This window comes from Clarias gariepinus, chromosome 19, assembly GCF_024256425.1.
Source record: "Clarias gariepinus isolate MV-2021 ecotype Netherlands chromosome 19, CGAR_prim_01v2, whole genome shotgun sequence".
In the NCBI taxonomy this organism is placed as follows: Eukaryota; Metazoa; Chordata; class Actinopteri; order Siluriformes; family Clariidae; genus Clarias; species Clarias gariepinus.
In genome coordinates, this window is record NC_071118.1 from 13751915 (window position 1) to 13896093 (window position 144179).

General features: G+C 36.7%; 7 protein-coding genes and 4 non-coding genes across 11 annotated transcripts; 8 read left to right on the plus strand and 3 right to left on the minus strand.

Moving 5' to 3' along the window:
• Positions 1-8899: 8899 nt before the first annotated feature.
• On the plus strand, positions 8900-22898 carry crkl (v-crk avian sarcoma virus CT10 oncogene homolog-like). Its single transcript, XM_053478457.1, has 3 exons — positions 8900-10002; positions 13704-14175; positions 20185-22898. Exons 1-3 carry the CDS (start codon positions 9692-9694, stop codon positions 20317-20319), a joined length of 918 nt encoding a protein of 305 aa, XP_053334432.1. The 5' UTR covers positions 8900-9691; the 3' UTR covers positions 20320-22898.
• Positions 22899-31881: 8983 nt separating this feature from the next.
• LOC128507819 (T-box-containing protein TBX6L-like) lies at positions 31882-35796 on the minus strand. The gene is made up of 9 exons (XM_053478936.1): positions 35337-35796; positions 35063-35216; positions 34830-34932; positions 34146-34310; positions 33911-34057; positions 33742-33812; positions 33563-33654; positions 32923-33124; positions 31882-32563 (listed from the first exon to the last, which is right to left on the minus strand). The coding sequence occupies exons 1-9, from the start codon at positions 35350-35352 to the stop codon at positions 32152-32154; spliced, it is 1362 nt and encodes a 453-aa protein (XP_053334911.1). The 5' UTR covers positions 35353-35796; the 3' UTR covers positions 31882-32151.
• A 4710-nt stretch (positions 35797-40506) lies between these two features.
• Positions 40507-43811, minus strand: pgam2 (phosphoglycerate mutase 2 (muscle)). The gene is made up of 3 exons (XM_053478698.1): positions 43276-43811; positions 42931-43111; positions 40507-41333 (listed from the first exon to the last, which is right to left on the minus strand). Exons 1-3 carry the CDS (start codon positions 43690-43692, stop codon positions 41164-41166), a joined length of 768 nt encoding a protein of 255 aa, XP_053334673.1. The 5' UTR covers positions 43693-43811; the 3' UTR covers positions 40507-41163.
• Positions 43812-46309: 2498 nt separating this feature from the next.
• nefla (neurofilament light chain a) lies at positions 46310-48914 on the plus strand. The gene is made up of 4 exons (XM_053478564.1): positions 46310-47435; positions 47648-47772; positions 47863-48215; positions 48283-48914. Exons 1-4 carry the CDS (start codon positions 46383-46385, stop codon positions 48702-48704), a joined length of 1953 nt encoding a protein of 650 aa, XP_053334539.1. The 5' UTR covers positions 46310-46382; the 3' UTR covers positions 48705-48914.
• Positions 48915-57262: 8348 nt separating this feature from the next.
• On the minus strand, positions 57263-62328 carry nefma (neurofilament medium chain a). The gene is made up of 3 exons (XM_053479084.1): positions 61245-62328; positions 60149-60273; positions 57263-59566 (listed from the first exon to the last, which is right to left on the minus strand). The coding sequence occupies exons 1-3, from the start codon at positions 62244-62246 to the stop codon at positions 58144-58146; spliced, it is 2550 nt and encodes an 849-aa protein (XP_053335059.1). The 5' UTR covers positions 62247-62328; the 3' UTR covers positions 57263-58143.
• Positions 62329-95130: 32802 nt separating this feature from the next.
• rpl17 (ribosomal protein L17) lies at positions 95131-100076 on the plus strand. The gene is made up of 7 exons (XM_053478937.1): positions 95131-95207; positions 96037-96086; positions 96171-96211; positions 96767-96901; positions 98678-98776; positions 99599-99790; positions 99999-100076. Exons 2-7 carry the CDS (start codon positions 96047-96049, stop codon positions 100044-100046), a joined length of 555 nt encoding a protein of 184 aa, XP_053334912.1. The 5' UTR covers positions 95131-95207; positions 96037-96046; the 3' UTR covers positions 100047-100076.
• On the plus strand, positions 95893-95959 carry LOC128508110 (small nucleolar RNA SNORD58). The gene has a single exon (XR_008355869.1). It is a non-coding gene; the product is annotated as a small nucleolar RNA SNORD58 (small nucleolar RNA).
• On the plus strand, positions 96625-96692 carry LOC128508111 (small nucleolar RNA SNORD58). The gene has a single exon (XR_008355870.1). It is a non-coding gene; the product is annotated as a small nucleolar RNA SNORD58 (small nucleolar RNA).
• On the plus strand, positions 98529-98597 carry LOC128508113 (small nucleolar RNA SNORD58). Its single transcript, XR_008355872.1, has one exon. It is a non-coding gene; the product is annotated as a small nucleolar RNA SNORD58 (small nucleolar RNA).
• LOC128508112 (small nucleolar RNA SNORD58) lies at positions 99825-99891 on the plus strand. Its single transcript, XR_008355871.1, has one exon. It is a non-coding gene; the product is annotated as a small nucleolar RNA SNORD58 (small nucleolar RNA).
• Positions 100077-107531: 7455 nt separating the features above from the next.
• On the plus strand, positions 107532-110788 carry nkx6.1 (NK6 homeobox 1). The gene is made up of 3 exons (XM_053478951.1): positions 107532-108497; positions 109041-109213; positions 109948-110788. Exons 1-3 carry the CDS (start codon positions 107960-107962, stop codon positions 110191-110193), a joined length of 957 nt encoding a protein of 318 aa, XP_053334926.1. The 5' UTR covers positions 107532-107959; the 3' UTR covers positions 110194-110788.
• The last annotated feature ends 33391 nt before the right edge of the window (positions 110789-144179 follow it).

Sequence of the window (144179 nt, forward strand, 5' to 3'; positions counted from 1 at the left end):
TAGTCATACTATTTATATCCATATATGTATTCATCCTGAACACCCACTTGATACTTCCATATATTACTTAATATTTTAGAGTTTTTAAATGTAATTTGGTGCATTGATGGCACCCACATTCCTAAAGCTCCTTCAATAAATGAGGGAGACTATGTTAATAGGAAATCTATTTATAGTATCAATGTACAGGTAACAACTTGATTTTGTGTCTTAAATTTTTTGCCTTATTAAAAGCATTAAACTCATTACTTTTTTCCACTAACTATAGGTAATATGTGATAATCATTATTATGGCAGACATTTCAGCAGGGTACGTTTTGCTTTACACAATGTTTTTTGTGGACCACAGCCACGCTTTAACCTGGCTCACAGCCGAACACAGGCCAAGGTGGAGATGACCATGGGGATTCTCAAGTCTAGGTTTCAGTGTCTGCAGTACTGTTATACTGAACTGCCTGCCACCTAACACACAGTATGAATGCATATCAATTCCTGCTCTCTGTTTTACCCAAATGAGGATGGGTTCCCTGTTGAGTCTGGCTCCTCTCAATGTTTTTTCCTATTGCCATATCAGGGAGTTTTTCCTTGCCACTGTCGCCCTCAGCTTGCTCATCAGGGACTATTTGACCATTTAGATTCATATACATTCACATTCCATAAAAAAATTAATAATTCTTTTGATTGTGTAAAGCTGCTTTGCGACATTAAAAGCGCTATACAAATAAAAATTAATTAAAGCGGAAAAAATCGAATTCAGACCCTGGAGGTGCAAAGCACCAGTGCTACCTACTACACCACCATGCCGCTTCATAAATATAAGAGGGAAAAAAACTGCAATGAGCCCTTTAGAAACCCAAGGAATCAGTTCATTACAATCTCTTACAAAATTCAAAACTTACTTCAGTGAATTAGAGGAAGTATTTAATAATACACAATAAAAGTATTTAAAGGTAAAAGTAAATATGTATATGTTTTATATTTATTTACTTTATATTTATTGTTAGTTTTCATTTATTTACTTATTTAATTAAATATTTATTACATATACTGCTGATTAGGGAGACTAATTAATGTTTAATAATCCTGTATCCTAAGGTTTTAACAACAAAACAAAACTAGATAATTGACATCCTTTAACATGCTTGGGTTATTAAAAAAAATACATTATAATAAACGAAATTGTAAAAAATTTGTTTTTGTTACATTAACATTCTGAGAAAAAGATATAAATTCATGAGTGCTCTCATTAAAAAAAAAGCATAATTCTGTGTAGTTGAAAGGTTTGTTGCTGTGCCAGTGCTACCAGGGGGAGTATTCCAAAAAGCAAATTATGTGACATATGTACCCGGGTAAGTTTGAGGGTAAGTTAGTGGATAACCTCAACTTTCGGTTCCAAAAACGGAGGCAACTTTCTGGGTATGATGTAACCATAACAAATTACTCTCTGAAGATAACCTGCTTAGTAGGAGGTTATGTTCCAGGGTCAGTTTGTTTCAGAAGTTTATTAAGCATGGCATGCCCTTTTGATGATAATCCTGTGGACGTGAAGGCTCAAATAATATGAGGTTTTTGTCGCCGGGAGAGAGTTATACCTCTATACAGACCGCGTATTGATGTCTTTTAATTTCCCAATTATTATTTTAAAAAGCGTTAACGATTCCCTTGAAAACTGATAATTTACTTAACACTAATCTCTTGAAACCGCATAGTGCAAATGTCACAAACCGCGGGACTTAGATTTTTTGCTTAAGGGCATTTTTTTGTACAATGTAGTCAATGCAGAGCATGTGGGAAAGGCAACTGTGTGTAGAGCCGTTCGGACAGTATGTCTGGGATTTAAATGCTTCTTAGACACGTTTGTACAGTTCCCTAGCCATAAACTTCTGCATGCAAGAGTGGCAGGTTTGTCCTTTGTAGTAAAATCGATGACGCATATTTAATATGTAGTCATACTATTTATATCCATACATGTATTCATCCTGAACACCCACTTGATACTTCCATATATGACTTAATATTTTAGAGTTTTTAAATGTAATTTGGTGCATTGATGGCACCCACATTCCTATTAAAGCTCCTTCAATAAATGAGGGAGACTATGTTAATAGGAAATCTATTTATAGTATCAGTGTACAGGTAACAACTTGATTTTGTGTCTTAAATTTTTTGCCTTATTAAAAGCATTAAACTCATTACTTTTTTCCACTAACTATAGGTAATATGTGATAATCATTATTATGGCAGACATTTCAGCAGGGTACGTTTTGCTTTACACAATGTTTTTTGTGGACCACAGCCACGCTTTAACCTGGCTCACAGCCGAACACAGGCCAAGTTGGAGATGACCATAGGGATTCTCAAGTCCAGGTTTCAGTGTCTGCATGAGCTCCGGGTTAGAGAGGGCATGCGACATCATAGTGGCTTGTTTTGTGCTTCACAACATTGCCACTATAAGAGTGGAGAGCCACCCTCCTTGTATCTAAGAAGATGGGCCAGAGGAACCCCTACAGATTTTTTGCATACAACAGAGATGGAAGACTTTTGGGAGACAGGATTTGCTTTTATTAATTTACTTTTATTAAATTGTTTGCACTGATCTGCTGTGCAGTTCATTTCCTTATTTCCTGAAAAACAAAAAGTAAAATTTTATTTTTTATTTTTTATTACATTGCCTTATATACACTGTTGCATGTTAATGATATAAAATATATATATATATTAATATTATTAGCATGCATCAGATTAATATTTGCACAAGTTCTCACCTTAAGGCGATGCTCCAGTAATTCAATTTCTAGTGTTGCTTTTTTAATGGATAGCCTTTTCTCTTCCATTTGAAGCTGTATAAAGTCCATCTCCATGTCACTTTTTCTTATTTGTTTTTGAAGATGGACCTTATACAGCTCCTTTGCTGGCAACTAGGAAGGGAAAAATAATGAAATAAATGAGATTCTGTCAGACAAGAAAATTAAAATATGGACAACTGCACACCAATTCTTACACTGCCTAGATCGTGCATTGAGGTTGAAGGACCTTCATCTGTGGGTAAATCCCCAGGTATGTATTGTGAAAGGACAATGACAGTTTGTTACTCTAATGTAAAAGGGGGCGTGCATTATAATGTTATGCATCATACCTCAGTGGATCTACCAGCATTGTCCACTTCCGTCACAGCAAATGTGGTCTCTTCATCGTCATCTTTATCCTTCAGTGGAATTATACGAGTATACATTATCTGGCAAAAAGAAAAAAAAACTAAATATCCAAAAGCAACTAAAGGTACCTGACAACAAAACACTTACAACTGTGACAGACTGTGTTCTTTTTGTAGGGTCCAATAATACAATCCCTCTTATATCCCTTTCTATAAGAAAATAGGATTTTCTAGAATAGAAGGATTACGCCTTATTAAATAAGAAACCATATATTCCATAATGTACATTGGTATTTTAACCTAGAGAAATTAATGGCAGGAAAAGTAAATGCTTTCATAGTGATTTAACAGTCAAAAGGATGTGAAAGGGGTATTCCATTATTTTGCATCATAATAAAAGGGAAGGTGATGTAAAATTTGCAATTTACTCTGTCCGTGATTTTTGGCCAAGCCAACTCTCTTTCTTTAGCCGATGCTGCTGTATAGCTTTTTTTCATGATTATTGGCTTGAATTCTTCATATGTGTGTATTAAAACCTTCAACTTCGCTTCTGTGAAGTATGCCGCTTTCTTTTTTTTCACTTTGATATTCCATTTTGAAAATATCTTTATGTATGCACCGTGCACGCGAATGAACTCTGGGTAACCAACAGGAGGTTAATTAAACGTACTCTTCTCAGGTGTTTTGTAACCGACATATGTAAATCAACCCAGAGGTTAGGATTTGCCAAATGGTAAGTTAACCAAGTTTTATGGAATACCCCCCAAATGGGTGGGTTTTCCTTTTTATCACCTTGGGCTGAATGGGGTTCCTAGTGTGCACAAAAGAGGGAAAATAATGCTACCTACTTAAGGAATATTTTACACATAGTAAGTAAGCACAGCAAGTTTACAGTTCTCAGCCTATTAAGGACCCTTGAGGGTACTGCAGTTGGGCCGTGAGACGTCAGTAACCTGACCAGAACAAAAACAAAGCTACAGGATTTAAGCGAAATAATATTTATTTTTATTATAAAAATAATAAAAAAAAAGAAAAAGAAATTGACGAAAGTTCTACATACATAGTAACCTGTGTAAGCATCTATCCAACAATGGAAACTTCAAAGCACTTTGTCCTGGATAAGAGTGTCTGCTTAATGCCTAATTGTAAAATGTAAATTGGGCTGAAGCATTGTTAAATTTGGAAATGGCTGCTCTAGGCCAGAACTGAAATATAGTATTCGAATAAAAAACAAAGTTTTTGCACTGCTATAGCACAGGTTATATATTTTCCTTCTGTCTATTCATCTACAGTACACAGGTTACCTGCTCCTCTTCGTGCTTTTTTTTATCTGAAAAAAAAAGAACAGAAATCCTGTTTTACAACATGTACTTACAAGTAAATAGTAAAAACTGTTAAATTTATAAAACAATATGAACAAAGGACTTACGGATGTCTCTAAAATGAATGATCAGCCTGGCAACCATGGACAGATACTCCTCCTGTTCACAATCAAAATGATCTCACTGATTATCTATTTATTATCGATTTTGCTAATTATTTCATGCACACATAGACATTACTTACTCTACTCTTGGCTTTGGTGAGCACATGACTTTCCATGTCAGTGCTGGATTTGGTGTGAGCAGTTCCAGCTTTGCGCATGGCATCTTCTCTGTAAATAATAATGAGTGTATCTTAACAGTGTGGATTAAGTTCTTCACAAAATGAACCAGACCTTAGAAAAGTGGTGCAAGATACCTGGTACTAGCAAAGGGAATTAATTTTTCACTTCTTAGGCATAGAACTTTTCTGATATTATTAGAGAATGTAGGATTTTATAAAACTCACTGAACTTAGCTTAAATGTTTTGTAACAAGGCTTACATCAGCACAAACACAAATCACTGGATCTTTTCAGCTAGTCACAGCATTTGTCGTTCAACCACTTCTACATAAACCACGTTCATCAGAGACTCATCCTAAAACTGTCCCATCAAATGTCCCTTCATGAGTGCATTGTTTATTTTAAAATAGAGCCTTGGGTGTGGTTTTGGCAATTACGAAAGTCTAACTTGGGGCTTTTTGACTCTTAATAATAAATAACTAATATAAAGCACTTGCAGGCATCAAGCTGAATAAGAAAATATCGAACAACAAGAAAATCACAAATGCTGCTGAATATGACTTGATGCCTCCAAAGATCATGATGGCCATGTTGAGAAAGAGGGATTTAAGAAACTCATTAACACATAAGAAAAGAAATATATGTTGCCTCCATGCAACTACGTCTAGTGCCATTATTTGTTTTTAGTCTACATAAATGGCATATTTGATAGTTACTTATAAGTCTTCAACCGCAATATGTGTCAAATGTGAATTTGACTTGCATTGTAAACCAAGCATTACAGAGCTTTGTCGTAGTGAAGTCAAAAGCATGCTCAGTTGTTGGCTGTGAACAAAAACATCGAACTCCATTTTCCCTCCCAGCCTTCGACAGTGGTTATTGTTTATTTACAGGAAAAATTTCAATTTAGCATTAGACTGCTTTCTGTAACAGAGATAGCTTTAAAGCTGGATTTGCATTAGTACTGAAGCTCAGGACTGTGACTCAAATACATCTTAAAACTGTAAATGTTGCTATTTTTAAAGTTATTTTTAAGTTACAAATTACAATTTGTTGAATTTAGGCACACTGTGACGCTAATAGTGCTAACAGGACCTTGTATAGCATGCTAAAGCAGGATATATCTTCAGCCTTGTAATTGTAAGGAACAGTCACAATGTCCCAGAGAATCGGTGTAAAACTTATGCTAATTTCATTAGCTTCTAGTAGAAACATATCTATTTTGTGTGCAGACACACGTGTGCTATTTTGTGATGATATACTCAGTGTTAACCTGTTTAATTATGTTAAATTTGGCAACTGATATAAGAAGATAAATGGGGAAGTGAGAGTACAAAAATGTATGCAAAACTGGAGTGCTGGCATAAATATTTTTTAAGTAATATCTGGCTAATTTCTAAATTTATAGAGTTGCTACTCTGTGTCATACTCATCAAACTGTCAATATAAATGGTAAGGGACTGTCCCAGCTGTTGCTATGGGCATGTCAGCATAGCATAAAGGAGTGTGATATCTGTCAATGGAACAAGAAGAATAGTTCAGTAACATAAAGTATTTAAATAATTATTTGGGTGAAATGATCAGACTCTAAATAAATGAAATGTTACGGTCAGAACTTGACAGATATAATAGATCAATGATTGCCAAGGAGACAGCTTTACCGCCTGCTTTAGATCAATGGTCCCCATCCAGTGGATTGAGGATGACTTGCGGCACAGAAATAAATTGAAACCTGACACTAATCAGTGAAAAATTACCTCAGTTTTTTGACTCCTGGATGTTCGCACAATTTAGACCGTATTTATTTCGGTTTATTCGTATGCCAAAAATGTTTATTGTGGGACCCATTGAAGAAAAAAAACATTGTTTAAAAGTATGTGCCTCCCTGAGACACAAAGTTTTGACTTAAAATTTACCACTGCAGAACCGCTAAAGACCTGATCCTGATTTCTGACGCATCTATAAAATCCCCCACGAGGGAGTCGACTATTTAAGGGTGAACTTTGAATGAAACGGGTTTCCCCATTTTTTTCCTTCTGTCTTCGTAAATGATGTCGATAACTTAGTCAGCAAACGAGCGACATTCATTAATTTACCTTCAGTCCTTCTTTAAACACTTGCTTGGAACCTGCTTTTCCACTTCTGAGGCATTAACAGTAAACTGAATCAAATGTGACTCACCAAAAAGAGGCGCACAAACGCTTAACAAACGTATTTAAGAGTTTTATGTAGCATTATCATGTACATAAGCAGAAAAATAACACTTAGCTTTTATCAGTTTACACTGGTACTCGCTGCAATTTACTGTCAATGTTGTCAGCAAACGTGTTCTGTTTAACTTCGCTCAATAGGTACATTAGGTTTAATGCTAAGCTACGGAAGCTAATCAGATCAGACGGATTTAGTACAATTCTCTAGTAAGTTTAACCCCCTGGACTGTTTAATGTGTATTTTTCACAACTGACATTTGTGTGACTACTTTTTGTCGGAATCCTTGACTCCTCCAGTCATTTTCAGGTCCCGGAACATCCATCCCGTCACTGTAAACCTCTCAGCGCTTAACACTAGCCTGAATTAGTTTGCGAATCAATCAGCATGTGAGTCGGTTCTTTTAGTCGGCTCTTTTAGGTCAATGTTGAGAAACGATAAATTGATAGGAAACGGATACAATTGGTTAGAGTAACAAATTATATTATTTAAATAGAGTTGCTAAAATGCAACACAAATAAAAAGTAAGTTGTTAACCCACAGGTATTAAAACAAGATGGTAAAAGTAAAATGGTTGGGATCGTAAATATTACTCACTCACTTACTTACTCATTCACTCACTCACTCATCGTCTATACTGCTTTATCCTGTGTACAGGTTGGCTGGAGCCTATACCAGAAGACTTAGGGCACAAGCCGGGGTTACACCCTGGACAGGTGCCAATCCATAGCAGGGCACACAGACATGCTCATTCACACACTACCTGTAAATCTAAACTCTGGAAGGAAACCAGATTACCTGGATGAAATCCATCAAGAACATGCAAACTCTACCAAGAAAATGCAAACTCCACATCCCACAGACCTAAAGCGGAAAATCAAATCCAGACCCTGGAGGTGCAAAGCACCGGTGCTAACCACTACGCCAGCATGCCACTTCATAAATATCGTTATAAAGTATATATTCATTTGAATATGTTGTAGGAATTTTCATAGGAATTTTTTATAAATAAAAAAATACATAATTTAAAATATGAATATCTGAATAACTACATGTCCTTGGCAAACAAAATGAAATACTGTAGGTATCACCTCTATCGTTTAACACAACTTTTAAATATTTTAGAAACACATAAGTAGGGATCAATTAAAATTCTAATTGAAATATTAATTGTCACATACCCAGTCATACACAGTATGATATGCTTGTACGACCACTAAGATTAAATTAGATTTAATTTAAAAATAGTTTTCAAATAAAGAATAGAAAGTATTAAATAGTAGAAAAATTATACAAATTTAGAAAAATGTCAAAAAACTTTAAGCTATTAAAATTTACATGTACAAATAATTAAATCAAATTGAATTTAATTAGTTAAATATTGAAATAATTTAATTGTATTATATAAAGCTGGTGTGAAATAAAAACAAACAATAAAAATTGGGCGGCATTGTGGCTTAGTGGTTAGCACTGTTGCCTTGCACCTCCAGGTTCTGGGTTAGAGTCCCGCATCGGGTCTGTGTACATGGGGTTTGCCTGTGTCCCCCCCGTGTATGGTGGGTTTCCTCTGGGTGTACTGGTCACCTCTCATAATACAAAGACATACAGATTAGGCTGTGTTTTGTTGTGGTATTGCACAGAGTGTGTGTGTTTCCGTGCCCTGCTATAGATTGGCAGCCTATCCTGGGTGTACCTTACCTTGGGCCCTAAGTCCGGGGGTAGGTTCCAGGCCCCCCAGTGACCATATATACAGGATAAAGCGGTATAGACAATGAGTGAGTCATAATAAAAAGTATGAATGAGTGAGTTAAGAATCAACTTGCTGTACTGAACTAAATGACTCGAATCACTAAAAGATTCATTTGCACAACACAACCAGAGAGGCGGCGAGCGCGCGCCCAGGCCCGGCCCCGCCCTCCTAGCAGCCATTTTCCTCCACCTTTACACCAGCTAACGGGGTACGAACTGGGGAGTCGTGTATATATATATATCACCACTGGAGGAAAGGACTGTTTTATCCGAGAAAACTACATTTAGAAGTATTTATTGGACGATAGAATGGTCTGTAGACACCTTCGACGTTAAACGCTTCTGGACTTTTTTTTTTTTCAAACCCTTGTTCATTTATTTCGGCGTGAAGATAGACGTGTTGCAGGGCCGCCATTTTTTGTTACCAAGTCTGTCGGACTGGGAGGCGAAGATAGCCTGTTAGCTGGTTGGATCACACGCGAAGAGAGAACTGGTTTAAAATATTTGATTGGACTTTAATGGACGCGACTGCCTTGTAAAAGTCCACACCGTGATGTAGACAGGTTTGTGTACGGATTATGGCGACCTGTTCTCTGTGCTGAGGTGGCTAGCTGGCTAACGTGCGATATTGTTCCGTAAAGTGGGTTAGCTTAGCTGCCTTATTAACATTACTTCGCGGAAGAAGGAACGGAAAAGCGGAACTTGAATGGAGCATTCTCGATTTCTCACTTTGTATAAGTGATTCGTTTTATTTAACTTAAAAAAAAAGTTGTGAAGCGATTATCGGTTGCATCGTCTGTGTAGGAATAAAACGTACCATTAAACCTTAGCAATGCAACAAAGTTGGTTCGTCGCAGCCTGTCTGTGAAACGTCAGGTTGCAGTTCAGTTTTACGGTCGGAAAAACTTAAATTAATTTATTGCATATTGAACTAATATATTGATCAAGTTAGAGCTTATTTATTTGACTTCAGTCATGTCGTCGGCGCGGTTCGATTCAGCGGACCGAAATAGTTGGTATTTCGGCGCTCTTTCTCGGCAGGAGACACAGAGCCGGTTACAGGGCCAGAGACACGGCATGTTTCTCGTTCGCGACTCATCCACTTGTCCCGGGGACTACGTACTTTCTGTGTCTGAAAACTCCAAAGTGTCCCACTACATCATTAACTCGTTACCCACCAAGAGGTTCAAAATCGGCGACCAGGAGTTCGAGCACCTTCCCGCGCTTCTGGAGTTCTATAAGATCCACTACCTGGACACGACCACGTTGATAGAACCTGCCCCCAGGTAAGAACCCCAAAACACCCCTGCACCCGGGGCTGTGCATTACTATCCTGATAGATAAGCATCATCATAAATGTAGTCCACGCTTGATACTAACCAAATCGACATAATTTATATCTCGGTAAGATTATGTAATATTGATAAATGTACTATAATTTGGTTTTGGTCGTAGAAATGAAAGAATTGAAAACAAATTATAAATTAATTGTTTTTAAATTATCTCTCCTATAATAATAATAATGTGATTTTTTTTTTGGTGATGTTGGCCACACCTGAACTTGAGTGCATTTTTTTAATATATATATTTTTTTTATTCAGTGCATAATCTCAGAGTAAAAATTATGTATTAGGATATGAATTTTTTTCTTCCTTCTCTCTGGTTACTGGTAGAAGTTGGAATAATGATCCGAGTGATTGACAAGGGCCAGGTTATAGTTACTGGAAAATTGGGTCAGATTATCTTCTGGCCTTCCCGATGTGCCGTGGTTAGTACCTACCAAATGTGGTCCAAGAAAAGGGAACCGGTGAACTGGGGATGTGGTCATATTGGCACCCAAGGCTCATTGATGCACATGCGGAGTGGAGGCTAGGCCTTTTGGTTTCGTTCCCACAGATCAGCCACTGTAGGCCACATTTGCTCTGTAGCAGTCAGTTTCTCCATGCTGACCCCTGTCCACTGGCAGAAGAGCCTACCATTTGCATTTCTCCTCTGGACCATTGTGCAATGGAAAAAGATGGCCCGGTCTGATAAATCCCTTTTTCCTTTAAATTATGTAAAAAGCCATTGTGTGCCATTTACTTTGCCTACCTGGGGGGTAGATGGTGCTAAGATGCACTATGTGAATAAGGCAAGCCAGTGGAGGCAGTGTGATGTTTTGGCAATGGTCTGCAAAGACATATTGGGTCCTGTATATGGATGTTTCTCTGACATGTACAACCTACCTAAACATTGTTACAGGCCAAGTACACCCTTTCATCATAGTGGTATTCACTACTGCCAGTGTCCTCTTTCAGCCGAATAATGCTCCCTGCCAAACTACAAAAAAGTTCAGGAATGGGTGTTGACTTTGCTTCCAAAATCTCCACATTTTAATTCTATCGAGCATTGGTAGGCTGTGCTGGGCCAACATTATCAGATGCAGACACATGCTGTTGTAGTTCATCCACCTCAGGGTTTAATGTTGTACAGTCTTTTTTTTTTTTTTTTTTGTTGCTTGAGTCACCATAGTCTTCCTGTTAGTTTGAACCAGGCTGACCAGCAATGTGATAGCGCTATGTAAGGAGCTTCTCACTTTCAGTATTATTGTGCTCGTTCCAAAATATTGGTTTTATAATAACATATTTGCAGCACTTGTATACAAGGAGAAGACACTCCTTGGAGTCTAAGACCAAATTATTGGATTTTATTTATGTATGTAGTTTGGTAATTGGTTATCTGATGATGTTCCTGTAAGAATTGCTTTATTTTAAATTTATGGATGGATTCTCTCTGTTTATTATTGCTTTCTACAGGCAAAGGTGAAATCGTAAATGTACATTTTCCAACACAAAAACGTCTTCAGTACAGAGATGGTTATATTTTTTGTATTGGTAACTTAGGCTGGCTGTGAAGGAATATCTCAGGTCACTGGTTCGAAGGCATGGCAAGTGTCTGTGAGATCATGCCTTCAGAAAGGGGCCGATAGCGTTTTGCTCAGAATATTGTAAGCTGTTAAAATATTTGTAGGTTGGCTTCATATGCCCTAAAGGAAGCACATGCTTGTCCAAACCTCCAAGCCTAGTTGCTGATGTGAGGTAAGCAAATTTTGAAGAGATGTTGGGGTTGTTTGAGTGATATATGATATCCCTTATGTCTTAACACCTCCATTATGAAATCTGGATGTATGGAAGAATGTCTTAAGCTGGTCTTCTACTAACTTTTTAGCAAAATAAATATTTTATATTGACAGTTACATATTGCTGCTCAGCAGTAATCCACTGTAAATTCAGCAGTTTGCAGTAGATTATCTACATTTGTATGCTAGTTTCCCCTAGAATTTTTTAGGCATGGTGGCAAGAGGATGATGGAGGTTTTGCGTGCACTCATTAAAATTTGTGGTTATTTATTTCTCACACAACATTTGGTTAGTAATTTCCATGAGTGTACTGCAGTGTAGTGCTGATTCGGACAGGCCAAGCCCTTTGTTATTTCAGCACTTTGTTGCAAAGCTGTGGGTGAAAATATGTCAATTTTTGTATTCTGTTGATTTTTCACAACTACCTGGAAGGCTTCATAACTGTAATAAGGGCTAATATGTATTGTTCTTATTGTTCTTATATGTATTGTTCTTATTGTTCTTGTATTGTACTACAGAGTAGTGCTGATTTGGAGAGGCTGAGCATTTTAATTAAATAATTGTATTTTTAGCAGCACTTACAATGCCGGCAGTAGACATTTGTGTCTTTTCAACTTGCACAAATAAAATAACAGTTTTAAATTACTTGTATAATATAAACCACACAAGAATACCTAAAAGTGTGTTTGCCGCTTCTAATTAATATAAGACCTATTTTTAAGACACCTCACTGGCGTTTATTTTGACATGCTGATGGGCACATCAATAAACTTCTTTTGTACAAGACTACATGAGTTCTAATGAAAGGAGGATTTCTGTACTTTTCTCTGTCTTTTAAATACAGTGAGATGTTTTCACATTGCATATTTAACAAGGGTGATATGAGGATTGCCAGGTCATTTTCCCACTCTATTGGATCATACCTAAGAGACATTGAATATCAAGCAAATATTGATTGTCCATCCAATTAGCTCTAGGATAAATCAGCTTAGAGAGCAGAAAAACATGTCTGGATCGGAAATGCCACACATTCTTTATTCCAACAGTATTAAACATTGATTATACAAGCCAGTTCTCCACAACGCTCCATTCATTAGTTATATACAAACAGTAAAATAGAGCAATGATATCCCCTACCACTCTTTACAAAGATGAATAAGTTCAGCGAGGTAGCTAATTTAAGGATTCAAGGATTCTTTATTGTCATACCAGCACACTTCCATGTTCTGGTAAGAAATAAGGACCCAGGTCCCGTTTAAGCCACATAGATAGCAGAGTAATATAAATATGAGGATGTATATATGTAGGTACATGAATATAAATAAGAGCAGTCAGAGATATATTATGCAGAAATTTAGACATAAACTATACATAGTGTATTGCACATTTTCAGGAACTGTATTGCACACATTGTACATTCGACTTATAGAGTTATATATATATTGCACCATACGGTTATATATTACACAAAAAATATAAATTAGAGCAGCATTATAGCAAAATTACTTCTGTACCTGATGTACACACTTTCAACTCTAATCTACTACAAAGGAAGTGCCACCTTATGGACTATATTGGTAGCATCATGTCTTCTAAAACTTCTAGGGGAAAATAAAGCCTGTTATATATACGCATGAAGAAGTGGGGGACTTGTTGGCATGGCAACCTGCCATGCCTGTACTATTGTAGGGGACACTGTATGTTCTTTTGCAATGGCCCATGTTTCCTTATTCTTATGCAACAAACCCGAATATAAGATATTCTATTTATACAAGTGCCAGGCTTGATTTTAAATCCAAAGATTTAATTAATTAATATATATATATATTTGAAATGCCATAATTTTAAGCCCAATGTCTCTTTCAACAGGTTCTCTACCACTGCTCTAACCAGCGGCCCAGTTCAGCCCATCGGTGGCCACGGTGATGAGAATTTGGAGTATGTGCGGACTCTTTATGACTTCACTGGCAGTGATGCTGAAGATCTTCCTTTCAAGAAGGGTGAGATCCTGATTATCCTGGACAAGCCTGAAGAGCAGTGGTGGAGCGCAAAGAACAAGGAGGGCCGTGTTGGAATGATCCCTGTCCCCTACGTAGAAAAGATAGTCAGGCCATTGCCTCACACTGGGACAGTTGGTCATGGCTCACGCAACTCAAACAGCTATGGCATCCCTGAGCCTGCGCATGCTTACGCTCAGCCACAGACGCCATCTCCCTTGCCCCCTGGCACACCTGGAGCTGTCATTAACCCGCTTCCCTCCATGCAGAACGGGCCCGTCATGGCAAGAGCTATTCAGAAACGAGTTCCATGTGCATACGACAAGACTGCCTTAGCACTGGAGGTATGATTTTCTTTTTTTTTGTACTCTGAATTCTTACATCATACAGTTTGAAACTTTTTAGATTAGGTCCTATGTAAAATCATTAGCCTATTTTATGTAAAAAAATAAAAAAAAAAGCACGTCTCTGAGAATGCTCCTTCAGATAGTCTCAACAATATTTTTATTAAAAAAGTCAAATACAAAAATGAAATGTAAACAACAAAAATATAAGGTAAGTTTTTTCCTGAGGGGAAACTTTTGAGCCCATGGAGTGTCATAGGGAGAATTTTCACATTATTTCCATTGTGACTTTTTGACTTTTAAATGTACTGCTATTCGTTAAAAATAGTTGCAGAGTGGCATATTCCAACAAGACATCGAAGAGGTTTAAACACCAAAGAGACAGCAGGGGCAGGGCTGCATGGTGAGGCAGAATGAGGGCGGGGCTTTGTGGAGAGTGAGAGAAGAGAGATTCAAACACTGGCATGGTTTTGATGAAACGGGTCATGTAACATAACAATAAACTATATCAATATAAACAGTGTTGTCTCTTCCTATATAACCTTTTTTTTTAATGTATCAATTTACCTTTAAAAGTTCCTTCGGACTCAATAAAGTATCCATCCATTAAAAAAAATTAACAATAATGGAATTTTCTTCTGAATCGATAAAGTATCTGTCTAAAAATTCAATATAGCCCCTGGCCCTAATTACTGGTTCTAATGCAACTTACGAGTCCAAGTTACCCTGCACATAAGATGGTTACAAAGCAAAAGGATTATCCATCTAAGATGAACAAAATCCTCACTTTTGGATTGTTGTAGTTCTACAAGGTTTTAGGTGTCTGATGTTAAAATGTATATGATGAAGTTTAGTGTTTGGATCAGCTTAGGAATTCCCTGTTGTGTTGTGGCCTAATATTCTTGTGAGCAAGCTTGAATCACAGCTCTCTGTCTGAGACACTGTAACTGTGTGAATAAATCTTGTTTAAGCTCGTTGAGCAGCACTGCAGGCAGAGTAACACTATTGGTCTATTTGTTAACTTAACATTTGCTTAATATATTACCATTGTCTTGACTTGGGAAGCACTGGAGTGCTTGGCATGATTTGCTGGGCTTTTAAAAGTGTTGTAGGTGTCTGGTCTTTGCTAGGGGGATCCCCAATTCCATTTTTTAACCTCATAAAATAAACTTAAATAAAATTCTAAACACGAAGTGGGCTTTTGGTTTATGATTAGTTCGTGTCCTCGTAAAACCTAACCACATTTGTGGATCATATACAAGATGAGAGTGAGTAGTTAAAAAGCATGTTAATGTGATGGTACACTGCCGTTTTCAGGACTTCAAACACTGTATATCCCAACTGAGTAGTTGTTTTAAGTGTATGAGAATAATTTAAATTCATCGTTGTTTTTAAAAATAATAATAATTATTTTCAAGTTAATGTTTAGTATTCTGTCTGATCATTGTCTGATACTAAACATGACTTGACTTTAAGAAACTTTGTTCAGACGAGTCAGGGTGTGGTCATGATGTACTATTCCCATCACATCACAGGCACTTTGTTGTTTTTTCAGTCACCATGACAACTCTTTGTTTCTGCTTACGTAGACTTCCACAGTTTAGTGATTAATTAGAAAAGTCTTGTGGGTTTTGTTTCTCACTAAAATTGTTTAAATGAATAAGAAGTAGCAGACCACACCATTTTAACGTTCAATGGCATTTTAATGGCAGGTATTTATTAATCTACAGATAAATAACTTGTGTTATAACAGCATGCTATTATATCAAAGGAAAGAAGTGCTTCTTGCTTTGTTCCTGAGACTGTGAACAAACATGTTGCCTTAACATCATCCTTCAGTAAACTGGAATTTGTAGTTGAGAAGACTATCCCAAGTTAATAGTTAAGGGGTCTTTTTTTCTTTGGCTTCTTCTAGTTAGGGTTTAGGAATCCTGAGTTTTGATTATAGAGGATATTTTGAGTTCATCAATATGAAATAAAGTTTCTCTATATATATTAGAATTATCTTAAAATAGACAAGTGTGTGTCTAACACGAGGATTGGAGATATTGCAATAGCATACTGCAGTTGAAAGAAATGACTCATTTTATTGCAATGCCACTGTGTCACTAATTTTGTGAAGCAGTTTAGTGCTAGAAAATATATTTTAGCTAGTACTGCATTTGACTTAAGGTTGAAACATCTCGTTTCCAATCTGAGTGAGCAAAACTTCAAATTCCTTCTTGGGGAAAATCTGTATCAAATCAACATGGGTGCTAGAATCTTCAGAGGTAAATACATTAGCTATATGTTACTTAATTTTAATAATTTATTATTTAAATAAATAATTTTATGTAGTATTTATATTTTATATATATTAATTTGTGCTGTCAGTTGATAAAAAATTTTTATCTAGTTAATCACAGTCATAGTTTGTTAATGTTGACAGTCCTAATTTTTATTTTATTTAAATGTAAAAATGAAAGTCACATTAAAACTAATTTTTTTTATTTATTTATTAACCAAATTAATTCTGAAATTTGTCCAGCATTAAATTAAAATTGCAGAAAAGTCATCATTTAATTCTGTTTATTAATGATGTCATTTACAGTGAATCTGACCAAGTGCAGACCAGCTTTTTTGGTCAAAGAGATTAGGTAGGCATACATTAAGTGTTTAGTTGAACACTTTTGTCTTTAAAAAAAAAAAAAAACTAATGTCATGTGAAGACTAGATAACTATGCGTATTGTGTCATGTGTTTTTAAATTAGAGACTTATTACAGACGAATTACTTGAAATCCACCTTTTAGCTGATTACTGTTGGCAGGGCTGTTCCCTGGGACACCTTGTCGCAAAGGAAGAGTTCAGGGCGAGTTGGATCGAGTCCTGAGCAAAATTCCATTCCTTAAATCTTTTGAGTTGGCAAGTTCCAGCTTTTCCCTCAGTTTCATAGCTAAGCCAGAAAAAGGGTAGACACATGCTCACATACCAACGTGAAAGAAAAACTGCTGCAAGGGACTATGCCACAGCATGCACGTGTTATTTTAGAGCACCTCATTTAACATTGTTTAATAAAAAAATATGTGATTGTAAATTATAAAATGTATGACTTAAGTGGTTACATTAGACCTTTATTTATTTGTAGTTTTTACAGACATGGATCATAAACTATTACCTGTTATTTTTATTTTTGTGGAAATAAGACATATTTAGTAGCATTTAGTGGTCTTTTTAAAATAATTAATATAAAAAAACAAATTTATAGTTTATACATTTTTAATGGAGAGAAAAGGTGCACAAACACATCAAGCGAGCGATCACTTTTCATCTGAACACAGCACAAAGCAGATGAATTAAAATTCTACGCAGTAACAGTGAAGAAGGGCCATTGTGAACAAAGCATGTTTACAAAATTTTACAATTAAAATATTGACAAACCATTTTAAAAAAAGGAATTAAACTTGATTGACTTGCACCAGACTTTCCCAAAAGTACCAGTGCGATTAAAAACTACTCATGTATGATTATCTATAGGTCCAAATAAGCGGTGTTGTTTCGCATGGTTTTGTGTTTTCTTACATAAAATAAAAATTTTGTTGAATCTAGCAGAAATTACAAGATAGCTAACTGTCCACTGTTTGAAACTACATGTAAGGGATTTTTAACCAACTTGCTACATGAAACATTTTGTCACACTCAACCTTTCACTTCGTCATTAGACTCGAATAGGAATGTTTATTTTAAAGTGAATTATTTCACATAATTTAAATGACCTTTTTTTTGTAAATCTACTTGTAATGGTAAACATTGGTACTGGTATTTTTCAGACTGTTCACCTTTGAAAAATATTCAGCTTTGTCTCGAAATTTCCAGCCAACCACAAAAGTCTGGGCAGTAGTCTACCATGAATTGAAACCTTCCCCCTGGGCCAATCAAGGTAGATTGCTGCAGTGGTGATTTTGTTCTAAAGGCTAAACTCACACTTTATGCCACTTCAGCCATGAAAGATTTAAAGTCATGAAACATTTCTCTCAGTGAATTGACCAGAAGCTGCCTAAACTTTCTAAACGTGGGCATCCTGCAAGCACTCTATTGTTAAAATTTTATTTTAAATTATTATTTTTTGTCATATGCACAGTGCGATATGCAGTGAAATGCTTATACGACCGCCCGTGACCTTAAAAAAAAATCATAATATTAATAAGAAATAAATTATGGAATAAAACAAAGCAAAACTTTAGAAATTAGAAGGTAAGAAAAAAATATAAAAGATAACAATAATGAATTTTTTTATAACAATAGAATTGTTTATAAATTATATATAAATTTTATATATTGTAAATATTTAATATTTAAAACAGTAATTTAATGTTAGCACTGTGACTGATCAAGCATTATTGGCCAATAAAAGTCTTGTGTTTACTATAAAATATTATTCTAAAATGTTAAATGTTTTTTCATGTGATCATTTTTTTTATATAAATAGATATTTAAATGAGAAATTACTTTAATCAAAGTTAAAATATTAAACATTGAAGTCATGTTTTTTATTAGAGAGTATAAGACTATTTGTAACAAAAGGATTATTTGATAAACCAGAAAATAATCAGTAGCTTAATTGTGAAAATGAGTGTTTGGCGGATAAATAAATAATAAATAGTTCTTGTATTAGTGTATATATTTGCAAGGTGTGTACTGTGTGTGTGTGTGTGTGTGTGTGCGTGAGAAAAAAAAAAAAGATGAATCCCATAACATTTCATGGCCTAGAGCAGAAAACTGTAAATTGGAACAGTTATTTTTGGCTCTGTTTTCTTCACATAGTCTTTTCTGGGTTCTCTGCTATATTTAGGATGAATTGAGTGTGTTAGTGTCAGGGCTTTTTTATAACTGGTTGGCAAACCATTAATACGAGTGGATTTGTGTAGAACTTCCTCTCAAGGCACTTGTGAGAAATTTCTAGTGAAAACTATTGGCATCGCTGGTTTGTCCACCAGATATTTTAAATTGAAGTGTAGTAGTGAGATGTAGTAGTGGGAATCCCCCCCTCCCTTTTTTTGTTTGTTAAATAGTTTTGAATACCAGCCCATTTTTGTCACCTACACACTTGTTTAGTTTATACAAATCTTACACTATGTACTGAAGCAAACGGCAGTGTGTAGTTTGCTGGCAAAAACACATTCCTTAAAGGAGGAGGAACATTTCCTTCTGTTTTGAACCTGTATTATGGGGCTCATCCAGAGGTTTGAAGTCAGATTGTAAGGTGCTTTGTATATCTTTGGGAGTGATTATTGCATAGACAGCACAGAAAAATTGCACTCCTAAACATCAAAATTGCTTAATAATTCAGACATGTTATTCAGTAATGTTTTTTTTTATTATTGGTCTGTGAACTGCCATCCTCAGGTCTGTCCACTGATGTCCACACTTCTCTGGTCCATTTTAGTGTTCTCTCAGCTCTCTTCGATCTCCCAGCACCCTGATTTAGCTAATTAACAGCTAATTACTACCGCATAGAATTTGTGGTAGAGCAGGAGAGTACTAAAATGTGAATTCTCCTTTGACTTTTAAAGTGGCTTTTATCAAGCCAACCTTCTATGATCACCTGACTGATGAAGTATTTGAGAAGGTTGTCCATCTAGCCGCTTCCCCTGTTTCTGTGGAATACATCTAAAGCTTCATTACAGTGACAGTGATGTACGTTGTCACTTCTCTGACCAATGCGTTACATACTATTCTATGAATTGGAGGGTCTTATGCACGCAGTTGTTTTTGTTTTTAAATCGTGTCGAAAACACCATGGACCTGAGGTCATTTTGAACTGGCCTAACCAAGATATCTGGGTTTTGTGTAAATTAGTGCTCATTTTTGTAAACGTGTTTTATTGGTCATCAGTTATTGTGTAGATTAATGACAACATGACTTTAATCCATTTAAAATGAAATCCATGATAATATTAAATAAGTAATATAAAAATAATATAGTATCTAATAATCTAATGGTGTTTAATTGGTGTTGTGGTGTTTTCGCAGGTGGGTGACATTGTCAAAGTGACCAGGATGAACATCAGCGGTCAGTGGGAAGGTGAAGTGAATGGCAGGAGAGGCTTGTTTCCTTTCACCCATGTTAAAATATTGGATTCCCAAAACCCGGATGAAAGCGAATGACCTGGGTGTTGCTCTGTCGGCGCCCTTCTCGACCTGCTGGCTGTCCTGCCGTCGTCACCACCGGAATCGCACTTGCCTGCTTGAGGCCCTGCCACAGAGCGCATCTCTCAAGCGAACCATTTGCGCAGCTTCTGACTGTTTACAGCTCCAAACTTGAATAGTTCGTAATCCCCTTTTTCCTAGTATCGATTCCCATATCGGTATTTTTGTCTGCCCTTCAATGTGCTGTTTTTTCCATCTGTCCTTATGCCAAGGTGAGGTGTGAGTACTCTGGCTTGTTGTCATGCCTAGTTTTTCTCGCGGCCCCCCCACCCCCCTTTGAAAACGCTAGCTTCGACTGTAAACAAGCCAAAACGCATTGAGAAAGCAAGATGGTCTTGTTGAGAAAGAAACAACATTTCAAACTGAGGATTAAATTGAAATTAAATCTTTTTTCTTTTCCATTGTGCTTCCCCATCTTTTCCTCTTCACTCCCTAGTGAGACTGTGAGACGTAAGCAGTTCTAATCAACTCCGTCTCCTCCTGACAGGTTTCTGTAGAGTTCAGAGCATCATATGAATTTAATATTAATTCACAATACATCTCAGAAGCAGACTTTGTGTGTGAAACTAGTCTACAGCTGTAGCCTTTTTGATTTTTGCCATGATACACAAAGTGTAAATATCAGGTGTGTAATGTGTGAAATGGTTGTGGCTTTAGAACAGTAAAGATAGGTTTCTCTGGGAGGCTTCTTGGCAGGCAGTCCTGATTATCCCCAGTGATACAAAAAGTATGCTTTCTTTTTATTTTTGAGGTTTGCAACTCATCCAAACCTCCTATACTGATGTGAATAGAACAGCTTGTATGTGGCTTCATAAGGAAGCAGGTGTCACTGGAAGGATTGGGTCTGTGATTAATGCTGCTCTCTGCTTTACCTTTGTTTCCACTGAGCTCAACCCGTGTTGTAATTTAGCTGATTTTTGCACATTGGCAATTTTCATTTGTAAATGGTTAATTTGGTGTTTAGTAGCATTCAAACTTTTTTTTTTTTTTTTTATCTAGCCAATGAATCAGTCATTTACTGTGTGCTTTAAAATGACCTGTTGTGGAGGAAAAAACCCTCTAATTTTCCGAAAAGGGATAAAAATGTCTACTGGTTGCCTATGATGCGCATGATGTGACTAAAAGCGCTCTTCCTCTCGCCCTTGCCTTCACATGCCTCAATTTGCCATAGTTTCACTTGTAACACTTGGCAAGTGAAAATCAACATGAATCCTGTATTATAACGTTGCAGTTGCAATCCTAATGCACTAGCATTCACACACTTTAAACACCTTTACAGGATGTTCTCATCACAAACACCAAAAGACATAGAGAGAGCCTGCAAAGTATATAATCACAATATTTTTCTTGGTACCTGCAAAACAATGGTTGGAAATTTTCTTTAAATGTCCATAAATTTGTAGCGGATTTTAACATGAAGTTACAGTGAGTTGATTCATAGGAGAAAACCTGACCAACTGACAGTACGCATGATATTAAGTATTGTTTATACATCATATCATCCAACTATCCAATCCACAGTCTTCTCAAAACAACTTAAATTTTTAGATGTACCGTGTACAATCTACAGTAAAATGTTAATTACAATAATAGTCACCTTCAACTTCCACAGGATGAAATAATGGTGCAGTGGTGGAAAAAATAAGCAAGATGCAGTGTCCTTTTGCTGCTTCTGAATCACTTCACTCCAAATTCATGTCTAATATGCTTATCACTGCCATCATTGTTTCACGTTGCTTTATCGTATCACGTTACCATTGGCGTGACCTCACATCGACCCAAAGTCACAATATAAAGTGATAAAGTTACCGGAGGTCATAGATTTCCTGTGTAAGTTTGCAGCATACAGCAACGTCTACAGCCACAAATGAAATAATGAATTTTATTTTGTACTGATGATAATTAAATGTCAATCATGCCGAGGTAAATCTACAAATCCAGAGGATTGGCTTTGGTAAGTTCCACAGTACCTATGTTTAATTTTAGGCCTGAAAGAGACGTTTGATTTCCCATTCTTCAATCAAGATATAAACCACATATTACACACATGTTCCGTTATGTGGAATTCATATGCAAATTTTGATGATTATTTAAAAAAAAAAAAAAAAGCTAACTAGAATTAAGTTTAAAGACCAGAGTGATATTAGACAATGTGAACCCAAGATCGTCTTTTGTTGCTTTGCCACTTTTCATTTTCTTTCTCAACTCCAAACTTGCTTTTTAATGATAGCAGCTAAGTCAGAGCCATCTTTTGGTTTTGCTCCCCAAAAACGGTTTTAGGATATCATTTTTAAGTGTTCAAATAATTTAATTTTTTAATTATAATAACAGTATTACTGTCCTTTTTTTTTTGCATAAAGAGGTACTCTTAGTGTCTAGTACAAAAAAATGGAAATGTGCCTTTTTTATTTTCTTTGACCAGTGAACATGTGTCACTGACATGTCACTGACATTTGTCACTGTTTGCCCATCAGTAACATCCATGCTGATACGATCCATCATGTACAGAGTGAGCAAATAAAATTTACTTCTCTTAACTGCCTCTGGTCTGCTTCCTGTAATTGTGGGGATGTTTGCTGACGGAGAGAGAACTGTGTCCTGGAGGTGGAGACTTTATTTTCATGAACATGTTGCCTTGGTTTGGAGAGGGGAGTTTTGGAAGTGGAACAGGATGATAGATGCTTAGTCTTTCTGGATTTTTTTTCTTTTTAATTAGCACTAGTCTTGTCTCCTGAGAAAGGAAGTAATTAGTAAATGTTAATGGAATACTAAGAAAAGAAATGTGCTTTGATGACCTACAGAAACTTCTCAAAGGCAGTTTTTTTCCCTCCTTCATTTTTATGCCTAGGCTTTTTTAGGCATAGGATCAATCATGCGCTATACTCCCACTACTCTTTACCTTAACTGGTTTTGTTTCCTAGTTTATTCTAAGTGTTAATATGATGTGTATTTTGTAAGTTGCTAATCTGGTAGCTATAAGCTCATATTGCTTGTATGCTGCATTAGCCTTGTAGCTTCAGTGCAGAAATAATGAAAATGCAAATCTAGGAACAACAGTCTTTAAATGTATAACTTGAAATTATTAATGAAGATAAGCAATATTGGTGAGTGCTGTAGTGCTGGGTATAGCCTGGCTATGGTGCGGTTGTAGGCATGACGGTGAAGCTCAAGTGCTAAAGGCATCGAAGCAGTACTTTATCCAGCAGATCATGCAGACCTACTGTACTTTCACCAATGCTTTGACTGACAGTTAGTGTAATTAACGATTGCTCCTCGGACATGGACTTGTACGTATAGTTAAATTCCCCAGTGCTGTTACCGTATATTATCACCATTTATGGAAATCCTCTTGTCCAATCAGGTTGCTCGGTCAGAACCGATCATTTTCCTTTATTTTTTATTCTGCACTCCATTTAGTTTGAAACTACTGTTTGTGTTTTATTTGTAACTATATATTTTTTATGTTCTTTACAATATATTATATAAACATAGATTCCATTAGATAATATAAAACTTCTATTTGAATAAATTGTAATAGAAATTGGAACTAGTGCATTAATACACAGGTGAAATAAATCACCTTCATTATCTTGTTGCAGTGGCACCTGTCGTTGGTGGGGTGGGGTTATTTTTAAATGATGCCTCACCAGCCTTTCTTGCTTTCTTACTCTTCAATAAGCGAAAGAGCGAGAAAAGAATTTTAAAAAATTATAAAATAACTACTGAATAAAAGCTTTTTCTTTGTTGTGCCTAATGTTTAGGAAATTGTTTTAATGTTTTTTGGGTTGCAATTATAATTTTAATTAATTTATTATCCCTATTAAATAAAATGTAAACTAACCGGGTAGCAGAAAAATATTTCTGCATTCATTGCCTGGCTATATTCATTTGGCTTGTGTATGGACTGATCTTTAGTTTTCTCGGCTGTTTGGAAGTCCAGGCACTGCTTATGTCCCCTAACTGGCAAGGACACAACATGGCAGTGTGCCTCAACTATTTTGCAGCAACTGGGGACAGAAAGGGGATATTCATGGCTACTAGGCAAGTAATACAAGAGTCATCTACTGTTATTCTTTGTCTTTAGTGGAACACCATGGAGAGGGTTGCAATGTGAGTTTTTGTTGCAATGTTACTCAAGAGTTCTAATGCTCACTTTTACTGTTTCGTTGTCTGATATCAGATGCTTGCTTTATTTATCTATTTATTTATTTATTTTAGGAAAGCTCACACTTGATGGGAATTATGGCCTTGTGTGTGTGTTAGAGAGTCGGGAGATTTGGCTCAACTAAACCATATGGCCTGATCCAAAATCCTACAACACACTACAGTTTTGGAGTTGCTCTGACCAGTCCTCTAGCCCTTACAATTTGGCCCTAGTTAAAGTCTTTCAAATACTTATGCTTGGCCATTTTTTCTGCTTCTAACCCATCAACCTCAGTAAAAATAGGTTGACTTGCTGCCTAATATATCCCACTTATTTCCAGCCTTCACTGTAACCAGATATTGAAAATGTAGCTACTGTGAGAAGGGCCAAATTGTAATGGTGGAATGGTTCCAGACTGTAGTGGTCAGGACATATCAAAAGTGATCCAAGGAAGAAAACTGGTGAACTAGCAATAGGGTCATGGGTGGCCAAGGTTTACGGTTTACTCATGCACATGGGAAGTGAAGGCTGGCCTGTGTACTCTAATCCAATAGAAGATTAATGCTGGTTCCAATAAAAAGGTGTCGGTACATGCAGATCATTACTGTTTTGATGCCAATGGATGGGGGCCGTACTCAACATGATATATAACCCTAAATCAAGTTTTAACTTTTTATGCCCCTACATTTACTTCAGTGTTAAGCCATCTTACTTACCATTGTTTCATGCAGTGCTGCTTTTGACATTTGCTGGGATACAACCACACAGAGATGGCATCATGCATAGACAGTGTTAAACCCTTAAGCTTAAGTGTAACTCCTTTACCCATTGCTCTACTTTACCAATATTTCCCTGTATGCTATATAAACTCGTAACACAGTTTGCTTTGCATTTGTATAAATAATACAAAGGCGCGGTGAGTCTAGTGTGTGTCAAATGTCGCGTGCGAACAGGTGCAAAGCAGCAGGGTGGCATGCGAATGGGGTTGGGGTTGTGTATCGCTTGTGCACACCATTAAAAATATACAACATTTCACTTTTTTTTTTCCTTCAAATGTTATGATTACAAAAATTGCACTGTTGGTCTGATATAGTTTTGTACTTAGGTTGTATTTTTCATGGTCAACTTAGTATGCCAAAAAAACAGATCCAACTACAGATTCAATATACACAGCCCTTTCTCTTTATCACACTTTCGTTTGCTTCTTTAATTTTGCACCGCAGATATGAGGTTAAAATAAGCTTGGTGCAGTATGTATATGCATATGGATTCTGAAACCGACTTGCTAATGGTTTCTAAATGTATGACAGAGTGGACATAAGGTCAAAGTCACAGGAATAAACAAAAAAGAGCTCAAATCATTTCCCCTTACAGACGTTTGCTAAAGTAGGTAAAGCATGCGCTAACGGTCAAGGTTGTCATAATATCATAGGCTCATTTGAAGATGGCACCTTAAACTATTTATATCCTTGAAAAAAAAATCTAATTTCTAACTGTGAAGCCATAGTAATAAGTTCTAAATCAGAAGGATATCATTATGAAATAAAAAACTTGCTGATGATTGGTTGATGGGAAGTGATTGTCATTTGTGATTTTGTTGATGGGAAGATACCTCAGCACAAAGTTGTCATTTTAAGATATTTTTGTATGATATTTGTTGATGTTGAAAGTTAAGGATTAAAATAAGTCTTTTTGTGGCTGTTGAAAAGATAAATATACTAAGACATGTTTTCTAGCTGTTGATTAACCATAACATTAACTCATTAACATTGATTTTGCAATATACCAGTTAACTGGTGACAGAATGATGGGCACCCATTGCAAACCCATTGCAGCAAGGCTCCCCAGATCCCAATTTTTTTTATGCTTTGTTTTAAGCACTGGGGTGCAATGAACATAAAGGTCAGATATATAGAGGCCTGCCCTGCCACTCAGCTTCCAGTGGCTGCTGACAATGTCCTGGTGTCAGACACCCTAGCACACCCCTAATGGAGCCACACCCTAAGGACCCAAAGCTGCCCAGGTGGTAAAAGGGGAACTTATAGAATGTTTTCATTTTAATTCAAATTTAAAAAAAAAATTGTCACATACACAGTCATACACAGTACGATATGCTGTGAAATGCTTGGACAACTGCCTGTGACCGTAAAATAGAGACAATAAATAGAAAATAAATATGAAAAGGAAAACAGAAAGTAAATTTGACTAAGTAAGAATAAAATGAAATTTAAAATAAAATAACACTATACAGTACAAAATATACAATATAATAATAATGTTAGGGCTGTATATAGTCTGAGTTTTATATTCCAAAATTCTTTGTGAACAAACATGTCATTCATTTTCAATATTACAGCAGTCAGCAATATCATATTGCTACTAGGGGAAAAAACATCACATGCTTTGATGTACAGTACTGCTTTTTATGTACAGGCCATGGACATGTGAACTGACCATTTTGATTCATACAAATTCACATTTCATATAAACTTAAATAATTCTTTTGACTGTGTAAAGCTGCTTTGCGGCAATGAAAATTGCTAAAAGCGCTATACAAATGAAATTGAATTGAATTGAATTGAATGTGAACGCACCAGTTGCTTAGGCAGTTCTGTAAGTTCATGTTGGTTTAAATGATTAATCAAGAAACAGACCCAACGAAGTTTATTAAAAAATAATTACAGGTAGGCGCAATTATAAATAAATTTAATAGCAGGCAAAATTGGTCAAGGATATCTCACCTATAGATAGTCCATAATTTACTATCTAGTATGACCCAGATATCACAGGTGACAGCCAGCACTGCTATGCAGATTCTCATAAGTTTGTGCATACTGCTCATGTCAAGATGATGCAGTAGCTCTGAGCTAAACTGCATCAAGGTTGCACTTGTTGGTTTCATGATGGTTTCACACTTCACCACAGGCAGGCTCCTCTGTACAGCTTGTTCTCGGAAGCCCTGAGGGGAAGTAATGTGATGAAAGGCTTGTTGTGAGTAACATATAACACACTGTGAGGGCATTCCCTGACTTTTAGACATTTTTATGTTTAGAGCTTTTGCAGTCTGGGGTTTGAGGGTTCTTTTTAGCTGGGGGAGAGTGAGTTATTATATGAAATATGATTAAAATTATATAAAATGTGGGGTAAAACGTACTTACAAAACTGGAGGTATGTATATGCATAGTATAATCATTTCTGTTAAGTCTTTTTCACAAAAGAGCCAGCAGTATCACTTTCACTTGCTTGCATTAGAAAGGCTTTTTCACATTGTCTTTGTCAGTGTTGCCAAGAATAAACTGTATATTTAGGTCAAAGTTCAGGTAACTGTAGCTGATTCTATTGTTGTTTGAAAGCTAGATATAAAGTTACTTTACATTGTGCTTTTATTATTTTAACCACAAAACTATTGATTTGTGGATGGTTGAAAGAGTTAATGAAATGAACTAGCATCCTTTTACTAATGCTAGCTAGCTGTAGCTCTGGTTAATTGAGAGCTAACACCCATATTGAGAGTGATGAGTGTCTTTGTTTGTTTCGTTTTTAGATGTAGTTGACAGTGGGGTTGTAGTCAGAGATTCTATCTAAAAAAAAAGAGAGAAATGAAAAGCCACACAAACCTGAGGTTAAACTCTGCTGGTTGGCTTGTTGTCTTTCCGATTAGCATCGCTCTAATAGCTAACCATTCCCACTCAACTTGCACTAATATTTCAAGCTGATCATCTAATTTCACTGCCATTATTATTATTTTGTTCTTTTAAAATAAGAGTTTTATATCATCACATTTTTAAACTGTGATGTTATTTTAGAGGAAGTAAAATTATTTTGAAGGCTAATTCTGGTATTGAGAACTCAGAAGTGTGAAAGTAGCCTAACTCTGCCTGCTATAGCTTCTGATGATCTCAGTGCTTACAAATCATTTCTTTCCTTTAAAAAGTAAATGATTTTCCTTTGTACACATACTTGCTGTATCCCTATAAATTAACTATGGTACTGTGCAAAAGTATTCACCCACCCCTTATTTCTTCATATTTTGCTTGCAAGAGAGCCAGACTTTCTTGTATTTTTATGTAGTTTTGTGGAATAGTTCTCCAAGCTTCCTGAAGGACTTTTTTTGGCTCACATTTTCAGTGCAGTCCCTTTACTTGAGCAGTTTCAGGGTATATGTTTTGTTTTGTTAAGGCACACAGTGATCTATGAACTACTCAAGCACAATATATATAAAAACTTTAGGCCATGAACATGAACCAGTCAGAAACACGTGCAGACAATGACAGATGATCAGGCCGCTGAATGCTGAGTAGCTGCAATAGACAAAAGGGAAATGAGGTTGCTGCTGAGGTTTTAACATAAACCACCAATTTTTAAATTGAATCTTTAAGCACTTTGCAGCCCATCACAGTGAAACATTTATCCCATTTCTTTAATTTAATTTGCATAATTACATATTTGCACATTTATTTATATGAAAATTACACTTTTTTGTGTAGTGTTTAAGATGTTTAATGTCTCAAAGGGAGATATGGTAGCTCACCATATATAGTGACAGTAAGACAATTCTTAAGTTTAGTTCTACATTTAAGTTAATATTAAGTAATCATAAATTAAACATATGCATATTTTATATTATTTCAACCACATTTAGCTTTACTGTGTACAGCTTCCTGTTTGTTCAAAAAAAAAAAACTGCTATGTACAAATGGGGAGATTGCACTGAACTTGATGAAAGGAGAATGTAAAATAAACGACAGCAGTCCCACCTCTTGACAATCCCCCAATATCTTCCATTTGGCAGTAAGTACGACACACCTTTTAGGTTATAGGCCTTAAAAACACCTCCTTAGTTTTGTTACTCAGCTGTTAAATCTGGGTTTTATGGTTTAAAGTTGTTGTTTAGGAGTTATAGTGTAAAAAACAATAATCCAAAAGCGACCTTCAAAAGTGTTCATTTTAATGCCATTTAACTGAGTGTTCTTTTTTTCCCCCCATAATTAATTACTTTAAGATGGCTTTAAAAGTGTTTTTATGTCTTTGAATCACTTTTTGGGAAACACAATATCTTTGAAGTTTCCACAGCTTCATGGTTGGAGGTTTGAATTCACGGATCTGGTCTCATGACGTTTACATGTCTGGTGTCATGAAGTTTATATGTTCCTACTTTCTTTTTAGGGTTTTCTTTGAGTACTGCAGTTTTCATTCAAAACATGTGGTATAGGCTGATTGTGTGTGTTCTTGGCAACTCTTCCAGGATATCTCCTGCCTTGTGTCCTGAGTTCCTTGGGATAAGCTCCAGACCCCCTGTGACCCTACAACAGTTTTATGGTATGGGGGGTGGCAGGGGGTGGGGATACATTACTATTTTTTTTTTCTTTTTTATCTTGAAGAATAATCTGATGGTGTTGAAAATTGGCTATACAGGTAATTTTTTGGGTGGCTGGAATGGATTGACTGTATTTACATTATTTATTTTTGTTTTTCATATTGCTATACATGTTTCCCCCTTAAGAACTCACCACCAGAATGTATAAAATTTGTCTGCTGAGGTTTCACTTGTCTTGGCTTGCTAGAGCACTAGCCAAGATGCCTAATTGTTGAATTGGCAGTAGTTGCATACCTATATGTTCCTTGTATATGAAAAAGAGGCAGCACAATAGCTTAGTGGTTAGCACTGTCACCTTGCACCCTTTTCAATTCCTGTCTCAAGGTCTGTGTGCATTGAAGTGGGTTTGGCAGGTTCCCTCTGGGTACTCCAGTTTTCTCCCAATTGATCTGATGCTCTAAATATCTTCAGCAGCAGTAGGTGGTGTAGTTTTCAGTCCTTTCACCATATTTACTCCCCATTTACACATATTTGGAATTAAACATTTTTGTCTTCTCCTATAAACTGAAGCCATGGCATTTTGGCAAAGCTCTCATTTGGTCACTGTGGTTTCACTTCAGAACCCAGAGACCCCACACACTTCTAACAATTAGGCTCTGAAAAAAAAGTCCTACTTTTGTCTCTAATTTAGGATCTAACACCAAACTTCTAATTACCACCAGCTGCTTTTTTTCCCCACATCTTTGTCACCTTACTGTTACGATTACACACTTGTGTAAAACTGTTTCATGGATGTGAAACTTGACGAAAATAAAATGTGCTCATGTTTAAAACAAAATCCTTCTGAAATACAGTCATAAACAAAATCTGACATTAATTATAATATTTACAATAGCAGATCTAGTAGTTTGTGTACTTGGTGGCCATTTTGCCAAGACTGAACTTTTATCTCAATTATAAATAACATAAATAGGAATCAGAACTGCAAGATGATGTTTCAATCAATTTCAATTACAATAACTATTAGTACAGGATAAAAACGATGACTTAATAACACAAAAAAACGCACTAACATAGCCAAGCACTCTCTGTTTGTGCTTACTGCAGTGTAAAAATCTAATAGGCCAGATAAAGTATTACCCTCCAAGACAATTAACTCTTTTGATAAAGGGGTAGGACGTTTGTAACATTCTTCCTCATTTATATTTTTAGCAGTAATAACAATGTTATGTAAAAGAAACAGCTTACTCTAACACACTCATATGCCACTTATCCTGTACAAGGTCACATGAAGCCTGAACCCTATCCTGTGGGGCCTTGGGGAAGTAGGCAGAGTACTCCCTGAACACATACACGCACTCACTCATACACTACAGTCAATTTGGAATTAGCAAATTAGTCTAATCTGCGTGTCTTGTGGATTGTATAACGAAACCCACAAGGGGCTCCACACACACAGACCTGTGGCATCAATCAACTGAGTTTGGGAACCCCCACACCACTGTCCTACCAATAATGTATATATATATATATAATATATAATATATATATATTATTTGTAATTATTAATTATTAAAAAAATTATAATTAAGTGTTGTGTAACTTTACAGGCCTCGTGCCCTATGCCTCCTGGGATGTGCTCCAGGTCCCTGCGACCCTGATTACAGGATAAAGCGGTATAGAAGATGAGTGAGTGAGTGAGTGAGTGAGTAACTATACAGGTCAAATGACATCAGAAAATTGTTGAAATGCATAAATATTGTCATTTGATTTAAAAAATAGTGAGCTAATATTGGCATTATTATGAATTATTACAAATCATATGACAATAGATATTTACGATAAATTCAGATAATATGGAACACAGAACATAGTGTTTATTGTTGTTTAAAGACAATTTTTACAATTTTTTAAAAAATATTTTTATTTCTATAATCGAATACAATTTTACATGGGATTTAACAGAATAAATGGTATACAGAATTAATGAGTAAGAACCCATAAAATATAGTAGTGTGATTTTACAGCATTAACATGAATAATTTGTTCACTGCACCTTGTTTAATTGATAATATTTAGAAACACATAGCAAAAAAAATAACTACAAGATTAACTTTGAGTCATAAGCAATGTTTCTTTTTTTTTTTAAACACACACAGCCACATTACGTGGTTTGCTCCAGGCTTTTCCAACCAGTCTTCTATTCTGTGATGTACAAGTCTGTTTTTCATGTCTGAATCAAGCATGAAAACAAAAAAAGTTCTCAAAAGTCTCTATTACTTTCTCCTGCTGTTTTTTATTTTTTATTTTACTTTTTCTGCCCAGTTCCTCAGCAAGAATAGGAGAACAGAGAGTACTGACTCCACTCTGCCATGTTGCTGTGGTGATATCCAGAGGGATGGATGCTGTGCTCTGACATCAGGTGATGTGTGTGTGGATGCGGGTGTGGCTGAGGGTAGGTGGAACTTGAGTACTGCCCTGGTAAAGCTCCACTCCAGTGGCCTAAAGGCTGCTCCATGTTATAGTGACTGTACAAAGGCAGTCCTTGTCTGGCTTTGTTGGTGGCCATGGAGAAGTCCAAAGATTTACTTTGAGAAGAATCCAGACTCATGGGTGGCTGAGGTCTTGAGAGCTCCTGCTCAGGAACAGTGGCCATGTCAGCAGATCTTGACTCAAAACCATGGCAGTTGGTTTGCACTTCTGTGCAGGAAGGTGAGGACATCCTCTCAAACTCCTGAGTTCTGTGGGTAAACAATGAACAAAAATATAGAATTAAACAAAGTAGATAAGCATTATATAAATTAAATACAACTAGTAGACTAGTATCTCTGTGATAGTTCATCATTGCATCATTCATGACTTCTTACTATGTAGTCATTTCTTCAACAGCCTATTTTTCTTTTTTTTCTTCTTTTCTTTCTTTATTACCAATAAACTGATTGATTCACTGATTTACATTTCTGTGCAATGTCAGCCTCTGTGACTTGTTAACATTGACTGAAACATGGCATAAAACATTAAACTGACTGATTGATTACATTCGACATAAAAGTGAAAATGTCCATAGTTTGTGCTTAATAGCGAATCTCTCACAATATACCTCTGTGGTTGGTAGTTGGTCTGTCCTGGAACAAGCTGCTCTGAGTTTGTGTAATCCATGGCTCCCTCACTGTGCAAACTTTGGCCAGGGTCCTGCTCTCCTCCCCATGGGGACATGTGCTCATCCTGCGCCATTTGCACTTCTTTGGAAAGCATGTTTTCTGAATCTTCCCTGTGAGGGTCATATGGAAGCCTTGGCACATCTGTAGATGACAAAAATTAAATACAGATTAACACCAGGAAAGATCATTTTCCCAGCAAAAATTACAATTGTTAGATTGTCCCTGATGAGCAAGCTTATCTTACCAAAGAAAGGATTTGGTGCATCCATGGTAAGAAAAGCTTGCTCATCAGGGACAATCTAACAATTTTAATTTATACACAATTTCCACATTTCATGCACATATTCATAATTTTCTTTTGATTCTGTAAAGCTGCTTTGCCACAATGACCATTGTTAAAAGTGTGATACAAGTACAATTTAACTCAATTGTCTATTGTTATCGTACAAAATCCACATTAAGTATTTATCTAATCATATTACATTTACATCATATTAGACAAACATCTGTCTAATTATATGTTTAACTTCACAGTGATATTGATGGTTCACTCAGAACTGGAACCATTTTTTTGTTTACCTTGGAAACATCTGAATTCTGGCTCCTTATCTGAAGTTTTCAGTTTCTTAGCTGAACTCTCGGAACACAGCTGACTTTTCTGAGCTCTGTGCCTGCAACATAATTAAACAAAATTACTTTTTTGCCCTTTAAATGCTTTTCCAGCTCACTTTTTCCAGAATAATTTCTTTTCACCTTACCTCTTGCCATGGGTTCCTTCTTCTCTGAAGCCCTTTGCAAAGGGGTTATGGTCTATCTTCAGCTTGGTGATCTTTAAAAAAGAGAAAAAATAATAATTTAACAAAAATGGTTCAAATACAAAAAACAAGGAAAGTGTTCAGGATTTTGTGTATCATTGATAGAACTGACCTTGGTGTTCTGGTAGACCGTGACTGCGGTAAAGGTAGTTTCAGGGAATTTAAAGGTCTGGAAGACACTCCATCGCACGCTATAAAGATCATCAGCTTGCACTACATGGAAGCGAGGCTGGTAGCGATGCATAGAATGTAGAATGATCTACAGAAAAAGGATGTGAGGAAGTATTAGAATATGAGTCAAATCGAAAAAGGAAAAAGAATGGTAGCACTCCATGCAACATTCTTACATGTCCTCTCTGGTCCAGGGGGTTGTTAGTGAGCTTCAGCTTGAGAAAAGAAATGGGCTGCTTCATCCAGTGGCTACCCAAAGCAGGAGAATCTGGATGAATGTAAGTTCTACATGGAGGCTGTGGCTCTGCTTTTCCGGCCACCTCCCACTGATCATTATTCCACTGTAGGAAAAAATAAAAATAAGTATATATATATATATATAAATATATATACAAACAAAGTACAAATCTATGTGATTTCATAACACACACACACACTCCTATGTGCCAGGTTAACTTTATGTAAAGTGAGCTGATTGCCTTATAGAACTTGATTGCTCTACTGGAAGACATTAGCGGGGGAGTGGAGGGGAATTGGACTTGACTGGACCCCTAACTGAGGGAAGAAAAACAGGAAGTGATAATAGGCTTTGATATTCACACTTTACAGTGATTGGCACTCCAGAGGAGGCCCACCGTCTGCACTCGCAAATGTTTTTTTTTTTTTTGAGAGGGGGGGGAGGGGGTGTCTTGTTCTGCTCCAGCTGTAAGCATATAATTTATATAAAACTTCGAAAGTAATCTATTTACTGTATCTACAATAACCTGCTTGTTTATAGGCATCCCTCTACCAACCACTTTATTTAGCATTTTCAACAATGATTAATCATTGACTGCTTTTTTCTTTTTTTCCCCCCTTACCTTGTACCTGGAATTGTCCACTGGAACCATGTCCACCATGATGACATACTTGGCGTAGGGCACAAGACCAGTCACACCCACGTTACAATATGGAAACATCCTTCTAAATTACAGAAAAGACAAACATTGTGTCATCTCCAAATAACTTCTCAGTTGACTCTCAGATGACATAATAGCTTTATGGTTAAACTTGGTTAAACTAATTGGTTTTGGTAAAATATTTATTTCATTACCTGCCAGATTTGGTGATGACCATTTCAGTCCCAATGTCATGAAAGGATTTCCAGAGCTCTGAATATTCTAGTTTCATCCTCATGTTCCCCTGTTGGTAGGACTCAGCTTGATAAACCATTGAAGTTGATGCACATGATGCAGAAGTTCTCTGGTCTGTAAATGGTGTTACATAACTGTTATCTAATAAAGTAGCAATGCACACCAACAATGAATGTAATGCATTTTGGAAAATTTGATGATGTACTAATTATATGTTAAAAAAAAAGTACCCACCTGAAATTTGCTCCATTGTAAGAATCTTTAGTCCAGGTAGAGTTGATAGAGTCCACTGGCTTTTAAAGTAATGTGGCCCTGATCCTCAGCTGCAGACCTCCATAAAATACAGAGTGAAGTACTGTACAAACAGTAAATGTGTGCGCAGGACCTCAGTTGACCAACAGGTAAAAACAATGACAAAATGCCCCTGGCTTGGCTCAACCTTGAGTTTAAAGACATTGACAGAGTGGGCGGGGCCTAACAGGGTCTATGTGTGTGTGTGAAACAAAAGTGAAGGGTCTATTAGCATACTTTGAAGTGCTCTATTAGCACCGGGGGTCAGTAAGTGTGAGTGTATGTGGTTATTTAGGGGTAGTGCAGCAGGGGGAGGTGAGCTGCAAAAGGAGCTTGATGAGGATATTACCACGTAGCTGAGACAAAGTCGGCTGGCAATGTGATCAGACATGCCTTATGTTACAGTCACTCCTACGTCTGTTATATACATATATAAAATAGGTCTATAACAGCGCAGCGGATGTCTGATTGAAAATGGGCATTTTGAGTGATGTCATACCTCAACGAAGTGCTACTGAAAAGAGATAAATAAAAATGATCTCTGGTGCTTTGCACTAGTGATTGTAAAGAGGCTCAGTTTGACTGTATCACATATGATAAAATAACAATAAAACATACTTCAGGAAAAGAAAAAATTCCAGCAGAGTTTTGCAATCCACTGTAATACATAGTCCTGTTCATTTTGTCATATGCATGTTTTTACAATCATATTATTTTGTTTAAAATATATTTAATATTACTATGTTTTTTATAAACTTTATGTATAAAAATACATATTCCCACGTAAAATCTAATTTGTCACTGTTAATTAAGAACAAACATTAACATTATAAACCATTATAAGTTAGATATTCTTATAATAAACACAATGATTAAAAATGCATCACAGCAAAAAAGCTATCCTAATATTTCTGGATACTGTATTTCTCATTATGAGTTTTATACACAAGCACTACCTAATTAACTTTTTCCCCAGACATTTGTACTAATAAAAAAATGACTTAAAGTAATGCAATAAGGTAAAGTTGTCTGTTATATTAGTTGTACTGATATACTGCTTATAAGTGTTGTTTATTTCGGGAAATAAATTCAGAAATGAAGTATTCTGCCAGTTCAGTAAAAGTATTATTATTATTATAACAAATATTTTTTATTGATGTTTTTTTTGTAATGTTAACCAAATGTAATTAAAAATATTTTTTCTACACATACACTATACATTGCAGGAAATTACAAATGCATTTATTCTCCTACAGATGTCACATGTCTTATTTTTACCTCTTTACTTCCTTGTTCCTGCATGTGTCCCTGAGTGTTACCTTTCAGGTTAGTTATGCTCATGAACACCCGCAAATTTGTCCCCCCTCCACTTCAGACCGGCCAAGTTTGTCTTTGTGTATTGAGTCCTGTCTGGCCTTGACAATGGGGAGATGGGCCTCTTAATCCTATCAGCACATGGAGCCACAACGGCACGCAGCTATTTAGCTCTTATGGGACGGCCAATTAGCAGCTATTTAATGCAGGAGGTGGTGGTGGTGTGGGGGTGGAAGTCTACAGGAAGCTCAATCCACCTTCTGTGATGTCCCATGAGGACATGGATCAGGTTCTGGAGTGGCCTGTCTGAGGCCCATACACATGCTAAGTGCTCAGATGGTGCAGGGATGGAGGGACATTCGCACACATTCAGCACATCCTCTCAGCCGTTCTGAAGTCAGTTTACATTCATCCTTTACAGCAGCATTAAATAAGCAGTTTAAAATAGATTGAAATGTATACAGTCTTTGATTAAGATTCAGCATTAATGAACTTTAATATGAACTATTGCATTTAATGTGTACAGTGATTTTTTTGTTTTGTTTTTGCACTCACATAGCAACTGCTGGACATTTCAAATACAAGATAAATAATAACTATCTATAACTAACTATGATAAAAAATCAACAAGACGTCTTTGTGATGCTCATGTTAAGGTGTCACCTCAGGAGACCTCCTGTGCTCCGACTACACGCTGCAAACATAATAAAATTGTAAGTACAAAGTGACATAGAGATATTCTGAGATATTTAAATAAATTATAAATTTATGTCCACTCCTTACATTTCTCTCTCTCTTTCTCTCTTACGCACACACAAACACTTTTGTGTGTTTGAATTGTATATTTTACAAGGACCAGCCCAGCTTATGCCGAATACTTGTCTGACCTGTCAGTATGCCTTCATGATCCTTAAGCATTTATCTCAAAAGGGTTACTTTTTTCAGTGTATATCCTTCTTTGAATTGCATTATCCAAATTAAAAATTCCAAAATTTTTATTTGTCAAATACAAAGTCATACACAGTATGATATGTAGTGAAATGCTTATGTGACCGCCCGCCTAAAAAAACAAGATTGTCAATAAGAAATAGATTATGGAATAAAATGAGAATAAAATATAGAAAAAACAAGATAACAAAACATAAAATATGAAAAATATATAAAAAAAAACATAGCTTTACAAAATATAGACAATATATCTGTAGCAATATAGAAACTGTTGGAAAAAATTGGCATAGAATTTAAATAGAACTGTCTGGGGAGTGTGCAAATATGCATGAATATGAAGATGCAATGACCATAAATGCGCAACGTGCATAATTGTGCAAAAATTAAATAGAAATGTCCAGTGCAAATGTGCATGAATGTGTAAATGTATAATGTCCATAAATGCTTTGGGGGTGAGCAAATGTCCATAAAGTGCTGTTTGCAAAAAAAAAAAAAAAAAGGTTTAGATCTGTGTTCTGATTGAGAGACTGTATTGCCTGTGGGAAGAAGCTCCTCCTCTGTCTCTCTGTGTTGCAAAGGAAGACGAAAAGCCAGAGGTGTGTCATTTTATTTAAGAGCTTAATCTTTTATTTCCCCAAATAGCTTGTTTAAACAAACAATTAAACAAAGGTGTTCGCCTATTCCTATTAAACATCTTGTGCAGCATTATTCTATAAAATTCCATATAGTTCCTTTTACAAGCATTCAAATCCATTCACATTTTAAAACTGAAATGAACTTAATTGTAATATCCATTCAAACTAGGAAATAAAACAAAAAAACACTATACCTTCAAAAATTATTTAGATAATTGGTAAAATAAAGTAGACCCATGTGGAGTGTGATCACAATATAAATACAGTAGAAACTAGTATGGAGTTTTGTTAAAAAATAGAAATAAACAAACTGCATTGTGAAGGAAAAAAAAATAAGTAAAATGAATTATATAGCATATAATGAAGCAAAATCTGGGAATCATTTTTTGTAACCAAAACACGACTAATATTAATCTTACAAAAGGATCCAAAGTAGTTTCTCTGTACAAAAATGCATAAACCTATTATATTTGTTATTGTATAAATACTTCAGTACTAACAGAGTGCAGCAATATGTTCGTGTTGAAATCTACCACAGTAATTCATCCTTTAAGAGGCTTTAAGAGGCCCTTGTGTTTACTTGCAGCTTTTTCTCAAGCCGTCTGTCAGTGTTTTAACAGAAGAAACAGTTGATCCTGTTGAGGCAGAAACCTCTGGAGAGGTCTGGAATTCACTCTGCACCCGAGGGCACGAATCTCACCTCCATTCAGAGCACAAATCATCTTTCACCATCCTCTATTTCACCACACACACACACACACACACACGTATCTGAACACGCTTGCTTGATTGAATCACTTTGTTTTGGAGCAAGCACTTGGTGATTCTATAATGCACACACACACACACACACACAAACACACACACACACACACACACACACACACACACACACACACACACGCCCTCTTCCCCTCGTTAAGAATGTATGTAAAAAAAAGACCCCATGATAAACAGATTAAATACTGCTCTTACAGGCTGCCGTCAAACCATAATCAGAGTAACAGCGCCATCTTCTGGTGACCAGGATAATAACAACTATATGGTGAAAGTAACAAAGAAACCTACTGTATAAACATTGATAAAAAATAAATAAATAGAATGCAATTTAAAAAAGGCATGTGACATATAGCAGATTATTTTTAATGAGTTGAAGATAAATGAAGTAAGGAATCGATTATAAACTTTAAACACTTTTGTAAGTCGCTCTAAGTAAGAGCATCTTGTGCAGCAGTTTTGGAACGCCTTACCTGCATGTCTTTGGAGAACCCGGAGGAAACCCACCAAACTCTGGGAGAACATGCAAACTTCATGAACACAGATCCTGAGGCGGGAATCGAACCCGCAACCTGGAGTAACAAGGCACCGTGCCGCCATAATAAAGTTGTTTTATATATACATATACATACACACAAAATAATATTAGTTTATAATTACTACTACTTCTATTACTATAGCGTCTGCTAGTAGTAATAATCATCATCATTTCAAATTTCGTGACTGAGAAATCCTGCAGGCCGGCTCATGCGTAATACTTCAGATGAGCACTAGATGGCACTGTTGGAGTAAAAGTGAACGAAATCGCGGAGTCCAGTGTTGCCCTATGGTGTCCAGTAGGTGTATGTGCAGCCGATAGGGGAGCTCACGAACCGTTTCAGTCATCTGTTCGTTTTTATAATCTAGACTTTAATATGAAGATTTTGGGTTTGAGCATTATTTCTATTTAGAAGTATATGTTATATTATCATATTTTTGCACTGATGCATGCAGACTTACAAAAAAGTATGTAAGCACTTAAAATGTATGCAAAATCCTCAGTAAGAGCTAGAAATAAGCATCCCTACATAATATATATACCCAAGGTGATGCTGCTGATAGTCTGATGCCCAGTGAGAGTGTTTGGTTGTAAGATTATCTTTTTTCAATTACAGAAAACTGAAAGGTCTAATATGTCTCTAATTGTAGTGTTGGTAGTTTGCCAGCTTTGTTTTGGGATGATGGTCTGATAGAAAGTCATATTGGAGAGGTGCAGACGGGCTGAAGAGACACTGCAGCACTGTAGGACTGGACGTCGGCCAGACTTAACCCTGTGACCTCCCCATGCCAGACTCAGAGCTCTTAGCTTACACTGCACTGCGCTGCACTGCTGAAAATGCTGAAATCATGCCAAGATGGAGGAGAACCGATAAGAGGAAAGAATGACTCAGGCAAGGAAGTACACAAAATGGTGATGGCTTTATTTTGTTAAACAAGAGGGCTTTGTGAAACAGAGGAGCTTTATGATGGATGTCAAAGATATTTCTAATTTATTCTTTTTTTTTAACCAAAAATAGGACAGTTACATCAATCATGTGTGGTTTTGACTTCGCTTATTTTACAACCCTTTTCCACTAGCAAGGTGAATGTTCTGGCAGCTGGTTTAGAGCCCATTTTAGACAGCAACAGATGGAGAGCTGGTAAAATCCTTCTTGTTAAAATAAGATGTGAATGCTGAAGAATTCACCTTTGCTGACAGAGTTCATGAATTAGTGCCAAATAGGGCAACAATCTAAAATATTAATATAACAATTTCAAAACAAATGAAAAAGCCATACATCCCTCTTGAGTGTATGTTGTGAAAAATTGCCATCTTTTAAGAATTTAGTATTGGATGGTGAATTGTTCTTAAAATCACAAATGCATTGTGTAAAATAATTATTATTATTTTTACAGTTTTTCTAAAGAATTTAATAAGAACCAGCACCATGTTTGATGAAAAGGGTTGTCAGTGTGTCCTGATGGTGGAATGACATTCAGTGGAGTCGAGCAGGATGAACAGGACAGGGTGAAAGGAGGAAAGGCTTGTGTAGGTTCAGTTGTTTCCTTGTCTGGTCCTATTTCTTCACCTTGCCCTGGGCAGCCACAGCCTCCATGGCCTTGCGCACTGTCTCCTCATCTCCGAGGAACTGCATGGGCTTCACAGGCTTCAGGTCCTTGTCCAGCTCATAGACAATGGGAATGCCGGTGGGCAAGTTTAGCTCCATTATGGCTGCATCAGACATGTCTGGAGAGGAGGAGAGAATATAGAAACAGGTAAAAAGAATAAAAGGCAGCCTCTGTCCTAAATAAGGGTCTATTTTTGGTCTCAGGCCAAATGAGGTTAAAACCAGTTTATGGCCAGCTCCGTTTTTATAGTATAAAGCAATTGCTGACTAACAAATGCTCTAATGTGACATAACTAATGAATAACTAAAAAAAAAAAACAAAAAAAAACATAGACATCTTCCCCTGTTTTACTGGACAGTCACACTATGATTCACTGTGATATCTTCTGTCAAGTCCTCAGGCTAAAAACAAACAAGCCTTACAGTCTTTAGCACTCATATTACCTTTAAATATGTAAATTATAATAATGCAAAATACATTAAATTGTTATCTATCATTACAGCAAACAGGCTTAGCCATAAACTAGCATTAACAAACTGACTTATCATGAAGAAGCTAATTATTGAACTAGCAATATGACAAATATGCTAAGTTTTAAACAATTTGTACAGTAATCAGACTAATTCATTAACCAACAGTGTAGTGGCCAATTTATGACATATGGTAAACTGCAGCATTCTAGACAGAAACAGCAAGGTGGAGAACAGTTTCTACCTTCAGCCCATAATAACTCTGCACAAACTATAATCCAGTTATTACTCTTTACTCCTTTTGCACTCATCCACCCGTGCAACCACTACCTCCCACTCATGGATCTTTTCCTCACATGCTGCGGCCATTTTTGAGCAAGTGCACTACTTTTAAGATCGTCTAAAATATGCAATAATCTACTTTACACAGTTAATTTTAAGATGTATCTGCTACTCATGATCTGTAAAACTCTAATCCAAGGCGCTGTTAATTGGTGATTTTTGAGGCTGGTAACTGTTAATGAACATTTCCTCTTTATCAGAGGTGAGTTTTGGTCTTGGCGTTCCTGGGATGGTCTTCATGAGAGCCAGTATATATATATATATATATATATATAAATAATTTTTTTGTCATTTAAAATTTCTGGTCTGCTGCTTCATCCCTTATCCTTGCCCATGTACTGTATACAGTAGGCTGCTCAGACGCTACATCTACACACAACATTTCTTTTACTACCTTTGCATTTCTTAACATCTGTTCGAATGTTAAACTTAACTTAAAACACAATTACAGTAAACAGGATAATGTGTAAATTAGGATTAGAGTCAGCAGATTTACCCATAAATTAACACTACAGTAAACAAAAACATAAAGTGCAATTGGTATAACAGATAAAATAGCTACTGCTACTAATAGCTTTTTTATATTTTAAACATTAACTTGAAAAGCTTTTTTTTTTCACTGGAAGGTTGAATATGAGGTTTTAAGGTCGCCCCTAACCATTCTTGGCCCCTTCTTTCCTTCAGGAATAACTGAGTGAAGCTCAACTGATCGGGTATGTAAGACCTTTCTACAGAAAGGTCGCAGCTGTAATGAGAATCTTGCTTGTGGCCTTTTCCTCTGTGTGCGAGTGGAGACTATTTTTAGATGCAGGATCATCTCGGGGGGTGGTGAAAGGCTTGTGGTCAGACTTGCAGTCTGTCCTATGTGTATGTGTGTATAGAGTGAAATAGTCTGAAACTCACTCTCCAAGTGCTTGACGATACCACGCAGGCTGTTTCCGTGGGCTGCGATGAGGACATTCTTGCCGGCTTTGATCTCAGGGACAATGACCTCATTCCAGAAGGGCAGAGCACGTGCAATGGTGTCCTTCAGACTCTCACAGGTGGGCAGCTCACCCTCCTTCAGACCCTTATAGCGCCTAGACTAGTGATAGAAGATGAACCAACATGGAGTCATGTTGCGTGATACATCCCTGAGACTTGTACAAACAATTAGTATAAATATGTGTAACTATACTAAACAATTTCCCTATTACCTGTCTTATTACTGAGTTGCTACTTTAGGTCTAGGGAAAACATTTGGCCCACCTCACTGATGATCTTATGATATGGATGGTCTTTATCCATGGGTGGAGGAGGGATGTCGAATGAACGTCTCCAGATCTTCACCTGCTCCTCTCCATGTTTGGCTGCTGTTTCTGCTTTGTTAAGTCCAGTCAATCCACCATAATGACGCTCATTCAGGCGCCAAGTTCTCACCACGGGCAACCACATCTGGTCTGTACCTTCCATGATGGTCCACAAGGTCTTTATGGCACGTTTCAGCACTGAGGTATAGCATATGTCAAACTTCATGCCTGCTTCCTTGATGGCTTGAGCACCGCGTTTGGCCTCCTCCATTCCCTTCTCACTGAGGTCTGCATCAAACCAGCCGCAGAAGCGGTTCTCCTGGTTCCAGCTGCTCTCTCCATGCCGCACAATGACCAGACGATGGACAGCAGTCATAATGAGCGTGTTTCAGATAAGTGGTTGACCAAACTGTGAGGTGCAGCCTTCCTTGCTGTTGTGCGGACACACAGACACACTGTGACAGTCAGCTTGGGAGCCCCGAGTGCATGAGCTTTGCTCTTTTTATAGCATGGAGGAATGTGAAGCTGTGTGGATTCCCAAGATCACCCAGACTGAACCAATGGAAACAGCTCAAATTCTAGACAGATGGCCAGGCTCAGCTAGTCAGATTGGGACTTTTGAAGGTGGGTGGATTGCCCGCTAGTTCTAAGGGCAAAGGTTACCTACAGATTCAAAATAGCAACATGACTTTTAAACTGAGAGTTGAGGAATAAAAGTGCAAATATCAGAGATAGACTCGCAGGGTTTTATCAGACTTGTGGTCCAAATAATCTTAAAAGACAGAAACTAACCTGAGAAGCTTGGAATTGTACATTTAGTATAACAAAAAACAAATACCAATCCAACACAAGGTGCAATATCAATTTCTCTTTTCTCTATGTCAATATGTATATCTTTACATCTGGACAAGCATATTTAGGTTTATCGGATGGCAAAATTGGTGTAAAATCACTCTAAGTAACATAATTGCAATAGAATAATATTGATATTGATAATATTATATAGAACAATCTTTAATTTCTTTCTTTCTGTAAACAGTTTAATAACATTGCAGTATTAGTGCAAATGGAAGAGCTTATTTAAAGACTCACAGTTGCCCACTGTAGCACTCGTGGCCACATGCACTGAACTAAGTAGACAGAAAGCTTGGTGGAAGCGGAGGGTGATGGTCCACTGTCTTTGCCTTTCATGTGATGACACACTGTAAAACTGCTGCCATTTTGAGGCATCATTTATAGTGATAATGCCATTTTGGGGCATCATATATACTGATAATCAACTGTCCTAATACACATCACTACATTTACAACAAGCAACCGTGCAGCACATTCTTCATGTTATGTTGTCACAGTTAGAGTAACTATCTAGACAAGTTATGAGACAGCTGGAAAGTACTGGAAAAAAAAGTCCTTGAGTTAAAGCATAAAACCTTCACTCACTCAAACATGAAGATCTGTTATACATCTAACCTCTTAAATGCTTTGAAACTCTTCATAACAGGAAGAGTGGCTGTGTGTGTGAGAAAACTTAATAGGTATCATGCCATGCAAGGAATATTAACAATATCAAGCAAGCCAAAAGATTGTGAGAAATGGGCATTATGGTACTCCATTTTTTTAAAGACTACTTTAGGATTACAGTTCTAGGGAATATAAATTAATAATAAAATAATAGCAATAGCACTTATATATAGGATACAAATAATTTAAAGTGTAGGTGAAGGAAGCAATGGACAAATCTGGGTGTATGCCTCAAAGGATCACCTTAATCAAAAAATAATCTGAGTGCAACACGAAACTAGACAGAACAAATTACTGCAGCAGAAAATTAAAAGTGGAGAGCCAGCATGCTGTATAAGGCTATGACAAACTGCATCCAAATCACTACTTGGTTCTGCATTGAAATGTTTAGATGCAGTACTCAGTATAACCAGCAGGGGCAGTCACGGGTCATGTTAGAAGAATATCACTGTATAAGCTTTGTCTGTGTCAATGAGTGCATTAAACTCTATATCCACATATCTTCTGAATCTGAATACAAATCTGGTACAAACCAAGAGCAATAATCACAATAATAATGCATACAAATAATGTAGCAGAAATAGGAAAAAGTGTGAAAACAGTGTGGAAATAATGTGATTGGAAGGAAATCTGTGCTGTGCTGTATAGTAGAGGAAAATGTTTGGGATTGGATATTTAAATTTAGTTTCTGGACATTTCTTAATGGTTAAAAATATGTGGACATCTCCCCAAACTGTCACCACGGGGTTAAGAGCACATACTTTTCCAGAATATCTTTGCATTCTCATTCATTACCATTTCTCTGCACTGGAACTAAGTATCCCAAACTAGTTCAAGCATGACATTTTACATAAAACAAGGTTTATGAAGACGTTTTTTCTTTGTGATATGGAAGAACTGCGTGTCCTGCACAGAGCCTTGACCTGTGCCAGGCCTGCTTGCCCAACATAACTGTGTAACTTCACTAAGGCATTCGTGGCCAAATGAACATAAATCTCCAAAGTTCTGCTAAAAAAAAATCTAAAAAACTGAAAATCCTTATCAGGAATATGGATAACAGGAACTAAATGTAGAATGAGATATTCAATAAGCTCATTTGAGTGTGATGGTCTACTTTAGGCCATATAGTCTACTTCACTTGTAAGTCTTGGATTGAAAAATTAAAAAAGTGATTCTATAATAGTAATAGTATATATTTATGGCAACAACAAACAACAACAACAACAATAATAATTACTATTATTATTAAATATTTATAAATCTTTACTGTCTTGCACCATTCTTTCTCGACCAAAATGCTTTATTTCCTTACACTCTCTTTATGTCCCCTCCTTTCCTCCTCTCTCTTTCTCTCCCTCTTTTTCACTCTTGGTTCCGCCCTCTCTCCCCTTCAATCGATTCTGCATAGTCAGAGCAGAGAAAGCGCTTGCGTCAGACCTGCTCTCCCTGGCTATATAAGCAGGTGGGACTGCAGCAGAGGCAGCAGTGTCTCAGTCTGCTAGTGGTGAGTGAAAGACAGAGACAGAGCAGATTGTCCTTGAAACGATGAGTGGTATCGGGTTTGATCCTTACTACACCTCCTCATACAAGAGATGGTATGTGGAGAGTGCACCCCCACGTGTGGCAACGCGGACCCGTTCCCGCACAGTGTATTCGAGCCACGCATCTCCACTATCCTCAGGTCGGTTGCAATACAGCTCTCCTGGGCGAGTCTCATCCTCCTCCTCCTTTCTGCTGAGCAGCGCTGCCCACCCTCTGGAGCTGGACCTGAGCCAGGCAGTGCAGGTTAGCTCTGAGCTCCGAGCAGTACGCACTCAGGAGAAGGCCCAGCTACAGGAGCTCAATGACCGCTTCGCTGGCTTCATTGAACGTGTCCATGAGCTCGAGCAGCAGAACCGAGCTCTAGAGGCTGAGCTGCTTCTGCTAAGGCAGAGGCACAATGAGCCATCATGCCTGCGTGCTCTGTATGAGCAAGAAGCCCGTGCTCTTCGAGCTGCTGTGGATGAGGCAGAACTAGAGAAGCAGGCTGCTCTGAACCGAAGGGAGCACTTGGAAGAAACATTTAGGGCCCTGCAGAGGCAGTATGATGAAGAGGCTTTAGAGCGTGAAAACTCTGAGGCCAGGCTCATGGATGCACGTAAAGAAGCTGATGAGCGAGCTCTTACCCAGGTGGAGCTGGAGAAGAGGGTCGGTGTCCTTCTGGATGAGCTGGCCTTCCTCAAGAAGCTCCATGAGGGAGAGATCTCTGAGCTGCAAGGGCAGATCCAATATGGTGCGCAGATTGCTGTGGAAACTGAGACGACCAAACCAGACCTGTCTAGTGCCCTGCGTGACATCCGGGCACAATATGAGAGGCTGGCTGCACGCAATATGCAGGCTGCAGAAGATTGGTTCCGTGGGAAAGTGGGACATTTGACGGAGACTGTGGCCCACCACACCAGTGCCGTGAGGACATCCAAGGATGAAGCAGGCGAGTACCGACGACAACTTCAGGCACGAATCCTGGAAATAGATGCCTGCAAGAGTCTCAATGAATCACTGGAAAAACAGCTGAGGGAAGTGGAGGACAAGCAGAGTGCGGAAATAACAGCCATGCAGGTCAGTCTATAACATTGATGGTTAAAACATTTTAAATTATTGAAATCAAATTTATTTAAAGCATTATTTAAACTCAGTGGTAGTTTATGTCCTAAAATGTCATTTACAACTTAGCAAACTCAATTACTTAATAAAAGGTCCTACTTTTATTATGCTAGGTAATAATAAAAGGTCAAATTGTAATGCTAATTTGCCCTTGACATGTCTTACAGGACACAATCAATGAGCTTGACAATGAACTTAGGGCCACTAAAGGTGAAATGGCCAGGTATCTTAAAGAGTACCAGGATCTCCTGAATGTCAAGATGGCCCTTGATATTGAAATAGCTGCATACAGGTAGGAAACACAGCAGACAGATTAATGCATGTCTGATGTCTCATGGGATCATTGATGAGCTTTTCTCATAATGCTCACTCCTCACAACAGGAAGCTCTTGGAAGGTGAGGAATCCCGTCTCAGTGCTGGCATGGCAGGAGGACTGGCCAGTTCCTACACGATGGCTCCTTCCTATTCGCGTTCTGTCTTTTCTGTACAGTCCAGTGTGACCTCTGCCGCCCCCTATCTGCTCAGCTCTCGTCTGTTGAGCTCCACCCTATCTGCAGAACCATCTAGGGAGGAAGAGGAAGAGGAGGAGGAAGAAGAAAAAGAAGAGGAGGAGGAGGAGGAGAAGGAAGCAGAAGTAGAAGCAGAGGAAAAAGAAGAAGAACAAGAAGAAGAAGAAGAAAAAGGTGAAGAAGAGGAAGAAGAGGGTGAAGAGAAAGATGAGGAGAAAAAAGAGGGTAAGCTTCGATTTTAGACTTTTTTTCTGAAGTCAGTACGAGTTAATAAATGACTTCTGTTTTGCAGAGGAAGAAGAGGAAGCTGCAGAGGAGGAAGAAAAGGAAGGAGGTGAAGAGGAAGTTAAAGATGGTGAGGAACAAGAAGGAGAAGAAGATGCTGAACAGGTGGAAGAAGAGGTTGGTGATAAAGATGGAGAGGAGGAAGAGGCTGAGCAAGTTGAAGAAAAAGGGGATGATAAGGATGACGCTGAGGCAGACTCAGGAAAAGATAAGGAGGGAAGTAAGGCAGCTGAGCCAGTTAAGGAGGAAGCTAAAACGAAGCCTGAACCAGCTAAAGAAAAGGTTAAAGAGGAGCCAGAGAAAGCCAAACCCAAAGAAGCAGAAAAACCAAAAGCTAAAGATGAAGGTGGCGAGACTAAAGCTGAGGGCAAGCAGGAGGAAAAGGAAAAGCAGAAAGACGAAGGAGAAAAACCCAAAGCAAAGAAGTAAAATAAATCTCAGGCAGTACAAAAACCTGCACGTAGTTACCCTCAGTTCTCTGGCGACGGCGCTGAATCCTAATTGCAATGCAATGATAACTTGCACATAGAATCGGCTATTACTGCTTCGAAAGCATTACTGCACTATATGTATGAATGAAAGAGTAATAAATGTGAAAAAGTGAAATATTGCTGCAATAAATCCATGCCTCTGGTGTCACTGAAACTGTCTCGAGCTTTCATTTACAGCAAACGTTCTGTGTGCATATAAAACTTAATTATATAATACATAAATAACATAGAATTATACACACACACACACACACACACACACACATACACACACACATATAATATTGCTCTGTATTGCGTGCAATCTTATAAAGAAAATGTAAATTTGTAATGTTTGGTTCTTGGGCTGCTTCTGTTCTTCAGTTTCAGTGTTATGCTCATTATGGATGCACAACAAATCCCAACACCACTTTTAGTCTGAGAAAAGTGTTAGGATAAAGTTAACTTTTGTGCTTTCTTGGTAATATGAAAAGCTGGTAAGGGCACTGCGTACATCTGGAATTTAAGTAATGACAATAAAATTGATAAAAATTGATAAAAGGTTGATGCTTTTTAATAAATAAAAAATTCAATACAACCCTTGTGAACATGCTGTTATGGGAAAATTATCAGCTCTAGGGTGGTAACAGTAATTCCCTGTCACGTAATATTTTACTCCAGTATGATGACAGAACCATACACAGTGTTTTATTACCTACTAATAGTACTTTTATTTTTTTAAATGTCAGGAAAACATCTCTCATGGCTAGTAGCTGCTAATAGTTTCACACTACTGGCAGTATAGGTGAGGTTGGTGTGGTGCTGCCTTTTTTATTCTAGCATTTTATTATAAATAATAATATAATGAAAGTAAAAGTATAATTCAGTGGAACTTTTTACATTTTCTGGTTAATATACTGTAACACTAAGCTGTTATCAAGAAATAATGGTTTAATTCTAAAGGAATTCTGATTTAATTCTGATTTCTATAATGATATATTTCTATATAAAGATTATATTGAGTTGATAATGTGCAACTTAATAAGACTTATTTCTCTCTCTCTCTCTCTCTCTCTCTCTCTCTCTCTCACACACGCACACACACACACACACACACACACACACACACACACACACACACACACACACACACACACACACACACACAAACCAATGGCTATAAATTTTCACTTATTTGCTTATATTTTGAGTGCACCGTTTGTTAGTTGTAGCAATACCTTTTTCTTCTTTTCTCTTTTCATACACTTTTGTGTAGTGTCACTGAATAAGTGTAAATAAAAAAATATAATGTTTAATTTTTGCAAATTTCAAATTTCATATAGAAGTTCAAACTTGTCTGTTTTTGTATGGAAATAGCACAGGATGGAAATATATTGCAACAGATTATAAGATGCTACAAGAATATTCATTTGATTAGTTTGAAAATTAGTTAAGAAATAACAAAAAATAGTAATTAAAGCCTGTGCTGTGCAAATTGTTTGATAATCTTCTAGTTGTAAAATCTTAGAATTTGTTTAACGTTTTGAGATTTAGATTCAATTATTTGTCACATGTAACTTATAGCGCAGTGCAATTACATATCCTAGTTAAGAAACTGGGGTCAGAGCACAGGGTCAGCCAGGGTACATCACTCCTGGAGCATTTAGGGTTAAGGACCTTGCTTAAGAGTTCAACAGTGTCAGCTTAGTGGTGCTGAAACTTAAACCCCAAGCAGCCAGCTTTACCAGTTTGAGACACCACTGTCTCCCATTTTATGCTTTAATTACTTCAATTTAATCAGGCCCATTATGCAGGTCAAGAACTTAATACATTCTGCAACCATGTGCAAAGAACTGAAACATGTACTGTCAACAACCATGAGCTCCTGAGGATTAGACAGAGGATCTGAAAATGAAGGTAATTGATGCAACCACCTGCACAAATATGTATACAAAACAACAATTCGAAAACAAAATCTAGAAAAACTACACTGTAAAAAAAAATCAAATAAGGAGCCCTAATGTAAAAAGGTTTAGTTGCACAGACGTTTAGAGAAATTTGCTGGCCAAACAAAATATATAATGTTGCTGTTTAGTTGACTTAACATGTACCCAGTTCAAAATCTTAATTTGACTCAACTTGTAATTCAAACATTTAAGTCAGCTCAAGCAGTATTGGTTTTGGGCTCAAATAATATTTTTTTTATCTATGGTTGACTTTTACCAACTTTTTATACCCTCAAAAAGGTAAGCTGTCTTCCATTGTAGCCCACTGATGTGATCGTTTTCCTATAAAAACAAGTATGTTGGCCTAACAATACTCCAACAATTAAAACACACAAACATTACTTTAAAAAATTATACTTTAAAAACTAGTCAAAGTTTAAACAGTGATTTATATAAAATAGAAAATACAGGTTCTCTTTTGTTTGAAGGTCAAAAAAATACCTGGATAACACCAGTGCTTATCAGTCTCTTACTAATTATTTTACATTACAACATCATTACCATTTTTAAAAACAATGATTCTTCCCCCCAATGTGTCAGGCTATGGCAACAAGAGTTTGTTCCTTCACTTGTGAATCTGATGGGATCATGACTCCCCAAGGCCAATGATAATCCTTTGAATGGCTTCTTACAGTAGGTGTTCATCCAGTTGTTTTAGAATTCATTGTTTAGAGCACACATCTAACCAAACATCACTCCTAAAGCTACTGCACAAGCAGCCAGGCCCTCAAGGACTACTAAAATTTCTAAAAACAACAGCATGCTCCCCTCCTGTAGCTCCAAAAGTCCGACTGTCACCCTTCTGACCCCAATCCTCCACAGCAGAGCACTGGTTAAAAAAACAAGAGAAGTCTTGTATGGACAAAGACAAATGAATTTCACAGAATATCTATTATAATGAAAATAAAATGTATTAATAAGGCCAAAATATACCACCAGAAAGTATAAAATGTTTCTGGAATTCTAATGATGTTTTAAAGCTACATATTGTTTCACATTCAAAAGGGTTTGATATTTTCTTACTTTGTCATTCTCAGGAGTAACTGCATGTTTGGAGTGAAACTCAATTTAATATTTTATACATTCAAGTTTACCGATAGAACACTCATAGATGAGCATTAGCGACTCCGGAAGTTTTTATATCCTTGAACTTACCAAGTTCTTAGTACTTAAACTTAGTACTGAAGCGCCATTAATGCTTAATTGTTAAACATTTTTTGAATATCCGTTAGCTGAGCTGGTGTGGAGCAGGACGCTGTTGATGGGCAAAAGTCAGGACAAAAGTGGGGAAAAATAGATACGGTTATGAACGATTAGCTCCTTAACTCCTGTATAGTGTGGTAACATGAAGTCTAACGTTAGCTAAGCTCACCTCAGTAATGTCAGGTTACCTCAGTCTAACAATAAACGGAAACACACAGCCTCACGTATGTAATGTTAACTGTCTACATACCTGCAAACCAATTGAAACATATTTTATATAAATAAATAATGACATAAATATGTACCCAGAATAAAGTGCACAAGAACACAATATTACCTGTTGTCCCAACAAATACCAGTGTGAGAAGTTGGACCAACAGTACAATATTAATTTATTCAACATTTATCTAGTTGGAGTTTTAAGGCAGTATTAAGGCACTTTGGAAACTAGTAAAAATGGGACTTCTTGGCCCAGTAACCAAATGTACAGTGGTGTGAAAAACTATTTGCCCCCTTCCTGATTTCTTATTCTTTTGCATGTTTGTCACACTTAAATGTTTCTGATCATCAAACACATTTAACTATTAGTCAAAGATAACACAAGTAAACACAAAATGCAGTTTTTAAATGATGGTTTTTATTATTTAGGGAGAAAAAAAATCCAAACTTACATGGCCCTGTGTGAAAAAGTAATTGCCCCCTGAACCTAATAACTGGTTGGGCCACCCTTAGCAGCAATAACTGCAATCAAGTGTTTGCGATAACTTGCAACGAGTCTTTTACAGAGCTCTGGAGGAATTTTGGCCCACTCATCTTTGCAGAATTGTTGTAATTCAGCTTTATTTGAGAGTTTTCTAGCATGAACCGCCTTTTTAAGGTCATGCCACAACATCTCAATAGGATTCAGGTCAGGACTTTGACTGGGCCACTCCAAAGTCTTCATTTTGTTTTTCTTCAGCCATTCAGAGGTAGATTTGCTTGTGTGTTTTGGGTCATTGTCCTGCTGCAGCACCCAAGATCGCTTCAGCTTGAGTTGACGAACAGATGGCCGGACATTCTCCTTCGGGATTTTTTGGTAGACAGTAGAATTCATGGTTCCATCTATCACAGCAAGCCATCCAGGTCCTGAAGCAGCAAAACAACCCCAGACCATCACACTACCACCCCCATATTTTACTGTTGGTATGGTGTTCTTTTTCTGAAATGCTGTGTTACTTTTACGCCAGATGTAACGGGACACGCACCTTCCAAAAAGTTCAACTTTTGTCCCGTCGGTCCACAAGGTATTTTCCCAAAAGTCTTGGCAATCATTGAGATGTTTTTTAGCAAAATTGAGACGAGCCTTAATGTTCTTTTTGCTTAAGTGGTTTGCGCCTTGGAAATCTGCCATGCAGGCCGTTTTTGCCCAGTCTCTTTCTTTTGGTGGAGTCGTGAACACTGACCTTAATTGAGGCAAGTGAGGCCTGCAGTTCTTTAGTTGTTGTCCTGGGGTCTTTTGTGGCCTCTTGGATGAGTTGTCTCTGCGCTCTTGGGGTAATTTTGGTCGGCTGGCCACTCCTGGGAAGGTTCACCACTGTTCCATGTTTTTGCCATTTGTGGATGATGGCTCTCACTGTGGTTCGCTGGAGTCCCAAGGCTTTGGAAATGGCTTTATAACCTTTACCAGACTGATAGATCTCAATTACTTTTGTTCTCATTTTTTTCTGAATTTCTTTGGATCTTGGCATAATGTCTAGATTTTGAGGTGCTTTTGGTCTACTTCTCTGTGTCAGGTAGCTCCTATTTAAGTGATTTTTTGATTGAAACAGGTGTGGCAGTAATCAGGCCTGGGGGTGACTACAGAAATTGAACTTTTAACTGTGATAAACCACAGTTAAGTTATTTTTTAACAAGGGGGGGGCAATTACTTTTTCACACAGGGCCATGTAGATTTGGAGTTTTTTTTCTCCCTTAATAACATAATCTTCATTTAAAAACTGCATTTTGTGTTCCATTATGTTATCTTTGACTAATAGTTAACGGTTTTTGATGAGCAGAAACATTTAAGTGTGACAAACATGCAAAAGAATAAGAAATCAGGAAGGGGGCAAATAGTTTTTCACACCACTGTATATCTAAAGAAAGGAGGAGCTTTTGATGAATAGAATACCTTGCAAACTATTAAGCATGTGAGTGAGTCTATTATGCTTTGAGGTTGTGTGGCAGCCAGAGGTACAGAAAGAAAATGGCCAAAAATTTGGAAGATAATACAACACTGTGAGACAAGGAACTAAAAGTTGGCAAGAAATATTTTTTACCAAGACAATTATCCAAAATATACCGTTAATTTTACTTTAAAGAATGCAAGTTTAAGCTTTTGGAGGGGCTTTCACAGAACTCCGACATCATCAAATATGTAAGCAGATTAAACATTCTAAAATGTAAACATTCTATTTAGTTATTAACGAATAACTCGTTACTTCATGGAACTTTAAAGGAAAAGGGGGAAAATTTATAAAACAAGAATAGATAGACTCCTAACTGTCTACAAAAATGCTTACAAGCTGTAATATCTGCCAAAGTGTGTATTACAAAGTACTGACTTGGAAGGATGTCAACTCTCAGGGCATGCCACAATTACTATTTTATACTTTCTATTTTGTAAGGAATCGCTCTCATTCTATATACTGCTTATAGAGTGCAGGGTCATGGGATGCCTGGAACCCACACTGCAACTGAACTAATTTGAAAAGAAACCAAATCTAAGAATATTAAGCTTATTTCTAGTCAAATGTTACTAAAATTGTAATGAAAAATGTCTTGTTCTATTGGCAGATCATTTTTCTTCTTTCGAGAAATTAATTCCTAAAAACTAGCAAAACTCTTTGCCAATAGAACAATATGTTTTTTGCTTGCAAAAAAAAAAAAAAGAAACATTTGATTAGATAGAAGCTTAATAATCATGTACAGTATTTGGTTTGTTGTATTCTTATTTTGAGAAACTATTGAAACTTCACATACAGACTAAGGAGTACTTGAGGGACTTGAACCCTCAACCCTAAAGGTGCAAGGCCACAGTGTAAATTCCTAAGCTTGTAAAGAACCTTATGTACTTTTAAAGTCATGAAATTTTAAAAACACTTCACTGTGGCAGTATGTCTTTTGCCTACCTAAAAATGAAGAAACGTTTGCATACAATTGTATCTGTTAATAAACTTTATTCATTTTTATTTTAGTTTAGTTTTAAACCAAGTATTTAAACAGTATATATTGTCTTCAGTGCATATTTAATTAAGAAAGGAAAAAAGAAGGTATATAGGTATATACATTATGCTCTAGTGTTCTTCAGTGATTAATGTAAGCATGCACAAACTGCAAAGCAGTACATAAAGCAGTACATCCTGTCTCAGGGGAAACTGGACTTTTTAGACACTGGCTCCTAATTAGAAGTACAAGAAAAGTATTGTAGAAATCTGCAATAAGGATTGTTAGACCTGTGCCAGAGTATATAAATAAATTTGTTGGTGTTGTCAAATAGCATTTGTATCAGCTATAAAATGCATACCTATTTGTATTTTTACAAGACTTTAAAGCATGCAAGAGCATCCCACCACACATAGAATATCTTATGTAGAACAATGAAGGTTTCAGATGAAATGTAAATTTGTTATTAGGACTTAGTGTCCCTTGTTTGCTTATCAATATTTAAACAAATGTTTTGATGCTGGTGATGATTGTGTTTAAGTGACCTATGAATTGGAGGCAACATTTATTATTTGATTGCAAGTTTTTGGATATTTTCACTTCTGATAGTTAGGGTTAAGACTTTGCTGGTAATAGACCTTTGGAGGACATTGTTATTGAGAAATACATTTGAAAAAATAATGCACCAAATGTCCACTTCATAAGGAACTAACTGCATAGTCTCAATTCTATGGATTCTTAAAATTTAAGATTCACATGGATTTTTACAAGGTATTGAAAAAATGCTTGATTTTGAATGAATTTCTGGTCTGTGTTTAAATGATTGCTTGACATAATTGCTAAGAGATGTGCCAATGGTCAGATGCACATTTTTAGCAACAAAATTCAGATTGTTTCAGATCACAATTTAGTCTGTGGCATTTAAAGTATGCTTAATTGGTAATATGGGACCAAGAAATCATTCCCCATTCAATTATACCATTAGTAGATGCCTAAACTGCTAATATATAGCAGGTTGGATTCACAAAATAATGTTGCATGTTACAGTAGAATACAGGGTTCATCAGACCGGGTGATGTTTCTTCAGTGATCTAGTCCTGTTGGTCTACAGGAGTAGAACCAGACATGATCTTTTAATGTATCCCATTCACCTAAGCGAGTGACATTCTGAAATGTTTTTTATGCTCAAATAATTTTTTTTTTTTTTAAAGTTTTTTTTCATCTTGCCAGTTCAAAACAGTTTGCCCAACTCCTACAAAGTCTTTTACTGGATGTTATTTACTCACTGAAAGTTGTATGTTTTTTAATACCATTTTCTGTAACTTTTAAATACCGATATGCATGACAAATACCAGGAAGATTAGAATTTCTTTTAAAATACAATGACAAGAATGTCACGCTCAAAGTTACTGAGATTTTTCTCCATTTAGATGTGTGATGTCAACTGAACTGAAGCTCACACTGTATCCTGACTTTATGCATTGTGCTGCTGCCATGTGATAGGCCAATTAGAAAATTGATTCATCAATAAGTAGGCATACAAGAATTCATAGTGAAGTGGCTATTGAATGTACAGTATATTGGAATTTATATTATGCTATGACATTATGTCATGCTACTTATACCGCAATTGATCTTGTTTTTTTTTTAGGTTAATAAGGTCCCACAACATGTTTATGTCCTTACAAAGGTATTGTACAAAAAATATTTTTTATGTTTACACACACTCTTTTGAATTTTAATATTTGTACTTTATGAAACATTTTCTTATAATGAGCCTATTTTTTTCTGATATCATGTGATTAAGTTGGCTTGTTGCATTAATTGAATTTTGGTGCACATTTACAATAAGTATAGCATCTTAAGTAAACAATTAGGAACCATAAGCAGCTACAAATGCCAATAAATACATATGGAAATGTGATGGCTATACCAATTATATTATTATACAATATATTAACCAACTCATTCCTATGCACTTTTTGACAATAATCGAGAAATTTATAGTAGACATTATTTATTATACATTATGTCATAAATGTACTATTGTACTGAATGTGGATCCGAGATAAAAAAATGAGATAAAACCTTGTACACAGAACAAAAACACTTGAAACCCAACACATTTCAGTTTGATGTTTATTGAGCATATGCTGAAATGCATTACGATGACAATAGACATGGGATTGCAAACCGTAGCACCTCATTAATGTGTAAGAAGTATATTTCAAGTCCAGTCTATGCATACAAGAATGTGTGTGCACAACATTGTGTTTCTTTTTTGTCATTTGCACTCATTACGTAAACATAATAGACAACAGTAAAAAGCATGTTTAAGGCTAGGGAGTTTCTTAATTGCTTTATGTACTGTGTGAATATGATAATGGGCTTGCTTGTATCATCCGTTGTTCAAAACTGCACTATGTGATTGTTGTGTTTGGCTCAGTCAGTGTGTCCTCACGCTTTTATATAAGTAAGGCTACTTTGTTGGAACGCAGATTTTTGTCACACTTAAATTGTCCTCAAGACAAACAGCATTCGACATCATATATATTTCTGCCACTCTCTCAGCATACATTCTTAAGCTGTGCAAATCTGATTTTCTTTCATACATACGGATTGTTTTTCTACCCCGAAGAGTAGGGGAGCATGCTCCCCCCTGAGCTGGCATGCAGACGCGCCCACCCCAAGTGCCCTGCCCACCCCATGCCCACCCCCCAGGTATTGCAGACAGAAAGGAAGACGTTCGAAACCCTGGTACCTACACAGCATCTGCAGCAAAATTTTAAGCTGTCACTCAACATGCATTTAAAATGTTTAGCTCGCCGCATCTTATGGCTTCTCTCTATGCATAATTTTTTTGTTTCTGTTAAATCGTGTTAAATTTTCAGAGTGGTTAATGTAATTAGATACATTGTTATCTAGCTTTATGATTTCTGTGTAACATTAGCTTGGATTGGAGCGCTAGCATCTTTTTCAACTCCTCTTCACAGTTTAAGTGCTTCTCTACTCATTTTCGGTGATTTGCTTCACGGTGTGGGTGGAGACTTTCTCCATTTTCTTGGTGGCCACCACTGTTTCCTCCACATTCTCTTCTACTGCTTTCACAGTTTCAGTGACTGTGACAGATGTGGTGACATGCTGGGCTCCATCCTCACCAGTGGTGATGGTCTCCACTGTTTTGGTGATGACAACCTTCTGGCTAGGGTCATCCTTGGTAGGGCTTTCAGCTACTCCATTTGAGATCACATCTTTCTTCTCTGGCTCTGTCTTCTCTTTCTCCTTTTTGTCCTTATCACCCTTTTCAGTGTCATCTTTCTTGTCTGTCTTCTTTTCTTCAGACTTTTCCTCCTTGCTGGGTTTCTCATCAGGTTTTGTGTCTTCTTTCTTCTGTGGTGTATCTGTGGTTATTTCCTTCTTGGGACTTTCACTTTTTGGAGATTCAGCTTTTGGAGTTTCTTTCTTGGCATCCTCTACTTTTGGGGCCTTTTGGGTCTCATCCTTAGGAGAAGCAACTTTTGGGCTCTCACTCTTTGGAGAAGAAGCTTTTGGGCTCTCACTCTTTGGAGAAGCAACTTTTGGGCTCTCACTTGTTGGAGAAGAAGCTTTTGGGCTCTCACTCTTTGGTGATAAAGCCTTTGGAGACCCGCTCTTTGGAGAGGCAGCCTTTGGGGACTCACTCTTTGGAGAGGCAACCTTTGGAGACTCACTCTTTGGAGACTCCTTTGGTGATTCGGCTTTAGGAGACTCAGTTTTGGACTCCTTGTCATCTTTTTCTTTTTTGTCTTCTTTGTCAGCCTCATCCTTTTTCTCTGATTCTTTCTCCTCAGTTTCTACTTCTTTTTCTTTAGCATCTTCTTCTCCTCCCTCTTCTTCTCCATCAGCATCTTCTTCTTCAGCCTTTTCCTTCTCTGGTGAAGCCTTTGTCTCAGGTGCCTCAGTGCTCAACACGGTTTCCTCAACTTCCACTTCCTCTTTGCTTTCTTCTTCAGTTTCCTCTGCATCTTCTCCCTTTTCTTCTTCCTTTTCTTCCTCACCTTCTTCCTCATCCTTTGCTTCAGTACCACCTTCTTCCTCATCACCTTCTTTAGTCTCAGCTTCCTCAGCCTCTTCAGCAGGTGCGCTGGCACTCACTTTGGCCTGGGTGGAAGCAACAACTTCCTCCTCTTCTTCTTTCTCCTCAGCCTCCTCTTCAGCTTCTTCCTCTTCCTCATCTTCTTTCTTTTCAGACATTTCTGCTGCCATCTCTGCCAAGACATCATCCATCGACAATTTCTCATCTTCCACGCGAGTCTCTTCAATGATTTCCTCCACAAACTTGTGCTGGACCCTCAGTTTGGGGGGCTCAGCTTTGACCTTGGGACCTTTGGTGACAGTCTGGCGGTAGGGGTATGTGCTGAAGTGGGTCTCCTCTCCTTCAAGTAGTTTCCTACATAAATAGATTGGGGCCCAAGACATATTTAGGATGAATGCAATTCAAGTTACAAGTAGGAGGACAAATCATACTTGACATGGTGAATTATTATTACTATATACAATAAATATTACTGCTTTGTATTTCAGGGCACCCCAGTTAGGTCTACAAAGGCCTGACCAAGTTTAAATTTTTTTCTTGAGAAGGTTTATACTTAATCAGATCTTGAGTTGATTGTTGTTTGCTGCACATTTTTCCTGTTCTGACATTTATTGTTAATTCATTTTATTAAAATAGTTTCTTCCAGACATTCTAAAAGGGAAATTTCTGTAGGAAAAGATTTTCCATTCCATATTTTAAGGGGCCACACTGCAAGTCAATTGGATAACTTTTATAGTATATTTAAAAAGAAGAATTGGTTTGGTGATTAGGGTGGGGTTTGGGGTGGGGGGATGGAGCTGTGTTCATGACTGTTGATAGCTTCATTAATAAATGATAAGTAACTGGATAACACTCCAAATAAAATATTACTATTATTATTATTATTATTATTATTATTGTAATGTTGAAGAAGGGAATTTCGGACTAGACTTTTACCTGTATGCTGCAATCTCTATATCTAAGGCCATTTTGACGTTCAGCAGGTCTTGGTATTCACGCAGATGTCTTGCCATCTCCCATTTCGTACTCTTCAGCTCGTTATCTAGTTGGTGAATGGTTTCCTAACAAGTGTAAACACATGCAGTGTTGCCTTAGGTTAGTGCATAAATACATAAAACACATTTAAAAACAAGCACATTTTTACAATTCTTTCTTATCCTGACACTTTTCATGCCAACCTAACATATGCATGCATAATCGCAGTCTTTGCAGTATCCCTGTGCTGCAGAACCAATATTTTACCAGAGCAAAGAAAAAAGTCCCTACAGTCCAGTTTTTTTCTGTTGGTTGTACAACAGTGAAATGACTGCGCTGTTTCAAGGAGGTTGGTTGATGGGGGACAGAGAGAGGAAAATCCGCATTCTGATTAAGCTAGAAAAAAAGCAGGGACTGCAGAGGAGTTTACTCTAACCCCCCCCCAACCCATCCCCCCCCCCACCCCCCACCTTTACACCATGACACAGCATCTCTGCTGCAGTGGACTCACCTAGACAACTGCAACGAATTTTGCAACACATTTAAATATGCTATTATTTACCTGATTTCTGTTACTGCAATATTCATACACTACTACTAACAATAATTATTATTTTTATGAATATGTTTTTTCTTAGTCGCATTAAGTAAACATAAAGGTTATGTGGTTTGACCTCGGCTGTGCAGAAAAACCTCTAAACAAATCTACAACACAGATATTTAAAGACAACTAAAATGAAATAAAATGTGTATCATTCATGCAACAATAATGTCATTAAAGGCTAGTAATTATCATTGATAAAATACTAGTTAATGAAAGTTGTTTAATTTTAGTCTTTTGCAAAACTTTAAATGCACTTGCAAAAAAAATCCGTAGTTATAAAACTATGCTGGTAAATATTAGTCTTAAGTACGACTTTTGAGCATAGTCTAAAAACTCAAGTGCTCGGGCAATAGTTCTTTTTCTAGTCTCACCAACAAAACATTAATAAAGATTCCTGTTGAACAATTCTATTTATTCTGTATAGTGCTATAACTACAGGTGAGATGTGTTTACCTGTAGACTGGATAGGTCGGTGTTGTGTCGGTCCTCGATGTCGCTCAGTTGCCTCTCCAGAGACTCTTTGGTCCCGCGGGCGGCTTCAAGCTCCACCGTTTTGGCCTGCAGCTGGCGCCGGTAGTCTGAGATCTCATCCCGGGCGGACTTGATGGCGTCCTTGTTCTGCTCCGCAGCCTCGGTCAGTTTGGCGTAACGGCACATGAACCAGTCTTCGACCTGCTGCAGGTTGCGGTTGGAGTGACCCTCGAGCTGGGTGCGGATCTCTCGCAGAGCGTCGGTAATGTCTGCCTTCTGCCACTCCCTCTTCTCGGCGGTAACGACCTGTGATGCCTGCAGCTGTGCGAGCAGCTCGCCGACCTCTTCCTCGTGGTCGCCGCGGACGAAAGCGATCTCGTCCTGGAGGGCTTGGATCTTCTTCTCAAGTTCGGTTTTGGCCAGGGAGGCGTCTCCGGCATCCTTCTTCAGAGCGCGAGTCATGGCTTCGGTGTCAGCGCGCACTCGGGATTCGTCTTCCAGACGCTCACGCAGTCGCTGAATGTCGTCCTGCAGGCGCTCGGCATCAAGATTTAGGCGCGCCTTGTCATTGTGCAGCTGCTCGATGGCGGCGCGGAGCTCCTGGAGCTCGCGCTCATGCTGCTCGCCCAACTGCGAGCGGGAAACCTGCTTCCTCCGCAGTGCGTTGATCTCTCCCTCGATATGCTTGTTCTGCTCCTCCAGGAAGTGCACCTTGTCGATGTACACTGCGAAGCGGTCGTTCAGACCCTGGAGCTGCTCTTTCTCGTTGAGCGCTGAGTTCGGTGTGTTCAGGTCCATGCTCAGGTCTATGTTCTCCGCGTTCATCGTCCTCTTGTAGGGCACGGAGGACACCGGGCTGGCCCGGGACCATGTCTGCGAGCGGAAGCCGCTGGAGCCGGAGCCGCCGCTGGTGCGGCTGTAGCTTGTCCTAGTGTCCATCACTCTCCGGAAGGGACTTCCGAGAACGTCGAGCGAGTAGCTCATCCAGACAGGTGTGGTGGAGACCGTTTTCAGATGAATGGGGTACGTGTGCGGTGGAGGAGTACGCCTGTATATGAGTGGTGTGTGTGGCTCTCACAGCGTCCTGGATCTTGTACGAGGCTCTTATATACCCCAGGAGTGCAGGATTATTTGGACTGAACCAATGATCTCTCCTAGTGGGAGGGGCTGTTTGGACACTAGCTGTCAGTACTTTAGCATTCTGGCTGAAAAAAGGACATGGGTCAAGGTTGCGTGTTTGAGGGTTTCAGTGCTTGCTCTAAGTTTCCCATGCGATGCAGAAGTTTGATAAAATGATATATGACCTACTTTATTTATACTTAAAATTATATATGACACTTGTGTTAAAATGAAAATTGTGTATTAAACTGAAAATTCACTTTTCGTATTATTATTATTATTATTATTATTATTATTATTATTATTATTATTATTATTATTATTATTATTATTATTATTATTATTATTATTATTATTTTAGCTCCAGTGAAAATGTGGACTCTCTCCCAGTAAAATTTCATAAAACAAATCAAATACCTAACAACAACAACAACAACAACCATAATAATATAACATAATCCTAATATGTAGGATTGAGTACCTTACATTTTCTCCAGATCTGCACTAGTTGTATTTAAAAACTTAACAGGTTTTTCCAATGAGTCAGGAGTCAAGTCATTATCAGAACCTTGGACAGAGATTAAACTTGCAGTTTGCTCATTAAGCACCAAGGATAGCAGCCTTCATTGTGCTTATGGAGAACACTTCTATCATCTTTCTTGCAATGATTCTGCAAAAATTGTTACAAGCAAAAAAGAAAAGAAAAAATGGATAAGACCCTGTCTGAATATATTTCTGATTTAAAAAATATATATTTTACATTTAAAATAAATAAATTGTTATTTTTTTAAGTTTCTTTCTTTCCTCAATTTTGCTTGGTACTCAGCTGATAATTATGTGAATTTTCCTGTGTGCTATTACAATATTTATGTTCACAGGTTCAAAAGGGATAAGAAGATTCATAGCATAGAAGGTAATTACTATTTGCAGATGAAACACTAAGCAGACTGATGAATGAATTTTCTGGCTCCAGGAGGAAAATGCAATGTAATCATCAGCTTTCATATAATAGACACAGGAGCTGTGGCCAGCATTAGGCACTAAATTGAATTTACATGAGTAATCATTTACATACTCTTTGTTTTAGCTGAGCTCCAGGATGCTGCATTTAAAACAATATGTCAGTTGCATTCTGTGAACATGTCTATAAATGGGTTGGCTATTATTTACTTAATTTATGCAGCCATAAATACATTTATGTAGTCAGTTTAGGTTTTTTGTTCTAACCATAAGTGTATGGGAGGGACAGGTCATGCCAATGCTTAAATTAATAACCTATATAACATAAACACATCTAGAACCTTTGTGATGGTTCAGCATATTTAAAAGTGCTATAAAAAGAAATGAGGTGCTCATTTGCATATTTCAAAGGGCAATATTTTAATAATGCATGGTATAGAAAAGCATATGTTGTCCAGTCCTAATTCAAAAATAAACAAAAATATACATATTCTTTTGCAGATGTTTTATTTACAAATGAAGTCTTCAGTCCATCTGTAATATTGATTTTTTTTTTTTTATCCCTTGTGCTGCAGTGTGATGTCACTGCAAACTCTTTGACCTCACCGGCTGCAGATAATGCAACCATGCAATGTGCTATCTCATGATTCGAGTGCAGATTGCAATTTTTGAAAATGTGTTGTGCATTATATCAGAGTGGCAGGAGGTGCTGATTAATCACGTCTTATTGAGGAAAAAGCTTTTACCAATGCTAGCGCCATTTTTTATTAGAAAAAAGAAAATGTGTCCTTAATGGGGTGATTTGGTTATATCTTATATGTTCTATTTATAGCTGTTTGATTCTGTGCTCCATGTTTGCATTTGTGCATTCATGTGAAGCAACAGTACAACCATTAACGATGCTGCATGTCTTTGTGTTGGCTGTGCACTCTCACTCTGCCCTGGCTAAAGTAGACCTCCTTCAGTTGTGTAAATCAGCCAAGCTCAAGATGCTTTTGTGGCAGAGCTGTTTTTTTTTTTATTTTTTTTATTCAGCACAGGCTCATCCAGATGCTGCAGAGCACACAGAGTCATGTGCAGATAACACTGCAGCAGTGCCATAAGAGACAAACACAGCCCAGGTCTAATAATGGGTGCTTGTCACATTACTTATTACCATCATGTTTTTAGAGTGGTGGACATATTGGTGCAGAATAAGCAAGTGCTTAAGAGTCCTCTGATTTATTGCTGTGATGAGCAATACAGGCTATCGACTGTTACAGGGGATCTGAAGACACAGTCAGGGAAGATAAAACAGATACTACAATGATTAAACTAGCCTGTATCTCCTAATGAATCTGTATCTGGCAGCAGAGCAGTGGGGCAATTTGTGCAGGTACAGGTCAATAGCTTAAATTAATAGCCATAGCAAACATTATAATTGGAGAGAATTGAGCTACTTACTTTGATCATGTCATGTCAATGCCTGATGGGGTGAATTGAGTATTTTGGAAACGGCTGATCTTCAGGGATTTTTACACACAACAGTTTCTAGAGTGTAAATAGAATGGTGCAAAAAAACTAATAACATGCAGTTGGTGGCAGTTCAACAGGTTTGAGATCTCACCTTGTAACTTCTTGTTGTTACCAGAAAATAGCCAAGCTAGTTAGAGCTGTTAAAAAGGTTACAGTAACTCAAATAACCACTCTATACATACTGTACACCATGCAGAACCTTAAGGTTGATTGGGTACAACAGTAGAAGACCACTTCTGTTTCCACTTTGTCGGCCAGCAACAGGGAGCTGTGGCTACAGTGGGTATAGCCTTACCCAAACTGGACATTTAAAGATTTAAAAGTAACCCCATGGGTTTATTTTTTTTTTAAATGGTTTTTGGACCTGTTTTGATAGTCATTTGATAATGTCTAGTTTTGTTCATTATAACATTATGTTGTGAAGTAAAAAAAAATTGGCCAATGGCCAATCCCATGTAGCGGTTATGTGACTTCTGATGGCAGTTGCAGCACAACCAAATTATTGGTTTCACAATAACAAGGGTGAATATTTATGTAATTATTTTAGCTTAGTAAATTTTGCTGGAAACTATGTTGATGCCCCTGACACACTTCAATATTAGGGGCTATTTTATATAGATTGACAAGGATTAGAGATGGTGAAGACACAGGTACAGACTCCACCTTGTTAAATATATGATTGACTGTGGCTTGGGTTAGTGTGAATACACAGCAAACATCACACATGCTAACATCACACAAAATAAGAAGAAACTGACACCCAGAAACTTACACATAATGCACAGCTGCAACATAATCAGGAAAAAAATCAGATCCTGTATATCTGATTATATGCATGTTAGAAAAGGTGCTTGATCGGAGGTGTAATTCAGGGACACCATGACACTTTGCTGACATAGCTTCCTTTCTAAAGTACAACTCCAAATGCAACAGAAAAAGTAAAAAAGGGGTTCTAGCAACAGATAGTCATCATAAATAGTCCTTTCAAAACCAGAGTAGCACCAATTTTTCTCAAGAAGCAGAGGGCAAGGTGAAGTGAGGGGCAGCAATGATCTCCTCTTTGTCGAGTAGCTCTCCCTTAATGCACTAGTTTTATTCTTACTCATCGCTATAATTATTACTTATTTTGTGCACACATGCTTACACACCCAGTCACTATAGATAATTTGGAAATTCCTTTAAACCTAGACTGCATGTCTTTGGACTATGGGAGGAAAGTGGAGTACCCAGAGAAAACCCACTAAATGTTTTTGGAGATATGGAACAAACATTCCAGCTATACAGATTCTATTCTGATAACTTTAACTATTTATAAAGCAAAGTTTCACTCAGTTGTGACTCCACATTCTCTGTGCAGTATTTACAGTAGATGTATCACTCCATGGGAGCATCAGAGTCGCCCTGTCCCCAAGCTAGCGGTCTTATAAAGCTTGTAGCTTTAAAATTCTAAAAAAAATGCACAAAATCTTTAATTAAATTGAGATAATCAATTTGCTGCTGTGTGTCAAAAAACATTATGTTCCAAACAATAGGGTAATTGACTTTTTGCTACCTATTATTTATTTATTTATTTATTTGGTTTAAATGTTTTCTTGCATTCTCTATATGGAACATTGGATGGCTGCAACATAAGAGTCCTTACACTGACATTACATGATAACACACTGGGCACAGCAGCTGATGCTTCAAGTCTCAGTATTGTATTTTCACCCTTCAGGGTGCTCCCCTCCTTTAAATAGTGTGCAGTGATGCAGTGACTCAGCAGAAATGAGGGGGGCGTAAGGTAATATGCTTCTCTGCTGGGAAAGACAATGCAAAAAAAAAAAAGCCATCATCTCAGATAAACATTTTAACCAAAATCTACCAAACTCTGTGTACTCACTCAGGCTGAATGTATTTCTCTGACAGTCATGTTTTATTTATGTAAGAAGAAAAAGAAGGACACAAAATGTGTGTGTGTGTGTGTGTGTGTGTACGTGTGGAGGTGATTGGGTTTGTGTTAGAGAGAAAGAAACATCAGTGCAGGTCTGCAGGGGTGTAATTTAAAGGAACAATTCACCTAAAAAAAAAGACCTTTGACTCCTCTATACTTGCATAGTATTTGATGTGTAAGTAAAGAAGCCTCACTTCTTTACTTCTGAACTCTATATTTTTTTTTAGTTTATCATTATATACAACAGATTAACATGGTCAATAAATGAGAGTAGTCCATAACATCTAGTAAAAAAAATAAAAATTCTGACCGCCATCTTGTCTTGGCCACAGTTGCAGCACAATGATAATGAGTTTCCTAACCTCATGTGGCATGTGATCACTCACTGAGCTAAAGTGCCCTTTAAATCTCCAGACATACTTTGTCTTCATCCTTGAAGGTCCTGTATATCTCTGTGTTGGAAAGGCGGGTCTTATTTTGAGTCTGGAGTTTAGTTAAAGAGAGGTGATGGGAGAGAAACATGTTAAAGGACAGTGAGTCTAGGCCTGAGGAGACATTGGGAGGAAAGCGTCCCAACCCAGACAGCCATAAATATCCTGAAACAACAGCTGCAGTCCCCTCCTCCCTCTGTCTCATTCTCTCTCTCTCTCTCTCTCTCTCTCTCTCTGTTTCATTCTGTCTTTCATTATCTCCATGTCATGCATGTCTGTTACATTGTAAGTATATTTTTATAGATGCTCTAAAAATAATCTGTAATTGTAATCAGTATCAGTATCAGTATTTCAGGTGTAATGATTGATTAATTGTTTGACCTTGAGAGGATCCAGACTGAAAAAGGAACCCCCTTTTCCTCTGGGTGGGATACTTGTAGATGATAATATTACAAAGTCTGGTGACATTCAAAGGAAAAAATATTTTGTGATGTACTCAGATATGGGAATGAGAGAGTATATTGTAACCATGGTTTACTAAGGCATGGGGATAAAATAATATAATGCATGGCAAGGAGATACTATGTGGTGGCCACAGCTTAATAATGCGTGGGAATGAGATTAAATGAGTTTAATGTATGACCAGGAAATACTATGTTGTGGCCATGACAATACTATGTTTGTATAACTTTATAACATAACATGTAGTAATGAGGCTATGAGGTTATTATACTGTTATACATTATTCTGTTTAATTTTCACACCATTAAAAGTTGAGTAATATCTCACCACAGAATATATTTGGCATTATATTTATATTATATTTGGCACTTTGTAATAAAGCATACACTCACTCATTGTCTATACTACTTTATCCTGTATACAGAGTTGCATGGAGCATGTCTTTGGACAGAGCAAACTCCATGCACACAGAGGTGGGAATAGAACAGGAATCGAACCCAGACCCTGGAGGTGCAAGGTGACAGTGCTAACCACTAAGCCACTGCCACGATTACAGCAAACAATCAAACAGAAAAAAACCTAACAATTTAACATATCTTAAATAAACACAGAACTGTGAATTTTTGCATTTGTCTTTTGAGCCAGTAGAAAATCAGGTCAGAGTATTTCGCATTACTGTGTTGATGCACAGGTCCAATAATAAAATTCAGTGTAAATGAGCTGTCTGTCATTGCTTAATATTTTCTTTCATAAGGTGTCACATATGTCATTTATCATGTTCTTTTTAATACATTGATTATTTGACCTTTCTGTTCAGGTAGACAAATTGATTTCCTTTTATTAATACAACAATTGTCTAAAGAGTTGAAAAAAGTATATGTACCGCCTGTCCAAAAAAACAGGCACACATTCAAATGATTTTGTCAGAACACTTTTAGTTTTGATTATGGTGTTATGGCGCTCAATATGGTGAAAAGTTCAAGAGTGAAAATGATTCCTTATGCTTCCAGAACCACTTTCATAATATGTACCCTGGAATATACCTGTGCCATCAGGGAAGAAAACCTACATATATTAATATATAGTATAATTTGTGTTCAATTATAGTATAATCTTGTGTTCACTCACTTACTTTCAATCACTCACTTACTAATTCTTTATACCCCTTATCCTGAACAGTGTCACGAGAGGCCTAGAGGTTATTGCAGGGGACTCAGGGCACGAGGCAGGGTACATCTTGGACAGGGGCTCAATCCATCTTAGGGCAAAACCATGTACACACCTACATACCCTGGATAATCTGGAAACGTGAAGCTTAATCTGATTGTCTTTGGACTGTGGGTGAAAACTAGAGTGCCTAGAGGAAAGACACCAAACATAGGGAGAACATTCAAACTCCATGCATAAAGGCCAGAAAGTAAGACTCAAACCCTTGCCCTGGAGATTTAAGGCCACTGTGCTAACCATTATGTCACTGTGCACTTGTGCAATTAAATTTTTGTTAATAAGCTTAATGTTTAAGAATATTGCAAGTAGCACAGGAACATGATGAAAGTCAGAGTGGTGTTTATTAACCTGCTCACGTTCTGGGTGTTCACTCTGCACTTACTAATAATTTATGGCTGTGTCTAATTGAAACTAAAAGTGTTCTGAGTGTGTGTGTATGTGTGTATGCGTGTGTGTTATGGTGGCTTCGCCCATTTGAGACGGTGCCATCAGAGCCATTAAAATGAATAACAATGGTTTTTTGTTTCATAGAGCACTATTTTAAACAGGCTTACTGTACAAAAAGCTTCACAGAGTGATGAAACAGTGATAAATTAGAAATAAAATGGAAAAATATACAAAAAAGAAAATTAAGCATAGATGTTAGCTTATCTTTTGCAATACAAAAATAAGTGGATCGAGATACTGACCCTAATATACCATTAGTTAATGATTAACATGCACTGGAAAAATGATAAAATGACTTACAAGGTTGAATTGAGTAATACATTTAAACCATGTTTAAAGCATCAACAATATCAATGCTGTAGCTGATCCACTCATATCTGCGCCCAAGACACACACACACACACACACACACACACACACACACACACACATACGCACACACACACACACACACACACACACACACACACACACACACACACACACACACACACACACACACACACACACACACACACACAGACATACACACACACACACAAAACCAGGATAATGAATCGACTCTTATGCTGATTCATTGGACTGTTTCGTCACATTAAATAATGAATCAGCAACTTTTCTGCTCTGGTTTGAAGCTCAACAGGAAAGAAAAAGCTGATAAAGATCTTTTTTTCTTTTATCATTGACATTAATGAAGCCTGCTTTATGAAGATTAATGAGGGTGTCAGTGGAATCTGTCATGAAAAATAGGCTCTACAATGTTTTTTTTGTTATAATTTTTTTTTTATAAAAGTTATCCAGAGCCTGAATAGATTAGAGCATCTCCAAAATGTCTGTGGGGTGTTCCCAGTATTAGGTGTTTAGTAACTGACTAAAATTGGTCTTTTAAAGGACAACTGGTGAACTGGTGACAGGGTTATGGGTAGAAAAGCTCCTGTACTTCAGATTGTTGGAAAGGTTAATGCTGGCTCTGATAGAAAGATGTCAGAACACATAGTGCATTGCAGATTGCTGCTAATGGTGCTGTGTAGGTGCAGAGCGATCAGAGCACCCTTACTGACCCCTGTCCGCCACCGCAATCACCGACAGTGGACATGTGCGCACTAAAACTAGACCACAGATAAATAGAAAAGGGTGGCCTGGTTGATAAATCATGGTTTTTGTGTTACATCATGTGAAGAGCTGGGTGCACTATGGAATAAAGAAAAACTGCTGAACACAGATGCCTTGGTTCCTGGTTCATTTGCATGTTACTTTGACACATATAACCTATCTAAATGCTGTTGCAGACCTGTGGTACACCCTGTTATGGCAACAGTATTCCATCTGCCACCGAATGACTAAGAGTTGAGTTTTAAGGATGTGCTGCTGAACTCTTAGTGCTAGATACCAAGGCCTAGATTTAGAGGTCTTCTGAATTCTTGTAAGGGCAAACAAAACCTACACAGTATTAGGCAGGTTGTATTGATGTTAGGTTAGATTAGATATAATATATACTCAGGTATTATCAGATACGATATTACATATACATGTACCTACCTAAACATAAAAAACAGCTATGTGGCCAAAGAAAAACCATTGATTAGTTAGGATATTTAGGAGAAAATGGGTTGGTTTGCAAGAGAGCATGAAAATGAGGCTTTGGAGTGATGAAAAAAGGTCATGTGGTCTAATGAGTCCAGATTTACCATATTTCAGGGCATGTAAGGGTAATAAGTACATTATACATAATGCCCACTGTATAAGCCTCTGGAGGCTTTAGTTCGTCAGGTTTAGGTTCAGCAACATGAATTGGCTGCCTGAGAGTCTTGACCTTAACCCCATTGGGATATTCTGAAGAAGCGTTTACGGAGATGTGTCATTCCCCCATCATCTATACACAATCTCATCTGGAAGTTCGGATGGAAATAAATACCGTGATGTTGCATAAAATCTTAGGGGAAAAAAAACAATATATGCGCCATAATCAAAGCTAAATAAGTTTTTTTTGTTTGGTTCATGACATGTTTGTGAGAAGTAGGCAGAAAGCTTGTCAGAAAGCTTTATATATATATATATATATATAAGGAGGTGGTTGGAAGTGGACAAGGTGGTTTCGGAGGAAAAATGTTAAATATGTTTCTTAAACAGAAAAATTAAATTCAATGTCCATAATAGTTTTTTCAACCTGTCGCAACTTATAGTGTGATAAATGTCACAATGTTTTTATTGTGAGCCTAGGGCACCAAGCGCGAGAGTCACACCCAGAGGAGCTTCAGTGAAGAGGTGAGGGTGGAGACATGGTGATGTCATCTGGAATGTCTGGGTGGAAGCGAGAGATGGAGGCAAGGGAGGCGTTGCCCAGGATCTGCAGTTTATCTGCAATGCATCAGCAGCTCTCTCTCTTTCTCTCTCTCTCTCTCTTTCCCCCAGGCGCACACACACACACACACACACACACACACACACACACACACACACACACACACACACACACACACACACGTCTCTTCTCATCACCTTTGATTTCTTAATCTGTACCTTGTGCAACAAATGCAAAACTTTATAAAACAACTGCATTGACTTTTTTATAGTATCCATACAGCAAAGCATATAAACTTACTGATTATACTCAGTTCATTTTTTTTTGCTTCTACTAATGGTAATCATTTCCCATTAGGTATTTTGATATGGGAATCTGGCTATATAAAAACCAAGTATTGTGTACAAAAACTGCTATTAAAACTAAGAAAGACATCGTATATAAATTCTATAAAGACACTGCATATAAACAAAAACCCACTAAAGTGCTTTCCTGAAAAGCTGCAGCAACATCATGTCGAATGACAGAGAAAAAGGGAGGGGTACAGCACATTTTTTATGACCTTGCATCCTGAGGTAACATCATCAGTATGGGTGGGCTGCCTGGTCACATGGCTTAGCCGACCAATGGCAGCTTGAGTCCTCTATCAGGTGAGAGTTTCTTCACATCAGGAATGTCTGTCTACACAATACATCACACTGGGGACACAAATAACTTTAACCTCCATACAGTCAATGCTGAAGATATGACATTCAGCAATTAAGGACACATAACACACTGTGCCAAACACAGATTTATACAGACATTCTGATAAAGAGCAGTGGATATGACAGAAAATGGTGCATGGTACAGTGTTAATGAATAGAATGACTCATCAGATAGTGGCGATGTCAATTAAGTGCATAAAGTTTTATGTGCGTAGATCGTGAAAAATATAATATTCTATTCTATTCTCTTCTATAATATAATTTCTAAATTACCTTCACAAACCCCCCATAGTTTACCCATGATTAGCTGAGTTGATAAGCTGAGTCATGGTCGGTTCTGACATGGTCTGATATTTCTTAAGATTCCATATAAATCTTTGATGCTAATATAATTTTGCTTAAGTAAGACAACCTCATAGCTTCCTGTCATTAACGCAAATAACAATGTTTATAATAATATTAACAAGATAAATACTAACATTGTGCCTCATTTGTTAATGTGAAAGTGTGTTTAAGCCAAATTAATTTAAAATGTTATATATATCGATTTTCTTTATACTTGTGCATATGTTGATCACACATAAAGAGCAAAGCATGCTCTTGATTTGTTCTTGCCCATTTTAACCTACGGATCAGCACAATGGATCATTTAATTTGCAATATCTGGCACAGCTTTTATGCCAGAGATGCCCTTCCTGTCATAACCCTCCCATTTCCTATCACAGGTTTGTGACCGGAATGCCTGGGCTATTTGGATCATAGGGTTAAACCATACTGTTCATGGTTAAACCCTTGACCCTCCTATCAGCAACCCAAAGCTTCAACCACTTGAGCCTCCAATGCACCAACATACAATGTTATTAATAATACGCTAAATAATCTTATCTATACAAAACAAATTCATTTTGTGTGTTCCTTTTTTCAAATCTTATTATTAGTCCTTGTTTTTGTTTTTGTGAAATAGCATAAGACTACCAACCATTTCTATAAGTAACTGAGGACAACAGCATTTGCAAAGAGCTGTAAACACAATTCAAATAAACAATTTAACCATGACAGTATATTTCAAAAGTGCAGTAATCCATATGCTTTATATATTATTTTATTGTATGAAATTGAACAAGTAGAGTTTACCATTAGTTGGGCTTTTTATGCATAAATTTACACCCATATTCAGGGGCAGGAGTGAAACACAAAGGTTTTGCAGGATTTTGACGAATACACACATTTCTTGGGTAAATGCTCATATGGAAAATCCATGAATGATTATGTTCACATTAGGCTTTATATATGACCCAATAACATTAAATACATCAGTCTCAATAATAACAACAGCATTCAAGGAATAGGGGCTGAGCCCCACCCACTAACTCCTTCTCTGTTTCTAAGGGTCATCCAGGACATAATGAACTTCAGAGTCTTCCGTTCTGACATCCCTCCACCTCTCCCCCCCCACCACCACCTCTCTCTCTGATGGGCTCTAAAAGCATCCATGGCTGAAAATAGACCCACTCTCTTTCCTTGCATGGGGACAAATCTATCCTCAGTCTCATTTTTGTTTCTTCATTTTCTCTCCCTCGCCCTTGTGCACTGTAAATCCTGACACTTTTATAGTAATCATTAAATTGATATTACAGTTTTATTTTTGCAGAGTCACTCTCTCCCTTTCTCTCTCTGACTCTCACTCTCTCTTTCTCCCTCTCCCTCTCTCTCTCTCTCCCTCTGGAGTTTTAAATCTGTCGACAAGGCTCTGCGCTGTTCTTATACAGAGCTCTAAAACAGCAGTATGCTGTGATTTTACATTTTCCTTGCTACCTCACACCTTCTAATATTGCACTTTTGGTTCTGTAGTCCTCCGCGTCAGTCTCAGCTTTCTCTGTGTAGCGAAAAGTTGGAGCAGCATTTGACTGCATTTCAGTGTTTTGTTATGTTGCTTACACAACTAGCTACAGTTCATCACATTAGCTATCTAAAGAATTGCAACTATTGGCTGTTTATCTAACTATACTATTAAGTTAAATGTTTAATTAAAACATGCCCAATAACACACATGCTTGTTGCGTTAATAATAACCACCACCCTTTCCTGGCAGCGCTCTTCATTAATATCTCATGAAAGGCTGTTGAGATTTTTCCATTCAGTCACAAAAATATTCATGAAGTCAGACAGTGATGTTGGATGAGGCGCCTGGGGTGCAGCTAGTGTTTCAATTTAAGGTGTTCATTGGGGTATACCACACTAGTTCTTCCACTCCAGCCTCTTCCACTTCCACTCCATGTCTTTATTGTGCATAGGAACTTTATTATGCTGGAACATGTTTGGGCCTCTTTGTTCCAGTGAAGGGAGATCTTTATACCTTAGCATGCACATTCTATACAATTACTGTATGTGCTTCCAACTTTGTGGCAAAAGTTTAGAGAATGCTTACATATTATTATAATGGTCAAGAACCATTGACCATTAGCTCCAGCAGTTCAATAATTTTTGGTTTTGCTTATCTGCAAAATATGTAAAAAAAAAAAAAAAAAAATCAGAAACAATACCTATATGTTATTTATTTATTTATTTATTTATTTTCTTATTTACCTCACTTTGTAGACGTAATGTCAATCTCCTATTGAGAAAATTGTTGAGGTTCACAATAATTATATATTATCAAAACCATGTTGAGATTTGTAAATTTTATGGCCACCAATCAATTACAAGGAACGAAGAGATATTATTTCTTATAATTTAATCAAAGCTAAAGAAGTGGAGCTTAAGGTTTACTCAGTTGACCGTAATTCCCAACTGGTATATGTATTTAAACCAAGCATGAAAGACAGATTCAATACAGGGGTCTAAGGATTAACATAAAGTATGGCAAATGTGGAGTTATGTTCAAATCCCAAGCACATGTGATCATACAGACAGAGTAAACTTATTTAAAGATAATGTTCAGGCAAAAGCCAGTGGACTTCCACTGTTGACTTTTTTCTAAATCTATACACCTCATTCGCCCCATGGCCTCCTCATGGCATTTCAAACTGCCAACTTAATTTTCTCATGTCACATCCAGAATATGGAGACATTTTATAAAGAAATATTTGGTGTCAGTAAGTTGACATCAGGCTATGATTCTCATGGTAATGGGTAATCAGAGCGAGCTAACCTGAAAGACATCTGTCTTTCATGTTTCTTTAGATTGGGGCATTTCCTCACTTCCATCAACACCACCATGCAGAAACCCAGCTGAGCCCCATCCAGTGAGTCCTGGGGTATCAAAAACCTCTGCTCATTTGGAAAGAAGCAGATATGGGAAGGGAGCACATTGACAATTGAGACAAGATCCACAACCTCAAAACACTGCTTTTGGATATAGTTGGATAAGTTAAGTTTAAAGTTTATTAGTCACACATACATTACTACACAGTGAAATTCTTTATTCCTCGCATAGCCCCGCTTCTTGTTTGTAGACAGGAGTCAGAGCGCAGGGTCAGCCATTTTTTTACGGCGTCCCTGAGGGTTAAGGGCCTTGCACAAGGGCCCAACAGTGGCAACCTGGCGGGGTTGGGGCCCTAACCACCGATTCATAACTGAGAGCCCTAACACACTGAGCCACCACTGCCCCCTGTATAGTGCCATGAGCAGGGCCACTGTCAGATCAAATCTAAAATTAGAGCAAGACACCAAATCTCACAAGTTACAGCAGCCTACAAACAACTTCTGACAAATATGTTCTGACACCTGATTACTGACTGTCACCATCTAGACTTTCACTTATTCTGTATATAAGGGCTCTCTACAAACCCACCACTGTGAGGTATGTGCTTTTTTCTTGTTGTTGTTTTTCTTCTTGTTGTTAATCTGTTTGTTCCAGTTACGTTTATTGTGTTTGACCATGATTTTGTTTTACTGTCTACATATTATGCTTATGCATTATTGTCTGATGCTTGTCCTGTATGTGTACTCGATTATGTTTACTCTGGATGCTTAGATTTTATTAAAAGTAATTTACTGGCATTTACATCTACATTGTTTCCTGACACATTTTCAATCAAATTCTTATTTTAAATATTTCTTAATTCCCTAAATCTTCTGTTTCCAAATTCAGTCAAAAATGAAAAATCCAAGACTTTAGGTTTGGATTGTAAATAATTTATTTGGCTGTTATTGTAAATATCCCTCATATAAAAATGTCAATATACAGTATTTTCATCAGTCTTTTCTCCAGAAAATGTTCTGAAAAAATATTTTTTACATTATGTTGCTTAAAAAAAAATGTTAGCAAATGCAAAGAATTGGAGTTACTTTCTTTACACCAGCACAGACAGTTATCCATTATTGTGGTTCTGTAGCTGTATGAAAGTGTGTGCATGTCGCTTTTCCTGTCTGTAGTGTTACTTGCTGTTTTTTTCTGTAATATGAGTGAAAAAATCCGATTTGCCCACTGATTTTGTAAGGTGATAGTTGACAAACAGTGAAACAATATTCAGCTGATATATTTAGAAGAGCCAGACTTTTATTCAGACTTTTAGGTAAGAAAAAACTTATTTCATTGTTGTACTCCACTGATGGATAAACATATCTGGATTTTTATATTTATATCTGCATTACATTGCAGGTTTGATTTGAAGCAAGAAAATGAAAACAGAGGCTGCTTGTGGGATCTTAATGTCCTCAGTATATCTGCACTATACTTCCTATCTGTCAGGTAACTGTAGCACTGAGAATTTCTTTTGCTGATTGGATTATGAGATGTCTCTGGGTAATCCCTTTCCCTCTAAAGCTAGATGGTGCAACATTTTCAAATCTGATTACAGTATAAGCTGATTGCAGAGATTACACTGTATTGTGTGTGTGTGTGTGTGTGTGTGTGTGTGTGTGTGTGTGTGTGTGTGTGTGTGTGTGTGTGTGTGTGTGTGTGTGTGTGTGTGTGTGTGTGTGATATGTTTTTCTAACTTGATGGGGATAACTCTCTGCAAGGATAAGTAAAGACATGATAGTAAAGACATTTCACTGGTCGCCTTTTAAATAATTAAAACTTCTTATTCTTATTACAAATATTTTAATAACAATTAAACAAAAACAAAAAGCTTTATTATTACTGAGGTTAACCTTAGTTAGTTAGGAATAAGAATAGCTTTAATTTTTATTTGCTCATAAAAGGTCCTTATAACGGTGCTAAGACAAAAAAGAGTCATTATTAATCTGTAATATGATGTCAGAGGCTGCAGTAATACACCAAGGAGAGAGGTGGGAGATTTTTTCCACCACACACATTCAGATAGCCGATATAGAAGGCAGAATCTAATCAGTGGCTGTTATGTAACTCTATCACTTGCACACACAAGCTCTGATATATGAGTGTGATTATTGGCCACAGAATACCATTAAACGACACTGTTCAAGCAAAAACAATGAGTAATAGGTTGATTTAAATCATATTAGCCTGTTTTCTAAATAAACTTTAGGGCAGTTCATATTTTTTGACTGTTTGCTGTTTGCTTTGGTTTCATTTCAGATTTTCCTATCAAAAAATATTGTTAGGATTTAAGAGACCCTAATCATGATTTATTTTTGAAGAATCCTTTTCCTGGAATGTACTATGTGCCATGATTCTCAGTATAACAAACAAAAATAAAGAGCAATAAAGTGTCATTATTTAAGTTATTTTTTAAAAATATGTTGCAAATAATTTATTTGACACTAATCACTGTTTATATATTACTGTTCACACTCACTTATAATAAAGCAAAGAGGATGAATATTATTTGAAAGCTGAAGATCATCTAAGCTAAATTATTTGAAAGTATCAATATTTATTGGCAACTTTTGGTCAACTCACTAATAATAAACCCACCTGCAGAGATGCGTCATTTATTTATTTATATGTGTGTGTGTGTGTGTGTGTGCGTGCGTGTGTGTGCGCGCTTGTGCCTATTTATATAACCTCTAGGCTATGCGTCAGCTTTCACCTGCAGAAACATTCTAGATTTGAGTATGTGTAGGTGTGCATAAGTACAGATGGTTTAATGTGCAGAACCATAAAAGGGGAAATAATATGTAAGTTCCAGTTTCTTCTCAACTTCATCACTTTGAGCACTCACTATTCTTCTCCAGTTTATTACAATGCTGTAAGCTGTCAGTGGGAGGTTAGGGAACGAGTTAATAAGACACAGGGATCATAAGGAATTGGGAATATAGGTGATTTAGGATCATACCCCCTTAAAACATTTAGGACTCTGGGAGAAAATGTGCCAAGCGATAAAGGTCTCTGAACCCTTAGAGACAACTGGGAGGGGGCGGGGGGGGTAATTCTTACCATACAGGATCTTATACATACAGGGCCCAGGGACATTAAGTTGAATAATATTTATGAGCATTAGCTTTAGGTTTACAAATTTAAACTAGCACAGATGCTTTGGTTTCCTTGACCTCTAAAAGGGTGGTCTTTCAGACTGCAGTGCAGATGATCCAACATGGCAGGAGTGCTAATTTTAGCTGTGTGATATATAATAGAATAATTCCCACCTAGACTATAAATTATTCTGAGCAAAAAAGAAGTGATGGTTATGCAGTCAGGAAGGAGGCAGTGTCATTTGTGTGTGTGTGTGTGTGTGTGTGTGTGTGTGTGTGTGTGTGTGTGTGTGTGTGTGTGTGTGTGTGTGTGTGTGTGTGTTTAGAATTGGTTAGTTAACTATTAACAGTTACTCTTTCTAGTCTGTCTCAGCTAATATTAAACAACATATTTTGAAAGATTAAGACTGTACACACCCTCCCATGCTCTGATGCGATGTGTGCGTGTGTTTCTGGGTTTGTTGCTTTTATTATACCTAGGACTCGAGTAGCTGCAGCTCTCTGTCCACACCCTACGTTTCTAGGCCTGGTCAAATGTGCTGTGTTTGCATGCCAGCCTGCTGATCTACGATGGCGGCGTAATTGATAACAGTGCAGGCAAGTTTCTGCACTGCGGAGCTCCTCTGTGGGTGTGTGGGGGGTGTATGTGTGTGCGTGTGTGCCATTATTTTGATGGTGCACTGTTACACTGAAGCAGAGATAACGCTGCCCTCTGTTGGGCAGTAAAACTACAAGGGCTGCCCCCCATCCCCTTGCTAAAGTGCTGACTCAATTAGTGCTGATCCAGCGAACGACTTGATTCAGCTTTATCACCATAAATGCACTTAGTTTATCATATTGTGGCTGCGCTTTTCTCATTTAGAGCTGTAACTGGTCAGCTATGATAGTGGCCAGCTTTTGAATCAAAAGTGACCTTGGAACGTGTGTGTGGTTCAGGCGGGGGTGAAGGAAAATTGGTTTTACTGAGAATTCATGATTGTAAACTACATTAATTAACGGTGTATTGCAACAATAAATTATTCTACTGACTTCTGCTTGTTTAACATTGCTTACAATTATCAGAAGTTAACCGCTACTATTTTAGCACCCTTGTTAGAAAATGCACTTCTGAAGTGTCAACCACACTCATCTTCTATACCACTTTATCCTGTATTCAGGGTCGCTGAAACCTGGAGCCTATCCCAGGAGGCTTAGGGCACACCCTGGACAGGGTGCCAATCCAATGCAGGGCACACACACATACTATGGGCAACTTGGGAATGCCAATTAGCCTAACCTGCATATCTTCGGACTGCAGAAGAAAACTGGAGTACCCAGAGGAAACCCACCATGCACACAGAGACCGGAATCGAGCCTGGCCGAGAATCGAACCCAGACCCTGGAGGTGCAAGGCGACAGTGCTAACCATTACACCACCATGCTGCCCTTTAGACCATGACCACATGTGATAGCATTATACAGTATGTATATACAGTTCCAATATGAATTATGGTCATGGATTACAATATCATATTGTATATCATGGAAAGGTTTTTTTTTGTAATTTAATTCAAAAAGTGAAACTCTCATATATTCTAGATTCATTACATGTCAAATGAAGCATTTCAAGCCTTTTGTTTGTTTTAATCTTGATAATTATGGCTTACAGCTCAATAATTCTGCTAACATAACAGCTCATGAAAATAAAAATAATGAAAATATTCAAATATTACCTAAGACCAATTTAAAAAGTATTTACTTTTAAAACACATGTTCTTTTTGCACTCAGGTTGAGCTAGACTGCTTTGACTTTGGACTTAATGAAACACAGAGGATCAATACCAGCAGATGACATGAAACACCAAATCATAATTAACTGTGAAAGCTTCACCCTGGACTTCAAGCAATGTGGAATCTGTGCCTCTACACTCTTCCTCCAGAGTCTGGGTCTATGATTTTTAAATAAAATGCAAACTGTACTTTCATCTGAATACAGGACTTTGGACCATTGAGCAATTGTCCAGTTTTTTTCTCTTTAGTCCAGGTAAAATGCTTCCTGACATTGTCTTTGAATCAGGAGTGGCTTGAAGTTCTTAAATTAAAATTTTTCTGCCAACCAGCGGCACAATGGTATAGTGGTTAGCCCTGTGGCCTTGCACCTGAAGGATTTGTGGCCTGGACCCTGTGGCCTTGCACCTGCCTCATGTCTGTGTGGGTGGAGTTTGCATGTCCAAAGACATGCAGAATAGGCTGGCCAAGGGGGAACCCTGTCTTGTGCCAGGTCTCCTGGTTGGCTCCAGGTCTCCTGCAGCCCTCTACAAGATAAGCAGTATAGCATCTGAAGAAACCAATGAATGCTTGACAACCTTCTTAAGGCTGTGGTCATCTTTGTTGCTTGTGCATTTTTTCCTACCACATGTATCATTCCAGTCAACGATCCATAAATATGCTTCGCATTTTATATGATGACCTTCTGTTGCTTACTCTCCTGGCTTCTGGACAACTGTCAAGTCAGCAGTCTTCCTCGTGGTTGCGGTTGCATGAACTGAACTAGACAGAGAGATCATTGTATTTATACTGCAGGCATAGCAATTTATTCAAAGTCAAAATCAAATATTACAGTTTTTTGAGATACTGGATTTTTGATTTTCACCAACTGTAAGCCGCAATCATTGAAATTTATTACAATTGCTTAAATGAGTTTCCACTTTACATAATGAATCTAGACTATATGAGTGATTCTCCTTTTGAATTACAGTATATATTACAAAATTGTTTTAATTAAATTAGAAAACAAATTAAATTATATTCTGTTTTTTACCGATGCACTGTATATACAGTATGCATCCTAAATGTGCATATGTAAATTCACTTGCTCATGATCTAGTTAAAAACACTGTAAAATGTTTATAACATTTTTATTAGAATTATTGAGAAATTGAAAACTATGAAATTATTAATTTTTCCTTTTTTTAATTTATTTTTTTTACTATTTTCCTATTCTTTGAGCGTAAATATATTCTATAAATCAGAATTGTCTAACCATGTCAGTGGAGTTGAAATTATCAAGTATTAAATAATATTTTTGTCCAGAGGCTGATCATACACTGTCCTTCATCATGCTGCAAAGGGATGCTGGGCTTTAGAGAAATGCCTATTTATCAAGGTCCTAAAGCAATCTCCTAAAGCTCAGCAGCCACATGAAAAACACCATAAAGGGCATACACAACTGACTAGGTAAATACAGAGGAGAGACGAAAACAACAGACCACACCCAGAGATGTTTCCCTACTGTGCCTTGCTTATATTCAGTCTTATAACCATTTTTATTATCTAAACTGATAATTAAATGGTTATAAATCTGAATTAGATAATGTTTTATTATATAATATAATAAATAAAAGTGTATATAGTAGCATATAAAATATAGTTTTGGGGGGCTATGGGTAGCTGTGTGGTTAAGGTCTTGAACTACGGTTAGGAAGGTCCCAAGACAGATTTTTTGTCATTTTCTCCCAATATTTTCAGCCAGTCTGCATGCAGCCAATATAATAATAATGATAATTATAATAATAATTATTATATGTGAAAATATATGAACATAATGAGAAAATAAAATACAACTGACTGATTCCATTGTTACAAATAGCAAAAAGTAAAAAACAAAACAAAAAAAAAACTGCAAAATATTTTGTCCTAACATTTAATTGCTGTCCATTTTATTTGTTCAAACATTAAATAAAATATAGATTTAAATAATTTATTTTTTAATGGAACTGGTATTTTTCACAGCGCACAAAAAAAGTTACATAGTAAATAATATATAGTGTGAGCTTTAATATTTAACCTCTGTTCTGTCAATTAATTATTAAAGCTCACGCTTTATGCACACAAGCCGATATGGCATAATGGAGTTAGACTAGGAGAGTAGAGCTCTTTTAATTTGAAGCCACAAAATCAAGGCAGAGAATGAAAATAAATGTGTATATGTTTTCTCACTAGAACCAGGCAAATTTTATTCAACATCTACAAATCGTGATTAAAACCCCTTTTTGTAAGACGTTTATCTGTTCAGGTATATGATGAGTATTTATTAGTAAAATTCTCTGTTTGAATAAGAGCAATAAATGCTGATATGAAGTTATATGAACTATTGCGTTTTTGAGTCAGAAAAAAGCATTTAATATTTCCAAACATCATTTTTCTAACATAAAAAGATGAATGATTTTTAGTTATATATATTACATACAGTGGTGTGAAAAACTATTTGCCCCCTTCCTGATTTCTTATTCTTTTGCATGTTTGTCACACTTAAATGTTTCTGATCATCAAACACATTTAACTATTAGTCAAAGATAACACAAGTAAACACAAAATGCAGTTTTTAAATGATGGTTTTTATTATTTAGGGAGAAAAAAAATCCAAACTTACATGGCCCTGTGTGAAAAAGTAATTGCCCCCTGAACCTAATAACTGATTGGGCCACCCTTAGCAGCAATAACTGCAATCAAGCGTTTGCGATAACTTGCAACGAGTCTTTTACAGAGCTCTGGAGGAATTTTGGCCCACTCATCTTTGCAGAATTGTTGTAATTCAGCTTTATTTGAGAGTTTTCTAGCATGAACCGCCTTTTTAAGGTCATGCCACAACATCTCAATAGGATTCAGGTCAGGACTTTGACTGGGCCACTCCAAAGTCTTCATTTTGTTTTTCTTCAGCCATTCAGAGGTGGATTTGCTGGTGTGTTTTGGGTCATTGTCCTGCTGCAGCACCCAAGATCGCTTCAGCTTGAGTTGACGAACAGATGGCCGGACATTCTCCTTCAGGATTTTTTGGTAGACAGTAGAATTCATGGTTCCATCTATCACAGCAAGCCTTCCAGGTCCTGAAGCAGCAAAACAACCCCAGACCATCACACTACCACCCCCATATTTTACTGTTGGTATGGTGTTCTTTTTCTGAAATGCTGTGTTACTTTTACACCAGATGTAACGGGACACGCACCTTCCAAAAAGTTCAACTTTTGTCTCGTCGGTCCACAAGGTATTTTCCCAAAAGTCTTGGCAATCATTGAGATGTTTTTTAGCAAAATTGAGACGAGCCTTGATGTTCTTTTTGCTTAAGTGGTTTGCGCCTTGGAAATCTGCCATGCAGGCCGTTTTTGCCCAGTCTCTTTCTTTTGGTAGAGTCGTGAACACTGACCTTAATTGAGGCAAGTGAGGCCTGCAGTTCTTTAGATGTTGTCCTGGGGTCTTTTGTGGCCTCTCGGATGAGTTGTCTCTGCGCTCTTGGGGTAATTTTGGTCGGCCGGCCACTCCTGGGAAGGTTCACCACTGTTCCATGTTTTTGCCATTTGTGGATAATGGCTCTCACTGTGGTTCGCTGGAGTCCCAAGGCTTTGGAAATGGCTTTATAACCTTTACCAGCCTGATAGATCTCAATTACTTTTGTTCTCATTTTTTTCTGAATTTCTTTGGATCTTGGCATAATGTCTAGCTTTTGAGGTGCTTTTGGTCTACTTCTCTGTGTCAGGTAGCTCCTATTTAAGTGATTTTTTGATTGAAACAGGTGTGGCAGTAATCAGGCCTTGGGGTGACTACAGAAATTGAACTTTTAACTGTGATAAACCACAGTTAAGTTATTTTTTAACAAGGGGGGCAATTACTTTTTCACACAGGGCCATGTAGATTTGGAGTTTTTTTTTCTCCCTTAATAACATAATCTTCATTTAAAAACTGCATTTTGTGTTCAATTATGTTATCTTTGACTAATAGTTAACGGTTTTTGATGAGCAGAAACATTTAAGTGTGACAAACATGCAAAAGAATAAGAAATCAGGAAGGGGGCAAATAGTTTTTCACACCACTGTATATACTGTACTGTATATACGGTATATGCTGCTGGTGTTGCACAGATAGGAAGAAAGGAATTAAGGTAGGAAGGTATAAAGGCTGATTAAACTTTGTCAGATCCTCCAAGATTCTCTAAAACTTATCAGACAATGTCATAATAAAACTGCACAAATTTGATTGAAAATTAATTTTAATAAGCAACGGCTTGTCACACAAAATATAAAACTGGTTTAGTTTATTACTGATTATTGTACTTTAAACTAAAAATGTTTTGTTTAAGTATTTTGTTACAAAATTTCTTTGCAGATATCTACTGTATAACCTTTGCATAGTTCTGTTTAACACCATCAAATTACTAGTAGCCCTAATATTTCTTTTAACTGCACTTATATTAATTGTGTTTTTTATTTTTTTATTATTAAGTTTCAGATTGGCATTTGAGCATATTTCCTTCCTAGAAAAGATAATCATGACTGCACACATTTAAGCTGTAATTATAATGGGGCAGCTTGCATACAGATCACAGATCAATGTTTAAAAAGTCACCTTTAGAGAACGTCAGTGTAATGGCATTTTAATCTAATTCATTTTAAGTGAATAATAAATAGAATAGAATAAATAGAATAAATAGAATAGAAAAGTAATGATAACAACCAACTAACAATAAAATAATAAGTACATATTATAATCAACCAGTTGAGCTGTTCTGTTATTATCATTACAGATGGACCAGTGCATGAGTTTTTTGAAGGTATGCAAAGCTTGGAGCTGATATATTTAGACTTTTAATGTAACTCAGTAAAATCACTGGAGAGAACCACAGCAAAGATGCTTTACTCACATTGACAAAAATCTTTTTTGTTTGATTTTTTATATGACCCTAAACAAATAAGGACACTGTTCTACCCTGGCACACAGTTAATTTCCCCAAGGTGCTCGTCTGGCACAAAGATATTAAAACAAAAGCTCTCTGGTAGCTCATTCATAGGGGTATGTGAAGCAAAACTCAACCATTTACATCAGACATTCAACTTACAAATGCAGTTTAATGGAATGATGAGCTAAATTTCATAACAAAAGAGGCAGAGTGGATTGGCAAAGTTATGCCAGAAAAGTCTAGTTTAATCAGCTAACTCAATTATATTGCTTGACTTTTAGTTATTATTGTTATCAGGTCTTGTCAACTTTCAGATGCTTCTTACAAGATTACACTTCTCTAAGTAATAGTCTCTACTTTATCTTTGGATTTAAAAAAATTATAAAGTTGGGGTGTCTTATGATGGACTCCACATACAGTATGTAGGGTTTTTTTTTTTTAACACATAATAATTCAAGACTCCATTGTAGGAGTCCAGGCTCCAACAATTAGTGAATATAGATAAATTCAAACTGAAAAAAAAAACAAGTAGTGAATATAGATAAATTCAAACAAAACAAGGTCACAGCAGAAACCCAGAGGAAAAAAAAAAAGGTTAAAGAAAGGCTGACAAACTACAGTAAGTTAAAAGCAAGAAATAAGGCCAAGAACTAAGGGAAAATAACACAGGATTTAATAAATATGGTGCAAAAAATATAGCATAAATGTTAACAGAATAGGGTTATTTTAAAAATATGCATTCTTGTTAATTTAGAACAAAAAAAATCTATTCAATCATAATTTATTGCAAAAAGAAGGGAGAATAGAGTCAAGAATCATTCGATCATTGGTATAAATGGAACATAATTCATCATCATCAGTGGGTTTCAGTGACATTAAGCTAGCAGTATTTATAACATGTAAGCAACAATAACATTTATATAAATATAATGAATATGCAAATAAGTTAATAGCCTGTTGTTAATTTACATTAAGTCGATAGATGTGGGATTGCAGTCAAGATTTAAAGTACATGATCACTAATATAATGTTAGTTCTGTACGGCAACCACCATCTCTAAGCTTGAATACAACATAACTACAGATGGGGTCTCTGATGTGTATAAATGCTACATCATCATCATTATCATCATCGTCATCATGATCTTCATCATCATAATCATCATCTTGGACATAATTGGTACATTGTTTTTTTGAGATCAAAGAGTCATAAAATCAGGTCCATAAGTTTTTGGACATTTACGATTAGGTTTTTGTAAACTTGCCTCTGTACAATACCATGATAGACTTAACAAAAAGGCAATTAAGATGTCAATGTTTTACTTTAATTGAAGTGGTGCACAGAAAATATTGTATCAACAGTTTAGGAATCACAACCATTTATTACAAAATCATCATTTTTCTCACAGGTTTAAGAGTAATCGGACAATTCTCTGATAAGCAGTTTCTTAGTTACTTAATGACAAATTAAAAGGTGTGGTGTGGATTTAAAATGTGGAATTTGTATTTGGTAGCAGTTCATGAGATTTCTCAATAGTGTTCTAAAAAGGTGTTGGTGCAAGTAAAGAAGACCAACATTATGCTGAGAGGGAAACAGACCTATAAGGGAGTTAGCAGAAAGTTAAGTCATGGTCAAATCAATAATTACTTTACAAGCTCAGCAACACCTAAAAGCCAAATAGATCACTAAAGTAGATGATTGCAGAATTATTTTCTTGCCAATCAAAAACCACGTATAACATTTAGAAAAGTCAAAAACATACTGGAGGAAGTAGGTATATTGTTGTCAAAGTCTACAATCAAGAGATGCCTTAATGAATATAATTAAAGATTATACTTCAAATAATTATTTTCCCTCAAAGTGCAAACCACTGATCACACTTAAGGACAAAAAAAAACAGATTGGACTTCATTGCTAGAAATCCCCCCAAAAAAAAGACTAGATCCGGAACAAAATTTTTAGCATAGATTAAACCAAGATTAATTTGTACCTTAATGATCGGAATATAAAAGTATGAAAAAAAAGGGGGCTCATGTTCCTAAGCACTCCTCATCATCTGTCAAACATAGAGAGAGGCATAGGTAGAGGCACGGTGTTATGGCATGGGTGTGGATGTGAGTGTTTAGAAGAAGCAGGATGACTACTGAAGCACATAGAGGTATACATTCTGCATATTTTTAGGTATATTCTACAAAATTGAGAGAATAGTGTTTCACAGTAAGAATGAAAAATGACCCAAAAGATACCACAAAAACAACCAAAGAGTTTCTTAAGACAAAGAAATTGAAGCCTTTTAAATAGCTGTCACTTGACCTCAACTTAATTGAGTTACTTTTCACATACTCAAGATAAACCGGAAGGCACAAACAAGCAACAGCTAAAGATAGCTGCATGAAAGAACTGGTAAAACATCTCAAGGGATGAAACTGAATATGTATTGATGCCCATGGGTTCAAGTCATCAGGGAGAAAATGACTGCAACATTTTTTTAAATATTAAAAAGATCCTTAAATGTCTAATTTACAATAGTTGCCCCAGTTAATTTTAAGCCTTTGAAAATGGAGGGATTGTGTAAAAGAGCAGTAATAAAATAAATTAGAGAGCCTACATCTTAATTTCTTCATTTCCAGGCTGTTGGAAGTGGAGTTCAGAGGCAATCGTTTCACATTTGTGTCACTGTCCCAACACCACCTATGGAGGTGACTGTTTGTATCCTTGCCCCCACACAAACATTTTGAGGGAAAGCACAAAACTGTGACATTTCTTGCACTGAGACTAAGCTTGGTTTTTTTTTTGTTTTTTTGCCAAAGTGTTAGCTTCCTGCTCCAATACTGTCCTATTACCTCCAGCAGACCCAGATCAACTCCACCTTGCTCCCTATGTTTCTCGTTTCTTCTCCTGATCTTTCCTTTCCCCTCTCATTAAATTGAAGCCAACGCCCAGTTTCTGCAGTACTGCAGTCCCTCTGTCTTTCCAAAACACTCCCACTCCTCCTCTTGGTCCTGCCTTTGCTTTTCTGCAGTGAAGAAGAGGAGGAGGAGGAAGGTGGGGGGAGGGGCTAGAGAAAGAAAGCAACGCACTTCACTTTACAGACAGGAGTGACTGCAGCACTGCCACCACCAACAGACAGACAGACAGGCAGGCAGGCAGACAGGCAGGCAGGCAGGCAGGCAGGCAGGCAGGCAGGCAGGCAGGCAGATGCATGGAGAGAAAGACAGGCCGTTACTCAGCATGGCTTTCATTCTCACTGCTCATACAGGTTGTTTCGGTAAAAGTGGTTCAGTAAATCATTTATCTGTTATTGCTCTTAGCCATAACTCCTTCACCTGTTAACATACATGAGTAATGAGCATGCTGCTGACTCAGCATCTGCATCACTCACTTAAATAGTCCTCTCATATATGCATGCTCCATCTGTGTGTGTGTGTGAGAGAGAGAGAGAGAGAGAGAGAGAGAGAGAGAGAGAGTTAGGGAGTGGGCCAGGATGCTAAATGACATTGACATTAAGGATGAAGCAATCAGGCTTGAAAATGTATGAGAAACCTAAAAGGGTAAATGGATTAAATTAAAGTCCACAGAATAATCCATTAGCTAAAAATACCAAGATGGTTCCAAGTATCCGCAAGAAGCTCTGCAGAGCTGAAAAAAAATCTCTGGCTTATTATTTTGTCTAGATATAATTCAAAAGGCAGGTATTATGGAGAAACAAAATCTCTGCAGGGTAATGCAGAGCATATAAATGCCTCATGCAACTGCGTGCTGTCTTAAATGATCAATGTGCTTTGGCTACACAGAACATATCCCCATGTAATGTAATGCTTGTTCTTAAAAAAATACACATTGATCAACGATAGGTGCTCAAGTTGTTCTAGGGCCTGTTCTTGTGGGGCACCGTAAGTCAACTGTCAGCAGATTTTCTAGACAGCAGCTCAATACTGCAACATGAACACAACCCTTCCGTTAAGGTGGGGATGAACAAGACGATTTTTGCATCCTTGTTAACCTGGAGAAGATGTGCACACGTAGGCTGCCGGTTTAAAAAAAAGAGACAGAGAAGGATGATAGATCTGGAGGGGTGAGGTTTGGGCGGAGGGTGGAAGGGGGTTAGGAAACAGGAAGCGGTGAGAAACAGGAGACTCTGCTGCGTGCAACTGAATCAGCCAGCCGGCGCTCCTCCATCAGCACTTGATGCAGAGAAAAGGAGCGAGTTCGCACTATTTGTTCATTTTCTTGACAGGAGAAAAGCTGCGTTACTCAGATCTTAACTCCTTTGGGAGCACTCTGAGAGAATTTCTGAGCCCTCGCCAAATTGCCCTCTTTCCCCCAGAGTGCTCTGATACCCGGATGTTTTCTGCTGCTCTCTTCAAAGTCTAATGGCAATCCTGCTACATGCAGAATCAGTTAAATAGGGTCCTACGCTTCTAAAGACCACTTAAATATCTGTATTTATTGCATGTTAGTTATGAAGAGAAAACACACACATATACACATACGATGTAGTTAGTTACACATAACACAGCTCTGAACATTAGGGGGTCCTTAGATTTATAATTTAGGTTATTTTGACTTAGCTTAGCAATGTTAGCAATATATGAAGGATGTTTAAATGTACTTTAAACACATAAATGATGATATCGTCCATATACTACACAATATATTACACATAAATTATGTAATATACTGTCCATGAGACAGTTAGTCACGTGACAACCTATAATTACCACTATGTAATAAATAATATACTTGAGCATGATGCAGGTCTGTATTGAGTATGTACTTTGTTTCCATCTAGTGGTTGGATTGTGTAGTTGCAAAATATTCTTTACAATGTGTCAAATTTGAGAAAAATTTACGAATTAACTAAAGGTTTTAATAGCTTAGATATGGGAATTCCTGCTCTGGTTAGTGAGTCAGATTAATTGACTTAGCTTACAAACAAGCAACTTTTTATTTTTTTCCTAAACCAGACAAAATGGGTAATAATATAAGCTGAATATCTTGCCTGGAAAAATTATTGCCTAAAAATGTGTAAATCCAACTTTATTATTTAATAAATGTAGAAATATTAACTTGCTTCGCAGTGTGCAAAATGTATAGACTGGCCTTATACACAGACAACACGGAGTTATTCACTCACTCACTCTCACTCATCGTTTATACCGTTTTATCCTGTATTCAGGGTCGTGGGGGCATAAGGCACAAGGCAGGGTATATCCTGGACACGGTACCAATCCATCGCAGAGAAATAGATACAATTCACACTATTAAATAGCTCAGATGTCGAAGAAGTAGCCTGATTACATGGCAAAAAAAGATAAAAAGTCTTTGAGATGGCGTGAAGGCTTCCCTCACACAATAGGATTTCCAGTTACAAATATCAGTCAGGACTTTCTTTTTCTTTTTTCTATAAATTAAGTAACTGGTTTCCATCCCTGGTCCTGTGAATTCACTGTACTCCATGCTATACTGGTTCCTCTGCTTTAACACTAACCACCTAATAAGCTATTAGAAACCATTAGATATAAAATAACCGCGTGGCCTTGCATATCCAGGGTCTGGGTTCAGTTTCTACCTTGAGATTTGTGTGCATGGAGTTTGCATGTTCACCCCATCTACGGCACCTGGTCCAGGGTGTACCCCGCCTCGTGCCCTAAGTCTCCTGGGACCCTCTATACAGAATAAGGCGGTATAGATAATGGGTGAATGAATGAGTGAATGTGTGAGTGAGTGGTTTTTAAAAACGTATTAGGAACCACTAGAAATGTAGAATCAGTTTTCATATTTTTTTTTATCAGACAAGCTAAAACTGAAAAGCCAAAAGCACAAAAGATACACATAAACACTGGTCACTAAGCGAGTTTATTTTATTTTACTTTATTGTTGATTTTTTTAAAGGTATAATAAGGCTCCTGTGTTATGTATTATTTAACAACAACATCAACCTTTGACATTATTTAATCACATGTAATAGAATTAAAATGCACCCTAAAGGTCAATGACGCCACTATTGAGATTAGTTACTACCCTAGCTAAAATGTCCTCTTATTGCTTTAGGTTTGTTGTTTTCTGCCATCTAGTGGCCAAATAAGTAAATAACGAAGTTTCTCCAGTAAGTTTTAGAAAACTAAGACAGGACAAACTCAAACGTATAAACTCAAATCAGTGGGCGAAACCTTAAGGATTTCCCAAACATGTAAATTTTTAATATTTATTAGTATTTTTGGATAGTAAAAAGGAAATATTTTAAACTCAGAATATACCAGGAGTTTTGTCTGTGTTTTGAAGAAAAATTTGAGGTATGCAAAACATGACATACTGAATGCCTGGAGGGACTAACATGCAAAGTTTTTATCGTTTTTTATGCAAAGAGGATGTGGAGATAGAGATAGATGTGGCATTATCAATAACACCATTTGAGCTCACAAAACTGGGATGTTATTTTATTATACAGCATCAAATTACGAATCCTTACTTAATGAACAGTAAATGATCACTCTTAAAAGACAACATTTTAGAGCAGGGAAACCAATTGCTTAATTGTCCTTAAATTACTTACATTTTGCAAATATAATGCAAAATAGTCTCACCAGTTATGTTCACTGCATGAAAAGAAAAGTTGCATAGTGATCTTTCAACTGGGAAAACCTGTCAATCACTTTTCTGTCCACAATCCATGAATGAATTCATTTACAATGATGGCATGGCATGTGCATTTAACCTCTGCTGTACCATGGTGTCGCTTCTGAATATTTTAATCATTTTCCGTGTTGAAAACTTTCTGTCAGTAGTGGTCATGACTACTATGGCAGTGGCTATGTCACAGTTTCAAATAAGGCGTCCTCAGGGTTTTTCTCATGAATTAACTTAAGTAGAGAATGTGTATTTACCACATACATGTACAGGGACTTCAGTTTCTATCTTAAATGTATTTTCATTTGGCCAATATTTAATTCCACATTCCACTCTGGCACTGGGAAATGTTGCTGAAGAATTTACAGTCCACAAGTTATGCTATGATTAGGTGATCCCATTTGCAAAATATCTCTTGTACAGGTGCAACCACAGTGTCATATGTTGTGTTCATTACAGCAGCAGTATTGTTTCTGTCTCAAATAAGTCCTGTTTTTCTCCCCCTCTTGAGCTTTTACACTTTCTCTCAGTCAACTCACACTGCTTTTATAGCTGTCCATTGCATGGATAATTGTGGCTGCATCATCTCTAATTTGTTTTTGCAGAATTTTGGCCTCAGGCATTTGCACAAAAATGTAGCTGTAGAAGAAATACTGTAGAAGCGTATCAGCCTCCAAATGCATGGTGAGGCTGTAGGCTTCATGTACTGTATGGTAACACTATCTCATCCAGACACCAGACAATCTTTAAAATCCACCAGGCTCTCCCAAACATCATTCACTACTCTGCTTTTCAACTGTCGTCAAGTATCTGGGTATGCGCTGAGCTGAATCTTAAGGTTAGTGCAGAGAGGAGTTGAGAAAAAAGTTGTGAAAGCTGATAAATCTGCAAAAAACAGTTTCAAGTAAGATATAAAGTAACAGAGATCAGTAACACCTTCTGCAGCATGTTTAGCTGCTATGCATAGCAATAAAAAAAATTGCAAATCATCAGAATCTGAACCCACGGAACGGTTATGGTCCAGAGGTTGTTTTGACCCTAACCTCACTGCATCTCCAAACCTCCCTTTAACTGACATTCAACAGTTACCATCTCTGATTTACAGGACACATTCATTAACGGCTGTCTGAAGAGCATCAAAAAGGGCATCTGACACCTACTTGCTAACCTCCTACTGGTATACACAAAACACACATTCCAAAAGTTCATTTTCTATTGTGGCTGAGGTGCCTTTGGTATAGGGCTGTGAATCTTAAGGGTGCCTGAGCCTGGAATTACTCTCACACATCTTTTCAAAAAAAGCTTTTAAAACTGTCTGTGTTTTGTGAAACTGACGATTCATCAGGGCCCTGCAGAGTTATTTCAAACTGTTGTGAAACAACTTAGTTTTACAAAGTTTTGTGTATGCTATCATTCTACCTGCGCTCTTCTGTCTACTGATTGTGAAGGTCAGTAGCACGTTAGTGAGTGGCATCAATCAGAGCTGCTATTTTAGCCCTTCCAAACAAGCCTAATCCAATACCATTTTCCTCATACAATCTAATGCTGTCATGTTTGGCTAGTCATTCCAAAAGATCCTTCAGATCCTTGAATCCTGTGGTGGTCCAAGTGGTGTGCCCTCCAAAGAGATGACAAGGAAAGAAAAAGAAGGGTACCTTTTTGGGGAACACTTGGAGGTAGGCATGTTTCTTCATCTTTTGAGCCAGGCTGAATTGAAGCAGCTGTTTTTGTCTTTTCCTGGCTCAGTGATGTTAAAATCCTTTGTCGTCTGATCTTAAATGTTTAATCTCAAATTTTTGCTTTAATGGTAAGGTGCTAAATCTAACTTTTAAAACATTGTCCACTTCATTTGTTACCCTGCTAGTGGTGGCTAACATAACAGCCAGCTGTTGGTTAAAAAGATGCCATGTCTTGAATGATGGCAAATCGATTAGCGCCACAATCGATTAGTGTCACATATTACTGGCTACAATCGGCATGTTACCGCCCTGATTACCCCCCACAGCTTATTATAAAAAAAGTGCATTAAACATGCACATACAGTTTTTATCCACTCGCTTGTTTAAATTTACATTTACATTTTGGCATTTGGCAGACTAGCCACTCGCTTGTTTAAATGAAAATGGAAAGGCCTGACACAGGTGCACGGAGTAAAGACAGGAGTAGTCCTGATTTTGATGCCCCAGATACAGCAAGATATTTAGAATGTATTACAGTACTACTATTGTCATCTGTTGTGAGACTGCATTAGACAACTGATCATGCCATGCACTGCTCTACAGTGATCTGGTGGAACCTGGCCTCACTGTACTCTAATTAAAATTCCACAGCATGCATCTCATTTTTGAAGATCTAAAAAAAAAAAAAAAAAAAACTTAACTATCTACTATTCTGTCAAAGGACCCTTTCTTCACCCTATTAAACCTGTTTAGAGCAAATCACTCAGAGGATTCAGAGTCATGTTTGTGGACTTTAGCCCCGTCTTTAATACAGCTCTGCCAGAACATCTTCACAGCAAACTGCTACAACTGAGTGTGTACCCCTCCATTTTCAAGGAGATTGTTAACATCTTAATATATAGGCAACAGTAAGTTTATGTGGTTTAATGTCTTAACTAATGTCTTAATGTTAGATCACTTACTCACTCATCATCTAGACCGCTTTACCCTGTATACAGGGTCGAGGGAGACTTAGGACATATATCCCTGAAATATATATATTTTTTAAGTTTCTTAAAATTTGGTGTGCTTCTTTCTGGATTACATACCTTTACAACTGTACTAGCTCTTATGATCTATTTTAGAGAAAACACATGCTTTAATCCTACGTATTAAACATTTTATATATTTAACATTTAATTTCTTTTCTTTAAATATTTCAAAATTCTAATATATTTTGTTGATTTTTAATTTTTCTTACAATTGTTTCCAGATTTAATTATTCAATTATATTTTAAAAAATTAATATCCAAACCTAATTGTACAATATGTTGCAAATAACAACAACAATAAACGGTTTTTAATTATAACACTTTTTCTCCGCCAAGTGTCGCTGTGGTGTTTAAAGCACAAACACGTGCGCGGTAACATGCGCCGAAGAAGACGAAACTGATTTGATTTCCCAGCATGCTTTGTACTTCCTCTTCCCTTCTGCGGCCCGAGAACGTAAGTGCCTTGAAAATGGCTGTCATCACAAAATACAAAATTATCCGCTCGATATCTTTATCATCCTAAAGTTTTCGGAATTAATTTCACGCATGTGTGTGTATTAGGTCTGTCTTTTATAATATTTGTTATTATGACCGTGTGTGTTGAGTGATTTTTTTGAGAAATTGTCGTTGGTGTTTAACGCTGCCATATTGGCCATTTAGCGAAGGTGTTGTGGCCTGGGATCACGTTTTATAGTTTAAAAAAGCCGATTCGCTGGTTACTGTGTATTTTAAGTTTAAAATAATTTAGCGTTATGATTTATAGCACCTTTCAAGAACTACTTAAGATCAACTTGCATATACTTGGGTGTGAACAAGAATGAAATAAAAAAAACCTCCTTTGTGTCGTATTTTTAAAACACGTGTTAAATATTTTTCTCTTCCTCCTCATGTCTATTACTTTATACAAGTTTTGTGTTTTTGTTTTTAATTATTATGCTTAAGAATGACTTGATGTAGACGAGCTTTAGCTGTCAGTGGTCATGGATAAAACTCTTAATGTAACTGAGCAGTTAAACTTAAGAGCTAGATGTCTTGATCATTAAACATAGCCTTTGCGTTTTGTTTATTTAAACTTTTGTTTCCAAGAAATTCTCTGAAGTGTGACTCTTTAGCATTTTTTGTGTTACAAGTGTTACAAGTTGCAGTGATGACAATCTTAGGACACCTTTGGAATTAAACATGAAAACAACCCACAATCTGAGCAACTTTGCACTTTTTCCTGTGTAATCAATCTATTTCTAATCCATTAAATGAATGACTAAAAGGTTTGGTTCTGTCCACAGACCTGCAGAAATGGTCCGCTACTCGCTTGACCCCGAGAACCCGACTAAGTGTGAGTTTACTAGGTTTTTTGTTGTTTGTATTGTTTTGCCTAATGTCTTGCTACATTTAATTTGGTATCTTTTCTCCTCGACAGCATGCAAGGCACGGGGCTCCAACCTTCGTGTCCACTTTAAGGTAAAATTTTACTGCAATTGTGTTAATCAGAATGTCCTTTATTTTAGGAACTGTGGTCATTCAAAGTAAAAGCTGTAGTCTATGCCACAGGGTTTTTGTTTGTTTGTTTTTTTTGTTTTTTTTCCTCACAAAATGTTACAGTAATTAACATTTTGTGGAATGAGTGTCAAATGAAATAAATGTTGCATGAAGTGCAGTATGTAATGCAACAATGCAGTGCTCTCCAAGTGTGAGAAATTGGCTCCTTTAAAGAGGACCAGTTTTGGGGCTAGACTTGAGTAAGAAGTGCTTGAGAATCCCTACATACATTCATATGATTGTAAATTTATAGAGTACCTAGTGTTTTTTTTCCTATTTCTAGGTTTAGCACAATTAGTTTTTATTTTCTTATTTTTGTGTACAAGTCCTTCCAGCTGCTGTGATGACTTCTTAGGACACCTTTGGATTAATGATGAAAAGAATTAAACAAACTCTGAGCAGCTGTTTCTCTGCAGAATGCACTTTGTGTTAGGTTTACCATTTTGGTTTGACGTTTTTCCTTTTTTCTTTTCCTAGAACACACGTGAGACAGCTCAGGCCATCAAGGGCATGCACATTCGCAAAGCCACCAAGTACCTGAAGGATGTCGTGGTCCAGCACCAGTGTGTTCCCTTCCGTCGTTACAATGGGGGTGTTGGCCGCTGTGCCCAGGTAAGCTGTACTATTTCCTGCTTTTTCTCTTCTATAGAAATACTATAACCTATATAAACTAATGAAATGTAAAACTGTTGTCTGTAGTTTTGAATATTTCTAGGAATAGTATTAAATTTTTCTATTGTAGTATTAAATTTTTGTTGAATATGATTGTGGTGTACAATGATGTCAGTATAATCACCTGTGCAGGTGTGTTGAGAGTTTTGAAGGATAAAGGAAGTTATTTGTGTAACAAGTGTGCTGTAGGGAAAGCTAATCCATCAGTAATTTACTCATTTAGCAGTACTATTAATTGGGGCTGCAAATAGTCTTTTTCTGAAAATTTAGTTGTGTCATTTACTTACATTTTAAGTTGTGAAATGCACAATTGTTCTCTTGGGTTGCTTTTACACTACAGACTCAAATGCACACCTCAGAGCCTGATAAGTTTGCTGAATGTGAGCACTCTGTATTTTGCCTGGACAAGTATCAGCATACCATGCTACCAGTGATTTCGAAAGGTGGTCTTGAGTATGGCACTGTGTTCTCTGGCACAGTTTGACATATAAAAGGCAATCAAACCTGGACACAGTGGACCACTGTGTAGTACTTGAAATCACTTGTCATCTGTGTGCTCAGCATGCATTAGTCTCATACTCTGAATTACGCATCCATAGCAGCTGAAGTCGGAAAGCACACAAGGGTCATTTTTTTTTTGTTTTTATTGTTAATCAATTTAGGCATAGATTGAGGGTTGATTTCTCCAAATACTTTTCCTTAGTTTCCTGGTATAATGCCACCTACTGTATCAGAGTTTGCAAGTGTACTTGGGACCAGAGCAGAGTAATCGTACCCAGCGTACACTATTCATGCCAAGTGCGCAAGGAGCTTTAGTTTCCTTTGTAGGAACCAATATGGCAGAAAGTGTTAATGTTTGAAATGTAGGAATTAAAATGGTTGTTTTACAGCTTTAGGATATGTTTTATTTGTAAAACTTTGAAGCAATTGACAAACACAGCTAAAAATGTAATATGTGAAACTTGCCTACCAGAGAAGACTTCCTTTTCTCTAATCCAGTCCTGGAGGGCCAGTGACCAGCACAGTTTGTAATTCGCAAACACCTAAATGCATCCACTGAACCTAGTAATTAACAGATTAGTTAAATCAGCTGTTTGATAAGCAGAATCACCAAAATGTGTTGGACACTGGCCCTCCAGGACTGGATTTGGAGACCCCTGCTCTAATTCATCAGCAAATACAAGATGCTTTTGTAAATGTCGACTCTACTCTCCCTGGTGTTTTAAGAATTAAATTAAGTATAATTTAGGTGTTCAATATAATGTGGTACCCTGGTCTGTCCTGGAGAAACATTTTCTCTATGTACCTACTGTATTTGCTTAATCACAATAACTGCCACTTGATTTCATTACCTCTGTATAAATAAACCAGTTTATAGAATCAGACTGCAGCTTTTTGGATCCTAAAGCTTGTGTACCAAAATGTTGAAATGCCATGCATACTTTGAATCAGTGTAACCAAGCTACACCCCATGTGTCACTAGGGGAGTAGCCGCCATCAATTATTCCCATGGCAAAGATGATTGCTTTATTCATTTGTTCTCAAACAGTTTTCTAGTGTAGTCGGGTTGCAATGATGACCATCTTAGGACACCTTTGGAATCCATAATGAAAACAACTCTATTTATCTGAGCAACCTGCAGCGTTTTATAATGCATGATTTAAAGTCTATTTGCAGAATATTTAATTTTTTCCTTGTTTTTTGCCCTCCTCTTAGGCCAAGCAGCATGACTGGACTCAGGGACGCTGGCCTAAGAAAAGTGCAGAGTTCCTCCTCCACATGCTTAAGAACGCAGAGAGCAACGCTGAACTGAAGGTAACGGATTACTAAGGATGCAACAATACAAGGGAATCATGGTTTAGAATGTACCTTGACTTTGAAGTCACGTCCTGTAGGGTGGCTTGATACAGGAACTGAGACATGATTTTATTATAAATTTTAACCTGTAAAAATTTAAACTTGTAAACGGTGGGAAACTGGCAAATTTTCTTGAACATGCAATGGATGCAAAAATAAATATGCTTCTCTGCAACTGTAAATCATAGTTGCATGGTATTTTGCTAACAAAATACCAACTTGGGATGTCTGGTTTCCCATGTCATCAGTCATCTTCCCAAAGAATAGATAGAAGATAGAATGCTGAACTATACTTTAAATAAACATTTATCTAATTTTTTTGGGATACAAATCGCATGTCTGAAATAATGTTAGCCTTTTGCTGCGAGAAGTCCTTAATGTCGTCATGCCATTGATTTGAATAAATGAACTTAATGGAGAAAAGCAGACATCTGGTGCTATTCTTTAATTACACCAGGGATAGACATGTAGCACTGTTACAAATGGTACAGGTCATTGATTGGTCAAATCCAATGGCTGGAACCCGAATGTGCCTAAGGACACATTCATTATTTAAATTTATTTTAGTCATTGAAATGGATTGTTTTGGTTTGTGTGCCATCACCCTGCATGTATATGGCTGAACCAGAAGTCAATCACGTCTGGTTAATGTGTTGCCATAAGCATCATTGGGCAGAGTGAGAATTTTTTCTAGTTTGAAATGCCAGGGTTCTGTTTAAATAAAGTCTGCAATGCATAAGGTTCTTAATGCGTAAATGTGTCTCGTTTCTCTTCAACCAGGGTTTAGATGTGGACTCTCTGGTGATTGAGCATATCCAGGTGAACAAGGCCCCCAAGATGCGCAGGCGTACCTACCGTGCCCACGGACGCATCAACCCCTACATGAGCTCCCCCTGCCACATTGAGATGATCCTCACTGAGAAGGAGCAGATTGTCCCCAAACCGGAGGAGGAGGTTGCTCAAAAGAAAAAGGTAATTTTGATGCTTTCCCCATTCTTTTGTTCGGCTGCAATGATGACTTCTTAGGACACCTTTGGATGAATAATGAAAAGAATCAACATTTCCTGAGCAGCCTGCTACACCAATTTGCTTGTTACGTTGTTAACATAGCTATAAAATGAGGATAAAGGCTTGGCTGCTGATGCTCACCTCTTGATAATGAATTTAATGTTTTTTGTAGGTTTCCCAGAAGAAGCTGAAGAAGCAGAAACTCATGGCTCGGGAGTAAATGTAAATAAATTCCAACATTTGAACTACAGTGGCGTGAAGTGTCTTATTGCTGAATTTTTTATCACAGTTTTATTTTATTGAAAGCCTTAAACATGACACGTTTTTCACTCAGTTTTAATTTTATATATGCTTTACAATTTGGTTTTGACAATCATCTAAAGGGCTAAATGAAAATAAAGCTCCTGTCAATGTCAAGTAAGCCACACAAGTAAGGTGGATAATATTGTTTTAGACTCGTATATGAACACCTAATGTGGTGTAACTAAGAGTTGTAGTTAGGTGTAATGGATAATTTGATGTGATTGCCATGTATATGCTGATCTACCATTATGTGTTTATATTCACATGATGATGGACAGTATGCCTAGTTATCTATAATCATGGACAAAAGCACACCGCACAATGATTTCGTACTGGTAATTTGGGTTAAGCTTATGGGTAAGCAAATGAGCTTTTGAATAGTTTTGCATTGGATGATGTTTCATCTGCAGCTGAAGTTTTTCCGTGCAAGAAATTCAGGATTGGTTATGTTTTTTCCCCCCTCAATTTGATGAGCTGCATTTTGTTTCAAGTGTACAACTTTTTAAAATGTTATAGGGAGCAATTGTTAAAGCTGTATTAACAGAAATTACCAAAAGTAGCATTTCCTGCACAATCTTGTCTATAATGCAAGACTAAAACTATACATGGATAAAATGTACAAAGTGTTTAATTTGGAAATAAATAAAAACGGAGTTACTGAGCTAAAAGGAAACTATTTGCTACTTTGAGAAATCATCTTTAGCTAGGTTGAAACACTTTGATGGCACTTGCAGTATGTTTCAATATAACCCCACACCTAAAAAGTTAAGACGTCAACTTTATAATCCATTGGTTCAAGCAGTATGTTAAGCCTTCTGATCTTACCACCAGGGGACAGTGTAATGCCGAATATTAGGCTTAATTGTATTAGAAATGTGTCATGCGTATTGTATGTTAAAGTATGTATTATCACTTAAAGTCAAAAGTTAATATGGCACAATATTACAATAACCCTATATACATTAGCTACTATAATAGTAGCACAGTTGTGGCCAAAAGTTTTGAGAATTACATAAATATTGGAAATTGGAAAAGTTGCTGCTCAAGTTTTAAAATAGCAATTTGCATATACTCCAGAATGTTATAAATGATCATATGAATTGCATAGTCTTTCTTTGCCATGAAAATAAACTTAATCCCCCCAAAAAACCTTTCCACTGCATTTCATTGCTGTCATCAAAGGACCTGCTGATCATTTCAGTAATTAGGTGCGTTCGACTTCATGCGGCGCTGCACAGACCGATCGCCGGCTGACTTGAAGTAGTGCATGCCGGTTAGAAATTTTGTCCGACTTGAACCGGCGCCGACGCCACGTGACGTTCACGTGTGGCATCAAAGTAACGCGAGAGCGTTTCGAGTACAGCCGGCTTGCTCAGCCAGCGCAGCATTTCAGGAGCGACTGCGCCAGGCTGTGATGACGTCACAGCTTCTCATGATTGGCCACATTCACCACATGACGATGATCACGAGTCTTTCGTGCCTTAATCCATATAATTGCATAATAAATCAATTTGCATGCCATTTCGTGAATTTTTTCCTTTAAATTCTTTATGTTGGATTTGTGCATAAGTTTATTGTACTTTTTTCATACAGACCACTTATAGTATTCAGCTGCATATTTAAGTAATATTTTTAATGGAATAACTAAAATGTCACAGAGATTTTAATGTAATGTGGTCAACATTGAATGATGCTGAAATCTGTAGTTGCTGTTTCACTTGCATGTGTTGCATTGTGCTAGTGTGCATTGTCCAGTGAAAAATACATTTAGATCACTTTTATACACTGGTATAAATTATAATAAAGACAAATATTCAATTCAATTCAATTTTATTTGTATAGCGCTTTTAGCAATTTTCATTGCCGCAAAGCAGCTTTACATAGTCAAAAGAATTATTTAAGTTTGTATGAAATGTGAATTTGTATGAATCAAAATGGTCAGTTTGCCAAATACATTGTGCTTGTGCATCTATGATTTTTCTCGGTAGCTTCACACACCTTGAGTATAGTCCCATGGTCTCTCATTTCGCATATATAAAGACCATGCATTACCAAGTGCGAGAAAAAACAAAATGAATAATATAACAATGAATGTGAAAGACAGCAAAGGAAGAACCTTTACGCTTAAGGTTTCCAAGGAAATTGCAGAAAGAATGAAAACTGGTAAGTAAATGGAAGAACTGGAATAAATACAAGTTAACAATGATTTGTGTGATTTTTATTAAATTTTTCAACAAAACAACAGCAGTGGTACAGGTATCTTAACAACAGGCAACATTCTAATGGCTATAAATTCTTAAATGCAAAGACAAAAATAAAAACAAATCACAAAACAAGTTTAGAAAGGCATAGTCAATGGAGACCTTCAAGAAAGTTCCAGAGAGAGGACTGTGTGATAGTTTTGAGCATTTCCCCAGATGTTCCTCTCTGATGTCATGGCAAAAGTTACAGCCGTTGACACAAAACAAGGTAAACACTTGTGATGAACAAACACATACTGGACACATAAGTGACAACTAAATTTTCAGCTTTCCCTCTAAATAGCTCCTACAGTATCAGCGATCTAGCTTGTGCTGCAGTGTTCCCCCACCTCCTTCTCTATGTCCCTCTACCTCCACTGAGTCACCTGTACCCCTAAATCTCAGTTTTGTGAAACCACCAACCAGCCAGTGCCCTGTGCAACAGACACCTATTAGCCAGGACCTACCGACTACCACCCTAAAAACCGATGCAGTGGGTGGTAATCCTTCAGGAGCCAGAAACCCATCCTCCGTCCAGATAGACCGCCCTGAATCACACTAAGACTGGAAAAAATCACACTAAGACTGGAAAAAAGATGCATGTGTTTGCAGTGGTAAAAAACTTTTTTTCAGAAATCACACACAAAATGACGTTGCTACTTTTGGACCTTACAAAAACTTATCAGCAACTCTACTTCCGCAACAAAACTGCTTTTTATAAAAAGCTACAAACTACTTTTTCACAAAAAGGATACACCTTGTCAAGTGAAAAAATTAGAAAAAAAGTTAACCAACATGTTAACTACTTACAAAAGAGTTAAGGATCGCCGCCGTGCAACTGGGGAGGGAAAGCAAACCTGGGAGTACTACACAGTAAGTCTAAGACTGCACTGTATAAGATCATTTTGCATCTTATTACAAAGTCACTTTCGTATCACATTGTGCTTTTTCTGCAGCAAATGGATGAGCTATTTGGGTCCCCTGGAATAGGAACTGCACCACCTGGAACTATCTGCTCTACTCCTCTATGTGTTACCTTCTCAAAACAGGCCTCCATCAATCTCTCTTCCTCAAGCTCAGGCAGCAGGTGCTTCTGTAGACGAGCAGCCGGGGACCTCTGCCAGTACAAGCATGGCCAGGAGGCAGAGATCCTCACAATTTTTTGAGGCATATGAAGCGCATGCAGAACGAAGAACAGCTGTGCTTGAGTCTCTTGTAAGGCTGGACCTGAAGAGATGGCGTCAACTAAAAGAGAGGCGCAGACGATCTTTTGAAAAAAAAGATGTTGACCAGTTTGGGAACTGTTGTGGAGGAGCTAAGGAAAATTGGAAGACAACAAGAGCAAATTATATAGTTACTAAAACCTTCTTGAAAACATGGCAAATAAAGCTTATTCTGTTTCAAGCAAATGTCTATGTACTTTTATTGTCATCTTTCCAATGTTATAAATTGCCTCTTATTTTCAGTTACAATTTCAAAATGCACTTTGAGGTGACACTTCAGAGCTCTTGCCTTGCATTTGTTGCAGTTTCATACAATTTTCCTAGTAAGTCTTACAGACTAAATTATATTAACTGTCTACAATTTTTAACTTTCACTGAAATGATTGCATGTTGGTACTGCAACATAAGACCTAACATAACACCACTAAACAAAACATAATTTGATTATATATGAGCTTGATTTGTAAAACAGTATTTGTTCAGTAACTTTAAAATGAAATGATTTACACATGCACATATATTGTTTATAAACTTACCGTCGTTGTTCATCCTGCTGCATTTCTTCCAACAAAAAAAGGTATTTCTATAGCTTCCAGTTCATCTGCAATGAAGTAGTCAAACGCCACGTGATCTGCCATGTTTGAGGAGGCAACGAGATCCCCAACGTGTCCGACTTGACGGCTCCGTTTTCAGCTCCTCCCCGACTGCTTCCGGCTAATCTCGCCGATCGAACTGCACAGCGCAGCCTGAGCTCGAACGCACCTATTGTCTTGTTGACTCAGGTGAGAATGTTGACGAGCACAAGGCTGGAGATCATGATGTCAGGCTGACTGGACTGGAATGGCAGACTTGACATGTTAAAAGGAGGGTGATGCTTGAAATCATTGTTCTTCCATGGTTAACCATGGTGACCTGCAAAGAAACGCGTGCAGTAATTGCGTTGCATAAAAATGGCTTCACAGGCAAGGATATTGTTTCTACTAAGATTGCACTTAAATCAACAATTTATAGGATCATCAAGAACTTCAAGGAAAGAGGTTCAATTCTTGTTAAGAAGGCTTTAGGGCGTCCAAGAAAGTCCAGCAAGCGCCAGGATCGTCTCCTAAAGAGGATTCAGTGCAGAGCTTGCTCAGGAATGGCAGCAGGTAGGTGTGAGCACATCTGCACGTCCAGTGAGGTGAAGACTTTTGGAAGATGTCCTGGTGTCAAGAGGGGCAGCAAAGAAGCCACTTCTCTCCCCAAAAAAAAAAAAACATTAGGGACAGATCTGCAGAAAGTATGGTGAATGGACTGCTGAGGACTGGGGCAAAGTCATATTCTCAGATGAATCCTCTTTCAGATTGTTTGGGGCATCTGGAAAAAGTCTTGTCCGGAGAAGAAAAGGTGAGCGCTACCATCAGTCCTGTGTCATGCCAACAGTAAAGCATCCTGAGACCATTCATGCGTGGGGTTGCTTCTCATCCAAGGGAGTGGGCTCACTCACAATTTTGCCCAAAAACACAGCCATGAATAAAGAATGGTACCAAAACACCCTCCACCAGCAACTTCTTCCAACAGTACAACAACAGTTTGGTGAAGAACAATGCATTTTCCAGCATGATGGAGCACTGTGCCATAAGGCAAAAAACAACAACAAAAAACCTAATGGACTTGGACTAATGGCACTTAGTTATTAACCTAGTTAACACAGTGTAAGTATGTATCTAATGATGTAAACATTAAAGCACTTTTTGTAAGTCGCTATGGATAAAAGCATCTGCCAAATGCCTAAATGTAAAAGTGATAACTAAGTGGCTCGGGGACCAAAACGTTGACATTTTGGGTCCATGGCCTGGAAACTCCCCAGATCTTAATCCCATTGAGAACTTGTGGTCAATCCTCAAGAGGCGGGTGGACAAACAAAAACCCACTAATTCTGACAAACTCCAAGAAGTGATTATGAAAGAATGGGTTGCTATCAGTCAGGATTCGGCCCAGAAGTTGATTGAGAGCATGCCCAGTTGAATTGCAGAGGTCTTGAAAAAGAAGGGCCAACACTACAAATACTGACTCTTTGCATAAATGTCATGTAACTGTCGATAAAAGCCTTTGAAACGTATGAAGTGCTTGTAATTATATTTCAGTACATCACAGAAACAACTGAAACAAAGATGTAAAAGCAGTTTAGCAGCAAACTTTGTGAAAACTGATATTTGTGTAATTCTCAAAACCTTTGGCCACGACTGTATACTGTTTAGGTAATGTGATGTATATTTTAATTGTTAGCTAAGAGTTTTCTACATATGCTGTATCTCAGCGGTATTGATGCTTATATTATGGAACTTGCTTCATACGTATGAATATTGTAGCGCAAATGTTTAACACGCAATGAACTGCGTTCAATGGTTTACAATGACACTCTTCTGGCGAGGTTAAGGAAGCTGTTCACCACTAGGTGTCGTTAACGGTTTACGAGTTAAACCGGTCTGACTTGCAAATAGTTCCCTGTTCCACACATTAAAGCACTACATGGCCTTACATGTATAGCTTCATATGTGGGACAATGGATGTCTAATAATGGCAGCTGATGGCTTAATTTGTGTAGACCTTGGTATGAAGTGACAGCATGTAATTATGAGGTTCTTATCTATCGGAAACATTTGGTATATATATATATATACCTATACAAAGTAACACTAAGACGCTAAATATGCTTTATATTTTCATGAGAAATAAAGTTGGGTTAGGTAATTTGAAGCCTGTATGAAATACCTGTCCCTTTCGTAATTATTTTCATGGTGCTGTTGATTAATTGTCGTTTGGACAGGCAGCCTGCCTGTGGACTTTTATTATTATGGTGCTGTTAGGCTAAATATTTGACCGAGCTACCAACTATTACAAATAAAATACATAATTTCGATTTCCCCCCTGAGATACAGTCAAACCAGCTCCTTAACTATTGTTAATAGATCTAATATAAACTTGACATATCAATATGGAGACTGTAGTTTTTATATTCGTACAAACAAAATGCATTTTTTAAATAATAATTATTACATTTATGTAATTTATTTCCCCCACCCCAGAGGATAACTAGTGCTTCCCTGTCTTTCCTCACGTCTCTTGTATCTTTCACATTTTTAAAAAATATATACCCATGGCCTTCTAGAAGGAGATGACATATGGAAGCTCCTATCCTTTCAAAATAAATTTTTCTGAGCACATTTCTATATCCATCACTACAAATCGGGGTTAAAGAATTAAAATATTTGGAGAATTTTAACATGAAATATGAATAAAATGTCTTAAACGAATGGACTTTTTTCGGGATTTGTAACTGTTAATGCTAAAACATTAATTTTACTATTTTATCTATCGGAAACATTTGGTATTTCTTGACCATCGATTTTGTACGTAAAAAGATCGATCGGTTTTGCGCCTAACATTCGTGTGTTGTTACAAAAACAATTACTAAATAATTAGTGTCGATTATCCTTGTGTCGATCGCAAAATACAAATAAATCGCAAAATGCAAATTAATTTCTGAATAAGCTTAAGCGAAATAAAACCTCGAAGCTGTAGTTTATTCTACATGTATATAATCAATCCGATGGCATATTTTTTAGAAAATAGTTCCTAAATTAACTTAGTTAATTTTGTTCATTAAAAAAAAGTTTACGTATTTAATAGCATTGGGGGCAGTTCTTTTAATTTGCAAATTTAAAGCGGTGACAGAGAGCGCCAATGAAACAGACTCCTAAATTCAGTCCGGCACTTTTTTTCCGCCTGTGACAGTCATTACGTCATTTTCGGGTTTAGCCAATCACAGCAGGGAACGAGCTCTTCTACTTTCCAATTGACACGCTCAAAGTTTGGACTTTTTCAGCAAAAGGACAGCAGGTCGATGAAAATGTTTTATTATCTTCCAGGTCTTCATATGTGAACTACGAAGAAAGACTGCCATTTTATTTATAGAAGATTTAAAAAGAGCATTGAATAGCAGCCTGTCGAGGCGAACTCGCTCCCCCTCTCTCCCTCTCTTTTTGTCTTGAGAATGCCAAAGCTTGAACATTTGCAATGTTTTTAACTCTGCGACTGGATTTCGCCCGGGAGGAGATGGCTACAACACTGCAGTCTGATTAATTCGGAATTTTAAAACAGAACAAAGATCCAGCACTACGCATATGTTTGTTAATGCAATGCTTTTTAAGTGCGAATTTGCAATTTCGTGCACTTTGCTGCAGAATATCCGGCTATTTGTTTCCTGTGTGCGCTTTTATGCACAATAAATAACCTCAATATTTTTCTTTTTTATTTTTGAAAAAGAAAATCTAAAATCTCTGCGTAATTGCACATTTTGAGACGTTTTGAGCTGTAGTTTCTCGGTTATGTTAGCTGTGGGGCAAATGGACGGACCTCGTCAGGGCGCCTTCCTTCTTAACACCTCGCCTTTATCCGCTCTGCACAGCATGACCGAAATGAAGACGCCCTTGTACCCCGCTTACCCATTACCGTCTACCGGCCCGGCGTCGTCTACCTCCCCTACCTCGACCTCACCCAACCCGGGCGGGGTCCCGGTGTCTTCCCCGGGTATCAAAACATCAACGGCTGGACTCTCGGTTCTCGGATCCCAGCAGTGCGGGGCCTCGGCCACTCCACATGGGATAAACGACATCCTCAGTCGGCCGTCGGTGGTCGCTTGTGGGGCAGCAACCTCCCCAGCTGGTCTGCTGTCTGGTCTGCCCCGCTTTAGCAGCCTAAGTCCACCTCCACCTCCAGGGCTTTACTTCAGCCCAAGCGCAGCTGCCGTGGCCGTAGCCCGCTACCCCAAACCTCTTGCCGAGCTGCCCGGCAGAACCCCTATATTCTGGCCAGGAGTGGTGCAAAGCCCGCACTGGAGAGATGCCAGATTTGCTTGTACGCCTCGTAAGTACATTTTTTTTCTTCCGTTGTTCTTAAAATTTATACTTTAATACACATTAATGCATATAATCGAAACACTGCAAATGTTTGCATGCAAATCAAATTTTTGTGTCAACACACAAAAAAGTGAACACTGTTTAAATCGACACTGGAGATTTGCAGTGTGTATGCATGTTCAGTTTGTCTCACATTTCTCTGAGCCTAGACACCACTGAGCCCAGAGTTGATTTAGTTGGTGTGTGATAATTTTTGATGGCATCTTGTCGGGTTTAAATACAGTATGCACGTGTTATTTAATGCTAAGAAACAAAGAGTTAATAAATTCACATCAAGACATTTTGTCTTGAACGCACTCCTACATTTTATTTGTATTATGTTGATTTTAAAAAAAATACTGTACGCAGTAGTATTGAACTGGCAATTCTGAACATGTCTATAATCTATATAAGTCTAGATTTTACTTGAGTTAATAGGCTAATATGAATATTAATTTACGGAGGGAAAACAGGATCGTCATTAAAATGCAGTTACATTTGTTCTTACTAGATCAGAACTCAGTGCTGCTGGATAAGGATGGAAAGAGGAAACACACAAGACCCACGTTTTCCGGTCAGCAAATTTTCGCGCTGGAAAAGACTTTTGAACAGACCAAGTATTTAGCAGGACCGGAGAGAGCGCGTCTGGCCTACTCTCTGGGAATGACAGAGAGCCAAGTGAAGGTAATGCATACTACACAGCTATAGTGTTTAAAATTAATCACACACTGTTTAAATCACTAGAAAGAAAGTATAAGTATCAACTATATATTTTGTACAGTGGGTTGAAAATGGTATTTTGGTTAATATTTACAGTAAGACCATTAGTGTTAAATTAACGCATTAGAATCAATTATTTTTATATGAAGGATGTAAGTGGTAAATCAACACTTGGGATTCTGCCTATCGGCATACTTCAATATCCAATGTAGTTCTATTATTATTATTATTATTATTATTATTATTATTATTATTATATAAATACTAATGTCTTTGTGGAACAAATACTTTATCTTTGCTCATTTTTCGTTTAATATGAATACTACAGTAAAATGTTTTTCAAATAAAGATACATTTGATTTTTTTTTTAAGATACAGGCAATTAAGGCTACTTAGGTTAATTTAGCAGGCAGAAGTTGCATACATATAATTTTTTAAGTTGAAATAAATAAGCCTCATATGCACATTACATATTTTAAAGGAAAGCAAGTAATTTGATACTTGCACAATAGTACTTAACAACAATAGTGTTATATCGCATCTAATATCAACGATATTAATATTAAACAATAAACAATATTAAGATAAATAGTAAACGTATTAATTATTTATTTTTGTTTAATCTGTTATACAGCATCAATGAAGACGAATTTGGTTTGCTAGTTTCTAAACATTATTATTTATACTATTTATTTAAGGTGTGGTTTCAAAACCGGAGAACGAAGTGGCGGAAGCGGCACGCGGCTGAGATGGCCTCGGCCAAGAAGAAACAAGACTCGGAGACAGAGCGACTGAAAGGCGCGTCGGAAAACGAAGATGACGACGACGATTACAACAAGCCTTTAGATCCAAACTCGGACGACGAGAAAATCACACAACTCCTAAAGAAACACAAACCGAACCCCGGGCTAATAATGCACGGAGGGGACACCGACAGCTCGTAAATAAGCCCGCAGAGGAGCCTTGTTGACTCTCCAGTGCAGAATCACAAAATAACTGCGTGTTTTCACTTAGTTGTGAAATGTGTGTGTGTTTTCGCGAGGAAAAAGGATGCAAAATCATGCACTGCCGGAGGAACTGAACGCATCACTCATTTCAAGTGGACCTTTATGTAAAACAACAGCGTGAGTTGTATTGAATAGAAATTATATTACTGTGAATATTTATGTGTAAAGTATGTTTTTGTATAGTAAACATAGGCTCTTTTTCTGTTCTTGATTATGTTTTGTTTGCATCCCCACACCGGAATAAGCGCATCACATTTTTATTTTAACACCTGTTTTCTTCTTTTTCATTCTTTCTTTTCAAATAGCTTTTCAATTTAAAACCACTACAGGCCAAAACACCTAAAGACCAGTTTTGCAGTTCAAGTTTGATTAAGTTTTGAATGTAAATAATCAACAAACATTAACAATGAATCTATATTTGTAAAATAACCCCTAGTGTTCGTCTCAAAATAATAGGATGTTCCTTTTTTCACACATAAGTTATACAATTTTACGTTTGTAACGGTGTTGGATGCGGGAAATGCGCTTTGCATATTCGTGTGATATTGCACTTTTATTTAATAAAAAAATAAACATTATTATTACTATGAACCTTGATTTATTTGTTAACATGGTAAAAGTTTTATTTGCATATACGTTTTTGAAAATACTTCTTGAATGTCTGAAAAGCACTTATTACCCAGTCATAACATGAGTGAATAGGCTATTTGAAGGCATACATTTATTAGCCCTGTATTTGCCACTTAATGAAGATAAGGCGGTTTATAATATTCACTATTATTATTGATACTAACGATATAATCACTGTGCAAGAATCTTGAGAGAATTGATCAACTGTAACTCCCATAGAGATGAGACACATTTATCTGGGATATATATAGTGGGTTAATTAATTGTGTTATTTATTTATTTATTTATTTATTGAGGGTAATTAGGCCATATAGGGATCTGTGCTGAAAAAAAGGGCTGCAACAGACTATAACAGGTGACAGATGAATGAGAGTTGAGAGTTGAGAGATGCTTTACAGTTTATGCCGGAATAGGCGGTGTGTGTCATTGTCCCGCATGATTACATCTGCGTGTTCTTCGAAAATTGGAAACCAGTCAACCGGTTTGTTCTTGGCTTCAGAATAATTTTTAATTTATGATGTGCGATTGAAACTGATGCAAAAGTTTTGGTTAAACAGAACCGATGGTAGAAATATTGAGAACAAATTTAGATTGTTTTAGCTTGAATTGACTGTATGTTCCACTCTGTCACATGATGGTTAATTATTATTTAACTATTTCAATGCAGTGAGTGGCGCTACTTTATAATAACTGTGATGGGTTTGATTTATAATGAGCTAACTGATTTAAACAAATATCAGTTTCTTAAATATGAACCACAGAATTCTAGTTTACTCGGCGCCAAAAAACCAATTACAGTGTATTGTTTTAGTTAAGTGTAGCTTTACAACTTGGTGTGCTTATGGTAACGTGATAGTCCTGTGTAAACTCATTTGTTTCAGAACATTTTGATCTGAAGGGTTTGGCAGTTATTTCATATTTGCACATTTTCCACTTCCTACATGACACTAAAATAACATGTGGTTTATAATATTATTTATATTTATTTAAACACATTAGATCAAAACAGGTAAATTACATTATACAATGTAAATACATGTATTAGGAATTACAGTGTGGGTTTTCTGTACATTATCGATAGTTTGCAGCGTCTGTTTATTTTGCGGACAGTTTTTTTTTCGTTTATATGGCCAAATGTTTTTTTTTTTTTTTTTTTTTTTTTAAACCTGATGTCTCTGGTTTGTTTGTCTATTTTTCATATGAACGTCACTCTTAAACTTATTTAATTGGTTATACACACTGTATATCGGCAATGAATATCCAGTTGCCGTAGTGTTTTTTAAGTTATTGATAACCATCATTTGATGCTGTGTGAATGTAATGATTTTCTGTAGTGTTAAAAATCCAATGAATGTCCTTATTTGGCTACACGTGTAGGCCAATGACCTGATTTCAATACGGTATCAAATGACTTTGAGTGAGTAGTTAATGAACTCTTATCTGCGATAATTAATCTTTGATTGCTTTAAACTCTAATATCTATATTAGCATGCTCATTAACATTGGAGCCGGGACAGTTTCATTTGGAGCACATGCTGTTAGTGTGCTGATGGAGAGATAGCATCGTTGCTTAACCTCAGATAATCACTTCTGCCATTGGTATTATAGTAAATCAGGAAATACACTTTCTGTATTTCTTGAAGCTAAAAACTGAATTTCGACTTTGATTTTTTTTTAATTATAAAACAATAGTAAGCCATGAATAACACGTTTAACATAATGAGCACGTCAATTAGCCCTAGCCATTCTGGTGCATTTAGTAGTCAGCGTTTTCACTTGAGTCTGAACGCTTTTCTATTTGTCATTCGATCCAATGTTACTTTTCAATTTCTGTTTAACACCTCTTATTTAATCCCAGCTAACGCCCAATCCACGAATCTAAATTGATTCCTGGCACAAATGAAAGCTTTAAGCTCTATATGAATCTTTTTTATGCGCTATACCTGAGGGAGGATGAAGTTGACTAGACACGGTGGATGGCTCCACACATCGAACTCCTCTCATATTAAACACTAGTCTGAGCATTTTATAATGTTTTATAGTTTCTGTATAGTAAGCATAAATGTTGAAAAGCAGGCTAAGAGGATAGACTCTATAGTCTACCATGCACATATTATTACTTAATTTGTAAAGCGATTTATTATTATTATTATTATTATTATTATTACTACTACTACTACCACCACTACTACTATTATTATTAATGATTTTTTAAGTGGTGGAACTAATAATCATGGGGAACTAAACAGGAAAAAGAACATTTCGCAGTTGCTTGATGAATGTTTTGATAAAGTAGGCCAGTGTTTTAACGAGTTGTCCTTTAAAACTGTTTTATACCATAGCGCGACAAGGCCTTCAATTCCTCAAATAGCAATTTCTCAAATAAGTTGTCTTATTTTGCCCTACTTCATAACAGTAAGCTTGTCAGCAAATGCTTTCAACATGAAACATTGTCTATTGTATTATGAAAAATGTCCCTAGCCTAAAAATATTTGAAGAGCCATGAATTTATGGCTCTGCAAAGTAAACTGCGCGTGCGCACAAACCCTTGACAGGACGATTTGTCACAGCACATGGACGGCGATGCAGCAGCGTGATCCAGGTGTGATAAACATGTGAACATGGCTTACACACCTCTGGGACTGGCGCTAACATCTGCTGGGTGCCTGCGCAGTCGTGGTCCTGCAGATGGCCATGTGCCCCAGAGTCAACTTCACTTTCACATCACACACTTGTTGGACGCGAGGTTAATTAGTCGAAAAATGGTCTACCCGCTGTGCCTTCCGTCCTTTCAATCCACCAAACAACTCGAGTCCTGTGTAGTTTGGCACGTCTTTATGTGCGTCGTCTCCATGCACGTGCTCAAATAGAAATATTAATTAGGCTGCAGGTGGGATAAATGGTTAAATGATTTGAGACAATAAAGCAGCTCCTTGCTTACGCTGAAGATGACCATAAATCAGCTGTAGGCCTGTTCTCACAGTTATTTCCCCGGTACTTCTTTGAGATATCGTTTGGCATTTAGTGAAGCGGCTAATGTGTGTGTTTGGGATAAAGAGCCCATTGATGTGCTTTCAGTTGAACGTGTAGTACAAGAGATTACGCAGGGCTATGTGTCACAAGAGGCCACAGAGCCAGCAAATGAATCCTGGCTTACTACATATGCCTGCAGCCTTATCTCCTTCACACCCGTTTGCAGACTTCTGATAAAGAGCGCCTGGGGATCCTCTATTACTAAAACCTCGCCAGCCATATCAGAGGAGAAATGTTTCCCCGGCAGTCCGATTCTTCTCTATTTCTCATTCTCATACTCCGTTTCAGCTGCAGGTGGTTTGGCTCCCGTCACTAAAAGCAGACTGCTCTGGCTCAAATTACACACAAAACTAGCCCCTAAACTTTACAAACAAACCATTTAAGTAAACATCATGATTATAAATGTATAACAATATTTCAAAGTAATTTCATATAAATGGCATTTTTCAATTAAAACAGCATAAAATGTGGCAACATTCTAAAAAATTTACTCGTACAAAGTTGCACATTTATATTTAAGCTGAAATGAACTTTAAGAGACACATGCATTAATCAACCACCTTTTGTAGTTGGTAATACGTGTATTATGGCTATGATTAATACAATTTATTCGAAACAACCAAACACAGCGAATTACAGAAGTTCCCAATTTTGCAGAAGACCACTGAAACCGATAACCTTTTGAGCTACATAAACCAGAGGCAAACTCAAAGGAATATGATTTTATAACCTAAAATATTAAACAATTTTTCAATTTTAATATAGCTCTTTTAGACATTTTCTTTTATTTTTCATAATCACAGTATTTGTGTCACGTGGTTCACAACTGGCAACCTATACAGTTTATCCTAAATTTATGAATAGAAATAAATTTGTTAGCTTTCATTGTATTATATCACAGGATTGTGGTTGGTCATAAGATGACGTACCCTTCTGAAAGTTGTGCTACCTGCAAATCACATGTTTATATTATTGTGCGTGTTATCATTTCTTTAGTAACAGCTTATTCAAAGACACTGATATAGCCGATGTTCCACTTGAGAAATAAGTGTTTCTGCTGACATGGCTGTTTTCTATAAGGAGACATTTTATTTAATATTTAAATAGGAATGTTTAATATGAGTACTTTTAAGTAATTTTAAGTTGGAAAAATGGGAAAGTTTTTAGACCAGCTGGGAAAGAGAAGGATGAGTGTAAAAAAACACCTGGGGAAAGTTTTTAGACCCACTGTACAGGTGCACTTTGTCATTACCTTTAACAGTTCAAACTGCATTTCTATTACTTCAAGAGGTTAAGAGAGAGAGAGAGAGAGAGAGAGAGGCTGGTCATGAAATAAAATGTTCTTATCTGCTATATCAAATTCCCGCAAATTTGGACCCCAAATTTTCAGTGGACATGGGTCAGCATGGCTACCATGACCGGTCTAGGGCTACACAGCTCTACACAAAATAATTGCAATGCACTGTGTGTTTTAACATCTTTCTCTCTGAACCCGCATGAACTTTTTTAGCAATTTGAGCTACTGTAGCAGTTCTTGGACCCGGATACATGGGCCAGACTTTGGTCCCCACTTGCATCCGTGACCCTGTCACCGCTTTTTTTGGAGTTTCAGAAAGAGTTGCTTACCCACTGTCTATTTCACTTCCAGGCGCTATTGTAATGAGATAATTAATGTTATTTAATTCACCTGTCAGGGGTCTTAATATTATGGCTGATCAATGTAAATGAATATAGGGAAAGAATCAACTTTTTATTGGGCCACGTCACACCATGCCAGTGTTGATTGTTGTCTTGCATGCCAAGTCATTTTTTTTCATCACTTCTTCTGTCTTGTACAACAAAATTGCAACAATTCATTACTGTCTGTTTTCAGTGGCCTTAATATTAATCACAGGTGTGTTGCATGCAAATTTACTAAAACAGATTTTTTTATTACACTCATTCTTTTCTTATTCACACTTATCATTATTTTCCCCAGTTTTCAAATTGTTACCAAATCAGTTAGTATACAAATTCAGATTTATTTTGTCTAGTGAAGCCTTAAGTTGCCAACAGATAAACTGTGCAAAATCTACAAGCAGATTATCAAGCTATGGGATAATAAATCCACTTCTGTTTATGCTCAGTACCACATTCTTACCTGTGAAGAGACTGGTAAATTATTAGTTACCCATCAGTTCCACATTTTACCTTTATTTTGCTACACTGTAGACTGTAGACATGCTGTAAATAAAGAACTGTACACCATCATTAAATATTTCTTTACATTTCTTGCTTTTACATATTTATACATATTTATAAATAAAGGATGAACTTGTATAAAAAAGTGTTTGTGCCTAATATGTCAAACAATAACGAGCATAAGAAAAAGCTGTATGAACTTAATTAAAGTCTGTTCACCTAATCTGTTAAGCAAATAAACGAGTTGGTTAATCATTTGTGTATGCAGCAGGTCGTGGGGAGGCGGCGATGTGGGTAGAAACGAAGGTAAGGGTGAGATGCAGGTGATGGGGTTGTCAATCACAAATGCTGGGGCTGGTGTGTGTGTGTGTGTGTGTGTGCGTGTATGTGTGTGTGTGTGTGTGTGTGTGCGTGTGCGTGTGTGTGTGCGTGTCTGTCTGTGTGATTGGTCTTTAGGGAATCTGCCTGGTCCTCAGATCTGCCTGGATTTTTCAGTGACGTCTGAGGCTCTTATCTACGCTTATGTAGCTTATGCGTGGGGCACCCATGGTGGGATGAACACACTCTGTGAGTTTTTAATCTCTTCTAATCTTCTCTAATGATACCCTTTTATCATGTCAGAGTTACCTCTCCTAGGGTTTTACAAATAGATCCAGATGCACAATACAACTGTAGTAAATAATAAAGATAAGGATTTATAAAGAGCTGGCTTTGTATTACTTATTTGTAGAGTATAATATGAATCACATTAGTCCAATGCTATGTAGAATATATGTCAAACTTCATTTATAGACAAATTCTGGCTTAAAATATATTTGGCTATTTCAAAGTTTTCTGGAGGTAAATTCAAACGTACTATAAACTAGTACAATGGCCAGAGAGGTACTAGAGGATTTGAGATATTTTCCAATTAACTCTACTGAGAAACTTGTTGTGTTGAGTAATCAGATGCTTTTATAACGGTATAAAGCTCAATTAGCACAATTAATTTCATCATTATAAAAAAATCAGCAAAAACTCCCTAGAGATCCTTCCCTACTTTACTCCAAATGTTGATAGTAATTTTTTTTTAATGCTGTCAAACAATTGTGGCTAACAAGTAAGTCCATGACCTATGAACATTGCGATCTAAAGGCGCAATCTTGCGAAAGACACCGAACCAAAACACCAAACCTTCATGTTTGTTTTTTATGTTTTACATTATAGATATGTACCAAAGGTGTATAAGACTCACTTTTTCAGACCTACAAAACATCCTCCAAGAACAGAACTTGCTCTTAGGTCAGGGACTTACTGTATTGAAAGTTTATGTCATTCAGAATCTTTGGTGTAAATATCCACTTTTTTATTGACGTCAGATAGATATTAATATTTGTAACACAAAGGGACTTCCTATTATCTACAAACAAAATATTTAACCTCTAATTTGACCTCTAATACAAATTCATTTGGAGACCATCAGCCTAATTTTTGAGTTTAGATTATGTAACAGGAAACATTGTAAGTTACCAGAAGTTCAGGAGAACTAAACTTGATATAGTTTAGTTAGAATAAACTAATATTCTTTATTACCTCTTCTAACCTACACATGAGGAAATTACTCACTCAATGATGACTGAAAGGGCATTCAGATTTGAAAGTGGGAAAATCCATGCAAAAATCCCTACTTCCATATATATGGAGTACATCCAACTGTAAAGATGTGGAATTAATTTACAAGGTACTGTATACTACCTGCTTACTGCAGGTAGACTTCTAGTATGATGCAACTACTGAATACATTTCTCAACTGTCAGAAAAGTTGCACCCAGTTTATGAAGTGTGCCAAAAAACAAAGCATTTTCTACCCTGATGGATTGCAGTATCTGATCTTTGATTCTTAGGGTCATAAAAGGTTTATTAAATGGTACATATACAGTTGTTCTGGATGAGGGTACTAAATTGTAGATTGTTCTGTCCATCTTAGTCAACAACTTTTACCCTCCAAGTTGACTACACCAACAATAAGACCAACAGAGGAAACTTAGGAAGCTTAGGGCCTGTGACTATTTCATTGATAAATTGTAAACATGTCTCTATCAGAGGTGTTTGAATAGAACCCCTTATTCCAAACAGCAGGTTTGTTGCACCTTTATTGAATTAAATAAAATTTCAAATAAAAACTAAATTTGACTGGCTCTGTAATTGATTAAGCCCTGAGGCAAAATGATGGCCTGTGACATAATCGACAAAACCCACTGCTTGAGTGAGAAATGTATTTCAACTGTGAATGGTCTTGTCAGCAACATCTAACCTTCAAAGATGTGCTCTACTGGGTTATTTAGTATTGGGGTGAAGGGTTTCCTCAGCTTGCTGAATGTCTGAGTATGGTTCCAAGTCTAATGGAGGGGTCTTCAGTTTTATAAACAAAGAGCGATGTGGCTGCAGGCCTTTTATTTTAACCAAGCTGGAGCCAGACCTTAAATCAGTTCACCTTAGTTTTCAATCAACTATAGTAAGTTTGTCTTTAATTTGACTGTAATGAACGCTTGCAGTCAACCTCTGATTTAATGTCTGGCAAGGGTTATTGAGTCCTTTGTAGCTGACCATTGCTGGTTCATGACAACATAAATGTGTCTTGTCTCTATGGTATTTTTTATTGTTACTTCATCCCTTACTAAAAGATAATACCCCAAATATACCAAATGATAGACTTGGCAGTCTAGCTGAAGCTATACTGGCCAAAAGTATGTGGACACCCACTCATCACACTAATATGTTGGCATTTCTCAAACTGTTGCTAAAAAGTTGAAAGCACTCAGTTGTGCAGAATGCTGTGAGTAAAAGATTTCCTTCACTGGAATTTTAGCCTTGCCTAAAAAAGCAACAGTTTTGCTCTAGCAAGACAGAGCTAATCTGGAAGGACTTGAGGGGCCTGCACAGAGCCCAGAGCTCATCTACACTGAACATTTATGATTAATTGGAATGCTGACTGTATGCAAAGCCTTCTTACTTCACTTCAGTACCTGACATCTTTAATGCTTTTGTGGCTGAACAGGAAATCTGTACAACCATGTTCTAAAATCAAGCCTTTAGTAAAAATTTTAAATTCTAAGATCTTGAATCTTTCATAAAAAGGAGATGATGACTCATATTTATTGCACCTCTGTGCACCTATACATTACCCTTCTGTTGTTCTGAAGTGTGTGCTGGGTGACATGAAATGAAATTCTCTAGTGGCCATTAGGAAGTAAAAGTCTTGTTACATATACGCACAGACTTCATGATTCCATGTGCCTTTACATAGTGCAGGTGTATCTTTACTGCATCTTTCTATGCAATTGATAATGACCCCAAAGCATGTTGGACAAGAGCACCATTTTTTAACCTGTAACAATCAGTAAATCTAATAAAATTTTATCAGTTTGTAAAAACAGTCATTTGAAACTATTTAAGGCAAGAGTATTTGGTGAGATAGGCTTGCTTGTTTACAACATTTAAAGAAATCTAAAGAAGCAAAAAAATCCCCCACAAAAATGTTTTGGTCATGTAAAGCCAGGGATTGCAGAGGATCAGGTTGGGGAAATTATAATAAAATGAGCACCTTTAGTAGATGTTAAAAAAACAAAAAAAAATTGCTCTCATCACCCCCCACCTTTTGCTAGGAATTTTATTAACAATAGCCATGCTAAAATAACCTGTTAACATGTATCAAAGTGCAGCAATAATAACCTCCTCAATCATATTTTAAAAGTCACGTCAAGGCGGCCCCGTATAATTCATCTCTATGCAAATACATCAGTGTCAGCCCATTAGTTTATTGCCTAAAGGGGGGTTTTATTAAAACGCATTCTTGTCTCCTCTGTTTTTTATTCAGGACCATTAAAGCACAAGTTCTATCAGCTAAGAATTATAGCAACTATTAGAGTAACATATGGACAGCATGCACTCTGAAAATAAAAACCAACAGATAAAGTGGCAGGGTCATGGCGGGGTGCAAACACTTAGGAAAATGGCAGTGGAGTAATAGATTTGTCTCCAGCTCGCCATAGAAGCCTGGCCTGCCACCCAAATCAAAGCCTTATTATACATTCATTTAGGCCTGTAGCACATGGCAAGACACAGAGCCCCTCACTCTCTTCCAGAAAAGTTATGACTGGCACTGAGAGGAACAGAGCAATGAATTAAAGAGACAATAAAAAGGTGATAAAGTGCACTCTGAATATATTGTGTCTTTTAATGAAATTGAAGCAGCACACTGGGTTAGTCGACTCCGATCATTTAGCAATAGTGATGTCAGTGTGTGTGTGTGTGTGTGTGTGTGTGTGTGTGTGTGTGTGTGTGTGTGTGTTAGAGGATGTAAAGCCTATTACAGTCTTATGGCTTTTAGAGGACACAAAGTTTCATCTTTGTTCTGAGTTCTACGAAGAAATTCCAGAAAGTGTTTTGGAAAAAATCCTTAAAGGTTATTGGATTTAGAACCTGAGACAAAACCAAACAACACTTAGTGGTTCTGATTATTATTATTATTATTATTATTATTATTATTATTATTATTATTAGTTGCATTAATAAACAATAAATGAATAAATCAATTGCAGTGTTATTATCCATTAAAATAAATAAAAAATATTATAGTATAGTAATATAAAATATAAAAAATTATAGCAAAAACATATAATAGAAATATATTATCTTAATGATTATTACTGTTGCCTCACACCTTCAGGGCTGTGGATTCAAATCTCCCCTCTGGTCTGTGTGCATGGTGTTTGCATGTGCTCCCAGTGCTTGGTGGATTTCCTAATGGTACTCCGGTTTTCTCCCATGGTCCACTGAAATGCGATGTAGGCTGACTAGTTTTTCCAAAATGCCCGGAGTGTGTAATTGTGTTGTGTGATTGTATGTGCTTGTGCCCTGCAACAGGTTAGCACCCCATCCTGGGTGTCCCCTGACTGTTCCCTAGGATCGGCTCAAGGACCCCTACAACCATATACCGGATAAACAGCAAAGATAATGAATAGATGGAACATAAATTATATAATTGTTTAAACTGTTTAAAGTATTTAATTTATATAATTGTTTAAAAATTTTGTTACTTTAAGAATAGTCTAATAAGTGTCTTATAAATATTTAATTAAAAAAATATATATGTGAGACTACTACATGAAAATATATCATCGATTTTTAAAATAATAAATATTAACAATATCATAATAATAATAATTACATCTTACTTCTTTTCACACCCTTAAAAATGCCCTTCTTATGTAGAATTTGTTTTTCATATCAGTTTATATTTGAACATTATTTTGCAGGATTTGCAATAGTGATAAAACACAACAAAGCAAATTCCATAAACAAAGTGCTAAATGAATTTTTGCCTTAAAGCAGGGCAGCTGGCTTGCAGTAACATATTTTTCACTACAGAGGTCTCAAAATCGCCACATCCTGAAAATGTTCATACTGCTGCTTTAATGCCAAAATACTGTTATTCACTTTCTAAGCAAGAGGCGATGCTAATTTCTGTTTAATTTAATTTGCATTGTGGGATTTAATGTTTTTATTAAGGCAAATACAACAGAAGTGCAACTTTCTATAAGCTTCCTGTAACTATTGGAGTATCACCTGCTATATATTTTTTTATAGCAGGTGATACTCCAGTAGTTACAGGAAGCTTGTAAAAAGCACTGCCTGTTGCATTCAGTGGTTTAGATAACTTTATGCAAAGTCACAACATTTATTATTGTCCATAGTTAAAATAACTTTTGGCTGAGTTTTGGTGATGGCAGAATTGAATAACTATGTCAAATCTTTTCCAGCACTCACCAAAGACTTTCCAGAACTACTCTTTCAATATTTGAAACCATTAAGTTTTTTTTATTGTCATCCTGAAATATCGCCATTCCTTTGGGTAGAAAAACTCTGCTGATATGAAAACCCGTAATTCAATACATCCAGGTCATCAGCTGACCAAAATTTTATTGCCGGGTAATGTTGCTGAGCCCACAACCGACTAACTGAAACAACTCCAGAACATAAAAATGCCCCCAGAGACTTGTTTAAATGGTACTATGCATGATTAATATGTTTCATGTCTTATCCTGATGCACCCCTCGCTCTAGAATAGGGGCAAACACATATAGTCAGTAGACCACATGACATTACAATCCAATCTTGCCCAATCTTTATGCTCCTTAGCAATCCAAAGCCTTTTTTTCTGATTAGCCTAACTAACAAGTAGTCTTCTTAAAGCAATACAGCTTTTATCCACAATCCTGTGAGTTCTCATCAAACGGTATGTATGGAAAATGCTCTTACTTTCACTATTAAACATAGCTGGGATTTCAACTTAACCAAACATTAAAGTGATCTCCAATTAAAGTTATTGTTGATTCTTTTCTATCACTTTCAGGTTTTAATATTGTGGTTACAGTTCTGAATCCAGTTCCAGTAATTTTGGTAATCAGGCCTATTTGACTCTTTTGAAACAAAAATACTTTTTCCCCATAACAACAAAATACGGCTTCCAACATGGTTGTTCAAGAAATAAAAAGCTACTCACTGCATGAGTTAGGGTGAGGAAAGGATTCTTGACAGCTAAAACATATTAATCAAAGCAGTAAAACTAAATCAATGGTGCTTACATATTTTCTTTTTTAATTGGAAACACAACTTCCCACAACTTAGGATTATAGATGAAATCCCCGGGGTCAGTATTTTTAACAGACTATACATATACTGTACATGTATATATATATATATGTAACAGAAAATATATGTGAGCACCATTGATATATATAGTCTGTTATATATATATATATATATATATATATATATATATATATATATATATATATATATATACTGGGGGCATTATTTCATCTATAATCCTAAATTGTGGAAAGTTGTGTTTCAAATTAAAAAAGAAAATATGTAAGCACCATTGATTTAGTTTTACTGCTTTATATATATGCTCCTTATATATGTTATATGTTATATAAGCATATTTTAAATCTTTAAGTTTCCAGTTTATTGTTACTGTATATGCACAGTAAAGAAGTAATGTTTCTCTTGTACAATTAAAATCTATATATAAAATCATATGTATAAAGAGCAGCATATGAAAATATATACTGAAAAAAATACATTCACGTAAATACATACTTATATAAAATTTTTACAGTGTTTTTTCCTAATCTTGTGCAAATGAAAGGTTGAAACTGAACAGGTGAACAGTGTTTTCTTGATCTAAGATATTAGCAGGTATACTTAAGTCCTTGTAAAATTCTTCATAATGTGTTTGGCTCAGTGTTTAACTTCATGTTCAGCTCAGTGTTTGGCTTTGTGTTGTGTGTTTTTGGGGGTCTGATTACCCTCCTGCTCCAATTCTCCTTCGTTTAGTGCATTATCAGGGCCAGTGGATCCTGTCAGACTCACACGAACGGTGGATTTTTCTTTTTTATAGCATCATTAATTTCCTGCGGATCATTAGCTCTCATACAAACTCGTGTTTTGACAAATGTAAGCAGTGAATTATGTACATAATGTACCGCACCCACCCGCGAATGCATCACATGATAAACAGGGGCCACCCTGGAATATTACCCAAATGTGTTTAAGGATTGCTGTAGTGGGAGGGAGGAGTCTGTCTCCAGCTTGTCACTCTATAATGGAGTGACAGCTCAGTCAATAGTGATATATATATATATATATATATATATATATATATATATATATATATATATATATATATATATAGAGAGAGAGAGAGAGAGAGAGAGAGAGAGACACACACACACACCCACACACATGGCCAATGACAGGGTTTTTACTGTGATCACCAGTGCATTCTGGGTAACAGCTTTAAAAAATTAACCTAATGAAAACCATAAAATATGAAACATTGGAATATTATTATGACACTTCAGCAGAAAATCATTTGCATCATTTGCATCATTGTCTTTGATTGATGGATTTTATTATAATACTTGAAGATTTCTGTTTTTTTAAGAATGTTTTTTTTAAGAATGTTGTTTAAGAAAGTTTCCTAAGACCTAAAGAAGAATTTTCTAAAGAATGTTTTGATTGGTGGATCTTTAACCATCAAGTTACGGGGTTCACACAAAACAAAATTTTTTACTGAACTTCAATTTTGCATTCATTTGAAGAATCCATGTAATATATGCCTCCAAAAGTAAATCAATAAAACAAATAAAAAACAAACAAACAGTTGTAAATCTTTATATACTTGTTCCAAACCATATTTTGAAACTTATCTTGTTATTTTTTTGGAAAGAAAATTGCATAAATACTCAATTTAAACTGGCGTACATTAGACCATGATATTTTCTTCATATACAGTATAGAAACATCTTGCATACGATTTACCTGATAATTCCTGTTACACTAAAGAAATCTTAACTAATTTGGCTGCATGTCTGAATGTGTGTTGTTTTTCTTTTGATTTAAGATAACAAAAAATATATAATAATAATCTAGTAAGCGAACTGTTTATAGCTATAAACTGATGAAAAATATGATGGGTTGTCAAATTTAAAAGGAAAAAGCACTTCTGAAAATGCTAGCATTAAAATGATCAAGTTTAAGGAGGCAACAGTAACTCTGCCTAAGCACACCATAGTTATTGTACTATAACAGCAACACACACAGTGCTTTATAATAAACTCAATTTCAATTTCATAAACATAATAAACTCAATTTCTATCCAATGTAACACATTTAGTTTAGTTATACATTTATTTTGTTGATTGTTAATTTTTCGAATAATTTGAATTATGACTAATTAAAACTTAACAAAACAATTTGAAAAAATCTTAACTAATTTGGCTGTATGTCTGAATGTAAAACAACTAGTAAATTAGCTTGTAATAATACTGTTTACAAATTTAAGTATTTTGTAAAGTGGACATTTATTATTATTATTATTATTATTATTATTATTATTATTATTATACTAAATTGAACTACATGGGGAAAAACTGATTGCAGATTTAAAATATTGTATCACTCATGAATGGCATTAAATTTTATGAAACTTAACTCTTTTTACGTAGATTCCAGGAAGTCCGACATCAGCATGTTTGTGTGACTAGGAGACCGAAAGATACTAAATTAAATGTATGTTCCACTGAACTTTCATATCTTTATATGTACTACTTAAAAGTTTGTAAAAGTCTTGTTTGGTGCTTGTTTATCTGTCATAGCAGGGACTATCATCCACCTTGCCTTTCTTTTTCTACAGCCGTCTATCGATTTTGGTTGATTCGCATGTATTTGTTCTGTGTTTTATAGCTCGGGTGAGAGTTTAAGTGAGAGGCCAGCGCATGAACTCTGAAGAAGCCTTTTCCAAGCCAGCGCTAATATCTGAAATGCTTCTTATGACCTACTTATGAAGTCAATCTTTGAAAATCTATTGATCTGAATGCCAAATCAAAGGACATGGCCCCATGCAGACAGAGGCAGAATGACGGAGGAGGCAGGGCGTAAGTGCATTGCTCTGACCTCTTGGCTTTCTTGTCTGTGTCTCATCATGTGTCCCAGCATCCCAGACGTGTCCTTCTGTCAAAAGTCAGAGGTCAAATGTTGCACCTGAGGTCGTTCACCATCAACATCACTGGGCCTTAATTTAATTCTCGAATTAGCCGAGTGTACATGTGAAAGGATGAAATTCTTTTTAATCAGGTAGAGCACTAATTAAATCGCCCACTGACAAAGTTGTTTTGCTGTGTGTTTAATTAATGCTTAGGACTCAAGAAGCAGAAGCTAGGAACATTTTAGCAAACAATAGAAAGGAGACCTCAAGTTCACCATGGAAGGATCCTTTGGGCCATGTTCATAAATATTTTTGTAAAGTTGTGTGTATATGTGTTTATGCCAAAATCTATTACATTTACACTGACTTTCTTCCTGCTGACATGTTGATAAATGACAATTAGTCACATACAGTATTACCAAGTGCATTTGGAAGAAGAAGGATGTACATTTAGTCATGCCTGCAGAATGCCATAAAAAGCAAAGATCACCAAAAAATAAAAATGAGGAAATTATGACTAAATGGTGGAAAAAACACCTCTCAAGCATGGTGTGCTTTATATCTCCCAGTATTGCAGCTTAGCCATTGCAGCATGTCATTGACTACAGACATACACTAATTATTTCACCTTTTACTTCTTGTCATTAATTTTCTCCTCATTGATTGGCTAGTCTTATTTGTTTTCATGTATGGATTTGTTTTGGATTGCTGTCTTTAAATGAAAATGAAATGACTGGGTTTCACAAACTGTTCATTAGGGTGTGTAATTGAAATTAAACAAGTGATTTAAACATGACAGAATAATCCATATGCTAATATCCCAGTAACTCAATGACATATTCATGTTACCAAGTCTCGAGAACACCCCAAAATATGAAAATTTTTCTGAATTTTCATTTATATGATATATTTATTGTGTAACTGTTCATGTGAATAATTTACAATTACCCTTGTTTCACTTTTGTTTGATCAACATCATACTTAAGGAGGATAAAATGCATGATCTTGCATCTTCCAAACATGCTTTACATTTAATACCCAACTACATAAATTACTTCTTAAAACAATTAAGCAAATAATTACCTTTACTAATCTGGCAATCCACTGTACTGTTATGGGCATTTCATGGCCTTTAGAGTAAATTATTTGTATGCAAAAAAAAAAAAAAAGTGCCTATGGTGCCTAAGTTCACATGTGAAAATGATTCCTCATGCTCCCAGAACCACTCTTTCACAAAAACTCTATAGATGTGATACCATGGACATTCAGTACATTCAGGTCTTCAGCTGACTTTATTTTATTGCCACATAACGTTGCTGACCTGACCAACTAAATCAACCCCAGATTATAACACTGCTTACAAAGGCTTGCCATTTGCTTCCCTTCTTACCATGACATGCCCATTGCTCTGGAATAGGGTCAATCTAAACGCATCAGAGAAGATAGCATTTTTCTATTGCTCCAAAGTCCAATCTTTATGCTCCCTAGCAAATTTCAAGCCTTTTTCAAGCCTATTTTTCTGATTACTTTTACTAACAAGTGGTTTTCTTATACTCACACACAGCTGTTTAGTACCAATTCTATGAGTTCCCATCACATTATGTGCATATATATAAATGCTTTTATTTCCATTAAACATAAACGGATATTTAAACATAGGTATATTTTTACTGTTGATTTTTTTTTTACCATGCACCTTTACCAAATGTTTAAATGACCTCCATTCATGATTTTTTTTCCAACCACATTTCTTCCACAAAGTTGATGGTTCTGCACTATCCTTCCAGGTTTTGATAATGTGTTGAAATGTTCTTAAACCACTTCTCGTAATTTCAAAACTCTCTAACTGTTTTCTTAGCATTCTGCAGACCAATAATTTGACAGTTCTAAAAAGGTGACATTTTTGGCCAGCCAGTGTATTCAGTTCATTACACCACAAATAAGGGTTTCATTCTAATTGGATAGACTATGGAATATTTAAAATAAGTGACCTTTACTTTTGCAATAATCAATAATAAACGGGTGTCATGGGAGAGTTTAGTGAAGTCCAGACACACTCGCACAGAGAATCTATTTGGTTGTGCAAAGTGTTGAATGTCTCTACCTTAGAATAAAAGAAAACTTTTTAGGTATTTTATTTACATTTATTTTTGCATAAAATGAATAAAAATTGACTGAGATGCATGTTTGACATAACATTACACTGTCCCATCATTTCCAATTAATTCCTTTAGGTTAATATGCATGAGGTGTTACTTTCCATTTTGTTAAAGGCTTTCTCATCTCACTTTAATTTTATTTCATTTTTGTTTGATTTTATAAGTGTTCATTTAACACAACATGGTGCCCTGAGCTGTTAAACTTTAAAGAGCCGCAGTAAAACACCTCAGTTGCTGGCCTGCCAATAAAAAATGAAAAGCCATTTAGCACTGTGGACGTACAGCATTGGTCTGTGGTCAGTCAATAAACCGAACAGGATACCGGTCGAACTAGATGTTGCTTGTTTGTAGAAAATAAAGCAAGGTCAAAAGCCAAGTTGTGTACAAATACCATACAGATTCTTTCTTTCTTTCTTTCTTTCTTTCTTTCTTTTTTCTCTTTCTTTCTTTTTTTCTTTCTTGCTTTCTTTTGTATCTCTCTACATTTTCTAGCTTAATATGATTTTTTTACCTCTTTATAATTAGTTTTATGTATGATATATAACAGTTCTCAAATGCAGTGGACATCACTAAATGATTCTGCCTTTAAATTAAAGATATGATCATTTCTCATCAGTTTATTTCTTTAGCCTGCTTAAAGTAGTCTTAGTCTCTCAAAATGTATTGATCTTATATTGCAACCTAATGGACAGGTGGCCAAAATCCAACACAAAGTGCAGCTGAAGTCACTCTGTTAATGAACGGACAGAATAGTGAAATCGCTTTCTATTGAAAGCCCTGTGTGGATGTGGAGGGGCCTCCCATCAGGGTGAAAGAGTCTCAGAGTGTGTGACAAGCATCTGTATGAGGCATCGAGCTCATTGTTTACACTGGATTCGATTCCCTCAGAAATGAGGGTGATTACGCCGCTCTGAGACACAGACCAGGGTCAAGAGCCGAGCCTCCAGAGAGCTGTCGTCTTAGTGTCTTAAGGTTGGGGAGATACGCAGACTTATTATAACTAGAGGTCTATTCCTGTCACATACTACTATACATTCATAGATGATAAGTATTGACCTGGAGTTATTCTCTGAATGCTAGCTTTCCATCAGCATGGAATAAAAAACATGTTTGTGTTACTGTTCTGAATATAAATATTATAGGGCCAGGATTTGTCTTCGATTATCAAAAAGACATTTTATGAATGAACCTTGATGATTTTGTCTTCCGAACACAATTACTCCCTTAAGCATAGCTTAATCCCTATTGCACAAGAGGCATATCAGAGAGCAATGTGACTCAATCACTGTTTAAATTTCCCCATATACTGTAACAATGTCTTAAGCAGCAAATTCTTAAAACTTTTCCTCTCTGACCTCTGGGTAACTCTCCATCTTAAATTCCCAACTGGAAACAGTTCAGGCTTGAGAAGAGCGAGACAGAGGTGCCTCAGCTGTTCTTTCCTAGTTTGGGGTGACATAACTAAACAGACATTAACACCCAATTGAGAAATGGCTAAGCAAACGTCCAGGCCTTGGTGAGCATGGGAAAACAGCATTATAGCCTGGGAGCAAATTGACAGCAGGAAAAACACACAATCCCAGCCTTGTTTTGTTCACCCTATCTACATGGACCTGACAACTTTCTATCATGTATACCAACTTTCCCAGGCAGGATTAGGTACATAAAAGCGCATTCTCTGCTAAGGCTGGCCATAAATCATGCTTTCCTGCCTTAAACCTCGCTCTTTCCTCATTCTGTCTTTCACCTTTGGCACTGCAGAATTTGTCTGTCAACAAGCAGGAAGAGAAAGAAAGTAAACAGTAACCATTTCAGATCTAAATGAGATCTTACATATCACCATAGTTAAGAATTTGTAATTTAAATTCTTCATAACATTGCTAATTCATACTGTTTTTAATTCTTTCTGTCATACTGCACTTTGTAACATATGACATACATACATATGACCATAATATTAAATATTATACACCTGTAGGTATTAAAAAGAAAGTTAAGTGTGTGTGTGAGTGTGTGTGTGTGTGTGTGAAGAAAGGCTCAATGGGGTCTCTTTATTATTAGAGCACAAAATGTTTTACAGATTTTTGTCAGATTATATGTATTCATGTAATTCCACAGCTACTCATTCACATAAGTTTCTAACATTATATTAGCGCATCAAACTTAGGGAGGACTCCAAACCTTAAAAAAACCCCACAATAATGGTTTTATTAAGGTTTAAATCATGTAAATTTTGTGGACTGTAATTATCTTTTCATTATGCAAGTATATAAACTCACCATTCAGTACAGCTGCACATTTGTTCGACCAGGAAAAGTAAAGGAGATTGCACTTTTTCTTTATTCTCACGTTTGATGTAAACATTAACTGAAGCTCTTGACTGCACGATTTTGTGCACTGCGCTGTTGCCACATGCTTGGGTGTAAGATTTCTGTACTGTTGGTTCAAATAAAGTTCATGGTGAGTATTTATGTATGTATTTTTGTTTGTAAGATAAAGTTTTTAGTGTAAATAACCAGTGAGTTCACATGTGCACCAATAAGATGGATTTAAAAAGGCTGCATCACACAAGCCTTCAGGAACATTGCAGGTGTTTTCTGTTTTGTAGGAATCAGAAAAAAATTCTACTTTTATTTGCTGGTATCTTTTTATTGCAGCCATCTTTATGGCTTTCAGCTTAATTCTCTGGCTTGATAGAAGTCACAGAAAATGAAGAGGGCAATGCAGTACAGGACAAAGACTGAATTTGAGGAATGGTAATTCGATTACCATACCGAGTAAAGCCCAGATGGGAAATATATAATATAATGATGAAGAAATTATAATGAAAATGGGTTAGAGGGAGGCGGGCCAGACCATCTTAAAGCAAACCATTATAGAATTAGGAGCTTGTGGATCAATCTGTCTTTTCTTGCACAAACCCTGTGGTATAATAAAGGTGCTTGTAAACACACAAGGTAACATACCATCTCCAAAATGGGTGTATTTGTACTCAAAGAAAAAAAGAAAAATTTTTTAAAATAAAATATAAAACTACTTATTTTACATTATCATTACATTATCTACATGATTAGATGATAAAAGTTTCAGCATTTAAGCAGTTTTTGTGCACTTACTCATAAACTGCAATGTATTAAAATGTATTAAATGTATAGAAAGTAAGAATCATTTTCAGCCTAATGTTTAAGAAATTTGTGGAATGATCAAATGTAAAGTTTAAAAGGTGGATTTATCAAAGATATTTGAAAGAATAGTTGAGAAGGAATTAGATAAAGTGAGATAAAATGAATCCATTCAAATGAATCAATTCATTCCTTATACAATGTTTATAGAAAGAAAAATGGTTTACTGTGGAAAAAGTGTAAATAGTTTACCATTTACCATTGTTCTTTTTTATTTGTTGGTCAAGTAGTCATGAAGATGCTTTATTTCAAATTAAAGCTGATGGTACCAAACTATGGAGAAAACTTTTAATTTCTTACTCTAAAAAAAACAAACAAACCTACAAACAAGGCAATGGTTCTCCTCATTTTCAGACCTTATTTTAATGCCCTGTAAGACACAGTGTTAATTGTTAATTAGCATAATCCCCAACATCAGAGTCACTTTTGAGAGCCTGTGATTGTTACTATAGGATTTGAAAAAAGTTCTGGAAAAAAAGTTCTGAAAACTATTTTTATCAAGACAAACTGATATAAATTATTTTTAATGATATGTAACATTTGTAAGAGCATCACCACCCTGAACATACTTTATTTAGACCTTTGCCTATAAATTATCACTGGCATATCTGAAATGTATTTCTTGTATGCTTCAGTGTAAAAAAAAAAAACATTTTAAAAGCAAAATATTGTAAAATATGGATGTATTTCAGTATTGTATGAAACACTGGAATACACAATTTCTATAAAAATGGCAACAACAGGTGTCAAACATTCTTTAATATTTTCATACAAGGTTTATATATTCTTTAAAATACTAACACATAGGTAGTAATGTTCTAGATTTCCACATCTACCTTATTCTTCTGCTTCTGAAGATGCTTCTTAAAAATGTACCTTTAATGAACATAAAATCCATAACAACTTTATTTAAACATATAGCTTTAGGGAATTGTATGCATCAATTTATCCATGCATTATATTGCTTAAATTTTCAGTAGTGACTCTTTAATTTAATTATTTGCTTTGAATACCATTGGCACTAACCAACTTCATGTGGTAGAGACCTAGGACAATTGTGGTTATAAAATAACAACAGCAATATTCTTTTACAAAATAGTGCACACTAAAAAATACTGGGTTATTTTTACTACCCAAACTCTGGGTCATTTTTCTGGGTTATTTACAGTGAATTGGGTACTTTTTGTGTAATCCAGCTTGCTGGGTTAGAGTTGGGTTAGCTGTAACATCACAGAAAAGGCTACCCCGCCCCCAAAGTTCACTAGTGTATTCAGTGGCTGTGTCAACTTTGTGTCTTTTCTTTTGGGCTGCTGATGAGAGTGCATCCTTTTTTCGTGAATTGTACAAATGTACACATTAAATACAAGGTCAGTATACACACTTTGACTCACTTAAATCACATATAAGTGATTTTTTTTTTTACTGTATGTAACATTTATTACTGTTACCGTGTTAACAATCAAACTCTTAGCATGGTCTGAACTATATAGCTTGATAGTTTATCTGACAATGGCTGCTAGCTAGCCAAAGAACCCCATCTATGTATGAAAGAAACTGTCTGAGCTTTTTAACTTTCTTTTTAGAATGCTTGCAGGGTGTATGAACATGGTAGCGTTACCAACCACATTAACATTAGAACTTTATTAATCTCAATACAATAAAATGCTGGGCTGTTACAAAACACTAATCTTCTTAATCTTCAAATATGCCAACCCTCTCAATTTTCTAGAAACTTTTAATTTCTTTCATTTACTTTTTTCCAAGGTTGGAAGCAACATTGTGGAATACCTCCAGCAGGCTGAAGTGTCAAGGCCGTACCCCTACATCCTGACATTGGGAAATATTGACCAGCACTGCTCTCAGGCATTAGTGCTTGTGAGTAATACACTCTAAAAAACGCTGGGTTGTTTTTTCTACCCAAGCGCTGGGTTGCCTCTGTTGGGTCGTTTTTCTGGGTTATTTACAGAGAGTTGAGTAGTTTTTGTGTAACCCAGCTGCTGGGTTAAAGTTTGATTGGCCCCGCCCCCAGAGGTCACCGGTGGATTCAGCGGCTGTCAGTCAGAGCTTCGTGTCTCTCTTGAGCTCCCACACCGCTGATGACGGTTCATTTAAGGGAAAATGACGTTAAATACAAGGTCTTTATACACATGTTCACTCACCTAAGTCACATATGACTGAAAAATTATCACTATTTGTAACATTTATTACTGTTACCGTGTTAAGGTTACACTCAAACTTTCAGGCTGGTCTGAGGTAAGATAATTTAGCTGACAATAGCTGCTATAGTAAGCCAAAGAACCCCACCTGTGTGTGAAAGAAACGGATAAGATGTCTGAGCTTTTTATCTTTTTCTGTAGAATGTTTGCAGGGTGACGAAACTGTTACTGTAGTATTAGCATGACGCTAGCATTTAGTTAGCATTAGAACTTTATTAATCTCACTGTTTGAGACAATAAAATGCTGGTGTGTTACAAAACACTGACCCTCTCACAAATATACACACCTGCTAACCCTCCCGTTTTTCACTAGCTAGTAATTTACTCCGCGGTCAAAAGTCACCGCGTTTCTCCGGAGTTATAACAATATTTTACACCTTTCCCCCTTTGGCAAGTAGTATGTAAATATGACTGCTGCATGTAAGCTAACCAGGTAGCCCTCTTTAACCAAAGTTGTGACTCAGGCTAAATTAACTATCAGTCAGCTGTACAGACTATTTGGTAGTAGCTGTCTCCATGTTTTTGTTTCAGGTTATCTATACCCTAGCTTTGTCATTTTTTAATTTAGTATAAATCCTATTACACATTAAATTGATAGTCTTATTCAGTTTAATCTTTTTTATTCAACAAATTTTTAACTTTCTTTTATTTCTTTAAGGTTGGCACCAACATGGTGGAATACCTCCAGCAGGCTGAAGGGTCAAGGCCGTACCCCTACTGTACATCCTGACGTTGGGAGATGATGACCAGCGCTGCTCTCAGGCATTCATCATTCTGGTGGGACAGGCTCTGGAGCAATGCACACTACTTGGGGTGGTTGATGTGTGCTTTAAGGCATTTTATATTTTTATATACTCTAAAGTAGTGTGCACCTGTATAGGACTTTTTGTAATGTTGCTATAAATTATCGAGGCCTACTTGAAAATTCATAGACAGTGTTTGTATGTTAAAATGAGACCAGGGCTGGATAGTTTTGTTCTGCAGAAAAGATATCTAATGTCACAAAGAGATCCTGCTCTGTAGAAGGTGGCTCAGCCTATTTGTGTTATTACTCCATTCTGCCCTTGTGAGTAATAGTATGGTAATTATGTCGCTGTTGATTATCTGTTCTTGTGCTTTTGAAAAATAAACGTTTTTTTCGATGAACATTTAATAGGATGTTGTTTATTGCATATATGTATGGTTTGCAAAACTTTTAAGTTTTTTTTGTAATAAACCAGTATATCAAAGTAATTTAACTGTTTAATAGACATGGGTAGTTTTTTTTTTTTTTTTTACAGATTCACTGTAAAACATGAAAATAATAATAACCTATTTGTGAGGTAGAATTAACTTAACATTCCAGTTAAAATGAACCAACATCTGGGTAAAACATTTAACCAATTTATGTGGTAGAATTAACCCAGCATTATAGTTAAATATGACCCAGCATTTGGGTTGAATATTTAACCCATTTTGCTGGGTTAAAAAAATAACCCATTTTGCTGGGTTAAATTAACCCAGCATGTAGTTAGTCCAATAGTTACCCAGCAGCTGGGTTAAAAAACAACCCAGATTGGGTTGTTTTTAACCCAGCATTTTTTAGGGTGTAGTATCGTAATGATGTCGCTGTTAAACTTGTTTTGTATAATCTGCTCTTGTGCTTTTGAAAAATATATTTTTCTATGATTTGTACTTTTAATTGGGTGTTAACCCAGCATTCCAGTTAATATATCCCAAGATCAGGGTAGAACATTTGACCAATTTATGTGGTAGAATTAACCCAGCATTATAGTTAAATATGACCTAGCATTTAAATTGAATATTTAACCCATTTTGTTGTGTTAAATTAACCCACCATGTAGTTGGTCCAATATTCACCCAGCATCTGGATTAAAAACAACCCAAACTGGGTTGTTTTTAAACCCAGTACTTTTTATGGTGTGTTATTTTATCATTTTGATGTATTCAGTAGGCTATACGTAGATTTACAATGTTTTAAATATTAAAAATATTGAGAATGATAAAAAAGTGGGTATGTACAATTACATTAGAATTTGATAACTATTACCTATCTGTATAATATATTTGATGCTGACTAAGCCTACTTATTAATCACTCACTTATTCATTGTCTATACTGCTTTATCCTGTATACAAGGTCACCCCCTGGAGAAGGTGCCAATCCATTGTAGGGCGCGTGCACACACACAAACTCACGCACACACACACACACACACACACACACACACACACACACACACACACACACACACACACACACTACAGGAAATTTTTTGAGGAAAGCCAATTAACCTACTCGGCATGTTTTTGGACTGTGGGCGGAAACTCACCAAGCACAGGGAGAACATGCAAACTCCATGCACACAGAGGTGGGAATCAAACCAGGCTGAGAATCAATCAATCAATCAATCAATCAATCAATCTATCAATCTATCAATCTATCAATCTATCTATCTATTTTTGTCAAGACTTACACAGGATTTTATCCACTATGAATTATGCTGCGCTTACAGGATGTCCAAAGTTATAGATTTTATTTTAGACAAATGGAAATCTAGCAAGAAACATTTAACTACAATTAGGAGAAGTGTATGTTCTATAACTAAGAATTATAAGTGTAGAATGAAATCATGGAAACTGAGCTGGCATGAAATTCAGACACCTTACAGCACACCAAGGCGGCTGTCCAGCTGAATAAACCCTGTGGTACTATTTGCAAAATGTTCAGCATGGCTTTGGTTTTGCTGCTCAAATAAATAATTCACCGTAACAGTATAAAGAGACTTTTCTCTTTCTCTCCAAATTCAGCACGCAGCTCATTAGTGGTGTGGTTGACTGATGGGAACGGCCCATTTCACTAATGAAGCATTAGAGGGATAAGAAGTAGCTAATGCTTTCAATGGCTCTCTGTTAAAGCTGCTCAGTGAAAGGTGCTGCATTGTGTGTTATAATGCTTACTGATGAAACCATCATATAAAAATCAATATTGGAAATGACTCGAGGGGAAAAAGGTGTCAGCATTTAGTTATATCAATCTTTCTGACATTAGCATCAATATCTTAATGTAAAACTTCCATAATTTTGATTCAGGTATCACTTTGTATTGTAATAATGTCCTATCTGTCCATGAAATAAATCTTGTTAAAGATGAAACTTGACTTTAAACAGTTTGGTTTTTTAACAGTGAACATGGTCAATCCTGATGCTATGACGATGATAATATATTAACCTATAAATCTTAAAATTATATATATTTTATACTATATTATACTATATTTCAAAAAGCATGGAAAATAGAGAGGCGGTTAGGAAAAGTATTATTTATAGTTGCTATAACATAAATAAAAACCAGAACTAATGTCTGCCACAGACATTTCACAAAAACTAAATGCAACTATGCATGGATAAAAAGTGAGATATGCTACTCTACAATAAATAAATAATTGTAATAGTTGTTTTATTGTAAAAGAAGCACATCATTTGGAAGCATGTACCTGTAGTTAAGGGAAAATAATCATCTTTGAGGAGTAAACTGTGACTCCACCAAATCAAACCACCCAGTCCTTGATTATTTTCCTGTACCAACGCATCCAGGAGTGTTTTACTTCTTACTTAATTCATTATTTTAATGGAAAAGGCCTTATTTTTCAGTTAGAAATTTGGGTCGGTTTATATTATGTTTGGCTTCAGAGACTTAAAATAAATTTGCTATTTAAATGGGTATGAGTTTCCACCATCAAATAAAACTTTTAGTGTCGATATTGTAAACCCAGAAAGTAAATAATCTAACAATCTAATAATACATTTCCAGTCTTTTCTTTCTCAATCTTAACTGTGATGAAAATGGTGACAGAAACATTTGCATCTTGATTTTCTTCCACTATTCATCCCTCCTATAGTGTGACATGCTATTGAAGAATTGTTTTTTTTTTATTATTCATTTCATGGATTATTTGCTCATTAGGCATTAATCATTGTGCCCCATCTGGATGGTGTGCCTGTGAATATGCAAGAAACAGCTATTCTGATCTCAATTAGATTATGCATCTCTTCTTTGCCTGCCCATAAATCATTCCCCCAAAGTGAAATTAACAGTTACTGGAGCGCATTAATAATCTGCGTCGAGCATTTGGGGGGAATTCAGTGAGTGGAACCGCCCGTCTCAGCCCTACGGTGAAAACATCATTTTGTTTATGAAATATAAACATTGCACGGTGGGGTTCCTCCGCAAATTCCTCCCCCTGCGAATCTGACAGGAAAAATGATGGTGCGCAGTGGGGCTGAGCGAGCAGTCACCCGAACACGATGTGTACAGAGGCACAGCCTGACCGAGAACCAGATGCTCACTGTGGTTCTCCCCAAAACTCAATGCCGAACAAGATAACATAATAACATAATAATAAAACATTATAATGATGTCGACAAAAATCATGACGTATGTTGAATTCTTTTAACAACTTACTTCAGCTAGAGCTTTTATTATCTGTAGTGAATATACTATACACGCTTTTACAGAGGAACGATTAAAATTTCAATGCAAACCTCTCAACATAAGCATTTCTGTATAAGAAATAGTTAATATTCTTTTCATCCCCCCTCCTTAAATTTTCTTATTACCATTATTACCATTTTTTGATAAAGTCCTCTTTCTGTAAGCCAAGAACCCTTACTTATCCTTAAGTACCATTTAGATACTTTAAGGATTAAAATAACTCACAGTTAAAATGTTCTTTATATGATGTACACTCTTTGCAATATAGAACCCTTAAGTGTTCTTGTTTGGCAGCTAAGAGCCCTTAATTATCTAAATAACCCTTTGAAGACCCTTGAAGGATCTTTTTAAGGAGTTTTTAAGATTGTTTACTGGGTATGTGTGATACAAACTCAAAATTGTTGCTCATTTTATTCTCGATAACTAGAAGTTTAAAAAAACTTGTTGGACATGAAAAAACAAAACCAATAAGGGTTCCAAAAACAAAAAAAAACCCCACAAGTTAGCACAAGTTTAACTGATGGTTTAAAATGTTTTGTAAGATATTCCTGGATAAACAATAGTTCCAAAGAGGGTTGCTAATATTGAATGTTTCAACTCTTTTTTTTTCATACACAGAAAGACAACCAAAGAAACCATAAGCGGGATGTAAATCGGTATAGTCATAGGATTGCAGTTGCAACAAAAAGTTTGTAGAAGATAAACTTTCTTTTGGATGCTTTCGTCAAGGAGTCGCCACCCATCCAGGTTTAGGCTGGCTGCACTTCCTAATGCAACCCTCCCATTTTATCCAGACTTGGGACCGGCACTGCATCCAGTGGCTGGGCAGTATAAGGTGTGGCAACCCACAGCGTGCAGGACTTTATCCCCAATTCCAAGATCCTCAAATCAACAACCTACTGTAGAGTCTTGGCTGATGGAAACTAGCACTCACCCACTGAAGAATTGATGACTTCAACAAAATTAAGTTTGATTAAAATGTTAATACATTCAGGAAAGACTCTGATGCTCATATCTGTAAGTTGTTCATAAATTAATACGCTCTACAGCAGACATTATTTACAAATGCACAATTCAGTATCACCACAATGAGGATGAATTCCCTTTTGATTCTGGTTCCTCCCAAGAGTTATTTCTTAAGGAAATTCTTGCTGCTGTTACTTGTTGCTTTCTCACTGAAAATGAATTAATACATTAAAATGTTAAAAACACTGTACAAATAAAATTGTTCAACTGTTTATTTCAACTGTTAAAATTTAATTAATTTTATTTAATTAAATGCATGAGTATTTTACATTTCCGGTTAGATGATAATAATGATTAGGGATAGAGAGACACATATCAGGATGTCGATCTATTAGTCCGACATCCTGATATGTCCTGAATGAGCAGATTATTGGCACATGGCTAAGTGGATGGGGTTCTTTTCTTAGTCCCCCTGTGGAGAGGAGCACAGAAGACAAGGATTACAGTTAGAAAGAGAATAGGGATGAAGATAACTAGATGTCCCACACTGTCAGTGAGAGCTACAGTCTTCCAGCTTAAGCTATTCTAACCCTCGAGTTGATGGACAGTGAGATACAGAGAGCCGTGGTGACTATTAGAGCAGTGAAAGCACACAGGCTGGGTGATAGATGAAGCTTGCTTAATGCCTTCGTGTCGTGTACATTGCATCCCTGACAGATTAGGAGCGTGACATTAAAATGGAAATTACTTCCCTTGAGCTTGACGAGGCACTCTGTGTAACCTCTGACCTCTCAGCGAGACCACATGCCGACCTTTTAGAGAAGGAGCTGGTCATGAAGAAGTCGGCGGATGAGGATAGACACGTGATATTCGGCATGTGGACAAACTCAATTTTCCAATAGCACTTAATCCTCCAGGAAAGAAAGCGCAGGATGAGTTCAGCTCATTGATCAGTCCTAATTGTACTTTGCTTTTAATATGTGTGTTCTGGAGCTGTGCAATGACTCTGATCACATTTTTTTCTGCTCCTTATTCTGCAGTAAATTATTATTTTTTTTAATCTGTACAGACACGACAGAAATTCTAAAATGATGAATGACCATTTACTATGTGTTTCTTACTGGCATTATTCATTTGTTTTATGACCTGTTTAAAATCATTAAGTTTAAGGCTTGCTGTCTAAATGCTGGAATATTCCAACTGTCAGATGATGATGTCATAATTGGTGTTGCAACAGCCAACCAATCATTAGGATCTCTTTATGTCCTACTTGGGGTAACTGCACATAGTGAATACTGTGTACTTTCATTTTTTCTAACCATCTCTGCCTTTCTCCTCCTGTCTCTTGTTCACTTTTTTGTTTTTTACTTACATTAATGCATTTTTGTATAATCAATTTTCTTTATGGTTTGTGCTTTATCTCTCTTTCTCTAATTTACCTTTTTATTAGTAATTTCTTTTTTGCTGTCATTTCTTTCTTTCTTTCTTTTTATTTTGTGCTTTTCCTTCCAGTTTTCTTACATTTTTTTTACTTGTTGAGCTTTTAAAAAAAAATTTGGAAAAATATTTTTTAATCACATAGGTTTGTAAGTGAAAGGTATTCTTAATATACTATAAATACTATACTATACTACAACATAACATAATATAATATAATATAATATAATATAATATAATATAAATACTATACTATACTACAACATAATATAATATAATATAATATAATATAATATAATATAATATAATATAATATAATATAATATAATATAAGGTAATATAAGGTAACATAATATAATATAATATAATATAATATAATATAATATAATATAATATAATATAATATAATATAATATAATATAATATAATATATACACAGACACACATATCAGTCTTTTCCTGATGTCTGTGGAAATCTGAGGAGGATGTATCAGAACAGATGTCTGATCCTACTGAGCTTCATTCGAAACACATTCATTTCTAAACGAGAGCTGTGTCCCCTGCGATGTCTGCCCTCTCTTCCATGTCTTATATCTGTCCACCATCACTGTTTCTCAGTCTGAGGCGACAAGTGTACTGACACAAGTCTATCAGTCGTGATGGCAAGCAGTTAAAAAACAGGGAGGAGGAACGAGAGAGTGATGTAAATGAAGAAATGGATCTGGGTACAGCTGAATTCCCAGAACAGCTCCAATCCCTCCTTGAACATCCGTCACACTGGAGGCGTTTCTCTCATCAATGAGCCGACACCAACATCTATAATTAATTACATAATTTACATCACACTATTGACCAAACAAATGCAGAAATGCATAAACAGCCCTAAGTCAATAGATGGAGACATATTTAATCATGTTCTATAATGATTACTGCTCCTTTAATGCAATAAGAAATTTCATCAGTTGACTGCAATAAATCCTCTGTGTGTGTGTGTGTGTGTGTGTGTAATGGAAGCTCATTAAAGGCTGATTTGTAAAAAAGTCCATATTTTAAAGAGATCAGGGGAGGAAATTACAGTATGTTAAAATCAGTTGGTCGGTCACAAATAACTTGAGCAACACTTTGACTATGATGCCACATGATGTCACATGATAACAATCAAAAGGGGATGTTCAATTACAGACCGGCATCCAGTGTCACTAATGTAGTTCTGTACAGTATTTGGGAAATTTTTTGACATTTTTAATGTGTGAGCATTACTGCTTACCACTGTTCTCATTGATCATTCAACCTTTGTTTGTCCCCCTGCCCATTTTTTCTTTCTTTGTTGTAACCTCTCCTGTAAACTGTCCTAATACTCTCCTAATAATTGGATATTATTATACAGTGCTATTACTCTTGCAATTCAATTCCATATGCAAATTATCATGATGGGTATGCAGATTACTTTCTGATGTCATTGGACCACTTCTAATGACTTCCTGAGCATGCGTCCACACTTTTCTTCTAAAAGAATTCTTAAAACTGCGAGCATCACTCAGCAAATCTACATGTGAAAATCTACACAGTGTTCTTTATGTGGAGCGGCAGGCGAAAAGTGGGTGTCAAAAAATGCACTGGATATTTGGCGCTTTGTTTATCAGCCAAAAGAAGGAGGAGTAACATGTCATTGCCTGTCGGTGCACCTTTTTATCTGCTGTTTAAATGGGCCAGGGGATTGGAGAGTGAAGTTTATTCCCACACACACACACACACACACACACACACACACACACACACACACACACACACACACACACACACACACACAAAACCACACACTCCTTCTGACTGTGAAACCATTTAGAGCTGAGCGTGAAGGAGACATCACTGTGGCACCAGAGACGCCGCCTCAAATCAGCTCCTGAAATGTCTGGCTGTTTGGGTCACGTCTAAATGCCAATCACATAGACACGCTGCTTATTGTCTCTTCATGTTCTACTATAGTGTCTCGCTCCTGTCTGCTGCTTTTGTCGCCAACATGCAGGGTATGTTCCTTCTCTAAAAAAAAAAAAACACAATATTCAAGCCAAATGTCTTACTTCATACAATAGATTTAAATTGCCCAAGGTTTTTTTTGTTCTTTTTTACTTCATGCATTTTTTCTTCATGCAGGAGGATTAAAGTGCCCATGGAACATATATATAAAAAAAAGAAAGTTAAAAATAGGATAAAGTCCTATCTTGAAAGCTTGAATAAGTGCCATTTCTTCACCGGCCTCTATTTCTTTCTCTGTACATAAATAAGCCAACATTTTAACAGGGAACTGCAGAGTGTTAACTCCCAAAGACTTACCCATGTCAGAAAAGTTATAACATCTTTACCTGTTACAAAGTCCTAAACACTGTGAGACTCCTCCTACATATTACAGTTTTTTTGGATTGCTTAAGCACGATTTTTAAAACAGAATTTTTCAGTTAAATTTCACATTTACCATACTCTGTCTGCACAAGTTACACTCTGCTGTGATAAACCTAAAACACTTTTAGCACTTCTACTTCCCTATGATTAGAGTAGGCTACCATCAACAAAGTACAAATATAAAGTAAATCCACCCAACACTACACAAGACCAATGTTGCACACTGAAGAAAGTCATTTATTTCTCAACATGCCCAAAATGTTGACATGGAGATTCATAGTACTGTAACAACATTTCACTTTACGTATTGTACTGTAAGTTTACTGTTACAAAAAAATAAAAAATAAACACTAGACATTGTCTCTTCGCCTAGCTGGATCTGGTCAGGGAATTTCATTAACATCGCAGGCAATGTTGTCATTAGCAAGACACGTCTTGAATGACGAATCCATCCTTGTATTGCTGCCACCTCCATCTGGTCACAGGCCTCCTCCATGGCTTGGATGAGGGGTACCTCAGCCTGGAGACGGAGATCATATACCTTCCACCGCTATGCCGAGAAAAACTTTTGAAATGTGGATGTTGCTGAAACCAGTTCTGAACCAGAGCAGAGCGGTGGAAAGACACATTGTCCCAGACAACAATGTATTGCATATGATCAATTTGATTTGCTGCTGTTATGTTGTGCAGTTGGTCCCGAAATGTAAGTATGAGTGCTGTGTTGTAAGGGCCCATATGGGAATGGCGGTGGAGAACCCCATTCTGTGTAATGGTCCACAGAGTGTTATATTTCCCCCACGTTGCCCTGGGACATTGACTATAGCCCTGTGGCCAATGACGTTTCTTCCCCTCCTTCGTGGTCGCATCAGGTTGAACCCAGCCTTATAATGAACTCATGCTGGATCTCCTCTCCATCCATTCGTAAAACTACCTGAAGAACAGTGTGAATACATACCTCTGCATAGTCATGCCGCCGTCGTTTCACCCAATCGGAATTGCGCTAAAAAGGCACTCGATAAATTTGCTTCATTTGAATATGTTTTTTTAGGATGCGTGCCAGTGTTGAGATTGAGACCTGATGGATACCGTTGAAACTGACATGGTTATTGACAATGTTAGCTAGGAGCTGTTTGAGTGTTATAGCATTGTTGGCCAAAACCATGTTTACTAACCCAATCTCTTGCTGTTCTGTGAAGGCATTCCCCCTTGTCGTTCCTGACCCTCAATCCTATGTAGAAAAAAACAGTAAACAATAGTACAGTAATTTTACGGGACAAGGTAACAGAAGAGCTGATATAGCATAGAATACAGTAATTAGCAAATCCAGGTGATTGGAACAAAATACTGGGGAGGACTTTTACTCATGGCACCTGGATTTGACACCTCTGCTCTTTCCATTGTGCTTGAAGACCAATGAACTCACTTGCTGCTTTTTATAGTGCTTAAACACCTGATTGGTGTGTTTACAATTAAGCAAACAAGTGTTTGCAAACCTGATGACTGTGTTGAACCAATTAGTTGGACAGTGTGGTAATTTGACAGTCAGTGCTTTGGTATTGCAAGGAAGATTTTTGTGTGTAATGTATGTTAAGTGTATTTAGTGTTTTGCAAATCCCTGCGTGTAGAGTTTTGCAACAAGTGTGAGATTGACAGTGTGCTTATAGTTGTGCAAATATGGGCTGATGTTTTG

Excerpts from the sequence above, each read along its gene's own strand:
- crkl (XM_053478457.1), top strand. The coding sequence starts at position 9,692 with ATGTCGTCGGCGCGGTTCGATTCAGCGGACCGAAATAGTTGGTATTTC. Across the intron at positions 10,003-13,703 it reads TTGATAGAACCTGCCCCCAG|GTTCTCTACCACTGCTCTAA; the intron begins GTAAGAACCCCA and ends CTCTTTCAACAG. Across the intron at positions 14,176-20,184 it reads AGACTGCCTTAGCACTGGAG|GTGGGTGACATTGTCAAAGT; the intron begins GTATGATTTTCT and ends GTGTTTTCGCAG.
- LOC128507819 (XM_053478936.1), bottom strand. Across the intron at positions 34,311-34,829 it reads TGGACAATTCCAGGTACAAG|TGGAATAATGATCAGTGGGA; the intron begins GTAAGGGGGGAA and ends TTTTTCCTACAG. Across the intron at positions 33,655-33,741 it reads GAAGGAACCCATGGCAAGAG|GCACAGAGCTCAGAAAAGTC; the intron begins GTAAGGTGAAAA and ends ATTATGTTGCAG.
- pgam2 (XM_053478698.1), bottom strand. The coding sequence starts at position 43,692 with ATGACTGCTGTCCATCGTCTGGTCATTGTGCGGCATGGAGAGAGCAGC. Across the intron at positions 43,112-43,275 it reads ATCATAAGATCATCAGTGAG|TCTAGGCGCTATAAGGGTCT; the intron begins GTGGGCCAAATG and ends TTCTATCACTAG. Across the intron at positions 41,334-42,930 it reads TATCGTCAAGCACTTGGAGA|ACATGTCTGATGCAGCCATA; the intron begins GTGAGTTTCAGA and ends CCTCCTCTCCAG.
- nefla (XM_053478564.1), top strand. The coding sequence starts at position 46,383 with ATGAGTGGTATCGGGTTTGATCCTTACTACACCTCCTCATACAAGAGA. Across the intron at positions 47,436-47,647 it reads CGGAAATAACAGCCATGCAG|GACACAATCAATGAGCTTGA; the intron begins GTCAGTCTATAA and ends CATGTCTTACAG. Across the intron at positions 47,773-47,862 it reads ATTGAAATAGCTGCATACAG|GAAGCTCTTGGAAGGTGAGG; the intron begins GTAGGAAACACA and ends TCCTCACAACAG.
- nefma (XM_053479084.1), bottom strand. The coding sequence starts at position 62,246 with ATGAGCTACTCGCTCGACGTTCTCGGAAGTCCCTTCCGGAGAGTGATG. Across the intron at positions 60,274-61,244 it reads CCGACCTATCCAGTCTACAG|GAAACCATTCACCAACTAGA; the intron begins GTAAACACATCT and ends TACACTTGTTAG. Across the intron at positions 59,567-60,148 it reads ATAGAGATTGCAGCATACAG|GAAACTACTTGAAGGAGAGG; the intron begins GTAAAAGTCTAG and ends CTATTTATGTAG.
- rpl17 (XM_053478937.1), top strand. The coding sequence starts at position 96,047 with ATGGTCCGCTACTCGCTTGACCCCGAGAACCCGACTAAGT. Across the intron at positions 96,087-96,170 it reads CCCCGAGAACCCGACTAAGT|CATGCAAGGCACGGGGCTCC; the intron begins GTGAGTTTACTA and ends TCTCCTCGACAG. Across the intron at positions 96,902-98,677 it reads GTGTTGGCCGCTGTGCCCAG|GCCAAGCAGCATGACTGGAC; the intron begins GTAAGCTGTACT and ends CCCTCCTCTTAG.
- nkx6.1 (XM_053478951.1), top strand. The coding sequence starts at position 107,960 with ATGTTAGCTGTGGGGCAAATGGACGGACCTCGTCAGGGCGCCTTCCTT. Across the intron at positions 108,498-109,040 it reads CAGATTTGCTTGTACGCCTC|ATCAGAACTCAGTGCTGCTG; the intron begins GTAAGTACATTT and ends TGTTCTTACTAG. Across the intron at positions 109,214-109,947 it reads TGACAGAGAGCCAAGTGAAG|GTGTGGTTTCAAAACCGGAG; the intron begins GTAATGCATACT and ends TATTTATTTAAG.